General features: G+C 45.1%; 5 protein-coding genes and 1 long non-coding RNA gene across 8 annotated transcripts; 5 read left to right on the forward strand and 1 right to left on the reverse strand.

Annotated features, from left to right (window-relative positions):
- Positions 1-21,435: 21,435 nt before the first annotated feature.
- On the forward strand, positions 21,436-21,816 carry LOC109768885 (zinc finger protein 7-like). Its single transcript, XM_045234022.1, has one exon. The coding sequence runs from the start codon at positions 21,436-21,438 to the stop codon at positions 21,814-21,816; it is 381 nt and encodes a 126-aa protein (XP_045089957.1).
- Positions 21,817-25,352: 3,536 nt separating this feature from the next.
- On the forward strand, positions 25,353-25,793 carry LOC109768876 (uncharacterized). The gene has a single exon (XM_020327615.4). It carries the CDS (start codon positions 25,353-25,355, stop codon positions 25,791-25,793), a length of 441 nt encoding a protein of 146 aa, XP_020183204.1.
- An 8,744-nt stretch (positions 25,794-34,537) lies between these two features.
- Positions 34,538-34,906, forward strand: LOC109768831 (ethylene-responsive transcription factor ERF098-like). Its single transcript, XM_020327562.1, has one exon. The coding sequence runs from the start codon at positions 34,538-34,540 to the stop codon at positions 34,904-34,906; it is 369 nt and encodes a 122-aa protein (XP_020183151.1).
- A 6,038-nt stretch (positions 34,907-40,944) lies between these two features.
- On the forward strand, positions 40,945-41,716 carry LOC109768822 (paired amphipathic helix protein Sin3-like 4). Its single transcript, XM_020327551.1, has 3 exons — positions 40,945-41,078; positions 41,167-41,397; positions 41,515-41,716. The coding sequence occupies exons 1-3, from the start codon at positions 40,945-40,947 to the stop codon at positions 41,714-41,716; spliced, it is 567 nt and encodes a 188-aa protein (XP_020183140.1).
- Positions 41,717-43,142: 1,426 nt separating this feature from the next.
- LOC109768845 (beta-glucosidase 26) lies at positions 43,143-46,105 on the forward strand. Its single transcript, XM_020327590.4, has 11 exons — positions 43,143-43,453; positions 43,598-43,656; positions 43,742-43,817; positions 43,917-43,988; positions 44,129-44,216; positions 44,310-44,553; positions 44,675-44,790; positions 45,041-45,258; positions 45,347-45,378; positions 45,476-45,578; positions 45,678-46,105. The coding sequence occupies exons 1-11, from the start codon at positions 43,189-43,191 to the stop codon at positions 45,956-45,958; spliced, it is 1,554 nt and encodes a 517-aa protein (XP_020183179.1). The 5' UTR covers positions 43,143-43,188; the 3' UTR covers positions 45,959-46,105.
- Positions 46,106-66,443: 20,338 nt separating this feature from the next.
- LOC120975251 (uncharacterized) lies at positions 66,444-71,829 on the reverse strand. 3 transcript variants are annotated; one of them, XR_012204003.1, is made up of 10 exons: positions 71,294-71,829; positions 71,166-71,205; positions 70,735-71,025; positions 70,554-70,634; positions 69,977-70,152; positions 69,011-69,718; positions 68,668-68,923; positions 67,879-67,953; positions 67,562-67,719; positions 66,444-66,800 (listed from the first exon to the last, which is right to left on the reverse strand). It is a non-coding gene; the product is annotated as an uncharacterized lncRNA (long non-coding RNA). The 3 variants fall into 3 exon arrangements; XR_006671514.2 differs by lacking the exon at positions 67,879-67,953 and having other exon boundaries at positions 66,444-66,789; XR_006671513.2 differs by lacking the exon at positions 67,879-67,953.
- Between the last annotated feature and the right edge of the window lie 72,350 nt (positions 71,830-144,179).

Raw genomic sequence — 144,179 nt, forward strand, 5'->3', positions numbered from 1 at the left:
GCCGCGACCCAAACCCGGCGCAAGTTTGCGCTCGAAATGGGTCGGCCCGGACACAAAACGGACCAGATGGGTCCGGGCCGTCGCGCGCTGGGCCGCCTCGTTTGTCCGTTTTACCCAAAACGAACGGGGCCGGACAGGATAGGGTCGCGCGGTGGAGTTGGCCTAATGCGGCTCTCATATTTAGAAGTGGCATGCTTCCTTTCCCTCGCTTCAGCGGTACCCATGAGCCACCGGCCACGGAGGCGATGGAGCGTACCTTGGCTACGCTTGACGACGAAGAGCGGCAGCGGCAACATCAGCTTCATCTCAGCCTTAAGCTTTAGCCAGCTTCTAGCAAGGCAGTTGTTCGCACACGAACACGTCACCATGTACACTCGACGCCGGGGTTGATGTACCGCAGCTCACGTCGAAGGACACCCGTCCGGAAGCGCGGTACCCAAGCAATCCTGCGAGCTCTTTTGAGGACCCGAAACCCCACATGCCCGGGCGAACCCCGTCAGGGCGTGCGGCGGCTATGGGCTGCCCTAGGTTGACCTGATCGCCCGTAGGGCCTCGAGGTTCGCCGCCCTGCAACAAGAAGAATGAATGAAGAACGAGGAAGAAGAAGACAAGGGAGAATATAAAAGTGAAGGTAAAAGTGGTAGATAATTGTTCGATTGTGTGTTGTTCAATCGGCCGTCACCCCTTAGGTATATAAGAGGCCGCTGGACTTTCCGTGCAAGGAAAAGACTTGGATTCACGTCCAAAACACTAATTTGGGTCCAACTCGAAATCCGAACTTTCCAAAACTGTTCGGTTTATAACCTGGCTGCCCCTTGTGTGTCACTTTTGAGGCAGTAAATGACTTTCGATGAAAATACGCCCAAAAGAATATTTACTCGTTTTGATGAGACGAACAACTTTTGTGTTGAATGTTTTTTGATTCGAGACCACCTTCAAGGCCTAATCGCTCGCGCAAATAGGTAATTATTCACGCAACTCATCAGACATTGTCGCATGTGTGTCTAGTCCTAGGCGTCATATTTTGCTCACTTCAGGATCGTGCTGTGCGGGCTCTAAATTTTGCATATGACCTTTGATTGGGACGATTTTTATATATAAATCGATCGTTTGCCGTCTTGGGGGCGTAATCGGTCGAATAGTTTTCTGGATACAAAATCTCAATACTTCGAACACAATTTCAGCTTTAGAGATCGGATGACTATGGCCCAAATTAATATCAAACTTTCTCCTGTTGACTATATGGAACTTCCTCACTTTGAGCACTTTTCCATTTGAGGCCTTCTTAATTATGTTTTTTGACCAGGCCAAAATCTGGTGTAAATACATGCCCTCCTGTTTTTCGGCAAAACTTGTGTGCCGAAAAATAATTTGGAATGTATTTGTTCTAATTACAATGTCCACACTCCGTCGATCATTTGCATGTGCTTAGGACGGTAACTATATATCGAACATTGCTTATTTGAACCTCTTGATGCAAACTTGGGTGAAAACTTCTCAACTTGATTAACAATCCGACGATAAAGTTTGACAGATATGCATCTCAATACCATCCGCCGAACCATCTCTTACACCCTTATGGAGGATTTTGCGGATAATCAACAATGAAATTCTTCCAATCCTTGCTTCGCCTGCATAAAAGTTTCGTTAGTGGCCTAAGCGGTGAGCTCCAATTCGGCCTTACCTATGTTGGCGAGAATAAGCATCGGCTATTGATAGATGTGCAATACACCAGGATCAACATTGTTACCGGATGTTTCCTGTGCCAACCCATTTTCTATCCAATTATCATGTCCAAATATATGAGTAGTATTAAAGCAACCCAAGGTAAATTTTACATCTAGACATACCTCAAGATAAATTATAAGTGATTCGTCAAAACATTGTTGGATATTTGTTGCACTACTCGAACGAACCACTGAACGCCTCAATATGTGTAACACCTATGGCAACCAAAGGCTCCCAAACCGAATAACATCGCATATTCAGCTTTGATTATTGTGCAAAAATATTTTAAGCGGCACGAGGCTTCACAAAATAGCACAATAAGGAGATATATAAACAACACCAACACATTGGCCATTGTTGTGAATTCAACCATCAAAACATAATATCCATAGTACTAAAGAGACAAGGCTAATATCAATATTATGCATGCCATAAATCCGATGCTCAATAAGAACACCAACAATGATTTGGCCTCTCATGGACTTGAAATATCTGTAGGCCAAATATTTCGGCAAATAAACAAACGGAATGACAAATCAAATATTTCGGCCCTTTGGATCAGCAATAAACTTGTAGCTAATCAAATATATAGTGATTTGGTAATACCCTTTCATGATATAAGAAATTATATTGCATCCATGGATCTAAATAAGCCCATGGAGGGTGACCGATCGTACCCAGGGATGAATTCCATGGCAACAACATCAATGGTATGTTTGATGAATATGGATGATGTACTAACCGTATATTTTGATGGGGTGATGGAAACCTTCGGCTGAATTGTTTACTGCTTTCATTCTTCTCCTTCTTCACTTGTATGTACTTGTTGCAATAAAATCTTGCGCATCATTTTTGTTTTGATTTCCCCCCTTGGGAACCCATGCCATGTTCTTCTTTCTCAGCTCTGATGCACTTAGCTTTTGTAATTCCTTCTTTTTCCAATATGATAAGCGAGTGGGCACCTCGGCTGTGATTCTATTTTGACCAATGGCAAATCTTTTTTGGCCTTGTGCACTCTCAAGTTCTTTTCTTCAGATTTGGCATTTTGACTCTCAACAATTGACTGATTCATCTCATTGCCTTTACTAGCCAATGTCAACATCTTAATTGGCTCTTTTTCATTTGAGATCAAATCTGAAGTAGCACACTTACAACCATCTCTTTTCACGCAGTAAACTTGGTTAACCACCTCTTTCTTGTTCCTTGAGCTTTGGACTGTTTCCTTATGATCGAAACGGTCTTTAACATGTGGTTGTTCAAATGTTGATCTTCTCGGAGCTGCATAATACTGGTGAGATGGTCTAAAATAAGATGGAGAATGTGCCCATGTATCATACCTGTGCCATGATGGATATGGATCTACATGAGCATAGGGAGGCATCCACGACATTAGCATTGGTGGCCCAAAATAAGGATATGAATATGTTGCATTAAAATTCTCACTTTGCCAATACTAATCTTCATATTTGCGCCTTGGGGTGATCTTTGTTTCATTGCATGCTCTGGCCGATAAGCATTCTTCTCTTCCCTATTCTTTTGATATTTTTCCAATAGTACAACGAAGGTGATTTTTGATCTCTTACACTTGCGCTTATTTCGGCCTTTGTTTTCTTTTGTTTTGCTTGGATCGAACATTGCATTTCTTTGCTGCCCCCAGTCCTTGGCGTCTTCATTGTAGCTTCAATGGAATTCTCTCCCTCAAGATGATGTTCATTATGCTCTTCAACAACTTTTTTACTTGAAATCTTGATCCCATCACCTGCAGTTTTTACCTTCTCTTTAAATGGATCGGCTTGAAGCATCCAATGCAAAAACTTTTTGTCATCAGGACCAATCAGAATAGACTGGTCATCTCTTGGTGTTTCAACAAATTTCAGTTGTCCTTTTTCAATGGCCTATTTAACTATTTGATGAAACATATTGCAATTCTCGAAATTATGTTTGAACAAATGATGCAACCTAGCATACATTCATCCTTGAATTAATGGCTTAACATGGTGATAAAGAATTCTAATATAATTATTTGTCAACAACAAATCAAAGATTTGATCACACATGTTTGAATTGAAGGTATAGTTTTCATTCTCTAGCCGATCTTGTTGTGAGAACGTCTTTGGAATTGAGCAAACGAATGGTTCAGAATTGACATCTCCCCATTCGGCCATGAATTTTCTTTTGCGTTCTCTTTCCAATCTCATTGTATAAGATATTATATTAGCATCGGTTTTTTCAAAAGATTCTAAAATTGAATTTATTTTTCCAAAACAAAAATATTTAGAATATACATGCCTCTTGAGACCAAGTGTTAGCCAAGTAAGAAATAAGAAAAGTTACCCAATTAGATATGAACTTTAGATAAAGCAATAGGGAAAGCCTTGGCCGCAATAATATGTCACTATCGGCCTTTGTAAATGGCATAATGGGTTAACCGATATGCTATGTAACAATTTTTGTGCTTACAAGTAAATTACCCTTCTTCATTGATCTTTCAAAATTACTTGTGAGAATTTTTGTAATAGATGCATCAACATAAAAGTTGTGACCAAATCTAAAAATAAGTAAATTACTTGCTAGACATAACTCTTCAAATATGTCGGGAAAGCATGATGGTGGTGTATCTTGAACAATATCGTGCTTCGCTTCTGGATGGCTTCCCAACACCTCGTTGCACTCTTTTTCTTGAAACGGTGCATCATTACATTGAAGATCTTTGTCAATCAAACTTTGTTCGGCTATATGTTCTTGCTCTTGAAGCTTGTCAATTTCTACAGCACGAAACTCATAGGGCGGGAAGTAGGTTCCATTAACTTTGGAAAAATCAAGCATTCTCGTTTTGCTATGCTTGCCCTGTCCTTTCTCAATACTACTTGCCTCTTTGGATTTGATGGATTCGGAATATATACTACTTGACTCGGCGTTTTCAACCCAAGCATTTTCATGTTCCGAATCATCCTTCTTTTCATTGATACTACCTATTGGCACTAGTAGAAAAAGGGCCTAATGTTGAGCTCATTAGTCCCGGTTTGTATTTGGGCCGACACTAATGTGACCATTAGGGTCTGCCCTAGGTCGAGCTGATCGCCCTAGGGCCTTGAGGTTCGCCGTCCTGTAACATCCGTGGGAGGCATAGGTTGAAGATGGTCTCTCTCAAAGAACCCTGCAACCAAACAACAAAGAGTCCCTTGTGTCCCCAACACACCCAATACAATGGTAAATTGTATAGGTGCACTAGTTCGGCGAAGAGATGGTGATACAAGTGCAATATGGATGGTAGATATAGGTTTTTGTATTCTGAAAATATAAAAACAGCAAGGTAACTAATGATAAAAGTGAGCACAAACGGTATTGCAATGCTAGGAAACAAGGCCTAGGGTTCATACTTTCACTAGTGCAAGTTCTCTCAACAATAATAACATAATTAGATCATATAAATATCCCTCAACATGCAACAAAGAGTCACTCCAAAGTCACTAATAGCGGAGAACAAACGAAGAGATTATGGTAGGGTACGAAACCACCTCAAAGTTATTCTTTCCGATCAATCCATTGGGCTATTCCTATAAGTGTCACAAACAGCCCTAGAGTTCGTAGTAAAATAACACCTTAAGACACACATCAACCAAAACCCTAATGTCACCTAGATACTACAATTTCACCTCAAGTTTCTGTGGGTATGATTATACGATATGCATCACACAATCTCAGATTCATCTATTCAACCAACACATAGAACCTCAAAGAGTGCCCCAAAGTTTCTACCGGAGAATCAAGACGAAAACGTGTGCCAACCCCTATGCATAGGTTCATGGGCGGAACCCGCAAGTTGATCACCAAAACATACATCAAGTGAATCAATAGAATAACCTATTGTCACCACGGTTATCCCACGCAAGACTACATCAAGTGTTCTCAAATCATTTAAGACTCAATCCGATAAGATAACTTCAAAGGGAAAACTCAATCCATTACAAGAGAGTAGAGGGGGAGAAACATCATAAGATCCAACTATAATAGCAAAGCTCGCGATACATCAAGATCGTATCACCTCAAGAACACGAGAGAGAGATAGATCAAACACATAGCTACTGGTACATACCCTCAGCCCCGAGGGTGAACTACTCCCTCCTCGTCATGGAGAGCGCCAAGATGATGAAGATGGCCACCGGTGAGGGTTCCCCCCTCCGGCAGGGTGCCGGAATAGCGTCCCGATTGGTTTTTGGTGGCTACAGAGGCTTGCGGCGGCGGAACTCCCGATCTCTTCTGTTCTCCAAAGGTTTTAGGGTATATGGAGATATATAGGCGAAAGAAGTCGGTAAGGAGAGCCACAAGGGGCCCACGAGGGTGGAGGGCGCGCCCAGGGGGGTGGGACGCCCCCCTGCCTCGTGCTCTCCTCGTTGATCTCTTGACGTGCACTCCAAGTCTCCTGTATTGCTTTCTTTCCAAAAATAACTTTTCCGAAGGTTTCATTCTATTTGGACTCAGTTCGATATTCCTTTTCCGCGAAACACTGAAACAAGGGAAAAAACAGAAACTGGCACTGGGCTCTGGGTCAATAGGTTAGTCCCAAAAGTAATATAAAAGTGCATAGTAAAGCCCATTAAACATCCAAGATGGATAATATAATAGCATGAATACTTCATAAATTATAGATACGTTGGAGACGTATCAGCATCCCCAAGCTTAATTCCTGCTCGTCCTCGAGTAGGTAAATGATAAAAGAAAGAATTTATGAAGTGTGAATGCTAGCAGGTGCATAAGTTTGATCAATGATAATTTCAATCACCTTTTCTAGCATCATTATATATCATAACAGTAGCTCATCTCAAAAAACTTCTCATGATCAAGTAACAAGCTATTCACATGTTAAAGTATAGATCATAAACTTTCTTGAAAACTAACAAACCGTGTTATTAGTCATCAAACAATTACAATTCATCTTATTTTCAGGAAGAGTCTATGTCAGAGCTTTGATTTAGCAAACTCCACATACTCAACTATCATTTAGTCTTTCACAATTGCTAACACTCACGCGATATTTATGGGTTCAAAGTTTTAATCAGACACAAAGAAAGATAGGGGCTTATAGATTCGCCTCCCAACCTTTTACCTCAAGGGTAATGTCAACAATAATAGTTCATGATGCCTTACATCCAATTGGATATATATATCAAAATATTTCCAACACGAGGTGCTTGCCAAAGGATAAAATGAAAAAAAAAGGAAAGGTGAAGATCACCATGACTGTTGCATAAAAGTAAAAGATAGGCCCTTCGCAGAGGGAAGCAGAGGTTGCCATGCGCTTTTATAGTTGGATGCACAAAATCTTAATGCGAGGGAACGTCACTTTATATTGCCACTTGTGATAGGGACCTTTATTATGCAGTCCGTCGCTTTTATTTCTTCGATATCACAATGATCGTATAAAGCTTATTTTCTCCACACTAAAAGATCATACATATTTAGAGAGCAATTTTTATTGCATGCACCAATGACAACTTACTTGAAGGATCTTACTCAATCCATAGGTAGGTATGGTGGACTCTCATGGCAATACTGGTTTAAGGGATGTTTGGAAGCACAAGTAGTATCTCTACTTGGTGCAAGGAATTTGGCTAGCATGAGGGGGAAAGGCAAGCTCAACGTGTTAGGCGATCCATGACAGTATACTTTATTTCAGATATAAGAAAACATAACCCATTACGTTGTCTTCCTTGTCCAACGTCAACCTTTTATCATGTCATATTTTAATGAGTGCTCACAATTACAAAAGATGTCCATGATAGTATATTTATATGTGAAATTTCTCTTCCTTCAATATTCTTTCATGAATTGTTCAAGTGACCAATACAATAAATTTACCACCTCTACTTCTTATATGTAAAGTCATTACTCCCCATGGGATAAGCATATGAAACATATATAATTTCAGATTTATGATATTCAAACCATTCAACCATTTACTCACAGGATATAAGTGAAGCACACGAGTAAATGACAAACTACTCCAAAAAGATATAAGTGAAGATCAATGAGTAGTTAAATAATTATGTAGCTATGTGAAGACTCTCTCCCATTTTAAGTATTTCAGATCTTAAGTACTTTATTCAAACAGCAAGCAAAACAAAATAAAACGACATTTCAAGGATAGCACTCATCATGTGAAGAAGCAAAAACTTAGGCTCAACCGATACTAACCGATAGTTGTCGAAGAAGAAAGGTGGGATGCCAACCGGGGCATCCCCAAGCTTAGACGCTTGAGACTTCTTGAAATATTATCTTGGGATGCCTTGGGCATCCCCAAGCTTGAACTTTTGCGTCTCCTTAATTCCTTTTATATCTCGGTTTCCCTAAATCTCAAATACTTCATCCACACAAAACTCAACAATAACTCGTGAGATAAGTTAGTATAAACCAATGCAAAAACCTTACCATACTCTACTGTAGCAAATCACTAAAATTATTATTCAACATTGCATACTAAATGCCTCTGCATATTTAGTACTCCTATCCTCAAATAGAATCATTAAACATGCAAACATATGCAAACAATGCAAACATAACAGCAATCTGCCAAAACAGTACAGTCTGTAAACAATGCAAGATTCATTATACTTCCCTAACTCCAAAAATTATGAAAGAAAATTCCCACTGTAGTAAATTTATCATAGCTTATTATGAAAAAGGTTTCAACATTTTATCACATTCTGACTTTTCTAGGGAATTTTTGCAACAGCGATAAACTTTCAGTTTTGAAACAGCAACATGCATACTTGCAAAATAAGCATGGTAAGGGCTATCCTTGACATTTTTATTGAAAATATAGATGTGAAACATTATTCTATATAACATCAAGAAAATACTAACAAAATAAATTGACGCTCCAAGCAAAACACATATCATGTGGTGAATAAAAATATAGCTCCAAGTAAAGTTACCGATGAACAAAGACGAAAGAGGGGATGCCTTCCGGGGCATCCCCAAGCTTAGGCTCTTGGTTATCCTTGAATATTACCTTGGGGTGCCTTTGGCATCCCCAAGCTTAGGCTCTTGCCACTCCTTATTCCATAGTCCATCGAATCTTTACCCAAAACATGAAAACTTCACAACACAAAACAAAACAAAAAATCTCGTGAGCTCCGTTAGTGAAAGAAAACAAAACACCACTTCATGGTACTGTAATGAACTCATTATTTATTTATATTGGTGTTAAACCTACTGTATTCCAACTTCTCTATGGTTTATAAACTATTTTACTAGCCATAGAGTCATCAAAATAAGCAAACATCACACGAAAAACAGAATCTGTCAAAAACAGAACAGTCTGTAGTAATCTGTAACTAACGCAAACTTCAGGAACTACAAAAATTCTAAAATAAATTGGTGGACCTGAGGAATTTGTCTAGTAATCATATGCAAAAATAATTAACTAAATATCAAGCTCCAGTAAAAAGTTTTAGCTAATCTCGTGAGCGCTAAAGTTTCTGTTTTTTACAGCATGATCATAAAGACTTCACCCAAGTCTTCCCAAAGGTTCCACTTGGCACAAACACTAATTAAAACATAAAACCACATCTAAACAGAAGCTAGATGGATTATTTAATACTAAACAGAAGCAAAAATCAAGAAACTAAAATAAAATTGGGTTGCCTCCCAACAAGCGCTAACGTTTAACGCCCCTAGCTAGGCATGATGATTTCAATGATGCTCACATAAAAGTTAAGAATTGAAACATAAAGAGAGCATCATGAAGAATATGACTAGCAAATTTAAGTCTAACCCACTTCCTAATCATAGGGATTTTGTGAGAAAACAACTTATGGGAACAACAATCAACTAGCATAGGAAGGCAAAACAAGCATAACTTCAAAACTTTAAGCACATAGAGAGGAAACTTGATATTATTGCAATTCCTACAAGCATATATTCCTCCCTCATAATAATTTTCAGTAGCATCATGAATGAATTCAACAATATAACCAGCACCTAAAGCATTCTTTTCATGATGCATAAGCATAGAATTTTTATTACTCTCCACATAAGCAAATCTATTCTCATCAATAGTAGTGGGAGCAAACTCAACAAAATAATTATCATGTGATTGAAAATTAGGATCAAGATGACAAGTTTCATGGTTATCATTATTCTTTATAGCATACGTGTCATCACAATAATCATCATAGATAGGAGGCATGCTTTCATCATAGTAAATTTGCTCATCAAAGCTTGGGGGACAAAAAATATCATCTTCATCAAACATAGCTTCCCCAAGCTTGTGGCTTTGCATATCATTAGCATCATGGGTATTCAAAGAATTCATACTAACAACATTGCAATCATGCTCACCATTCACATATTTTATGCCAAGAATTCTATGTAATTCTTCTTCTAGTACTTTGGCACAATTTTCCTTTCCATCATAATCACGAAAGATATTAAAAAAAGATGAAGCGTATGAGACAAACTCAATTCCATTTTTTTGTAGTTTTCTTTTATAAACTAAACTAGTGATAAAACAAGAAACTAAAAGAACCGATTGCAAGATCTAAAGATATACCTTCAAGCACTAACCTCCCCGGCAACGGCACCAGAAAAGAGCTTAGTTGACGGGGTGTGAGTGCCCCTAACCTAGCCTCCCCGGCAACGGCGCCAGAAAAGATCTTAATGTCTACTATGCAACCATCTTCTTGTAGACGTTGTTGGGCCTCCAAGTGCAGAGGTTTGTAGGACGGTAGCAAATTTCCCTCAAGTGGATGACCTAAGGTTTATCAATCCGTGGGAGGCGTAGGTTGAAGATGGTCTCTCTCAAAGAACCCTGCAACCAAACAACAAAGAGTCCCTTGTGTCCCCAACACACCCAATACAATGGTAAATTGTATAGGTGCACTAGTTCGGCGAAGAGATGGTGATACAAGTGCAATATGGATGGTAGATATAGGTTTTTGTATTCTGAAAATATAAAAACAGCAAGGTAACTAATGATAAAAGTGAGCACAAACGGTATTGCAATGCTAGGAAACAAGGCCTAGGGTTCATACTTTCACTAGTGCAAGTTCTCTCAACAATAATAACATAATTAGATCATATAAATATCCCTCAACATGCAACAAAGAGTCACTCCAAAGTCACTAATAGCGGAGAACAAACGAAGAGATTATGGTAGGGTACGAAACCACCTCAAAGTTATTCTTTCCGATCAATCCATTGGGCTATTACTATAAGTGTCACAAACATCCCTAGAGTTTGTAGTAAAATAACACCTTAAGACACACATCAACCAAAACGCTAATGTCACCTAGATACTCCAATGTCACCTCAAGTATCCGTGGGTATGATTATACGATATGCATCACACAATCTCAGATTCATCTATTCAACCAACACATAGAACCTCAAAGAGTGCCCCAAAGTTTCTACCGGAGAATCAAGACGAAAACGTGTGCCAACCCCTATGCATAGGTTCATGGGCGGAACCCGCAAGTTGATCACCAAAACATACGTCAAGTGAATCAATAGAATAACCCATTGTCACCACGGTTATCCCACGCAAGCATACATCAAGTGTTCTCAAATCATTAAAGACTCAATCCGATAAGATAACTTCAAAGGGAAAAATCAATCCATTACAAGAGAGTAGAGGGGGAGAAACATCATAAGATCCAACTATAATAGCAAAGCTCGCGATACATCAAGATCGTATCACCTCAAGAACACGAGAGAGAGAGATCAAACACATAGTTACTGGTACATACCCTCAGCCCCGAGGGTGAGCTACTCCCTCCTCGTCATGGAGAGCGTCGGGATGATGAAGATGGCCACCGGTGAGGGTTCCCCCCTCCGGCAGGGTGCCGGAATAGGGTCCCGATTGGTTTTTGGTGGCTACAGAGGCTTGCGGCGGCGGAACTCCCGATCTCTTCTGTTCTCCGAAGGTTTTAGGGTATATGGAGATATATAGGCGAAAGAAGTCGGTAAGGGGAGCCACGAGGGTGGAGGGCGCGCCCAGGGGGGTGGGCGCGCCCCTGCCTCGTGCTCTCCTCGTTGATCTCCTGATGTGCACTCCAAGTCTCCTGTATTGCTTTCTTTCCAAAAATAACTTTTCCGAAGGTTTCATTCCGTTTGGACTCCGTTTGATATTCCTTTTCTGTGAAACACTGAAACAAGGGAAAAAACAGAAACTGGCACTGGGCTCTGGGTAAAAGTGCATAGTAAAGCCCATTAAACATCCAAGATGGATAATATAATAGCATGAATACTTCATAAATTATAGATACGTTGGAGACGTATCAAACTCGGAATCCAAACTTTCCAAAACTGTTTGGTTTATAACCTGGCTGCACCTTGTATGTCACTTTTGAGGTAGTAAATGACCTTTGATGAAAATGCGCCCAAAAGAATATTTACTCGCTTTGATGAGATGAACATCTTTTGTGTTGAACCTTTTTTTATTTAAGACCATCTTGAGGGCCAAATCACTCATGCAAAACATGTAATTATTCACGCAACTCATCAGACATAGTCGCAGGTATGTCTGGTCCCGGGCGTCATATGTTGCTCACTGCAGAGTCATGCTGTGCAGGCTCTAACTTTTGTATACGAGCTCGTATTGGGACGACTTTTAGATCAAAATCGATTGTTTCGACGAGACGAAGACAATTGATGTAGATCAGTTTTCCATATGAGGCCGTCTTGGGAGCATAATCAGCCGAACAGTTTTCTTGATAGAAAATCTCAGTACTTTGAACACAACTTCGGCCTTAGAGATGAGATCGGATGGCTATGCCCAAAAATCAAAGTTTCTCCTTTTGACGATATGGAACTTTCTCACTTTGAGCTCTTTTCCATTATGTTTTTGATCAGGCCAAAATCTGGTGTCAACAGCAGCTAGCTCCTATGTATGCGCGTTTCTTCTCCTCCTTAACTGGCTAGAGCTGGAGCGGGTATCCATGTGCTAATATGTATACTAGACATCTCTAGTATGTATTGTATGTCCTTTATGTACGACAAATGCAACATTTTCTTCCATGACACTGTAGAAACTCATTCAAAATGTTGCAAGTTCATTTGCAAAACTTCCCATTTAAGAAAAATATACTACCTCCTTTCCAATTTATTTGGCTCATCTCATTTTCTTGGTTTTACCATATTATAAGTCCAATATTCACTTCTTTTCACCACATGTTCAAATTCCAAGGTGCATTAAATTGATGCATGCAAGGATTAAAAGAAACCAACCAATGCATGTAACCATTCATACTCATTTAGTGATCATCCATGCATATATTGTAATTAATGCAGATTAAACTTTGAGTAATTTTGTAAACTACAGGATACATTTCTCCACTCGTCATCTGCCTTGGTTGATGATATTTCAAATTTAAGCCCTATAAACCGGAAAGGAGGAGTATGCATGCAACAAGTCCCCATTTAAGAAAAACAAATCTCAGACCATGTTTGCAATTGCTGCATTGAATTGTGAAAGCTAGTGAAAATCAACTACTTTGCAGTAAAGAAAACCCATTACACCTGAAAAAACAACATACTCCCTCTAATTTTTATTTACACATATCCAAAAAATAGGCGTATTTGAATAAGTCAATTTGATGAGAAACGAATAATTAGGCCATAATGTTGGTGATGCGCTCACACAATGTTTTCTTCCATTCTTAACGAAAATAGGCAGCATATATTAAACAAACAAGAATTAACCCTTTGCCAACATTTCCTTGCAAGCATCATAATTACTTGACACAACTAAGGCATGTAGAGTGGTGGTTGGCAACCAACTCTTAGGTCTCCATGTTATTTAGAAATAGCAACAGAAACATGTTATACAGTGAAGAGCAAGATTCTCCATATGTATAGCATGGATGCAAAGTAATATATTTTTTTGTAGGTAGAACCTGTTTTCACATGTAATTTATAGAATTATTGACCTTGTACATTATTACAATATCAATACAAAACTTCAGTAGGATCATTTCCTATTGTTTTCCTATGTAATAGGAGACATCATCTCCTAGTGTTATCTCTAGAAGTAAAGTATTCACATTCCTCCAGTCATGCAACTAATGGTTAAATAAAAAATGTTTTCTTAATATATGTTGTTTAAGATCCGTTACATCTAAATTAGATTCGTGGGAGGATGGCAAGAAAAAAATGTCTTTTTTATTTACCGGAAATGGTGTGATGAATTAAGAATATTAGTTTAGAGGGATAGGAACATCGATTTGTACATCAAAGAATCCAGTAAACTTACACATACTCAGACCAAAATTTTAACTAGAAAATATGTAAGAGATGATGACAACTAAGTATAATGAGAAAATCATTTTATCTGTACCGTTGCCGGGCCATCTCCTTGTAAAAAGAGAAGGAAAACATTTTTTTTTTATTTCCCTCCCTTCAAAATTTTCCTTTTTTGTTGTTGAATATTGCCGAAGCAAAAAAAAAGACCAAGCAAGCAATTATCATTACTATTGTTTCTTCATTTAGAGAAGACCGGGCCATCTCACACTATTGTACATGTCGTAACACTTAGTAAGTCGGTCGAATATAATACGGTTGATCCATGTGCGGCCTCACCTCCTGACATGTTTAACTCAGGCATTCAGATCATTTTCTCTCCTTAGAAGTCATTTTAGATGTTGTACCGCCGAGATGTGTTCATGTTTTTTTTACGCATTCATGTTTGAAGAGGACATTTATATATGATCTTTCTTTCTTGGATGAACAATAAAGCAACAACGAGTAAAACTAACGATGAATTGGAGTTAAACTACAAACAAGACTGAAGCTAACAGCCATACAAATAACCCTAATTCCACGATGTTATTCCTATAAATAACTAAATTTGTAGTCCCTACATCTTATTTCTCTCAACATGCAACCATGCTTGGAAATTTCCATTCTACTCCCTCTATTGTATCTATTATGTAATTTATATCATTTGATAAATCATTAGAAGTAGTTGCATATTGTATCTATTAGGTATTGCAGATGTTTTTATTTATTCTATATTCTTGGCATAAGAAGAAATATAGTTCATAAGACCAGAAAAATTGCATTTTATGTACATTCTACACTATGTTTTTACATTTGTAATTTTACGTAACATAATATATTCTTTATGATGATTATTTATTTTTTTCTTACGTTCTCTTTTTATGTCTGAAATAAGAGAAAATTTACGAAACGTAAAATTACGATGCACTGATATTAAAATAGAGAGGCTGAAGAATAACTATTCCTCACCCAGGATGACGAATAGAGTCAATCCTCATATATATAGCTATTCTTAGTTACATGTTCAAAGTATCAATCCAAATACTCATACTCCAACAACCAAACTAGCAGCCAAATTTTCGCACCACACGAGAGGTTTGCCCCCTCATGCGGCATTGTCGTCGTTGGTCCAGGAGGCGAATATCGCGCAAGCATGCACACAGTCGACGCATACTGGTACTTTTCTGAGGAGGACGATGTATACTATTTGACGGAGACTTGAGCTAGGCATATATACCAACTGAAGTGAAGTGTTTGTCATGGCATGCATGCCCAGACAGGCCTGGCCGTAAATGATAATTGAGAGCTTGTACAACGTACGAACTGAACTGACGAGGACACGTTTGATCAGTACGTGTGTCTGTGGAGGCATCTCGTTTTGGCCATGTATAGCTTTGCTTGTTATGGGCCGACATGTGCACATGCATCACGTCTGTGGAGGACAATGAGAAGAATGTCATATATGGTGCTGATGTTGAAGAAGACCCTAATCTGATGGTGTCTTGTGTGTCATCCACAATTTGAAAAGTATAAGTGGCACATTTAGTTATGTGTCGTGTAGCTAGGACCTTGTTGAATGTTGTAAACATAATTACTTTTGTCTGCACTCGCACATGCGTGTTTAGGTTTTTCTGTCATGTGCCAACATGTCCCACATGTAGATTTGGTCGTTCCCCCTTGCCTTAGCAAGATTGACTGAAGAGGACAAATGGAAGAAAGTTATTATGCTAGTGATGTTGAAGATCATAACCCAAGGGTGTAATTCGAAAAGTATAAGCGGCCAAGGCACACGTGTCAAAATTTTGCTGGTTCGTCATGGCAATGACTTGACGCTGCCGTACATTACTATCGGGATGGACATCTCGTACATTTTTCATCCTAAGTTTACCAAAAAGAATCTTGATCCGACGTTACCAGGCGTATCTTTTTAGTAAACCCACATCTATAAAGATTAATTAGGTGTCACATTGTCACTATGCTTCTAGGACCGATTACATCGTCATACTCCACAACTAGTAGCAACCGGTGCAACCTCCGTCAAGGACCGCCATACCCACCTTCATGAAACCACCCTAGGTTCGCTCCGCCGCGCTCACCAGTATCCTCTAGAGGAAGAGCCACGACACCAAAATATTTAAGAGCGACCACCTCCCCTGCCACCAACATCGGCAGTAACGAGGTTATGATTTCACACTGGTGCTACTCCCTCCCACTTAATGAACCTATCCTCCAGAGCAGTATATGAGTCACTTCTTCTTCGGTACAACCCCCTAAACACATCAACGGACGAGATCTGTTAATACCCCTTCATAATAAAGGGTAGGATGGTCTTTGCAGAAAATACTCGCGAAGATATTTCTGAGTCCACCTTGGGCCGGCCCATTAGTGAGTATGTACTGTAGCAAGGTTCGAAAATCCAAAAATAATATTGTACCTGTTAGGCTGCTAATACCACCAGAACAAACACGATTTCATGATACAATTGCAGCGCAGTTTCTTATGACCTAACAGGACATACTGTAGTAGTTTTTTTTTCCTAGAAATACTGTCACAGAACAAACTGATACTGTACAACAAGGGGCATTGTAGCTAAATCGTTTTTTATAGCTCAACAAAAACTAATGTGTTTTTTATCTTTTGGAATATTTTTTGAAACATGAATATTTTTTTAAAACTGAAACGTTTTCCAAAATTTGAACTTCTTAGGGAAACGTTGGTTTCTCTTTCAAATGTACGAACGATTTTTTATGAAAAATAATTTGATTTTGTGAATATTTTTCAAATTTAAGAACATTCTTTTTAGAATTGTAAACATTCTTGTGAAACTGCAAACATATTTTTTCCAAAATGACAATAACTTATCAAATGTATGAACATTTTCTTGAAAACACGAACATTTTTTTTCAAAATGAAACTACTTTTTAAAATTTATGAGCTTTATTAAAACATGCAAACATTTTCTCAAATTTATGAATATTTTTCAACTATACTAACATTATCTGAAAGCAATTTTCAAATTCTAGGGCCTAAGCATTTTTTTCTTTTCATTTTTTTTCGTTTTCCTCTCTTTTTGTTAATTCATTTTTCTACTTTTGAACTTTATTATTCTTTGTGAACTTGTTCAAAAATTTGAAAAATTGTTTGGTATAACATAAAATGTTCTTGTTTTCTAATATTATTTGTAATTTTAAAAAAGGTTCGGAAATTTCATAAAACGTTCAATTTTTGTTCACAAATTTAATAAATGTATGCGTTTCAGAAAAGTTGTTATTTTTTTTAAAAAAGTATGCGGTTTGCCATTTTGTTCGAAATTTCCATCAGATTTTTGTAATATCTTAACAATTTTGGAAAAAGTTTTCTAGTTTGTACCATTTTCATACACACTTTGTAATTCCAGAATTGTTGACAAATCTCAAGAAATTTCTAGGACAAAAGAAAATGTTCGTGTTGATTGTAAATGACATAAATCGGCCTATTTTCACCGAGAAAACTCCAGAAAATGCAAAACTTTTCAAAATTCTAAATAACTTGGCATGGTGCCTTAAATTGGTTGTAGAAGCTGGTGGAATACATTTGTCATTTAACGGATGCCGAAAAACAACGAGCATTCAAAAAGACCCTTCTGGCCTAAGCGAACACCCTCTGTTGAACATAGTCTATTTTTGGCATCTTTGAAATGAACCCCACTTTTGCAAGAAGGTAGGCATGCCTATGGTAGGCACATACCTAGTTCGGACGATTTTCGACACCGTATTGAAGTGATAACACGTCCGGCCATTTATCGTCCTTTTTAACCAAAAAAAATTCAGAAAATGCAAAGTTGGTTGAAAACACAAACAATTTTGCCTGGTGCCTTGAATATTGGTCATACAAGCCCATGAAAAAATGGGGTCATTTCAAGGAAATACAAAACTTGTCAAAAACCCAAGCAACTTGGCTTGGTGCTTTGAATTGGTTATACAAGACCATGAAAAAATATATTGGGGGCATGGATGCCTACCATGGGCATGCCACCCGCTAGCTAAAGTTAGGGTCATTTCAAGAATGTCCAAAAAACACCATGTCCTGCGTAGCGTGTCCGAGTAGGCATCCATGCCAGGTTTGAAGGAAAAGGATATTTAAAATCATAATTTATATATGTACTTAAAACTCTCATTTTAAGTTTTTAACATAACTAATAAATACAAAATTATAGAATTGAAAACAGCAAATGCTTTCTTAAAGCATAGGCAACATAATTTAAAGTAGCTACTTAAAACTGTTATTTTGGTATTTCAATTTTTTAAAGAAAACAAAATGAAATCTTAGGCCTTGCCCAACTAAGCGACGTCACCGCTCCGGTCGGGCGCCTATTGGAATTTGTTCATAATTAAAAGAATGATTCTATTTTAAATAAATATTGTTCCCAAGTTGAAAAAATATTCGGGAAAATTTACAACACTTTTTTGACATCGTGTGTAGTCGCATTTCTGAAAAATATTTTGGAATTTAAATTTGTATTCCTGTTCAAATGTTTGTGTTCACAATTTTGTTCATGCTTTTCCAAAACTATTCATGTTTTGACATTCTGAACAATTTTTTAAACACACGAATATTTTTTGAAGTTACGTTGCAATTTTTGAAAATGCAAATATTTTTAAATTTATGAACCAAATTTGGAAATAAAAAACGTTTTGAAATTTTGAACAGCATTTTGAAAGAATGACCCTTTTTTGAAAAAGAAAGAAGAAATGTAACAGGGAAAAAAAACTATGGAAAAAGGAACCGGTTCACAAAGTGTTCCTAAAATCTTTTTAAAATTCCTAATCCTTCTGCTACTTAAAGCGTCTGGCTTTACGTTTTTCACTAAACGCCTGTTGTCCCAGTGGTTGTGGGCAACAGTTTATGTTTTAGGTGGTCGCGGGTTCGATTCCCGGATCGTGCTATCCTGTTTTCGATATGTGAAACGTTTTCCGCCGGTGCGCGTGCAACTAGCACGACTCCGCTTGAACAAAAACATTGCCTGGTTGCCCACATGACCACGATAGCCCAGCCCACCTGGCCCACAACCGCTCATTCCTCTCGTCCTTATCCGGCGCAGACGCTTCTCGTCCACTCATTCACTCCGTTTCTCATCTCCTACCTCCAACGAACGGCCAAATCAAGTCGCCAGAGAAATCACCCATGCTCCCATGCGCTGCTCCTCATTCTTGATTCGACCCCTCTCGATTTCTCATCTCGCCCTGTCTCCTAACTCTGTTCACCAGCCACGCCGACCGGAATCCCCTACAAGCGCCGACGCCACCGCACCCGAAACTCCCCGCCACGCTGCAACCTGCGTCGGCGGAAGTTGGAACCTCCATCTCGACGAGCTGCAACCTGGCGACGAAAGAGTTGCAACGGGGCGAGAGGATGCTGGAACCAGCGACGCGAGGTGCTACCACAGGCGTTTGGTTTTGCTGGAGACAATATTCTTTTTTGCTACCACAGGTGTTTGGTTTTGCTGAACCACCGCCAAATTTGCAAGTTTGCTACCACTGACTTTCTGGTTTGCTGGAACGAGCTTGATTTTTTGCTACATCGGTGTTTTCTACTTTTGCTGGGGCACATTTTTCAATTTTTATTTCACAAGTTTTGCTACCATCGTTTTCTTGTTTTGCTGGATCCAATGCATTTTTTTCTTCAATCCGGTGGATGGGAGCTGCATCGTCAGTTCCTGGCTGGAACCGGCAACGCGAACAGCTGCTACCGGCGATTTTTGCTTCAAAGGCGATGGGACCTAGAGAGTTGTTGGAACCAAATTTCTTCATGAGGTGCGGTGTCGAGGCACTTTTTTGATTTTTTGCTGCCATTGTGTTTTTTGCTGGAACCATCGTTTGATTTTGCTACAACGAGCATTTGTTTTTGCTGGAACCGCCTGAAGCAGAGCTGATCTTTGTTGCAACCATCCAGTCCGCAGCGGGCCTGGCAAGCTGTGACGGCGTGGTGAGCGGTCCCGGCGAGCAGGCGAGCGGTGGCCACAGAGCTGCAACCACCGCCACTGGGAGCTGCAGCCGTCGCCACGGGAGCTGCAACCGGAAACGAAGACAATATTTGCTACAATCATATTTTGATTTAGCTGGAACCGAAGATAATTTTTGTTACATCCACCAGGCGGCGATGGCTTTCTTTTTACTGCAACCGTCTCGGATTTTTGCTACTACAGGAGTTGCCATTTTGCTACTCCCAGAGCCTTGCTCGAAGCATCAGGAGTTTTTGCTACCACCCCTTTTATTTTTGTTTTGATTTTCGCTGGAACCAGCCTAAAAATTGCTCCAACCGTCGTTCGATTTTGCTGGAACCGGCATTTTTTGCTTCGCCGGTGGCGGTGAAGGCGGGTGGCGTTTTGCTTCGCTAGCGGCGGCTAGGCTGCGAGCACCGGCGGCGAGCAGAAGCAACGAGGTCCAAAGGAGGGCAGCGGGGGCTAGCGTGCGGGATCCCGCGAGCGGCGGCGGCGCTCGCTTTTTTCCCCCTTTTTTCCCTGTGCGGAGGATGACGAAAGGGGATGCGGGACAGATCTGACGGTCCCGCGCGTCCAGATCGAGTGGCTCGGGTTGGACCGGCCGAAACTTGCGCCGGTGCGCCGGCGCAGAGTACTGCCCTTTTGATATTTGTCATCGCATGTACCGCAAATGGGCCAGCCCAAGTGAGCGTATACGTACATATAAAAAGTAGATACAAATTGTCAAAAGTCCATATTACCCTTTATACGTTTTGTGAGGGGGGTTGTACCGAAGCGGGTTTGGTATATGAGTTTCTCCATGAGTAGATCATTCTTGCTGAAATACATCTACATTTGCCGTAAATATTCCACATCTAAATTCTATGTCATTGATTTTACACCGAGATTTAAGCCAAGATTTTTCTTTCTTTTTCTACCAACGTTTGATTAAGTCGTTTAGATGTCCAATAACTAGGGCATATCTAGATGTGCCGTAGACATGCCCTATTTTTTTTTAAAGATTGCATTCACTTGATTTGGCCTTAATATTTGCTCTAGTGGAAACATTGTTCAGATTTGCCACGCTTTTGACCTTTCCACAAAAGAGTAAGGATCAACAACGCAAGATGATGACAGAGAAGAATCACCTCCAAAATGCTACCACCTCTGTAGCCATGATCTGCCTCGACGTCCTTGTGGGCTGGTGTTCCTCTGTGGTTGGCTTTGGCTATAGCTGGTGGGGCCCACCCGTGGTAGACGTTGGTGCCCCTCACAATAATGCGGCTCCTAGATTTAGTAAGTGGTACGCTTCCATCTATAAACTTGTCACTCCACACCCATGGCTAGCACTAGCAGTAGGCTAGAGAGTGAAGGAAAGCCACAGGAGAAGCTGAGCCTCCCATTCTTCTCCAATGGAGGCTCCCCATGGCGCAGCTTCCTCTGTAGACCTATCCCTGACACTGGCCCCCATGCCGCCACCATCACCAGGAGCACCCCTATCCTCATCCTTCTGGCCTGCAGCAGACGCCGTTGCCGTCGGCAATGACGGCTATAGCCAGGGCAACGGTGGCGGCCGCGACGAAGCGACACCATCGAGGCGGCTGTTCTCGTGCCTCTTCTGCGAGAAGAAGTTCCTCAAGCCGCAGGCACTGGCAGGCCACCAGAACGCGCACAAGAAGGAGAGGGTCGGCAGCTGGAACACTCACCTCTACCTCCAAGCTGACCACGACAACCAGCCGGCCACCCCGACGGCTACGGTGCCGGCAAGGAGCTGGCGGCGCGCGTGCCTCGAGGACCACGAGAAGCAGATGCTTCTACCGCAGCATCTTGATCTCAACCTTAAGCTTTAATTAGCTAATTTGTGTGTAGGTTTTCCTATCTTCCTTTCAATCTCATCCTCCTTGAACTAGCTATATATTAGCTTGTGTGTGTGTGTGTGTGTGTGTGTGTGCACTAGACCTACGACGTGCGTACGTAATTATATGCTGGCAAGCATGTTCGTATTATACTGTACATATACTTTGGTTTGTACTACCGACAGTCTTCCCCCTAGCTAGGTTTTTTATTTATTTTTACAATCAACTCTGAGGTTACTAATTACATATCTTGTCTCATTGATTCGCAAAAAGAAAAAAATAAACTGTGATTAAGTTTTGCAGTTTTTGTTTCCACAGTCATTGTGAAACTGGACGTTGTGTTGTGTTTTTGTCATTCTCTTCCCCTCTCCTACTGGAGGTTGGGCTTTCTGTAGTAATCTGGGAATGTTTTTTCGTGTTTTCCCACACCTTACATTGTGCATTTTTCTCCTTATTTTATGTATGTACTCAGGTTCATCAGTTCAGGTTGTCTCAGTTAGCAACAAGGAAAAAGAAAGTTAGCAAACAAGAAAGCTAACATGAGCACTTTCCTTATTGATTCCTGGTCTCGCAAAGGAGAGACTTTTCTTCACCTGTCGCTGCACGCCATGAACGGTGAGGTGATATACAGAGCAATGAATCTGTTCATGGTCCATGCATGCAAAGCCGTACGTCCATCTGTCCCCCCCTGCACACTATTATGTTTGTTGTCTATCGGAGTTCGGACATGTGTGCTCCTATCAACATACTTGTGCGCATGACATTGCGCCGATACTGTATATTACAACCGCCGCTGCACTAGCGGAGCTATGTGCCCCTAAGATTAGAGAAAACACTGAAGAAATTTCTTTCCAGGGTCTAGATTGACGAAAAAAGTGCCATTCTCTGCTAGCTCCGCCGCTGCACCACTATCCGCTACCGGACGTACGGCTCCCTGCTCCACTCGCTCGCTTTGCACTTTTCCCGCTCGATCCACTGCTATCTTATTCAAATCTGGCTACCTTTTTTAATTTGAAATGGCTCACTAAATCAAACATGCTCATAGGTTTTAAGAAATCTTTGATTTTTAATATTTTTGCAAACTAAAAACCATGATTTTTTAGAAATATGGGGAATATTAAAATTCTTGATTGATTTAAAAATTATTCACAAATCTGAAATATAGTTCCCAAATTAAACAAATGTTCATAAACTTTAGAAACATTCATAAATTCAAATAAGGTCCATGAATTTCAAAAATGATCAAGACATTAAAAAATGTTTTGTTCAACTTTTTTTATTATTAATTTTTTTATAAATGTTCATGAATTAAAATGTCAACAAAAAATAAAGTAAAATAAATGAAAAAACTACAACAAAGATAAAAAATAAAAGGAAAGAAACAGGAACCTCAAACAATGATACACACCCACACAGATGGGGCCAGTGACCCCCACAACCCCCTGACGCACAGGGGGCTCCAAATCTAGAGAGCTTAGTATCTTACTAGACTAGATTAGGAATTTATTAACACATCAATGAGGTACTCATATATACGCGCATATACTCATTTCTGTGAACACACACCCTGCCCCTACGAGTGGGGCTGGACCAAAAGCTTGTAGCTCGCGAGCATAACGAGCGCTCGATAGTTCGACTCGTTAAGCTTGTGGCTCACTTCTTAAAGAACATAGCCAATTATCGATTTCAGCTCGTTAAGCTTAACGAGCTTAACAAACGAGCTAATTAACGAGTTTCACGAGTAGCTCGTTAAGCTTGTTAGTAACAACACAACACATATTTTCATCTTACCTGACAAAATTTTCGTAGCACCTCATCCCATCTATTCAATCTAATCTACATATGAGGCAACAAACTAATGCATTTCCTTTTGTAGTCACCATCTTCTTTCTTGAAAACTACATCTACACACTCATCATGTAGACTGTAACACATCAGAATCTGTTAACGAGCGCTCGCGAGCACTCACGATCTTAACAAGCTTCAAACGAACCAAACCGAGCAGGGTTTTCTGCTCGTTAATTTTAACGAGCATAATGAGCCGAGCCTTAACGAGCACGAGCTTAACGAGCCAAGCAGCTCGTTAATCCACTATGAGCACCTCCGAGAGAATGAGTCGGCATATTACCTTGAGATTGACGAAGTCACCAAAGGTGTCCTGTAGTCGACGGGAACGTCTCCTCCCACTGAACACACATCGTCAGAAATCCTGAAATAAGCTAGTTGGCTGGCCTATTAGTTCACAAAATTATAATAATTAGATCTTATCGTATGCTCTAAAGATAATTCATTTTGTTTAAATGCATCGATTGAATCATGTCATGTCCATTTGTCTTGTAACTTTTGGAAGTTTCGTACGTGTTTGGGTATGTTATCTGGATGCAGAGGTCGTATACGCGCTCGATGTGTCCTGTGTCACCTTGATGTGACGTTTGAGTCAATAAAACCCGCTAGATAAACGAATGCATCACTTGAATCGAATATGCACTAAACTAACTCGTTTAAAAAATACGGTGATGCAGCCAAAAGCATGGTTGTGAAAGCGGTGTGGCGGAATAAGAGCCACTAACATAGAGGAGATAACAAGAGACATGTAATTTTTTACGCGTCAGAGGAGGAACATTCAGTGTGCTCCTAGCTAGGCCGTATTCCTTGAATCACATATGAAGTGCAATGCTACTTTGTTGTCGCATAAGCTATAGGCTCAATCCATCAACACATTCAAAAAATCAAGCAAAAGAGGCGAATAAAGAAAATGAAAAAAAGGAATAGCCATCGTCGCGTCCATGCTTCCAAGTGATCACAGTTACGGTCTTTGTCATGCACAATGAAATGACCGGTACGTGCAACCTCCGTCAAGAGATGCTGGAACCCACTGTCACGCCCTCCTTACCTACCCCTCCAAAGATTCGCTCCACCTCGAGTCCACGATCACGACATCCTCTATGACTTCTAGAAGAGCCGTAACATGAATGTTAAATTTTAAAGATGACCACCCCCTCTCATCATCATGCATGCCCCCCATACATAGGTCCCAAGATTATGATTAGGCATTGCTGCAACCGCCTTTTTTGGTAATATATGTGATCGCTTGGTCAAGACTTAGGACCTGTTCGGTGTTCCTCCGCTTCCCGGCTCACACTCTTGGAGCAGGCGGAGCTGCAGTTAAAAATCGTGGAGGGAGGAAACAAGTGCTCCGCAGATCCTGGTATTTCGTGGAACTAGTTCAGGTAAGGTTTGCCATGGTTTTGACCTTTCCACAAAAGAATAATGATCAACAAACGCGTGCAAAAATGACCACCAAGCTGTCACCACCTCTGTAGCCATGATGTACTACGGTACTACCTCGACGTCCCTCTGAGCTCGTGTTCCTCGTGATTTGCTGTACACGCAATAATGCGGCCCCAGATGTAGCAAGTGGTACGCTTCCATCTATAAATGTCTCACACCTCATTGGGTAGCAGTAGGCTATAGAGTGAACGCCACTGGAGAAGCCGGGCTGGCCTGTAAATATCTTCCCATATTCTCCAATGGAGGCTCCCCATGGCGCACCATCTTCTTTGGACCTGTCCCTGACACTGGCCTCCATGCCACCAGGCCCACCATCATCACCACCTCCATGCTCCTCTCTTTGGGCTGCAGGAGACCACCTTGCTGCTGCCGGGGAAAACGGCCATGGCCATGGCCATGGTGGCGCCTGCGAAGCGAGATCTTCGAGGCGGCTGTTCTCATGCCTCTTCTGCGAGAAGAAGTTTATCAAGTCAGAGGCGCTTGGGGGTCACCAGAACGCGCACAAGAAGGAGAGGGTCGGAAGCTGGAACGCCCACCTCTACGAACATGTCGACCACGACTACCCGCCGGCAACCGCAACGACTAGGGCGCCCATGAGATGGCCAAACGCGCGACTTGGCGACAACGCTGAGAAGCAGATGCAGCAGCAGCAGCAGCTTGGTCTCAACCTTAAGCTTTAATTAGCTAACTCGTGTGTACGTGTTTACTATCTTCCTTTCAATCTTCTCGTCCTCCTTGAACTAGCAATTAGCTAGCTTGTGTGTATGTGTGTGTGTGTGGCAGTGTGTTTTTCGCTAGCTACTCGGTACTCATCAATGTTCCATACTGTACTGTAGATATACTTTGGTTTGTACTACTCCTAACTCCAATTTTTCCTCATTGATTTGTTGGATTGTTCGCAAAAAGAAAAGAACAAAAAATGTGCGATCAAGTTTTGCACCCTTTTTTTTCGCATGGTCATTCTAAAAGCTGGACGTTGTGTTGTGGTTTGTCATTGGTTGCTGGTTTGTAGGGACCTGTCATCCTATTTTCCCCTCCAGTGTGAGGTTGGGCTTCCACTAATTAGATTGGTTCGCATGATTTGACTAGATAGTACGTACCAAATTTGTGGCAAACCACTATGCATGTCAATCCGGATTGCATGCACATTGCTATATTGTGCACTATTTTGTGTTGGATCATACCACTTTGCATTTCAATGGTTATGCTAGATTGTGTGCTATTTGTCTTGGATCATAGCAGTGTGCATGCCAGTGGTTATGCTAGATTGTGCATTGCTTTGTCTTAGATGATGCCAATGCGTGATGTCAATGCTTATGCTTCAATTATGCACTGCCTATGTCTTTGCACATCCATGATTGTGCAATTTCTTCTTGTTCAATCATGCCAATGTGCCATGTCTTTGTTTATGTTTCTATTTTAGTCCGTTTGTGTCATTCGATGCCCATAATTGTGCAATGCCTTTGTGTTAGACCATGCCAACACTAGTGCAGGAAACACTAGTGGTGGCGTGGAAAAAAGTGTCATGGTGGCGTGGTCACCCCACGCCACAAATGTGGCGCACGGATCAAAATTAGTGGTGGTGTTGGCAGCCTAGACCACCACTAACCTATACACTAATGGTGTGTCACGTGTCCCACACCACTAGCAATATTTCATCAGCAGTGACATGCCATGTTGGCACCAAGTGGCGTAGCCAGCTACTGGCTAGCTTTGGCATCCGCCACACATAACTTGCCACATTTACTAAGGTAATGTTGTATATATGCTACATATTTGAAGATTTGGGTCAACACATTATTGTCGATTGATGGATATCTGCTTGTGTGCCGGGACCTGGTTTCCTGGTTAATACAGATGATAAATTGATGACCAGTTGTCCTCATCCACGTGAAAATACTAACACAAAGTAATATGTCCCTATATAGTATCTAGTGAAGGTTTTGTATTATATGTAGTTTTTTCTTTCATAAGCTCCGCCACACCTAAAATTTGTTCCTGCCTTCGCCATTGTTGGTGCCACACCATCAATATGATTTTTCTTATAAAAAAACCTGCAAAACCGCGTTTTCCTAGCCAAATGACAACATTTGTCAGTTTTACAGCAACAATAAAAACCTTCAGTGACACACATATGTAACAACTAAGATAGGTAATCAACTTAGCATAGCAGTTTAACAAGTAAGATAGGTACTCGATCAACTAAACATAGCAGTTTAACAAGTTAGATATGCACTCGCTGAACTTAACATAAAAGTGTTAGGCTTCAACGATTGTCTTGATTTTTTGAAGCTTCTGCCTATTCTTTGCCCATCTCTGACCTTATTCCTCCCGTACTTTAGCTGATCCCTCTCCTTCTTCAACTAATCTCTCTCCTCCTTCAGCTCATTCCTCTCATCGATGAGTCGAGCCTTCTCATCAATCACCAGACCCCTCTCCTCCTTCAGTTCATCCGTCACCCCCTTGAGCTTCGTGATGGTACTTTCTTGAGCGGCACAAAGTAAGTCAAAATCATTCTCTTGGTTTTAGTTCCTATTCCGAACCAAATTTTCCATTGCCATTCTCCTATATTTTTTAATTGGAAATGTTGACTCACTTTAAATCTTGCAAATGACCTACTATAATCGCCCAAGATTCTCCAACAACTACAGCACAATCGTTCGTTATACATTTGCTCCTCTTTTAAGCCATCAATAGCGTAACAGCCCCAAGATACCAAAGATCTCCTAAGTCGATGGTCTAACTCCTTTTTACATAGCCTTGTAGCAAAGCACGTGCACCTTGCTAGTAATAATAAAGCTAACACTGGAAGAAATAATTCCCTTGATGCTATGTAATAGTTGTTTCATCCCAATATACGTGTCGCTGATTTATTTTGGGACGGGGGAGTAATATCTTGCAGGTATCCGTTGCCATCGCTGATTAATATGTAGATGAGCCAGCAGTGCTGCCGTACGTCCAGCGGTCCAGGAGGCCAAGATCAAGCACTGTGTGCACTATTGATGCATAGTACTTTTCTTCGAAAGGACGATGTATACTGTAGACTGAGACTTCAGCAAAGTATTCCAGCTGAAGTGAAGTGTGTGCCTTGACATGCATGCCGAGACAGTCCGAGTCATAATTTAGACCTTGTCAGGACGTACGAACCGACGATGACACAACTGATCGGTACGTTTGTGGAGGCATCTCCTTTTGGCCATGTATAGGTTTTCTTGTTATGTGCCGACATATGGTACATGCATGTCTTGGCACCTTGGCTAGATTGAACGAAGAGGACAAAAAGAGAAGACTTATATATGCTAATGATGTTGATGAAGATCCTATTACAGTGGTGCGACTTTGTCCGGACTACAATTTGAAAAGTATAAGCAACCTAGTCATACGTGTCGAGATTTTGATGGTACATCATAATCTTTTTTTCTTTTGGGAAAAGGCCCGGATCTATTATAAAGTTCACCAACACTATAAAGCACCCAAAATATTATAAAGATTGCTTTGAGGTCCTTGGACCACTGAGCGACTACTATTGCTGGTAGAACGAGTCGCTGGCGTGTTGTTGTCGATGCTTTCTTACTAGAGCCGGTTTCTCCTTTTCAATGAGAGTTGAGAAGTTTTTGTGCACACGTGCCCCTAAGGTTCAACACCTTGGAGTCGTACTTGTCGCAATTGAACCCATGAGTCCATCCGAAGTGTCTGACACATTGTTGTCAGAGTAATGACTCCACCATGTCACGTTACTACCAACGTGATCCATGTGCCATCGCTGCATTTTTTTATTATAACTTTGCTAAAATAAGAAATGGGATGTGAGTAGCTCCTCAGTAAAAAAACATTTTAGACAAGCAACACATAGCAAAGCTTGGCTAGTTCAAAATTTAATGGGATAAGCATGTTAGTTCAAAATTTAATGTAAGATCAGGTTGTACGTTCTAACAATCTAATACTGCTTTACTAACTATAAAGAAAAATGAATAACTGCCAGTTATTGGCAACTATTTCTTGTTTCAAATCAGACTAGATTTTTGTGACATGATATAATTTCTAATTGTTCGGAGGTGGGATTTGAACCACTCATTCCCTTTTGATTTCGAGTCCAAGAGGCCCGGAGGAAGAGGATTTGTAATTCCATGCACGCTGCTACACGAAACGGATTGATCCACTAAACACCCACACAATCTCGATTTGGCACAACTACACTTTCCACCTCTACTCCTTCCTTTTGATCAGATATGAAATTCAAACATAATTAAATTTTTCGAAATGCATCACTTACATTATGTCATGTTCATTTTTGTTCCTGTAACTTTGGACGTGTTTGGCTATTTGCATCTTGTTATGCACATGCCAAGTATGTAATCAATCTTTTTAGTATCGTCTCAACTCGGTGTTTGAGTCAACAAAATACTTTTAAGAAAAAGTGCATCGCTGGAATCAAACATCTGCGCAAGTTATTGATGGGGTGATGCCACCCCAAGTATGAGGGTGAAAGCGAGTGCGGTGAAATACGAGCCATATGTGATAACCCGGAGGACATAACAAGAGACATGTAAGCGCGCGTCAGAGGAGGAAACAATGGGTGAAATGTGTACATCATACCATCATTAAGTATGCTCTTAGATAGCTAAAATGGTTGTGTGTATATAGATGAATGGTTGTGTGTATATAGATGCTTCTTGAATCGGGTATGAAAGAAACTTGAGGATACTCTATGTGTTGCTGCGAGAATTGGCTGCAATATAATTTTACTGAGATTTGGTTGCATGGACTGAGAATATATATGATAATATTGTACTGATTATGGTATATTGGTAAAGAAATGAATCAATGGAAATAATTAGCCTTTTCCCATGCTCGATTGCATATTGAGGTGTGTCTCTTCCGATGCATGGTAGCTTGTTGAGGTTCATGTTTGCAAATATGTTATTGTGATCACCTATATAGGATGCAATGCTAATTTGTTGTTGCGGAAGTTCAAAGGTCATCAACTGACAATTCCAGAAACTAAATAGATAGGTGCATGACCACCATCGCCCCCAACCTCCCAAGCAATTGTAGTTCTGGTCTTTGTCATGAACAAAGTTACGGCCAGTACATACAACCTTCATCGAGATCCCCAGGAACTCACCTTTATGCTTCCTGCCCTACCCCTCCAACATTCCGCACCACCACGATCACCGGCACCATCTAGAGCATCTGGAACATCCAACACAGCAATGTTAATTCTAAGAGATGACCACCACCCTCGCCATCGTGGCCCGAAAACATCACCAATGTTATGATTTGTTGCTACTCCCAATCTCTTTGTGAATCTATCCTTGAGACTTCGATTTGAAGTTTCGGCATGTCGCCATGAGTCGACTAACCTCACAACCCCCTATTTTGGTGAATCAGTAATCCCTTGATCGGGCCATAATCATTGGTGTAGTGGAAACATAGTTCAGGTGCAGCTTTGACCTTTCAACAATTGAACAAGGATCGACAAAGCACTATGACGATGGACAAGAATCACAACAAAACTGTTAACCTCTGTAGCGATGGTCTGCCTCGACGTCCTTCTCATGGGCTGGTGCTCCTCTGTGGTTGGCTATAGCCGGTGGGGCCCACCCGCGGTGGACATTGGTGCCCCTCTGCAATAATGCGGCTCCCAGATTTAGCAAGCGGTACGCTTCCAATCTACAAACTCCTCATTCATTCTACACCCAGGTAGCTAGCTAGTCTACAGAGTGAAAGCCAATAGTAGAGCTGGCCGGCAAATATCTTCCACCGGCCGGCCCTCTCTTCTCCGATGGATCAGCCTCCCCACGGCGCAGCCGCTTCACTAGACCTGTCCCTCACGCTTGCCCCCATGAGACCACCACCAGCACCGCCATCCACCTCCTTTTGGGCTGAAGGAGACGCCGCTGCCGGCCACGGCGGCCATGGTGGCCATGACGGCGAAGCGAGATCAAGGCGGCTGTTCTCGTGCCTCTTCTGCGACAAGAAGTTCCTCAAGTCTCAGGCGTTGGGGGGCCACCAGAATGTGCACAAGAAGGAGCGGGCCGGCAGCTGGAACCCCCACCTCTACCTCCAATCCGACCACGGCGACCCGCCGGCCACCGCGGCGGCAAAGGCGCCGGCGAGATGGCCAAACGCGCGCCTTCACGACGACGGTGAGAAGCAGTTGCAGCAGCAGCAGCAGCTTGATCTCAACCTCAAGCTTTAATTAGCTACCTCGTGTGTACGTTTTTATTTTCTTCAATCTTCTTTTCCTCGTGAAACTAGCTATTAGTCAGCTAGGCGTGTATGTGCACTAAACGTATTCACGCATGTTCGTCCTGTAATCTACATATACTTTTGTTTGTAATACTACTACCTATGGTCTTCCCCTCTCTCCGGTTTCTTTTTTTTTCGAAAAAGGACACGAATCTATTATAAAAGTTTATTAGAAATACAAAACACCCAAAATATAATAAAATTACATCAAGGTTTTTTGTACATCAAATCCGGGATTACTCACAACAGAGTTTGTCTCATTGATTTGTCGGATATATGTTCGCAAGAAGAAAGAGAAAAAGTCCATGATCAAGTTTTGCAGCTTCTGCTTCATGGTCGTTGTGAAACTTACGCTGTGTTGTGTTTTTGCCATTCGTTGCTGGTTTAACTGCTGGTTTGTGTATGTGGTAATCTGCGCGTGGTTGGTTGTGTAGCTATGAGGCACTTTGGTTATGTATGAGGATGGGATTGTCACCTGGTAGTGCTGCGGCCCGAACCAGATTTAGATGCTGCCAGGACTTCCATGTTGATGTGGATGAACTATTTACCAATTTCAATGAAATGGGAACCGGGCTTGCTTTTATCAATTTCGTTTGCAATTCTTATCTGCATGTCCACCATACATTATGCATTTTCCTACTAACTTTAGTTTATATATATGCACTCAGGAGCATCAATTCTTCAGGTTGTCTCAGCTGCAGCAAAAAAAAAAATTAGCAAGAAGAAAGTTAACGGGTGTAACAGTCAAATGAAATGCATGGGCCCTTAAGACTTTTCTCATGAAAGGAAAGACTTCTCTTCACATGTACAGAGCAAGGAATCTCGAATCTCTTGGTGCCTGCATGGACCATGCATGCAAAGCCGTACGACCATCTGTAGCCACTGCGGAGTACTGGACCGCAAGATGCTTGCTGTCTATCTGTCTGACATGTGTGCGGGCACACGATATTACACGGTAGGGAACCGTCGGTCCGATTGCAGGCAAGACTGCCCATCCAAATTAGGAATTTGTTAACAATACAGTGACGTGAAAAATAGCGCTACTTCAATGTGTCATCATGAAATTACAAACGGAGAATTTGCATTTTATCCGAGCAGTGTGAATAATGTTTGGAGCACTCCTGCCTACGTACCACATGATAGATATTCAGCTGAGGAAACTCTCTCTCCTCCCATCCCACACCCTCCAGTTGTAATCATTAGGGCATCTGCAACGGCAATCCGTAAATTTTCTAGCGCATCCGTCTGTGGATAGAGGGACCAGTCCGCAAACATGGATGCGGAAGCACACTATCCAACCGTAGCCGCATACATTTCAAACTCTTTTTCAACAAATCGGATATAATTCGTGCAAACAAGGTGGATTTCATATAAACATGACGGATTTCATACAAACCGAACGAGGACGGATACAATCTGGACATGTTTTCAACTAAAAAGCTAAAACTATGTGCACGTATGATCACCGTAGCTCCACTTCCACGACACGGATACACTACACTAGTCTACGACCGGTCGCGGCTTGTCTTCCCCATGTCCGGCAGCCCGGATTGCCGGGAGCGCGGGAGGCATGTTCTTCCCGGGTATGTTCCCTATGTCTGGCTGCGCCGCTCATAGGAGCGGTAAAGAGGGTTCTTCAGCCGAAGGGGGAGGGTGCTTCTATGGAGCTCGGGCGGGTGCCCAGGATGGTCTGAGATAAAGGAGAACCGGCCGGGTAACCGGCGGCGCCCTTCCTGGGACCCCAGCGTAGGCGGCCTCCCGTGTTCTACTTCTCCTCGATGCTGGCGGTGGGCGCGGACGTGCGGGCCGCCACCTCGTCTGCATCCGCGAAGCCGACTTCTTTCTCTGCGTGCATGGCGCGGCTACGTGCGCGTTGACGACGAATGGCGCGGTTGCAGGCACTGGACGCAGTGATGCCCGTGTCGTCGTGCTCCTCATCGAGTCGGCCTGGAGCGGCGAGTTTTTGTACCGCCCGGCGGCTTGGGGAGGCAACTTGCTTCGTCGCGTTAGGCGCAGGAGCTGGAGCAGCGAGCTGCCTCGCCCGTATCCGGCGGGCTCGGCGTTCCACCCAGCCGGCTTGTGAGCCGGAGAACTGCTCTTTAGAAGCCATCGGCAGAGTGGTGAAGGAGGAGATGGGGGAACGATAGAGGGGTGTGGTTCTTGCACGGCGTCTGGCCTCGTTTAAATATGAGCTCGGCCGGCGTTGCGTTTAATGCCGGCCCGCTCATGAACGGACATGTGGCCGGAGTAGGTTTCTCGGCTTCCACGTGGTGTTAATGAGGCGTATGAATCCGGCAAGGAGGCGTGTTCAGTTGGGCGTGTAGCGGACGCCGCCCTCGGCCGGTGAGCCGCTTGAATTACGGAGGCAGTGAGAGGTCGCGTCCACCCTGCGCCGCCTTCAATGCGGAGCGGCATGAATGCGGGCAACTGGTGCCGGGCGAGATGCGCGCGGGAGGCGAGGGGTTTTTTGTGGGCCAGGGCAGTCAGAAGCGGGCTTGGGAGCGTTCCGGACTCCGGCAATTCTCCTCCACTTTTGTCTCTAGTTTACGGGAGAAATGGCGTCTGGACCATACCGCGGACCAATACAGGCCCATGTTGGATGGCTTCCGCAGTCTGGACAGCGCGGTCCGGACGGAGACGGAAGATTTGCGGATCTGCCTTGGACATGCCCTTAAAGGGTGATGTTTGAATTCAACCATGGATAACAAACACTCCATCTGTATCAAAATATTCCCTCTGCACTTTCTAGGGGTTCATGTCGGACCAAGTACGATCATTGCTCAGGACTTCCCAAATTTTTGGATGGCGACTCCAGAGGCTATAAGAGCAACTCCATTGGGTCGACCCAAACGGACAGCGTTTTTGTCTTTTTTATCCGTTTGGGTCGGCCGCCCGCCCACCGTCCGCCCTTTTTTAGTTTTGGGTCGGCAGTGCGTCCAACGGGCCGATTCATTTCATGACCGCGCGCGTATTAGATCATGCCGTCGCCCTGGTTTTGGCGCTCCAGCGCACGGGAAAGGTTCGCGCGCGCGGGGGAAAGCGGCCTAGTGCGCTGGTTTTGGCGCCCCAGTGCGCGGGAAAGGTTCGCACGCGCCGCGGCCGGCGCTCGTTATAAAGAAGGCGCTCCCTCCACACTCTGTCCGCCGCCCACTCTCGCCGCCTCTGCGCCACCATGTCGATCCGCCGCCTGGGCGCTTCGGATTTTCGCGGAGTCCACGAGCGCCGCTCCGGCGCCTTCTCCTCCGAGATCTGGTTTCGCGAGAAACGTCTCATCCTCGGCACCTTCGACACCGCAGAGGAAGCGGCCTGCGCACGCGACGCGGCGGCGTGGCGCCTCCTGAGGCCTCGTCGGGATATGAATTTTCCCAACGTGTCGAGCCAGCGGGCGCAGGATCTGGCGCCTCTCCCGCGGCTTTTCACCGACAAGGATCGTCGTGTCCACCGGAGGCGGCAGCGTCGCCTCGCCATCGCGGAGAAGGACGTGGAAGCCTTGGTGGTGTGGCGCGGAGGCTTCCCGCAGGACATCGTCGACGAGCGCTAGTTCTACAAGCAAATGAGGTTGGAGAGGGACGCGAGGAGGAGGGAGTGAGCCGCCTATCGGGAGGACAAGCGTTCGCGGAAGCAGGCAGCTCAATTGAAACTGAAGCTATGAGAGACGTCGGGTTGGGACTTTGAAGACGAGCAGCTTGCTGACGCCTACATTCAGACGTCGGAGGAGGACATTACCGAGTCGGAATCAGAAAGCGACGAGTAGTGGTCTTTTTCTTTTATCTGTGTACGCTAGAACTATCTATGTATCCATTTTTATCTGAAAAAATGGCCGGCGGCGTCGGCGACGTAGCAGGCGGGCGAGGGCATGAATTCAATGTGCCACCGACCAGCGGGCACGATGAGGAAAGAGGGCGAGCGCGCGTTCGTCTTGTGTCCGCGCCGACGCAAATCAGGCTAAAAAATGGGCTGGGAATGGGTCGGCAGGCGGACGAAAGCGGACACGCGTCCGTTTGAGTCGGCGCGTTGGGCCGGTTTTTATCCGCGCCGACCCAAACAGACGGCCGCGGACGAAATGGGTCGCCCCATTGAAGTTGCTCTAAGAAATCTTTATTGGTAATCATGGTCATGGAAGTGAACGAGTGGTTGTATCACTACTTCAGTACAACCGCAGTCTCTTTACTGAAGTCTTGACAATTTTTTGTTTTACAAAAATTCATACTAGAAAGAATATGTCTCCAACAAATTTCATTCTAATTCTCAACTGTAGGAGTTACTTTGCAACTTCCTGGATCGTGGAAATAAAGTTATAGGAGTTTCAAAATAACCTAGTAAAAGATTTTTTTATCTAAAATAATCTTGTACTGGACATTTTACTAAAAGAAATAAAAAGCTAGATCGAGGTATACTTGTGAAGAAAGCTAAAAGTTGCGATTTCCTATTTCATGTTTACTGCAACACTTGTTAACTAAAAGCATGGGACCTCCTATTTTTGGCTCACTGCCGCCAAATGTCGTCCAAACACATAGGGCCAACGCGATTGGGCCAGCCTGTTTCTGAGTACTGTAGCGAGCCCACTATTGTAATGAGTAAATTTTTTTTAGTTTTGTGCAGTGTTGGTTGCTTCGTCACTTAAATTTGAAACTTTTTATGCACTAAACATACACCATAGCATGTACATGATTCGGACCTGAAAATTCCAAACAGCAGGGTGCCATGATTCGACCCTGAACATGGAGCTTTATTGTTTTTAATTCTAGAAAATGCAAACAATGTGGAAAAACATGAAACCTAGCACAACGTCATTACATACACCCTCCGTTTCTTTTTAATCTGCATATAAGATTTGGTCAAAGTCAAACTTTATAAAATTTGACCTACTTTGTTGGAAAAATATCAACATCTATAATACTAAAGCTATATGGTATGAAAATTAACTTCATGATGCATCTAACAATATTGATTTCATATTGTGAATCTTGATATTTTTTCTATAAACATAGTCAAAGTTGACAAAGTTTGACTTTGACCAAATCTTATATGTAGGCTAAAAAGAAACGGAGGGAGTAATACCTAGAGATTGTGGTAAAATATTGAAAAGTTTTCACATAACTTGTGACGTACACTACTTGTAAGCCGAATCATCTCCAAGGAAGAACCGTGGTTTTGAGAGGGAATTAGTCAAGTTTGAAGATATAATGACTGTTGCTTCATCGTTTGCCATATAAATTTTTTATAGTAAGCAACCACCATCACATGTTACATGTCAAAACCCGTATGTTTGACATATTCAATACATTAATCGTATTTTTACGCATTTAACATATGTAATTAAAATTTGAATAAATAGCAGCTCGTAAAAGAGGAAAAACATGATTTGTCTTTATAAAAACTAATGTGGAAAATTAATGTAGAAAAATTGCTTGATGTAGAAAATAATGTCAACACTAATACATAAAAACAAATTTCTAAAGAGGAAAAACATTCTAATATATATATCATAATTGATAATTTTTAATAATTAGAGACTATTTAATTTTTTTATGGATTTTAAGAATCTGCTGTGGTTCACACGTTGCACATTCGCTGTGCTCTAGTTTTCTCTCTTTTTTTCTTCTCTTTTTCGCTTTCTTTTGTTCTTTTCTTTGGTTCATTTGGCTCTTTCACTAGTTTCTATGTTTTTTTCTCTTCATTATAACTTATGTTTTCTTTGTTTTGAAAGATTTTCTTTGTTTTTTTTCAGTTTTCACTGATTTTTCCTTTTTCTTTCTTTTCTTTGCTTCTTTCTTCGAGTTACATTGATTTTCTTCGGTTTTCTTAGATTCTGTTTCTATTTCATCGGGTTTTCTTTGGTTTGCATTGGGCTCTTTTTGATATGTTGTTTGTATCCTTTCTTGGTTCTCTATGTATATTCTTCATCTACATGTGAAACACTTTTTTACGCATCTTAACATTTCTGAAATACACAATTCATATTTTTTAAAGTAATGTTTTTTTATGTCTACGTGTTTCGTATACATCAAGAATATTTTCTATACACAATTAACGATGATTACAAATTTTTTCAAATACTTGTTTGATGTTTACATTTTTCTTAATTATTGTACATTTTTCGTATACATCTGCAGCATTTATTTGATATACATTTAATATTTCCAAATACATGACAAATATTTTTTTATACAATGTCATATACATTTTTTGAAACGTGTGAAGTTTATTAAAAAGTCACAAACATTTTTTGGATGCTGTCAATATTTTTCATATACATTCAAAACAATTTTTAAGACATTTTAAACATGTTTTAAATACATGATTGCTATATTTTCATACATATGTTTTAATATCTACCTTTTTGCATACACATTATATTTTTTTTGTGTACACCAGGAACATTTATTATCCAGATTTAACATTTTTACACGCATGATGAACTTTTTTCATATATGTATTTTTATTTCTATTTTTTTACATGCAGATTATAAATTTTTCTATATGTTGGATATATTTTTTACACACATTTAACATTTTTCAAATGCTCGATTAACAATTTTTTAATTATGTAAGTGAAGTGATTTTTATAATAAATATAATATCTGAAAATATAAGAAAATGTATATAAAAAATAAAAATGTGGAAAAAATGAACGAGAAAAAAAGAGAGCCTACGGTACATGTTGCGTCGGCCCATTCTAGGCGATGCTTGACGTGAGGCTGCACCGTACTACTAGCCAGACATAGTCGCACGATCGTATTATCCCAACCACACAATAAAACCGAAATCACTAAGGATAGGTCACTGTCACCTTCTCAGGTTAAAACAAATGGCACATTGCATGTGCATTACTTTTGCAACCTGGTGTTTTCCTTTTTCTTTGTAGATTCATTTATTTAAAATATTTTATTTCTTAAACCGTGCATCCTAATCTTGAACTATTTTCACCTTTCGATTTCTCGTGTCGAGATCTTCAAAACTAGATCCGATATTGATAGGTTTCAATGAACTTTTTTTATTAAAAAAGGACAAAAAAGAACCGCAGGCATGTTTTTTTCCCTTTCCGAAGAGACACGGCTGTGCTTCTTGCAGAAGAAAATTTGTGCTCCAGGAGAAGCAAATCTGTGCATCTCGCGCAAATTTTTTTCCTTTTCGAGAGGCATAACTGTACCTCTCATAGAAGTAAATCCATGCCTCCACAAGAAGTAAATATGTGCCTCTAGTGAAAGAAAAAATATTTTCTTTTCTAAGAGGCATAGTCGTGTCTCTCGTGGAAGCAAATCCGTGTCTTCACGAGAAGTAAATCTGTGCCTCTCGCTGAAGAAAATAAAATATGTTTTTCCCGTTTTTAAGAGGCACAGTTCACGGAAATAAATCTGTTTCTCCACGAGAAGTAGAGCCTCTCAAGGAAGTAAATATGTGCCTCCACCATAAGTAAATCCGTTACAGTCGCCGAATGGGAAAAAACTCATTTTCCGTGAAATTGTTTTTTCAAATTTGGTTGTGCAAAACCTAAGAAAACCAGGGAAAACCGAACAAGCGGAAAAATTCATTTAAAAGCCCTAAACACGTACAGAAAGAACCAAAATCCGGAGGGAGCGCCCAGCACGCGACACGTGATGGCGGCTGAGAGCGCTCCAACTTACGCGCTTCTAATTCACTGTAAATGACCCTTGTGGGGGCTCCCCAAGGAGTATTCGCTGATTAGTTGCTATCTAAACGGGAGCAACTAATTGTGAAGCGCTCGTTCGGGAGCCAGAGCCTCCCCAAGGATCACTTGGGGTGGGCTGAGAGAGAGCCAATGGCGCGCTCTCAGCCGCCGCCACGTGTCGCGCTCTGGGCGCTTTCTCCGATTTGTTATTAATTTTTTCGCACACGTTTTCGGCTTTTAGGTTGCCACCAGTCTTTCTTAGCTTTTCGAAAAGATTAAATTTGTTTTGCGCAAAAAACACAATTTTTTGCTTCTACAAGAGGCACGGCCGTGCCTCTCGGAAATGAAAACCTGCATTCTTTTTCTTCCGCGAGAGGCACGGTTTTTGCCTCTCGAAAACAAGAAAAAGTGTGTTTTTCTCTTTTTTTTTCCGTGAGAGGCACGGTTTTGCTTCCACGAAAGGCATGTATTTGCTTTCATTAGAGGCACGGCCGTGCCTCTCGAAAATGAAAAAAACACATTTTTTTCCTTCCACGAGAGGCATGACTTTGCTTCGCGTGAGAGACACGGTTTTGCTTCCATGAGGGGCATAGAGTTGCTTCCGCGAGAGGCATGGTCGTGCCTCTCGGAAACGGCTTTCGAAAAGGAAAAAATGCTCCTGGTTTGGTTTTTTATTCGGTTCTTTTCGTGAAAAAAAAAGTTCGTCAAAAAACCTATCAACGTGAGATCTAGTTTTGAAGATCTCGACGCGAGGAATCCAATGATGAAAATGATTCAAGAATTGGATGCACGATTTAAGAGATAAAACAGTTCAAATAAACGGATCTACGAGAAAAGAAAAACTTCCAGGTTGCCACAAACGACACGCGTCACTTATCACAACCTGAAAAGATGCGATTGATGTTTGAAAGGTACTCACGCCCCTAAACTGATCAAGCTCAGTGAAATCGATAGGCCGGTCTACTGGAAGCAACCTGCGCGTATGCTAGGCGAGGAATAGGACGACTCGTACGTACGTGCTTGTTGTTGCTGTTTTCTTTCTCTCACTCGCACAAATAAAGGTGGCAGATGGAGCACATAATTTTTTCGACGCACAAACGCCTGCGCCGCACGAACGGCGCCTCGGCTGCACGAACGGCATCACTTTACTAGGCACGTACCCGGACGTGGGAATACACCGCAGCCTACCCAGAGGAGCTCTCTCACAGCCGACCGGGTGCATACCACGGTCCAGGCGGAGACTGCCTCATCTCTGGCTCCTGGGCTCGGCTCATACCAGCGCACCGCAAACAGTACATCAGGGGGCCTTTTTATACCCGACTGCACACACGCACAGCCAAGACCCGGCCACCACTAGCACGTACACAGCCGGCTCACCCGCTAACTAAAGGGGTGTTTGGTTCAGAAGTCTTAGGACTTTTTCTAGTCCCGGGGACTAATCAAAAAAGACTCTCTAGTAGAGTCTTTTTCTAGTCCCTGTAGAAAAAGTGCCTCCCGTTTGGTTCCTAGGGACTTTTTAAGGATTTTTTCTAGTCTCTGGGACTAAAAAGTCCCTGAACCAAACACCCCCTAAGTCACCACGCACGCACTAACTCCATCTCCTAGAATCTCTCCAGCAGGACATGCATGGCCAGTGGCTGCACAACTCATGCGACCAACTAACTTATCCATGCAAACGACCTACTAGCTAGCTAACAGAAACATAGTTCACGGAGCCTCCCTGGCCCTTCGGTCTCCCGATGGTGAGCACGCCCGCTCATCCTCACGACCTGGACGCCGTCTCGCCGGTCACCACCGTTGGGCATGGCTTATTCGCGCCAACAGTGCTTGCCTGTGCTCTTGGTGTCCGTGTCCGCGTAGCTAATTTTCAGGCTGGTTTTAATATTTGTGCTGAAAGTCCTACTGCTATACTTCAGCTACGTCGATCAAGCTAGTTAGCTGCTCCAATGGCCGCGGCGGACAGCCACGGGCAGTTTTTGGAATTGGAGGACGCGGTGAGGTACATGAAGATTGTGGAGAACCGCCATCCGGCGAGCTACAGCGAATTCCTCGGCGTCATGGTTGATTACAAGAGAGGCAGGTATGCCCTATATCCATGTCGATCAACGAATAAATTCGCTCAATGCATGCATGGATCAACCGACCAACGTATGTATGACTGAGTGCAGGATCGGCGTCGCGGAGGTGGCATCGACGGTGTCAGCGCTGTTCCGGGACAGCCCCAACCTCATCGTCAGCTTCAACGCCTTCTTGCCCAAGCGCCACCGGATCCGTCTATCGGACGAACAAGCGGCGGGTTTAGAGAAGCCGACGTCCTTCGTGAAGGCGGTGATGAACACGCACCCGGCCACATACCGCGAGTTTCTCCGCATCATATTCGACGAATACGGGAGGGACGGGTACGTACCTAGTGATCCATACATATATATAGTTCATTCATGGTGTGGTGGTTAAAAAGTGGTTAACCAACTAATATTATGAGCTGTGGCTTGATGCATGGCTTGGATTCGTGGCAGGGTCGGCATCGCGGAGGTGGCGTCGAGGGTGGGAGCGCTGTTCCGAGATAGGCCTGACCTCATCGCCGGCTTCAACGCCATATTGCCGAGAGAGCACAAGATCAAGGTCATCGGCGGGCTGGATGAGCATGAGCTTGCCGCTCGTTTCGTGAGAGAAGTGAGCCTAGATGACCACGACGACGATGAGATCCACGATGGATAATATCTCTCATTATTGGTATACTATTATACTCCAGCAACGTAGAGCGAGTGTATATATTTTTCAAACTTCGAGCTTTGCATATTACGGTAAAATCTGTTGAGAAAGCATCAACATCTACAATACTAAATTTAACTAGTAGGGTATGCTCGATTTTGATACATGTTATCACATTTATTCCAACCTAAATCAATGCAATTATCGGTGAATGTTGTTAATATTGTAAAAATGTATCCTCACTCGCGCTCATCATAACAAGCTACTACCTTTGTCTGTAAAGAAATGTAAGGTCGTTTAGAATACTACTTTAGTGGTGTAAACAATCTTACATTTCTTTACAAAGAGAGTATTTTCTAATGGGAGACGACGCCTTCTGCACTACGAGTCTCCCTCCTTATCGCTTACCCTAGCCCTCGCAATAACGCCATTCCCTTTGTGCTATTTTTAATTCTTGTTTCTCACGAACCATGTGCTGGTAGGTGTATAATTAAATAAAAGCCGAGGTTGCTTTTTATAGAAAAAGACAATGCGTGGCTCACCCAAGGTCTTACCACTCCGGGCCACTGACATGTGGGCCGCATTCATGCTAACATTCCACGGAGCACGAGATACAGCTGGATACGGAAAAAGTGACCGTATATGCACGCATAGGCAAGTTATGTTACTACAATGACGTATTTTGCAAGTTTTAGCATCAAACTGAACATTGGATGCAAGTTCTATGGCTGCCACTGATATTACCTTTTCAAGTATTCATTAGTTTCGAAGCCATGGACGCGAAGGACACAACAATTAATTGTTTGCGATCTAGACACTCAGTTTAAAATACATTTCTGTTCAAAATTTGGATTTGAGAAGAAAGAAGAAAACACGTCCATCAAATGCAAACTACCTGCACCCCTCGAACGGGAGAAAAATCTCATCTAGCGACCCTCCACATGCGATTATTTATTTTCCCACGTATCATGGGAAAACAAATACTAAGCACATCCAACAACTCCCTCAATCCAATGGAAGGGACGACAAAATCTCATCAATCAACCTCCTTAATTCAAGGATTCGGGCATATCTTACTGACCTGTCGCCACTGAGGTGACGCTCCGCGGGATATCTCTCCAATCAGTGTGATTCCGAAAGACCTCGGCATACTAAATTTTGGCCCAAGCAAAAACAAAGCATAAGAGAGAGCTAAAGAATAGCAAGGGTTAGTTGGCCAGGCGTTTGTCGCCAGAAAAAGTGCTTCGTCTACCTCCAGTCCGGCGTGAGAGAGAGCGGCAACAACAGATCCCGTTCCATCGCACATGCGATGCGGCTGCCCCGGCCTGGGTACGCGCGCGCACATATTTTATCTTTCAAAGTCCAAACTTGTTTGTTCCCTAGTTACTTAGTTTAATGAGTCGCACACAAACACACATTTGCTCACGCAGACCAAGGCTTGACCCCCGGCCTCACTCCCTTCCTCGCTCACGCACACGATGAAGCACCCGGCGGCGCTGCTGCTGATACTAGCGGCAGCTGCTCTTGTGCTGCTGATACTAGCGCCAGCTGCTCATGTGCTGCTGCCTTCTGCGCAATACCACTGGCTCAACCCCGAGATCCACGACGCCGGCGGGCTGAGCCGGCAGGGCTTCCCGGAGGGGTTCGTGTTCGGGACGGCCACTTCGGCGTACCAGGTGGAAGGGATGGCGGAGCAGGGAGGGCGAGGGCCAAGCATCTGGGACGCCTTCATCAAGATACCAGGTAAAAACATTTCTATCGATTTGGTTCATCTTGTTTTTTTCTCCTAGCTCCATTGAACAAGTTGTAGTGGTGCTACTGCTACATGCATAGCTGTACATATATCTGCATCTTGGATCTAAGCGGGTGTTGTTGTTGGGAGGACAGGGACGATTCCCGGCAACGGCACCGCCGATGTGGCCGTCGATGAGTACCATAGGTACAAGGTGTGTGCACTCAATGATTAGTCATCCTGATTGCTCTGTCCTCTCCTGATGCTTCACAGAGGTGTATATTAATTATGAGGTGTAGGAGGATGTGGACATAATGAAGAACATGGGATTCGATGCGTACCGGTTTTCCATATCTTGGTCGAGGATTTTCCCAGGTATATATGTGGCCTGATCACTCCTCCAGCTGCAGCAGTTTCAAATTTTTCAAAAGAGTTTTTGATGTATGTGTAGTTGTGTATAAAATTCAATTCTAGATGGAACTGGGAAGGTGAACTGGGAAGGAGTGGATTACTACAACAGGCTCATAGATTACATGCTTCAGCAAGGTAACTGGAACTGCTACACCTAGCTAGCTTTTTTAGAAAAGGTGAACTGCTACACCTAGCTAGCTAGGCATGCAAGAAGCTCTGATTTAGGGCCAGGGTCCAGATTTCTAGTTTATTTAACCCTTATAATGGTGGATTAGGAATCACTCCATATGCAAACCTCTATCACTATGACCTCCCACTGGCACTCCATCAGCGGTACCTTGGCTGGCTAAGCCCAAACATAGTGTAAGCATTTCATATAGTGATTATTTCCACATTTCAAAGTTGAATTTAAGTATGTGTCTTTGATACACCAAACTATTTCTGTTTTTACGGAAGGGGCGCGTTTGCAGACTATGCCGATTTCTGTTTCAAGGTGTTCGGAGACAGGGTGAAGAATTGGTTTACCTTCAATGAGCCGAGGTGCGTCGCTGCTCTGGGGTATGACATTGGCCTCCATGCACCGGGGAGGTGTTCTCAGTGCTCTGCAGGAGGTGACTCCACGACAGAGCCGTACCTTGCCGCACACCATCTCATACTTTCACATGCTGCGGCGGTGCGGCGATACCGTGACAAGTATCAGGTAAGACTGACTGAAGATTACCTTCAAGTCATTTCTCACTTGAAGAATCACATATTCAATGTCAATGCCTAAATGTGAATGTTAACTGTGTTCTATTCAATCATTCTGTTCTATTTAATAGCATCACCAAAAGGGGAGGATTGGAATTCTCTTGGATTTTGTGTGGTACGAACCTTTGAGCAACAGCAATGCTGATCAAGCTGCAGCGCAGAGGGCAAGGGACTTCCACCTTGGATGGTAAACCCTGAACCAATTTACCTCAGGATAAAATTTTACTCCCTCCGTCCGGAAATACATGTCGGAGAAATGGATGTATCTAGATGTATTTTAGTTTTAGATACATCCATTTTGATCCATTTTTGCGACGAGTAATTTCGGACGGAGGGAGTACTTCACAAGTTTAGATTGCAACACATGTCAGACCAACCTACTGTCACCAACTTTGTTTGGAGGAAAGCAGACTGAAACTCTATGAATGGCCTTGCAGGTTCCTTGACCCCATCATCCATGGTCACTACCCATTCACGATGCTCGAGATTGTCAAGGATCGGTTGCCACGCTTCAGTGATGATGAGTCCAGGATGGTAAAAGGATCCATTGACTATGTTGGTATCAACCAATACACTTCTTTCTACATGAAGGACAATGGGACTTGGAACCTCACGCCTGTCAGTTACCAGGATGATTGGCATGTTGAATTTGTCTGTAAGATCTGTCTCCTTCATGCCAACTCCTTCTGCTATGGCAGATAATTCACATTCTCAGACCCTGTGATGTGTATGTGTCTTTGCAGTTAAACGAAATGGCGTGCTTATTGGAGCTCATGTAAGTGCAGCTCTAGATTACTCTCTGTACCTTGTAGATGGATAAGTGCAGGTTTTCTGTGGAACATTGTAACTGTAAGCTGGTTGAGTTTATGCAGGCAAACTCCTACTGGCTTTACATTGTACCATGGGGAATCAACAAGGCTGTGACCTATGTTAAAGAAAGATATGGAAATCCTATAATGATCCTTGCTGAAAACGGTACTCAACATCTCAAATAACAATTGTTTCTTCCGGTTAAACAAATTACTACTTGTCGTTCTCATATAGACATGAATGATCAATGTTATGATGTGACAGGGATGGACCAACCTGGCAACATCAGCATCGCTGATGGTGTGCGCGACACAGTAAGAATCCGGTACTACAGAGACTACATAACCGAGCTCAAGAAGGCGATAGACGATGGCGCCCGGGTGATCGGGTACTTTGCTTGGTCTCTGCTTGACAACTTCGAGTGGAGACTCGGCTACACCGCCCGTTTCGGTATTGTCTATGTGGACTACAAGACTCTGAAGAGGTACCCAAAGGACTCAGCGTTATGGTTCAAGAACATGCTCTCCGAGAAGAAGAGGAGCTAGTATTGCAAACTAGATCCCCCGGCGGATCAAATTCTTCTGCTTTCAGAATATGCATAGTGTAGCATTTGTTTATCATTGCATCGCAGATTTAGGTTAAAGAAACTGTTAATGACAAGCATTGAGGTAGTTTCTTTTCCCCCCTTCTTATCTACCATTCTTAAGAAGTTGCTCCCCACTACTTCCTATTCTCTCACCATGCACACTGTCCACATCAGCGATGTGCCACGTCATTCTATATTGACATGCAACATGTACACATCAACGATGCAGCCACGTCACACTCATGCATTCCCCATAGCACGCCCACCTCCTCGGGCGTGAATTAATCGATAATGGAGACCAAGTTTTCTATCCGTAATAAAGGCCTGTTCTTTTAGCTCCCCACTATATTATTATTTCTGTCTGTTCCTTCTCCATCTCTTCATTCTCCAGTAGTTTGCTCAGCTATTAATCTCCTTCTCCGTCTCTTCATTCTCCGGTAGTTTCTTCAGCTATTAATCCCCTCGTATGATCCACTGTCCATTGTCGATCGATTCTGAAGCACCGTGGCCAAATTCACCTGCAGTCTGATGGAAGATAGATCTCACGTGTAGTTTATCCTTCCTGTCACTCATCCACTCCACCAAAAGCACACGAGAAAAGGGGAGATCCAACCCAACGACGAAGGATGATGGTCTGATGGATCTCACCTTTCCTGCCTGGGTAGGACGCACAGAGGAGAGGGACGCATCAAGCGGCTCCGTACGGCGCCGCGGGGCAGCACCGAGGAGGGCCTCCCTCCTCCCAGCGCTCTTCTTTCCCCACTTCTGGCACCAGATCGAGAAAAGATGCAACTCGACTTGCTGTTGTTTCGTGCCACCACAGCGAGTATTTGCGCTTCCACTGCGATGCCTCCTCTCGGGTCGTTCCCCATGGTCGTGGTGAAGGCGTGCTCTGTCCAATACACCTATTAGCAATTAATAGAGTGCTACGCCGAGCGAATCCCCCTCCCTAGGGTTCCGCCCGCGCCGCCGCTAGCCCTCCCCCTCGCCCCAGGCCCTCCCCTCCCCCCTTCCCCCTCCCTCGTACCCCCTGCGTCGCCTCCCCGAGCGAGGCGACCGGGGGCCCCTTCCGGCTCCTCCCAGCGCCCTCCCCCCCCCCTCGCCGCTCCTCCCTCCTCCCGCCGCCGCCAGCGTGCGCCGCCGGGCCTTGCCCGCGTGGTGTCGGCGGCGGCGGGTCTACCTATCCCCGCGTGCGGTCATCCCTGCTCGGGCGTCGGTGGCCGGCGGCGGTACTCCTCGGCCTCCGATGGTGCGACTCGGCGGCGTTCCCGCGGGTCGCAGGCGTTCCTGATGCGGCGGCGCGTCCGTTGGCCGCGGGGCGTGTGGTGGTGCGGCTGGCCTCCGGCTTCTGCTCCGCCCAGATCTAGGCCTCATTTGGGTTGGGGCGGGCCGGCGCTCCGGCGCGCCTCGGCGCGGCTCCCTGGTGGAGATGGCGCGGCGTCGGGGGTTGCGGGCGGTGGCGGCCTTGTCGGCCGATGTGCTGCAGCGTGGCGGCAGGGGTTGTCCGGATTCTTCGAGGTCCGGCCGGGCCTGTGCGGGCCTGGTAAGCTCCTGTCGTCCCGTCCGGTCGGCTCCGCAGCAGCGGTGGTGGTAGTCCCCACCCGTCGGCTGAGTGGCGGATGCCCCCGAGCCCGCTGGCTCTTCGTCCCTCCCCCAGGTCTCGTGTCGGTGGCTCAGAGAGACGGCGTTGATGGTTTGGTGACCGTGGTGGCACATGTTGGTGGGCGGCAGTTCTGGTGGTGCACTTCTGATCGTCACACGTATATAAAGGAGTTTGGCCTTCAATTAAAACAATGTGGAATAGTTTCACAAACTCATGCCACCTGGAACACCACAGCATAATGGTGTGTCCGAACGTCATAACCATACTTTATTGGATATAGTGCAATCTATAATGTCTCTTACCGATTTACCACTATCATTTTGGAGTTATGCACTAGAGACAGCTACATTCACGTTAAATAGGGTACCGTCTAAATCCGTTGAGATGACACCGTATGAACTATGGTTTGGCAAGAAACCTAAGATGTCGTTTCTTAAAGTTTGAGGTTGCAATGCTTATGTGAAAAAGTTTCAACCTGATAAGCTCAAACCTAAATCGGAGAAGTGCGTCTTCATAGGATACCCAAAAGAATATGTTGGGTACACTTTCTATCACAGATCCGAAGGCAAGATCTTTTTTGCTAAGGATGGATCCTTTCTAGAGAAGGAGTTTCTCTCGAAAGAAGTGAGTGGGAGGAAAGTAGAACTCAATGAGTTAATTGTACCTTCTCCCAAATTGAAAAATAGTTCATCACAGAAATCAGTTCCAGTGATGCCTACACCAATTAGTGAGGAAGATTAATGATGATGATCATAAAACTTCAGCTCAAGTTACTACAGAACCTCGTAGGTCAACCAGAGTACGGTCCGCACCACAGTGGTACGGTAATACTGTTCTGGAGGTCATGTTACTTGACCATGACGAACCTACGAACTATGAGGAAGCGATGATGAGCCCAGATTTCGCAAAATGGTTTAAGGCCATGAAATCTGAGATGGGATCCATGTATGAAAACAAAGTATGGACTTTGGTTGACTTGCCCGATGATCGGCAAAGCAATAGAGAACAAATGGATCTTCAAGAGGAAGACGGACGCTGATAGTTGTGTTACTATCTACAAAGCTCGAATTGTCGCAAAATGTTTTCGACAAGTTCAAGGTGTTGACTACGATGAGATTTTCTCACTTGTATCGATGCTTAAAAGTCTGTCCGAATCATGTTAGCAATTGCCGCATTTTATGAAATTTGGCAAATGGATGTCAAACCTGCATTCCTTAATGGATTTCTTAAAGAAGAGTTGTATGTGGTGCAACCAGAAGGTTTTGTCGATCCTAAAGGTACTAACAAAGTGTGCAAAGCTCCAGCGATCCATCTATGGACTGGTGCAAGCATCTCGGAGTTGGAATATACGCTTTGATGAGTTGATCAAAGCATATAGTTTTAGACAGACTTGCGGTGAAGCCTGTATTTACAAGAAAGTGAGTGGGAGCACTAGAGCCTTTCTGATAAGTATATGTGAATGACATATTGCTAATCGGAAATGATGTAGAATTTTCTGGAAAGCATAAAGGAGTGTTTGAAAGGAGTTTTTTCAAAGAAAGACCTCGGTGAAGCTGCTTACATATTAGGCATCAAGATATATAGAGATAGATCAAGACGCTTGATAAGTTTTTTCAATTAGTACATACCTTGACAAGTTTTTGAAGTAGTTCAAAATAGAACAATCAAAGGAGTTCTTACCTGTGTTGCAAGGTGTGAAGTTGAGTAAGACTCAAAGCCCGACCACGGCAGAAGATAGAGAGAGAATGAAAGTCATTCCCTATGCCTCAGCCATAGGTTCTATAAAGTATGACATGCTATGTACCAGACCTATTGCATACCCTGCCCTGAGTTTGGCAAGGGAGTACAATAGTGATCTAGGAGTAGATCACCGGACATTGGTCAAAATTATCCTTAGAGGACTAAGGAAATATTTCTCGGTTATGGAGGTGATAAAGAGTTCGTCGTAAAGAGTTACGTCGATGCAAGCTTTTACACCGATTCAGGTGACTCTGAGTCTCAGTCTGGATACATATTGAAAGTGGGAGCAATTAGCTAGAGTAGCTCCGTGCAGAGCATTGTAGACATAGAAATTTGCAAAATACATACGGATCTGAATGTGGCAGACCCGTTGACCGAACTTCTCTCACAAGCAAAACATGATCACACCTTAGTACTCTTTGGGTGTTAATCACATAGCGATGTGAACCAGATTATTGACTCTAGTAAACCCTTTGGGTGTTGGTCACATGACGATGTGAACTATGGGTGTTAATCGCATGGTGATGTGAACTATTGGTGTTAAATCACATGGCGATGTGAACTAGATTATTGACTCTAGTGCAAGTGGGAGACCGAAGGAAATATTCCCTAGAGGCAATAATAAGTTATTATTTATTTCCTTATTTCATGATAAATGTTTATTATTCATGCTAGAATTGTATTAACCGGAAACTTAGTACATGTGTGAATACATAGACAAATAGAGTGTCACTAGTATGCCTCTACTTGACTAGCTCGTTGAATCAAAGATGGTTAAGTTTCCTAGCCATAGACATGAGTTGTCATTTGATTAATAGGATCACATCATTAGAGAATGATGTGATTGACTTGACTCATTCCGTTAGCTTAGCACTTGATCGTTTAGTATATTGCTATTGCTTTCTTCATGACTTATACATGTTCCTATGACTATGAGATTATGCAACTCCCGAATACCGGAGGAACACTTTGTGTGCTACCAAACGTCACAACGTAACTGGGTGATTATAAAGGTGCTCTACAGGGTGTCTCCGATGGTACTTGTTGAGTTGGCATAGATCAAGATTAGGATTTGTCACTCCGACTGTCGGAGAGGTATCTCTGGGCCCTCTCGGTAATGCATATCACTATAAGCCTTGCAAGCAATGTGACTAATGAGTTAGTTACGGGATGATGTATTACGGAACAAGTAAAGAGACTTGCTGGTAACGAGATTGAACTAGGTATTGAGATACCGACGATCGAATCTCGGGCAAGTAACATACCGATGACAAAGGGAACAACGTATGTTGTTATGCGGTTTGACCGATAAAGATCTTCGTAGAATATGTGGGAGCCAATATGAGCATCCAGGTCCCGCTATTGGTTATTGACTCGAGATGTGTCTCGGTCATGTCTACATAGTTCTCGAACCCGTAGGGTCCGCACGCTTAACGTTTGATGACGATTTGTATTAAAGAGTTATGTGATTTGATGACCGAAGATAGTTCGGAGTCCTGGATGAGATCATGGACATGACGAGGAGTCTCAAAATGGTCGAGATGTAAAGATCGATATATTGGAAGGCTATATTCGGACATCGGAAAGGTTCCGAGTGATTCAGGTATTTTTCGGAGTACTGGAGAGTTACGGGAATTCGCCGGGAGATGTATTGGGCCTTATTGGGCCATACGGGAATAGAGGAGGCAAGCCAAAGGGAAGGAGGCGCGCGCCCCCCATGGGTCCGAATTGGACTAGGGGAAAGGGGGCGGCGCCCCCCTTGCCCTTTCCTACTCCCTCTCTCTTTCCCTCTTTCTTCTCTCCTACTTCGGAAAGGAAAAGGGGAATCCTACTAGGACTTGGGACTCCACACACTTGGCGCGCCCCCTCTAGGGTCGGCCTCCTCCTCCTCCCTCCTTTATATACGTGGGCAGGGGGCACCCCAAAGGCACTCCAAGATTGGTCTTAGCCGTGTGCGGTGCCCCCCTCCACAGTTACACACCTCGGTCATATCGTCGTAGTGCTTAGGCGAAACCCTGCGTCGGTAACTTCATCATCACCGTCACCACGCCGTCGTGCTGACGAAGCTCTCCCTCGACACTCTGCTGGATCGTGAGTTCGTGGGACGTCATCGAGCTGAACGTGTGCTGAACTCGGAGGTGTCGTGCGTTCGGTACTTGGATCGGTCGGATCGTGAAGACGTACGACTACATCAACCGCGTTGATAAAACGCTTCCGCTTACGGTCTACGAGGATACATGGACAACACTCTCCCGCTCGTTGCTATGCATCACCATGATCTTGCGTGTGCGTAGAATGTTTTTTGAAATTACTGCATTCCCCAACACATCCTACTGCTAACTGCCACATCAATAGAAGATAGTTGTAATTAAACATAGGCAGGAAAATGTGGCAACGTATGACCTATAAGAACATGAGAAAAAACTACATAGGACAAATTGTGCCTGTCTAGGAGGAGGAGCAGCCCACCTTCTAGTACATATAAGATGTACGAGAATAAGCTAAGTTAGAACCTGACAGGTCGTTATAAACAAGGAAAAAGTCAAATACAAGTCTTGAACTTGTAGACGAAAGCCCTGAAATTTCAAACCCCGAAATTAGGACACCAAACTCTCTAATCTTGGTCTATTTTAAACCTTGATAGTAGAAGTAGAAGTAAACATGATTATAATTTGTTTCGTATGTAAACATCACGAACTACAAGTCAGTTTCAAATAGCAAGGACGAGAGGAGTCTATTAGAATACACAACATGTTGACACCTCATATACCCTAGAACTATTTGACAATTCTATTTTACGAACCAATACTAGGATATTTGTTCGACTCATGAAAGTAGAATCCATTATCAAGATATTTATATTTGTTGTGCACAAACACACATAACACAATTTAATACATAGAAGTGCGATTTTTTTACATTTTTTATGCTTTGCTGAAATATAAGTCAAGTCAATTCTATAATATACCTCAGACTAAAATTTCAACAAAAAGAACACAATTTCATGCACAGATTTATCCTAGTTTTATCAATGATAGAAATGTACTATTTATAATAATAAACTTTGTTTAGTTCTAATATACCTACTCATTTGCTCAATGATATTGTTTCATACAACAAATATAGATAGTGATGAAAATTATATTATTCCTTTTGTATCTATTCAAATTACGGTTGAAATTTATTGGCAGGTAAAAGTGTTTAATATAAATGCATGATTTTGGAGTCACCTCCTCTCGTTCGTGGTTGATTTGAGATATAAGGTGGTGAGTTTTAGCGTGATTTGGGTTTACTGAATGAATTTGCTGATGTCATTGACGTAACTTGTATTCATCAGAGTTTCATAGACCATGCGACCACGGCGAATCAGGAGGGATGACCGGGAGGGTTGGGGGTTGGACCGTCGGTCACAGTGTATGGGGATCCAAACCTTAGCAACTTCGACAGGTAGATCAGAGGGAGCCGAGGAGGTTTACAAGATCCATGATGCAGTCCGTAGGAAGCAGGTTTGCAAGATCCATGGTGTGTGGTGGATGCATTGGGGGTAGAGGAGGGAGTGGGCGGTGCAGCAGGATGGATCTCTCGTCGGTGAGGTGCAATATTTTGGGGTTAAAGATGGAGACGGGAGTTATGACACAGTTAGATTAGCATGCATCCTCCGGGTGATTTCGGACCGAGTTCTTTTAGCGTGATGTAGGCCGTCGATATTGCAAGGATCAACGCCGGGCGACTAGTCTGATGTTTGCTTCCTACCAGACGTATGATAGGGAGTGTTTCTCAATCATATTTCATTTTCTTGAGTTCATTCGCCTGCAGAGAGGTTCCGCCTAGTCCGGCCCATCATATGCGAATATTTTTTCCGGTTTAAATAGGGCCAGTTGGGGTTGTTATTTGTTCCGGATTTCTTGGTTTTCCCAGGGGCACACCGTATCTGCGTGGACCGGTTTCTACGTTCGGCCTTTTTATCGTTTTTCGGCATCTACGTCGTTTTTCTTTTTCATATTTTCTTCCTTTTCCATTTGTCTTCTTCTTTTTTCAGTTTTTCCTTTTTTCAATGTTCATTTCCATTCCTTTTACCATTTATCATTTTATTTGTTGTTTTATATTTTCCTTCCCTTTTGCTTTTCTATTCATGTTTTTATTGTATTTTCCTTTTAATGATCGTCCTCTTGCCTTATCTATTTTGGCTTTAATTGCTTCTTTTCATTCTCTTTCCTTTCAGTTTTACATTATTTTTCATGGTGTATTAAAATAATTTCAACATGCATGTATATAAAAAGTATATAATATATTTTAAAAAGGGATCATCGCATATTATAAAATGCCAAAACGTACTTGTAAAACATTTTCTCAGTGTGTTTATAAAAATGTTCATTATTTATCGTTTCGAGAAAATGTTCATCACATTTAATTGTTTTATCATCCATTGTAATATGTTCATCATGCGCGGGTACCTGTCGGAACCTGAGAGTTTTCCTTTTTTTCGTACATCCGTTTATTCAAAACGTCTTATCTTTTAAACCGTGCGTCCACATCTCGAACCGCTTCATCTTTGGACTCCTCGCAGCGATGTCCTCAAAACTACATCCCATGTTGATAGATTTTGATGAACTTTTTTTCATAAAAAACGGATGAAAAAGCCATACCGGGAGCACATTTTTTCCTCTTTCCGAAAGCCATTTCCGGTAAGCATGGCCGTGCCTCTTGCAGAAGCAAAACCATACTTCTCGCAGAAGGACAAAAAAGAAGGGCGTCTTTTTTCTGTTTCTGAGAGGTACGGCCGTGCCTCTCGCGGAATCAAATCCGTGCGTCTCACGGAAGCAACACCGTGCCTCCCATGTAAGGAGAAAAAGTTTTTTTTTAACTTTTCTGAGAGGCGCGGCCGTGATTCTCGCGGAAACAAATCTGTGCCTCTCGCATAAGCAAAACCATGCCTCCCACGGAAGAAGAAAAAAACGTGTTTTTCTTCATTTCCAAGAGGCACGGCTTCTTTCTTGTTCTTGTTGATTGTTGTGTTAAATATGGCTCCTGATTGGATACAGACTTGCCTAAAATGATTGGTGCTGTTGCGGTTCATCTACATTTATTTTGGACACTGATTCTTGATTTATCCTATTACCATTTCCAAACTTAACTACCCCTCTCTCTCTCTCACGTTGTTTCTCATGATCTTCTATGTGTCATGTCTGACAACGGTGTTTCATAAAAATCCAAGCAGGCTCCATGTGAGGTGAATCAAGGTAATCTATATATATGTAGTGAAGGATAAGCTCCTCTCCCTCATGTTGTTTATGCAAATGTTATTTTTCAGTCAATTATTACCGAAGCTTCCCTGTGATTGTTTTCATAGAAAGTTTCCCTCCTCATGTCAAACCGTTTTATCTCTTCTACACAGGTAGTTGGTAGAATATGTTGCCTTCAAAGCAGAGGTTTGTGAATTTTATGCCAGGTGTGCATCTTTCATTTTAAATTTTTTATGCTTGAGTCCTAACATTTCATTTCTATGAGATTTTGAGTCGTAATATTGTTATGTTTTTTGAGCTCTTGAACATTTGCCTGCACAAAAATGATCTATAATAATTTCCTTCATTAAGAGGTCTTTGTGGTTTTGTTATCTTTGTTGTGAATCCTTATCAGACAGTTGAAGTTTGCTGATAGGTTCTGTTACGAGGGACACCGTATTCTTCCTCTATCTTCCTTGGTAATAGAATTTTTTTTTGGCATTTAACTTGAGAATTCTATCAACATTCAAATTTCTGAAATTTTACCTGGGCAGACATAGTTCTTAATTTGAGTTGGTTTTAGCACTTTCTATGTGCTCTGGACATATAAATGGAAGTCCGCTATTGAAAAGTCTCCCTGCTCATTTGGTCGTAAATTAATTTTGTGAGGGCCTTATTGTGGGTGATTCTCACTATGATTTGAGCAAGGCCTATGCATTTCAAATAGCAAAGGTTCTCGACGCTGGTAATTAGTTTTCACTACAAAATAATTTTAAACTCTGGCTGCATTCAGAGATATTAGAAGGTTCTTGATGTGGTTTTGGACCTGAACGTGTGGTGGTGATCCTTGGTGACCCGATTATGAAAGTGCTTTTCCTTGGTGGGCAAGCCTGGCACACATTTAAGGTTCTATTTTCAGTACTTATATTATTCATGGGTTTGTTCTTCAAGGTAGGTCCTTTCTGTATTGTACTGCAGTCACTAGGAAAACATGTCTCATGTTTACTACCCCCTCCGTCCCAAAATGTAAGACGCTTTTTAACACTACACTAGTGTCAAAAAACGTCTTACATTATGAGACGGAGGGAGTACATTTTACACTAGATGTTTCCAGATCCTGCATAACTTTTCAGTTACTCTTACTTTTTTTCTATCCTCAGTGAGACAACTTTCAGCTAAAAAAGCTATATTTCAGGATAAAGTGTTAATAATTATGTCATAATTAGTTTTTAAATCTCATACTGAGCTCATATAGTGCACTCATACTGAACTCTTACGTCATAATTATGATGTGTTTACAAATTTTAACTGAGACGCTTACAAGTTAGATAGAGAGAAGAAAGAAAAACTAACTCCACAATGAGCGAATGAAACCCGAACGAACACATAGGGGTGAGCAGCAAAAAAAAAAACAGCAACACGGGCCAGCCTAGTAGTTAATTATAGGGGAAGAACACCTTCACGCGATATTGGAATAGGGCTTGTCAGGACTATATCTCGCCCGTACCGATTCCGATTCCTATTAGGAATAGCCTACGGGCGAGTGCAGTAGGGCAGGCCCAATACTGTAGCACAACGCGAGGCTTTTTATAAATGTTATTTACTCTTTCGGTATTTATCACAGTGTAGCACGGTTTTCCTTGGTTTCTTCAATTGTATTTTTTCTTTTTCCCCTTTTTCTTTGGTTTTATTCCTTTACCTTTCTGTTTCCTTTTTCCTCGGTTTCCTTTGATTCTTTCTCTGGTTTTCACTGATTTTCTTTGTTTTTCCATACACATTGTATATTTTTAATAGATGTCTACATTTTTCATACGTATTGTACATTTTTGTATCTATTAGGAATATATTTTTAACAGATGTCTACATTATTTTTTAAACAGATGTCTACATTTTTCATACGCATTGTACATTTTCATATCTATTAGGAATATATTTTTAAATAAGAGTTTCAAACAGACATCTATAGCCCGGCTATAACAGTGTGTGCAGTGTGCCGCTAAATGATAGGCTGTAGAAATCATGTAAAATTGTCCGAAAACGATTTGAAATAGCCGGCTATCGCCTCGCTATTGCTTATTTATTTTTTTCCGTACAAATGATTTATATTTTCCGTACACATGGTTAACATTTTCTACTTTTCATTTATTTATATTGTACATTTGTCTATACTCGTTTAACATTTTCTAAATACAAGATTAACAATTTGAATTTTATGTAAAGTGCTTTTGGTAATAAAAAGATAAGAATATATAGGCTAACAACATAAATGTGAATAAAAAAATAAGAAAACACAGGCGATGATGAGGGCAGTGGTTACTGCGCCAGCTATTAGAGCATCTACAGCCGGGCCTCTTATATCCGTCTCAAACGCCCGGGCAGGCCGTCCAGTCACTGACCGGTAAAAAAAATCAACCAGGCAGGACCTCTCCAACCATGGACAAACGCCCGGGCTGACCGACACCCCACATATCCAGCCCAAATATAGGGCAGATACGGGGCGACCTGGGCACACCCGGGCGCGTCCGCCTGACAGGCCCGGCCTACCACTGACCCCAGAAAAAACCCCAATCCGGGCGGCGAGCTCAAACCCTAGCTCACTATGTCCCTCTCTCACTCTTCTCCATCTCCTGTTCCGATCCCATCCACCACGATGAGCAGCTCCGATGGCGACTTCGGCTCGAAGGTCGACTACGAGGAGGATATGGCCCTCCGCATTGCGCTGGAGCGGTCCAAGGTGGAGACCGGCGGCACTCTGGATCTGGAGCGCCGCCGCAGTTCTCGCGCCGGCGCAGCGCGGACATTGGAGCTGGACCCTCCCGGCTCGCACGCAGCGACGCAAGGACAACACAGTCTGCGTCGGCCTCGCGCCGTCTCCTTCCCCCGCCAGCCTTTCCTCCACGTGCCCAGCATTGGGTGCTTGTGCACGCGCCTCCGGCCCGCACACGCACTCCAAAGTCGAAGGCACGCGTCGCGCGCCACGAGAAGCAGCGTGCACGAGAGAGGGACACGGCGAAGCAGTCCGCTCGCCGCCGCCACGTGACGAAGCCAGACGGCGACAAGGAGTGCGTCTCCTCGCATGGTTGTACCACCGCTCCCTCATGACGGCGGAGCCGGACGCTCGCCGCCTCCGATGGAATAATGCCAAGGCGCTCCAGCTTGCTATTGAGCAGTCGGATCGCGCGACGAAGAAGGCAGCGGCGGAGAAGGCTCGGGCAGCAAGGCTGAAGCGGGAGCAGGACAGGGCAGTCCGTCGGATGAAGGGGCTCATCGTCCTCTCCGACTCCGACTTCGATGGCGGCGACAACTGCACCACCTCGTCTGACGACCAAGACCCTCCACTAGCTGCAGACGCCTACAGCTGCGCGGGCGACCAGAAAGGCAAACACCCGGTGAGGAAGTGGTGATTCCGCCCCCTCCGCCTCAATGGTTATATCGTTTTTAGCTGTAGAAGTTTAAGAACTTGTCCGGGGCGAACTATGATCTTTTGGATGTGATGAAGTATGTACCAGATTTGCCAACTACGGTTGTAGATGCTCTTACCTATTCACTACAAGTAAGGCGTCATACGGGAGATCCTAAAAAAAGGCGTGGTATGGGATATCAGTAGTAACCCCTTGTGAAAGTCTTTAGCATCTTCTCGGGCGCTCATGTGCGTCACTTGTCAAACCTGAGAATTTTCTTTTATTCATAGAATAATTTATTCAAAATGTTTTATCTTCTGAATCGTGCGTCCAAATCCCAAACTGTTTTTACTACTGGATTTCTTGCGTTGAGATTTTAGAAACTAGATCTCATGTTAAAAGGTTCGACGGCCTTTTTTTCATGAAATAAACCATAAACAACAAAACTGAGAAATATAATAATACAAAAAAGGATAAAAAATAAAAACTGAGAGGCAACCAAAAAACTAATGGCAAAAAATAAAAAACATAACCAGAGCCGGAAGCAAAGTTGTGGTTTTTCTTTTCGCGCGGAAGCAAATATATGCTTTCACTAGAAGCATATGGAAGCACAATTTTTTTCTCAAAAGCACGGCTGTGATTCTCACGGAAGCAACTCTATTCCTCTGTGAGAAGCAAATATGTGCTTCTTATATATAGAAGCACAGATTTATTTTCCTTTTCAAGAAGCATAGCTGTGCTTCTCGCGGAAGTAAATTTGTGCTTCCACAAGAAGCCAATATGTGCTTTTTGTATAATTTTTTTAAGAAGCACAATTGTACTTCTCATGGAAGCAAATCTGTGTGTCAACCAAAATCCAGAAAAACTCCATCTAATCCCATAAACGTGTACAGAAAACAAATTCAAAGTGAGCATCCAACAGGCAGCATGTGGTGACGACTGGAAGCACCACTTGGCATGGCCCTAGGTCACCACATGGGGTAACCATGCCCTTACATGCTCCCCGTGGTAGGAGTAGGACTCGGTGTGAGTGGCACACAGCCGCACCCTTATGGCTTACGTTGAGCGAGATATATTCCTAGCGTTCCTTTTTTTTCCATGCCACAAAACTCATCGAGCCCAGTGATAATCGAATCAAAGACATAGATCAGTAGTCCAAGCTGGGAAGAATCAATAGTAAGAAGCTAGTTAGCTGCTCCAATGGCGGCGGCGGACCGCCACGGGTAGTTTTTGGAATTGGAGGACGCGGTCAGGTACATGAAGATGGTGGAGAACCGCCATCCGGCGAGGTACAGCGAGTTCCTCGGCGTCATGGTTGATTACAAGGGGAGCAGGTACGTCCCATCCGTGTCGATAAATGCATAAATTTGCTCCACGCATGGATCGACCGACCAACATTTGACCGCCTGCAGGATCGGCGTCGCTGGTGGTGTCCACGGTGGCGACGCTGTTTAGGGACAGCCCCAACCTCATCGCCGGCTTCAACTCCTTCTTGCCCAAGGGCCACCGGATCCGTCTATCGGACGAACAAGCGGCGGGTTTTTAGAGGAGCCAACGAGCTTCGTGAAGGTGGTGATGAACACGCACCCGGCCACGTACCCCGAGTTTCTCCTCATCCTATTCGACGACTACGGGAGGGACGGGTGCGTACCTACGCTACTGGAATTGCCTTATACGCCGAGTGCCATGGACACTCGGCAAAGGCAGTTAATGGTTTATAACACAAAGATAGTTAATGTTTGCATAATTTCTTAGACCATGAGAGTATCGAGTTTCTTCATGCTTGCTTCATAAACTTTGGGGTTTGTTAAACGTCATCCGTAACTGGATGGCTATTACGGCGGCTTACGGGTTCATGGGAAAGTATGTTAAGTAACTTGATAGCTCGAGACTGGGATTTGCTCCTCCGACGATGGAGAGATATACTCGGGCCCACTCGGTATTACGGTGTCCATCATCGTCTGGCCAGACACTTTGTGATTTGATCACGGGGATGCCGGAACACGATAACGAGAAAAGAGAACAATACCGGTAACGAGGTAACTAGCATAATGGACAAGTTGTTGATCCACGGGAATGCCAACATGTCTCACCTCGGGTATTTGTAACATATCGCGAAGCAACAGGAATAGCTCACTGCAACTGGAGGTTCACTCGAATATTCATTCGTGTGGGTATAGGGGTCAATATGGGTGTCCACGGCTCCGTGTTGATCATTGATCGGAAGGGGTTCCGGGTCATGTCTATACTTCACCGAACCTATAGGGTCACACGCTTAAGGGTCATCTATCTGCTGAATACTAGACAGGGAGTCTGCGAGAAAATCACCGAAAAAGTTTCGGACAGCGGAATCGTACCGCAGAGAGAGGTCACCGGATGAGTTTCGGTGAAACCGAAAAAGTTGTTTCGGGGTATACCATTAAGTCAAAATGGTTTCGGCACATGCCTGATAATTCTTGGAGGGTGCCAGAATCATTCTGGAAACTTTTTGGAATTTTCAGAAATAAAAACCGAAAATGTTTCGGAGCTGCCGGTACCGCTTTGGCTGTTTTTCGCAGATGAAATTCACTAATCTGAAATTGTTTTAGAACGAATCCAAAATCATTTTAGTGGGTACTGGAATTATTCTAAGACCCACAGAAATATTTTCGGATTTAGTGGACGCGAAAAATTGTCTTCATGAATAGTGAAAACGCATTCTTGTTTGCTTTTCGCAGATGAAAATCACTAAACCGAAATTGTTTCGGAACGCGTTGAAAATTATTTTAGTGGGTACTGGAAATGTTCTGAGCCCACATAAATATTTTCAGTTCGAACGGACGCTGAAAAATGTCGTCATGAATAGTGAAAGTGCTTTTTGCTTGGCTTCTTGGAGAAGCCACCTTGAGGGCCTTTTTGGTATTTCCCCCCTTGGCTTCTTGGAGAAGCCACCCTTGGGCTTGGCCTATAAATAGAGGTGGAGGGGGCTGCCTAAAGGATCATCCCTTCTCACATACAAGTGCCATGCATGATCTGGCTTCTCTCTCCCTCCCAGCGAAATAGTTTCGTAGAGCCGAAAGGCTGTCTAGGTTCCGGTGGGAACCAGTTCTGGACGGCGAAGCCCTGCCGGATAGATGACACCGTATGTGTGCAAATCTGTAGAGAGATCGTAGTTTCGGTCTTAGTTCGTGAGTGCCTCCCGAAGGGCTATCCATGTGACCGTCCGAGTTTCGAAGGTCCTCCAGAAGGGCTGTCCGAGTGACCGTTCGAGTTTCGAAGGTCCTCCCGGAGGGCTGTCTGAGGAGCAGATGAGGGTATACATCCTCGCGGTTGGGAGGTTGTAAATCCTAGCTGCGGGGATCTGCACCGCCGATCGTCATCGACTCTACTTCCCGATCGTCATCGTCATCGACTCTACTTCCCGGTTGGGAGTTTCGAAGGTCCTCCAGAAGGGCTGTCCGAGTGACCGTTCGAGTTTCGAAGGTCCTCCCGGAGGGCTGTCTGAGGAGCAGATGAGGGTATACATCCTCGCGGTTGGGAGGTTGTAAATCCTAGCTGCGGGGATCTGCACCGCCGATCGTCATCGACTCTACTTCCCGCTGCGCTACGAGTCGGTAACGAAAAAGATCAAACCATGTATGCAGTCTCCATAGTGGTCCTGGGCTGGTGCGTAGGTCGGAAATTTTTTGTTTTCTGCTGCGTTACCCTACACGGTTGCCACGTGGCGCATCTTTGCCGAGAGCCACTCTCGGCAAACAGAACCAATAGGAAAGCGCCACGTGTCAGCTCCTGACAAGTGGGTCCAAAATAACAGGCCGAGGGGCATCTTTGCCGAAAGTAACTCTCGGTAAACAGAGCCAATAGGAAAGGGCCATGTGTGAGCTCCTGAAATATGGGTCCCCAATAACAGGCCGAGGGCCATCTTTGCCAAGAGCCACTCTCGGCAAACAGAGCCAATACGAAAGTGCCACGTGTTAGAGCCTGACATGCGGGTCCACAATAACAAGCCGAGGGCCATCTTTGCCAAGAGTGGCTCTTGGCAAACGGAGCCAGTAGGAAAGTGCCACATGTCAGCTCCTGACATGTGGGTCCACAATAATAGGCCGAGGGCCATCTTTGCCGAGAATCACTCTCGGCAAACATAGCCAATAGGAAAGCGCCACGTCACTTGCCCTGAAAGCCGGGTCCGTACTTTGCTGAGAGCACCTCTCGGCAAACGTTGTACATTTACCGAGACGTCTCTCGGTAAAGTTATCAGGGGGCGCTACAGGTTGTTATCATTTTTCGAGTGGCCTCTCGGTAAAGGTGTCAGGTTCTACTAGTTGGTACACTTTACCGAGAGTCCTCTCGGTAAAGGTTGTATCTTAGTCCAGTTTCACAGTCTTTGCCGAGAGGCCCTCTCATTACTTTTGTGCCCAGCAGCCTTTTTTGCGTTTTTTTTTCTTTCCTGCAGCAAAACATATACAGCAGCAGCATATAGTTCATCACACATAGAATATGTCACATATAGGCATTATTGAACAAAAAAGCAATGATTCTCAAGAACATCCCACATAAAAGCAATAGTGCATAAAAGGTGCAATAGTTGTCCAGAACACTCGACTACCACAAGTTTACAAGTCTCAAGATCACACAAGATGCAATAGTTCTCAAGCACATACAAGGAACAGTTTCAAACACAACATAACATGAAGTTCACGCAGTTTTGGAGATCGGAGTGCTAACATCAACATCAGAAGGCGTCATTCCATTTGCTTGCCCAACTCCACCAACTTGAGGTGGAACTAACGGAGCATTGTTCGACCCTTGTGATGGATTGAGCTGTGATGGATTGACCCAATAATGTGATGAATGCATATGGTAATGCCGAAAATGGTGATAGAAATAGTTTGAACGAAACTCACAATGTTCCACTCTGGCGTTGGTGGCATCTCTGGCAGTGGTTTGCCTTGCATGGAATAAAGATTGGCCACCATATGTTGTAAAGACTTCACTAGATCATCTTGTGCCTTCAACTTAGACCAATCTTCATCTTGTTCTTTCTGAGTGTCAATCAGTCGAGTCTACAATATGGCAATGCAAATGTCATTCGTGTTGAAATGCAAACATGCAGGACCATGAAGGATCAATGAAGAAGCGCTGACCTGAATATCCCAATAATGGTCACGGTATGTGGTACGTGATGCTCTATGGTAGGAGTAGAGCCAATACTCATAGCACGGAGCGTGTTGACTCTCGGAAGGGAGGAGGTTATGACAAAATCGAGGTGAACCGCCATCCGGCCATTCGGTCTACTGCCTGCCGCGGCAATGGCCACAAGAGGGTCAAACGGTAGCACGTGAGGATCAGCCTCTTTCCCGTACGTCTCCTTCAATTTTTTGGTGTAGTTCTCTCCATCTGACCGGGCTTTAGAGCTGATCCAGTCCCTCCCGGCCGGGTGGAGAGGGTCCTTGTCCTTGTCATCTTTAGTACGTTTGATGGTCCACGCATCGAAGTAAGAGATATCCTTGTCAGTGTCTTCTTTCTGCAAAAGAAAGCGATCCAAACAATTAAGAAAATGCTCACAAATGAAAGAGAACATGATGAAAAGAAAAGTATGTTGTTGCCAACATGTTTGGAGACGACACCTGGGATGGTGAGGTTGCCTTGGCGGTGTCCTGGACAACCCATCAACTTACATCGTTCTCCTATTGCCTTGTGTTCATCCTGCCACCCTGGATCTGTCCACCGTTCGACGATCTTCTCCCAGCACGGACGTTTGTCAGCGCACCACTGAGGAATCACCTGTAAAGTAAACAAATACATCTTAGTAAGTAATCTAGTTTGCGGTAATAGCAAGCATCCGTCATCACTTGCCTTGAAGTAATTGTCCCGTGAATGATGCTTCCCTCGAGCCTCCTGTTTGGAAATCTTCTGGTTGAGATAGTCTGCGTGATACTTGACCACTAACCGGACTCGCTCCTCATAGTACATGTCATGGACTAGTTTCTTGGAAATATTCTCAGCCACCACATTTGCACGATCCTTCTGACCCTCTACGCATGTATAGAAATCCTACAAACATGCATACATGTGAGAAGGGCAAATTTAAACCTTTTGATATTGACATTCAGGTGTTTGAAAGGACTTACCTAGAAATCGTTGACCACTCGCAAGGCTCTGTTATCATAAATCCTCTGACGCATATCCAGGAAATCTGGAGCGAGTTTGTAGTGATCCCATGACGAAGCTGGCTCAATGGTACCGTTCAGCAAAGTGACTAGTCCAGGATAATTTAACCTGCAAAGACCCCCAATGATGCCACTCGGCGACCGTGGCAGACGCCTGTCACCACCTTTTACTAAGCTTCTGCATTACGAAGAGTGAAGTCATATTATATGTGATGAAATGACAAAGGTACAATTTATATGGGATGAGTCGAGATAACCACTTACTTCTCTCCCACTGGTTTAATCAACACGTCACTATGCACATATGGACGTTTTGGAAGCTTTGAAGGACCATGCAGCCACACTTTCCCAGTGGAAGTAGTGTTGATAGTCAAACCGCCGTCTGTGAGCCACTCACCTCGTGGTGCTCCGTCAATCGTGAGGGTCCATTCCCACCCTCAGAAACATGACGAACAACCAGCCTCCTCTCGGCGGTGTCGTCCTCCACCACCTCCTCCTCCTTCTCGGCAGCGCCATGAAGCCAGTTTAGTCCATTCCCTCACAGGATTGCCCACCGCCGGCTCGATCTGGGTGACGAACATAGCTAGTCCTCGATGTTCATGCCCGTGCATGTGTCCGGTTTGTGAGGCATCTGCCACGTCAAGGATGTGCATTGGGTATTCGTACACCACAAGACCCTTTCATACATATGCCTTGGCCACACGCATGCAGGGCCAGTTGCCGGACCCCCCCCCCTCGGGCGGCGCCCCGGCACTCTACGGCGTTGATCGGCACCGAGAGGGGATAGGGGTTGGTGGATACCCGCTTCTCAGTGTTACGGCATGTCACTGTTTTCATTCTTTTACTTTATATGTAGTGCTTAATTAGAAGTTGAGATTTGAAAAAATCTAACCGAAAACAGAACTCATCAAAAGTCATGGAATTTTGGATCTTTGGTCATTAAAAGTCATGAAATATCAGAAAAAAAGAGTGGCAAAGTAACACAGACAAATGGGAGGAAAATATGATGTGGCCTTTACCGAGAGTCGATAAACATCTCTCAGTAAAGGTCCCAACCCTAGATCTCCATTTGTAGTCGTGCTCGGTAAATATGTGTTATTCCTTTTGTTGTTGTTTACATCTCCTTTTATTTTCTTACATGCTTCGCAAAGCACCTTACCATTTTAGCTAGTTAGACATTACCGAGATGGGGTTTTCTGGCTGTGCGCCCTTACGGAGGCCCGGGCGGTCTACGACGCTGACAGACACCGAGAGGGGGTAGGGGCTGATGAATACCTGCTTCTCCGTGGTACGACAGGTCTCTGTTTTCATTCTTTTACTTTATAGTGTTAAGAAGTTGAGATTTAAAAAAAAAACTAGCCCAAAACACAAGTCATCAAAAGTCATGTCATTTTGAAACTTGAGTCATTAAAAGACATGAAATATCAGACACAAAATGAGAGTGGCAAAGATACACACACAAATAAAAGGTAAATATGATGTGGCTAACTCAGTACCGAGTGTCGATAACCATTTTCGGTAATAGCTGCATGTACCGAGAGCCCTCTCGGTACAGGTCGTAACCCTAGGTCTAGGGGTCTTCACGGTTTGTAGCCGTGCTCGGTAAGAATTTTTCTCCCTATTGCAAGTATCTCTTTCTTTCCTGGCCTAATTGATTTACTTGCTACTAATGAACAAATTAGCCAAGATAACTTCGTCCTAAATACGCTATAATTTTGTGCCTTGGGCACCGTGGCAAAAATAATATACCTTATATAAAGGAACGGAGGGAATAGTGCTTAGAAGTTGAGATTTGAAAAAATCTAACACAAAACACAAGTCATGGCATTTTGAAACTTTAGTCATTATAAAAGATATGAAATATCAGACGAAACATATAGGGCAAAAGAACACACACAAAAAAGGAAAATAGGATGTGGCATATACTTTGCTGAGCGTCGAAAAACGACTCTCGATAATATGGAAAGTAACTGACGGAGCCGTCTGTTGCCAACGGGCATGCCACGTGGCTCCTCTTTGTCGTGCGCGGCTCTCGGCATCTGCACTGTTTGCCGTGCGGTGCTTGTTCACCGTGAGACAATGACGGCAAAGTAGGTAGTTGTCGTGAAGCCAGGTTTGCCGAGAGTGGCTCTTGGCGTTCTTTAGTTTGCCGAGTGTCCGTGTTTTGACTCTCGGCAAAGATCCAGTAGTGCTAGTGACAGTAGTGCTAGTGATCCACACATAGTTCATGGTGGGTTGGATCCATGGCGAGGTTAAAAAGTGGTTAACTAATAGTACTAGGAGAATGCCATGAAATAATAGAAATATACACATTTATCAAATTATTATTTTAATTCAGAAATACGTGTTAAACATGGCTGGTGGCATCTGGTTTCATCAAATAGCGACAAATTCAAACTCTCTTCGGCTTCTTTCTTTCTCGGCAGTCTTGGTCTCTCCTAAACCAGAAAATCGTCTGTCACTAAAGCACATATACCATCCATTATTAAATAGGACCAATATCACTCAACATCACACGTCCATGCGTGTCACTATTACAAGGTACACAAAACATGACAATTCCTTGTAATGAGCCTCTGGATTTCAACAATAATAGCACAAAAGGAGAGATCCAACTTCCGAGAGTGTTCTTTACCAATAGCATGACCATTCCATTCTTCGTAGCAACAATCAGCCTGAAAACCCACTGCAAATTGTTTAAGTTCATGTCAAATATTACGCCCAAATTATTAACTGCGGCCATTGGTAAGTATATAGTGCAACAGGTTTGTAGTGCACCCGACATCGGTTCATACTTAAAAACATCTCTAACAAACTGAGAAAAGGTCTGTAGATAGGCAGAAAACAAACCGATTGTCACAAAAATCAAGTACCTTTTGAAACCCAACTCGGAAAACAAAAATAATATCGACTGTGGTAATTGGCCGAATTTAAAGCCCAACTAATGTTGTGTACTATCGAATTCGTCTTTTTTCTTTAACTATGTTATGAATTTGACTTCAAGTTTGTGATACGGGTGTTCCATCTTGAAAATATGGCCTATCTCATCTATGTCAACCATATTTATTAGATGTTTTCTCAAAACATTCAAGGATGCCAACAAAAGGACCGTGTGCACAAGATATTCACCCTTTGGCTGGCCCTACTTTCTAGCATTTTTTCCTTGTTGGACTTCATCACACTACTTGATGTTCTATGTTGGATCTTGTCGGTCACCCATGCTCCATCTGTGTTCTAAAAAAAGCAGCTAAAGCTTTTTCTAAGTACCTGGCCCACTCCAACTACCATCTAAATTCGAAAGCTCTTCCACCCTAAAAATTAATAAAGTTAATTAGAAACACAGAAGAACCAATAGACCATCCAATGCAACCTTCAATAAAAAGTTGATTGTATATAGGAAGTTTTCATTTATCTTGAATCAAGATGATCTTTTAAAATGTCACGAACCTAGTGCCAACGGCGTGCTCGCAACCGCAATGAGCCTTTCACCACTGCCTACACTGCGCTCGCGCACACCACTCCGCTACTGCCGCAAGTACCAGCCACACTGCCCGCCGCGATGTTGAATTAAGGCTAGTACGACAGCCCATATTTGAGGATTGCACCTGGAAGATTGCACTCAACACGCTAGTTGAAACCAAGATCAATAATACAAATACAATGAAAACAAAGATAAGCAGGACTAGGATGTTGATGGCTTGCTCAGCTTGGTCCCTCTATATAGGCAATAATTTAAGTAAAGTTAGACCCAAAAAGTTTGTTACCTTTGTAGAAGTTTTTGTTAGGCTATGAACAAATGTGTCGGTTCTTGTTACTTTTTTGTGTAGCTTTGATGAAGGCTGTTAAGGTTCAGAGAGAACATATTACTCCATCAGTGGAAGTGTGAATAAAATAAGAGGGTGAAGGCACCTTGGCAATTTTAATAATAAACAATTTATAAGGTCATAGAATTTATTGTATTTTTTCTTGACACCTACTGCACTTTCTAGGACGAACCAAACAGTAATTATGATGAACAGAAAATACCTGATGCTATGGTATGTCTTTACGAATATGCAAAGCAGCAGCATACTTTCTGCAATGGGGAAACCTTACTCTCTCTCTCTAGTGGAAATATGTGCAAATGAGTTCCAATGATACAGTGGGGAAAAACTAATGGACATACAATTTTTTTTCCAGGGAAGCCAATGTACACACTTAGGCTATGCATTCCTTTCATATATCTTCTCCTGACTGATTGTTATATCATTTTGAATCTTTGAATATATTTATCTATTGCAGTCTAATTCTTCCGAAAGTAATAATAAAGAAGAGCATATTCTAATTTATTCATGGATTAAACACATATGGTGAATTCTCTGTCACGAGACAGCGGGGAGAAAATTAATTTTATTGCAAGATGTCTGATGTTATGCCATATCGACATGCATCAAAACTTCAAAAGACTCTACGAAGCGCACCCAAATTATAACAGTTGCATGATGAATTTTATGTGCAAAACCAATTTATCTGTATCTCAAAGACCGATTTTCACTGTACATTTTGGAACTTACCACAAATCGCAGGTCGAATACATGGCGCCATCTGATCATCTCCAGGAACCATACATTCAACCTTCCTTGTAAACGATCATCCACCACACGCAGATCCACCCGATTCTTGTTAACTGGCCATTCAGCCTGAACTCCTTACAAAGTCTTCTCCCATCAGGATTATAAGATTTGGATAAGTATGCTTGAACCACTTCCTGCTAGTGGAAGTAATATTGATTTGAGCAAAACCAATAAGCCGTTGCCAACAAATATCTGACTATAGAAATGGAATCAATCATCAATCATATCAGAAAGAGAAAAAAAACAAGAAACGAGATTATTTCAATGGCAAGCAAAGCTTTACTTGGTCCAAGAAGTGGTGGTTGCCGACCTCCTCCCTGAAGTCGAGCACTGCCATGACGGTGCCTATGGTGACTATGTCAGCGCCGGCGTCCTGGATAAGCGGGCTCTCCTTCCACATGGACACAACAACACCAGATACATCAAAGAGGACAACCAGGTGAATGACCCTGCAGCGCTGCTCTTGACGGTGAGATCTTTCTGGCACTTCCAATGATAGTAACTGAACGAACTAAATAAAAATTAATTACAGGTCACGATTAAGTGACATGAATGCCCAACTTCTGCGATCACGTCACACAAGGATTCTGTTGCTATCGGACTAATTACAGGTCACGATTACAACATGGGCACAAGAGCAAGCATACACATGCAAAAGGAAAGAATATGCACTGACTGAATAAACTGCACGGAAGGCATTAGCACTACAGTAATGTCCCTAAAATCTACACACCAAAAATGTAGCAAAAATCCTGACAATTAGAATATATTGTAAAACAGAATGCCAAAGACACTTCAGTATATATTACCAATGAAACTCAGTTATCAACAAAACTGAGCTAACTAATTTAAATGGGCAAAAATGGATTTGATCGTGGTAACCAGTTAGAACACAAGGCAATAGTGTCTCGCGTGCTTGAGGCTGGTGCGGGGCACATTGGACCTGGCAAAGGACTGGATCCATCGGTGCGATTTATGCGGCCATATCCATCTGCAAGGGAGCACGGCAAGATAGTCAACGAAGAAGCATTAGAGCAACAAAAGTCCTCCTGGACCTTTGATTCTGTGGAGGGCAGGTAAAAGTAAAATTCTGTTCCAAAATTATTTGATAACAAGTTAAGTTCAAATGTGACATTTGAGATTACAACAGTATGAAAAATAACTATGAAATGCTGAGATTACAACAGTACAAAAAATAACTATGATAAATTTAGTGAGTTTTTGTATGAATCACCGAGATTCTACCTACCATTCTTATAGTAATGTGATTTCATCGATCCGTTGAACTAACACCTCCTGTAGACATTAGGGTGGAGGAACGTGTAGAACAAAATCCCAGAACAATAGTACAATCATGTGCCTTTTAATTCCTACAACAACTATCCGATTTGCAAGAGAGTAGTTTCTCCTCAGATCACACAACTCCTACATAATAAGAGAAACATATGTATCACTCTTGAAGTCAATGACCTGAAGCAAATTAGTGGCAGCAGCGTAAATGAGTTTTGATCAAGGAATATATGTGTATATACATGAAGAAAAAAAACACAAATATATTCAGTATAAGGAGTTTAGCTATCACCTCATTAATTTGACCTCAACTTTTTTTGTGCTAATGCACATGTTTTAGCCAACAAGTGTTGTGAGGTGGATGTGTTGAGAACTTGAGATCAACAAGTTTTAGTGCCACAGATAACCCTTAATGGACAACAATCTCGTGCAAAAACAACTCGACAAAAATATTCAGATCATACTCGTATATAGAAATTATTAAGAGGGCTATGTACTACCAGTGTCTTGTGAACAAAATGTTCAGATCATTTTACCTTTAAGGTTGTTGTAATCTGCTTTACACTCGGATAGTTTCGAATATAGTTCAGGTAGGCGTAAGCCAGCCGTAGTTTTCCCTGTCAAGAAAAAAAGTGTATTGGCAATGGAATCTTATCAAAACTGTAGAGTAAAACACACACCACTGAAGAAATCAATCTTTAAGAAAAAAAATAGTACCTTAGTCAATACAGCTGTCACTGAAAAGTAGTTCCCAAGTATAAGTGGCTTACAGTTTTAAGCTACCAATCACTATGAAGACCAGATGAGACATAGTTCCCTGCAATAACACACGCCCTTCCATGTTCATCGCTTAAGGCGGCAATGTGGTCGCTGGCTAAAGATTAAAAAAAATCAGGCGCCTGGTTTTAACAATAATAGACGCCCTCCCTTGTTCCCCAAAAATACCATCAACATGGTAACTGGCTAAAGTTTCAGGAGTACCCATGTTTGGAGTCGCCCACTGGAGTCCTGAATGTTTCAGCAAAGTATAAAGTACAAAGGTTAATCATGTGTCGCTGCATGTTTCAGCAATTCAGACTGGTGCTATCCTGAGATTCAGTTGAATAAGCAAACTATGGTAAGGAATCAAGCTATGAACTCAGGCATACCTTGGTCTCTTGGCCTTCTAGTTCATCAAAGGAAGCTAGACTGACAAGCAACTTCATCAGATTAGGTTCAGCCTTTCAGGTACATAATAAGAAATAAAAACAAATTCGTCAGGTGGCAACTTGAATACCAACAATGACCGGATCGGCACCATGGCGCCTGCAGCGGCCTCTCTTCGCCATAGAGCAAATCCCCGCCGTGAAGGCCGAGCTGTGCGGAGCGGGCCATGAGGAGTGGCGAGAAGGGGAGAGATCGAAGGACCTGAGGTAGCGGCGGTTTCCACAGGCGACCTTGTCCCCGGCGGCAGCGGTGGCTCCCCTGTGCTCGGCTCGGATCAGAGACGGGGGTGGCTGGAGACGGCGGTGGCTTCAAGTCCTCAACGTCGCGCGGTGTAGATCAGCGAGAAATAGTACCATCCCCGCTGGGGGCCCTAGCTCGAGGAGACCCAGGCGGCGCGGCCAACGCTCGAGGCCGCCTCCCTACCGTGGACTTGAAACCCTATTCGGCTGCAGCGAGAACGCACCAGATCACGGCAGCGAGAGACGTCGATCCCGGACGTCAGCGGCGGCGGCGATCTCGTGCGGCTGCGTCACGAACAGCGGCGGCGGCGTCTCCTCTGGGAGTTCTAGGGATCGGGAGGAGCCAAGTCGTGCGGGGTGGGTTCGAGGGCAGGACGAATCGCTCGTACCTGGTGCGTTGCCACGGGCCTTTTGCTGTATATATAAATCACAGTGAATTTTTAGCCCTTCCAACGACATCCTCAACATACTTGTGGACCGATTCCTTTTGAACGTTGACATAATCCATCTCCATCTCTTTTATATTCCGCTAAATAAATAAATAAATAAATATAAATATAAAGATATATAAACACCTTTTATATTATTGTGCGCAATAAATATATAAAGAACAATTATTTGTATGCATCGGTTCTGATTGTGTAAATACAGGTGATTTTTCTGCCCGGTCCATCATAAAGCTTTGTCAATCGAAAGCCATCTGTTTTCAAAGCATCATGAGAAGCCATCAATGTTGATCTATGATTAACAAAAGCAAACATATAAAAAATATTAAAATAAAAAACGATATACAATATATATTCAATGGCCAGATGCTAAATTCGAGTAGGTGACCGTTTTTAGTCGGAGTGAGTGGCATTGTCCTTTTTAGTAGAGTGAGTCGCATTCCAATTTGAATAAACTGTAAGCTCACTTGTATATCACTTGTTTATAATTATCCCAATAAATGACTTGTTTAAGGTATCTAATATTTTCCACTATATAAAAGTATGTGACATTTCTCTCATAGCAAACAAATGCTCCCCCCCCCCCCCCACACACACACACAAAAAGGAAAATGCCGCTGCTTTTCTTTTTATTTTAAAAAATTAATTCACTCTCTCATTCTCTCACTACATGGCAGAACACGCACACTCACATCTCATTCCCCCGATCTGCTCTCCTCGTTGATGTCGTTGCCATCTCTCCCCGCCACGGTGTTCAGCCCACACCTTCCTCTCAGCGTTGTCACCCTTCCTGACCATGGTGTCGCCCTCCCCTCCTCACCCCTCTACGACGACAAATGCCGATTCCTAGTGCAAGGAAATGCACACAATCATAGCCGAGGGCGACCACCATGGCGTTTTTGTTGTCTAATATGCAAAATGGTATATATCGTGCTATCCTTTCGCATATACTTTTCTAAAATAACTATTATCAATTTCAACATCAATAGAAATAGCAAAATCTATGCTGCTGCTTATGTTTCATTATTATATCACAAGATTGGATGCTTGCATTTCCAGCGTCAAGATAGCTAACATGTTGTTTAGAAGGATGTTTACATTTCGTGTTCACCGATGGACAGAGCAATAAATTTGTTATTTGGATGTTGAGTTTCTTTCCTATTCAAAATGCTCCGCTTATGTGTTTGTATGTTCACTTCCCGGCATCATATGCAAACTTGCTGACAAGTGACAAATATTTAAATAGATTGAAAAAGGTGGATGAACAACCAGTACATTTGAATTCTCTAGTTGAATGACCGTGCATTGCCATGGAATAAGAAAAACATAGCGATCGAATAATTGACTCAATGCAGAAATGTGTCGGACAAGATGGCATGTGGTCTCCATCTGTACGGTAATAAAACAGGTTCTCTCTCCGTTTCTTGTCATTTCTTCGGTACCACTCCACTCCACAACTCCAGGAGTGGAGTTGGTGGAGCTGCAGTGTAAAACGAAGGAGTTGCAGTTTCCCCGCTCCGCAGATTCCGGGTGCGGGTGATTACCGAACAGGGCCTTAATGTTGTGAAATTTCTAACGACCAAACAATCATGTATAGCTCAAAGAAAAGATACATGAAATGATAAGACATGAACCAAGTATAGTGCGAAAGGTGAACATAAAACTCAAAGATACGCATGAAATATATCATAAGTACACATATCAAGACATAACAACATTTTTCCATGCATTTCTGGAAATCCTTAATACACATAGCATGATCGTAATATATGTTGTCACTTGGATCTTTTCCGTCGATCTTTTTAAACCTTCGCGTGCCACGTTGCATTAATCCACGTTGTGTCACCATATTTTCACACACAATATTCTTTTAAGTATTATCTTTTAGATAAACTATAATAACATGGTTACTCCCTTAACTTGTTAACACTTCTATATAATGGAACCGTGCAGCAAATAGATCAGTACACAAAAAGGTTATTTTAGTTTTATCTTTGCTGTTTTTTATGTACCAAAATTGTAGAGTTGGATTAAGCCATAGACAAATCTTCTATTTTCTACAGTTTTGACTCCAAGGCAATTAGCAACATTAAAACTTAAAATATTAGATTATTATTAACTTTCTTATTTGATTCAACTACCATGTTTTTCTTACTTGAGCAAACTCAATAAGGGCAAGCATGTGGAGTGTACATGATCACCGAGAGAGACTCAGTCGAGCAACATAAATGAAAAAGGAAAAGTACCAACGTTTTGTGGAAATGAATTCAGTTAGTCATACAAGAATACGTTTACAAGATAAAAAAAATCATTTGGACACACCTCGTACAAATTCTCTCAAAGAAATTCTTCATGTCATCTTCTGGAACCTACATGTTCAGAAAAACAAAGTAAGAGAGCAGACATATGCACCATAATCACCATCTCGGAACTTGTGGTGTGAAACCATCAAGGTACAAAAAAGATATATGAATATATTGTTTCCTTATTTATTCAATTTTATTCGAGATCACAGTTGAAATGTTTATAAAGTGCATATTCTTGGGTAGCATTTCTTTCTCATCTTGTCTGCATAATAAACAGATCAAGGCTTAATATTATTACTTAGTATGATCTAATTTACAATAGAACTATGTGCATTTACTTACTGGAGGAAGAAACCAAGGTCGAAAGGCAAAATGGCAGTCTTCATATCGTGCGTCAAGCATAACTTCATTGCCTTATAAACAAATTAGAACTACAAGCAATAGTACTAACAACCAACAGTGATGAGCCTATTGCTCTTGCACAAATGTTTATCCCAAAAAGGATCCTAAACTCCCTAGATACACTATCTGAGGCTCATTCCCTTTGCTTGAGGCACTGTCATAGGAACGACTTCAGAGTAGGTCAACTGAAACTTAGAAGAAACGTAGATAGACATGTTAACTAATAGACTGACATTTGTCACTTGTGATTGAAATTAATTAATTCACAGAATAGTATTCATCTATGAAAAAGGAATCTGGAAAATGAACATCCAGTTGTTTTGTCAAAGTGCGATGGACATTCTTGCATGGCAGAAGAGCAATCATGAAAATAAGCTCAAATATGCTCAGGTGTCGGGTGGTAGGTGCGACATATGTCAACGGGTGGCTTATCATTGTGGGAACCAGTAAGACGTCGCCGGTGCCTGAAAACGGAATGAGGTGAAGACATGCACGCCGGCGAATCTTACCCAGGTTCGGGGCTCTCCGTGGAGATAACACCCCTAGTCCTGCTCTGCGGGGTCTCCGCATGATCACTAGACCAAAACAAGTAGCTACAAGTGCTCCTTGAGCTGTTGGGTTCGAGGGAGCAGAAGAGCAAGGCTAGCCCTCCCTTTCTCTCTATATGGTGTGTGTAACTCTATCAGACCAACCCTTTGCATGGGTGCCCCGGGGGGTTTATATAGGCCTACCCCCAAGGGTACAATAGTAATCCGGCTGGGTGCGGGTCCCGACCGTCAGTGTCTGTGTTCGCCGGCTTCTCCGCCGACCATTGGGGCCCGCCGACTGGTGGGTCCCGCCGGCTGCGGCCTCTTGGTCGACAGGCCGGCCCCACCGCTTGGGGATCTTGTCGGCGGCTGGTTACTGTTGCCTCGCCCCTGATGACGAGGGCTTTGTCGAGGTAAGCATGGCTACAGTGTAGCCGCCTTGTGGGCTCTCACTGTAGCCTTACCTCGTCTTGTCTCCTTAATGTGGCACATGTTTCGAGGGAGGGAGGTAGCCGGCTCCTGGAGGCCGGCTACGCCCCTGGCCAACTAGGGGAGGCCGGGCCGCCTTCGAGCGTCTCTCTGGCTAAAGGGGCCCGCTGCCCGCGGGCCGTACTGGCGTCTTTCGTGGATGACGTTGAGGCCAACATGGCTACAGTGCCGCGCCGGACGGGAGATGGCTGACCCGTACGGCGTCCTGTGGCCATGCCTGCTTCGGGATTCGGGGGTAGTGGGCTGTACTGTGGCCACGCCCCGTCTTATCACCGTTATGTGGGCATAATTTTGGTGGGTGCGGTCTTGGCCGGCTTCTTGGAGTCGGCGTTCTTCATGGCCGGCTTTTGGGAGTCGGTCCTTTTGGAGCCGGCTTCCTGGAGTCGGCCATCTCGTAGCTTTCTTGGGGAAGGTTTCTGGGACTGGGTCACCTTCTGAGAGTCGGCCCCTGGGATAGCCGGCCGGGGGAAGGCGGCCCTGTGCTTCGAATGCTTGAAGGCTTAAATGGCCTGATAATTTTTTGAGGAGCCAGGGGGAGTCGGTTAGGCTACCCGTGGCCATTTACTCCGACAGTAGTCCCCGAAGCTGATTGAGCTTCGAGGCTGGGTGGGAGTCGAGAAGCTCGGTCAGCTTCCTATCTTGACGAGCCGGCAGCTGGGAGCCGGCTTCGGTTGGACGCACTGTCTTGGCGAATTTTTTTGAAGTCGGAGGGCGGGAGTCTGCGGCTCGCGCGCCGGGCTGCGGGCTGGCCACTCGCCGCCTGCGAACCACATGGCATCCCTTGGCTAAAAAGCCTGCCAGCCCACGCGCGCGACAAGACGTCACCGCAGGTCGGGGGACCCGCCACTCCTACGCCCGGGCCCAGGCATGGATTCTCTGCGGCCCAAAGTCGCTCGCACGTCTTCCTGCGGCGGTTTCGGCACATCTTTAGGGCGTAGTTAATCGCGGGGCGTGGGGGAAGTGGGTGCAGTTAATCCCACGTCCCACCCCACGCCTCGCCTCCTCGGCTTCGCCGCGCGAAGCTATAAATAGGGGGAGGGGGAAGCGGCAGGCGCTCGCATGCCCCTCTCCTCTCCGCCGTCTTCTTCCTTCTGCTCTCCCTCACAGCAGCGTCTCGCCGCCGTACCGTTCCACCACTCCTTTCTCTGCCGCCGTGCTCATTCTCGCCGGTCTCACGCTGCAATGCAGTACGGCGGGGATTGGGACGGCTCCAACATCGAGTTCCTCCGCAAGACGCGGCGGCTGCCCGGCGCGGACAAGGTGCGGGTCCGTCTTGCGCCCGCGAAGGAGATCACGCCGGAGCCGGAGGAGGGCGAGCGGGTGGTCTTCTGCTCGCATTTCTTGCGCGGCATCGGCTTGCCCGCGAGCGCCTTCTTCCGCTCCTTTCTTGAATTCTACCAACTCCAGCCGCACCACCTCACCCCGAACACGGTGGTGCTGCTAACCGCCTTCGTCACCTTGTGCGAAGGCTACCTCGGCGTCCTCCCCACCCTCGAGCTCTGGGGGGAGTTCTTCCAGTCCAAGCTGGGCACGCGTATGCAGGGCATGTCGGCTCAGAGTGGCGCCTTCATCGCGATGCGGAGGGTGACAGCCGACAACCCCTTCCCCGTCATCACGCTGATCCAGTCGGTGAAGCTATGGCAGAAGTCATAGTTCTATGTGAAGAACGTCGCCCCGCAAGGCGACTACGTCAATTTGTCGGCTTACGAAGCCGGCCCGCCGGCGGGTAGGCGGCCCCAGTGGTCCTATCGGGCCGTGACGCTGACGCCGCGGCTGTCGCCCGACTGCGGGTGATGATCCAGTCGGAGGGCCTATCTGGGCCCGACCTGCTGGCCGCCTTCACCACGCGCCGGGTGCTTCCGCTCTAGAGCCGCACTCATTTGATCTGTCAGATGAGTGGCCAGCTCGATCCGAGTCGGATGTGCACCAAAGACATGCCGCACGACGAAGTGGCGCACATGGTGAACTACCTTGCGAACTGCAAGCTCTCCGCAGAGTGGCAATTTGGCAAGGAGCCATATTGCCGAGCTCACCCGCCGCCCTCGGTATATTCTCTTTTTCCCTTTCTTCTCTTAGCTTTGTCGCCGAATTCCTTTTGGCCGACTCTGACTAGCCGGCTTGTCTCGACAGAGCCCTCTTCTTCGGCCTGCAGGCGGGTCGAACGCGGAGCGCCGATTCGTCCCCGACCGGTCAGAGCACGATCTGGAGGACCCCGACTTGGGGGCGGCCGCCATGGATGATAACACCGAGGCGGGCGGTGGCCAAGCCGGCGGCGAGGCAGGCGGCTCTGGGCTTGGAGTCAGCTTTGACGACTGGCTGGACGACGACGAGGCGGAAGTCGTCCCACGCCACCAGCCGGCGCCTGGCCACGGTGCGGATTCCTCCGCCGCGCCTCCTGCTCGGGGCGGCGGGCAAAAGTGTCGTGCCGCGCCGGGCTTGTTCGGCAGTCGGCCGAAGAAGCCCAGAGGCGGGGCAGCGGCGACCAGGCGGGAAGAGGCGGCCGCGAAGGCGGCCCCCTTCCGCAAGGCGGTGAAGCAGCTGCAGATGGTGTCGGCGTAAGTATATACTACTTCATGTATTCTTTCTTCTTTTCTCTGATAGTTCCTGAATCCTTGTCCTTTTTCAAAAAATCAGGGCTCCATTGTCGCTCGAGCGGGTTGCCGCCGCCTCCGTCGTTGGGTCACCGGGAGGATCCGGGAGCACCACTCGCCGCGTGGACCCCCGTGCCGATCTTCAAGCGGCGGCGGAGCGGAACGCGCGGGAGGAGCGGGAGGCGCGGGAGGCGGAGGCAATGAGGGCGGCCGCCGCCAAGGCGGCGCAGGAGGAGGCGGCGAAGGCGCGCGCCGCCGCCGCGACCAAGGCCCAAGCGGAGGCTGCGGCTGCGGCGACGGCGGAGGGGGCCTTGCTGGTCACCCCACTACGCGTCGCGGCGCCTGGGGCCCCAGAGCCCTCGCCAGAAGAAGCCGGCGGTGACCAGCCGGGGCTGGAGAGGGAGGACGACGTCGTCGTCCTGGAGAGGGAGGCGGCACCGGCTCCGCCGACTGGGGCGACTCAAGGCAGCCGGCCTAACCTGCCGCCTGTGCAATCGGCCGGGGGCGAGCCGGCCGCGAGGACTGATCTGGTGGTCCGGTCGCCGTCGCGCCAGCGCGCGGGGAAGGCCGCATCAGAGCCGCAGAAGGCTGCGTCGGAGCCACAGCCGGCCGCGGGGTCCAGCTCGTCGGCCCAGGACATGGAAGCGGCCAGCGCCAGCTCGGGGTGGACGCCGGGCGAAGGGACGGCCGTGATGAACGTGGCCGCGCAGGACGTCCGGACCCGGCTTCAAGCCCAGGCTACAGCGCTGAGGAAGTACAACGACGAGTTCCTTGCGACGCGGGCGGCCATCCGGGTTAGTCTTCTTATCTTTGCTTTTTTGATCTTGGTTTCTTCGGTGGGGGCGCGTCAGCGCACCCACTGGGTGTAGTCCCCGAGTTCCGAGTCGGCTGCTGAGCAGGCAGCTTGGAACTTCCTAGCGGACCTTGTTTTGCTATTCTTGTTCTCATTCGCTCTTCTGCCTGACTTGCAGGACTACCACAACCTCCGCGCGGCTGCCTTCAACTCCCAGGCTCGGCAGCTGACCCAGAAGACTGCTGACCTATCTGAGAGCCGGGGTAAGTGCTTCGTCTTTTATCTCACGTGGGGGCGCGTCAGCGCACCCACTGGGTGTAGTCCCCGAGATTCGGGCCGACCGCTGAGCAGTCGGGTCGGATCTTCTTTGACGACTTCTTCTTATTGCTTCTTTTTTCTCTGCCATCCCTGCAGCGGCCAACGCCAGTCTAAGGGAGCAGCTGGGAGGGTCTCAGGCCGCCCTCCGCGCTAAGGAGGCCGAGTTTGCCGCCTTGGCGCAGGAGCGTGACCGCATGGCCAAGAGGTTGGCCGACCAGGAGGAGAGCCACAAGGCGGCCCTGAAGGCGGTGCAGGATAGCGAGGCCGCCCTCCAGGCCGAGTATGAGACAGAGGCGGCTAGCTGGGCCGAAGCGAAGCAGACGCTGATCAACGGCTATGGCCAGATCGAAGATTTGGTTGACGGTAAGCCGCCTTCTTCTTCGTCCTCGCTTGCCGCTTGCCGTTTTGGCTCGTTTTCTGACTTGGTGTTTTTCTCTTCTTTCTCTTTCTTTCTTGCGCAGAGTACTTCCCTGGCTACTCTACCGCCGCCAACCAGATCATCGAGGCCCGCCGCGAGGCACAGAGGCAGGCTGGCGCCGAGATCGCGCCAAACGCTCGCCGGTCGCTGGAGGAGCAGCTCTTGGCGATCCAGGCCCGCCTCCAGCTGGCTCATCGCCTGCTCCGCCGGCTTCAACGTGTCGGGGCGCAGGTGTTGGCCGCTCTCTGGCCTGGTGAAGTGATTCCCCACACCCCCAGTCGGACTGCCGACTGGCTGGAGGTGGCGGTCGGCCGCTTCGAGGCCTGGAAGACTTCGGCGGCTCGGTCCGGCGCCAGGCGGGCGCTGGAGTTCGTCAAGGCCTGGTATCCCGGGTTGAGTCTGGACCAGCTGGCCACCTGGCGGCAGCAGGCCGACACGGAGCTGGAGCCGGCGCGGCCGGCTATCATCCAGCGGGCTTCGGCGATCGCCGACTATACCGACACCAGCGCCTTCGCTCCTGAGGTGGACGACAACGGTGTTGCCCAGCCAGAGGAATGGTTCGGGCTGAACCCGGCAGACGGCGAAGACTCGGCGGAGGAGATCGACTCCAGCGACGAGGGTGAAGAGGAGGAGGAGGAGGGTGAAGACGCCGGGCCAGATGGTGGAGCGGCCGGTCAGCCTCAGCTTGACTGTGCCTCCAGCAATAAGGCACGCGCGGGTGCACCGCCTGCAGCCGGCGATGATCAAGCCGAGACCCATCAGCCGGCCACTCCTCCAGCCGGTGGCGCCGTCTCCACCGACCAACCCGGCTCCCACACCGCGCCCTTAGTCTAGTCTGCTGTCTTTATTTTCCTGTCTTATCACTTTTGGAACAATATTTTGTTAAGTTTGCACAATTCCACCCACTGGGTGTATTCGAACTATGTTGATTGGCGGCCTGTTGGGGGCCTTATATGTAAATATGATTATGCATGCGTTTGGCTTTCCCTTGTTCTTTGCTTTTCATCCTTCTGCTGTTTCCTTTGCCGCCCTCCCTTGGTTACCGCCTCCCCAGTCGGACAGTTGCTCTGCAATTTGTGGCTGGAGAAGTGTTTGGCCAGTTGGGAGGGCAAGTACTTTAGCTTTGTTGGATTATAGCGAAGTGTTTGGGAGGCCGGCCAGCCGGCTGTTTTGACAGTCGGCAAGCGTGGTTGGAGGCCGTCTCTTCGTTATACAAGTTCGTTAGTCTTTAGCCGTTTTTCGTGTGGGCATCCTTTCTGCCTTTGGCTCTTGCTAGTCGGACAGTCGGTTCTTCGAGCTGCGACTTTCAACAAGAGAGGACTCGGGAGCCGGCACACTACTTGTCTGAGTTCAGGTAGAACTTTAATATAACTTAAGGCGGCCAGTCCCTGGGCCGACTAGTCGAACCCGGTGCCAGACAGAAAATCAAATGTAATAATACATTCATGAATATGACACTCGCCATTCATAGATAAAGGAAGGCAGTCCCCGAGTGCTCCTCGGGGGGCCTGTTGTTTCATACTTAATACAAAAGGGTAGCATGATACATACCGCTTTTAACTGTAAAATCTTCTCAGGAGGTTTGCGTTCCATGGTCGCTCCGACTCTTTGCCAGAATCATCCCTCTTGTGTGCTCTTGGCTTTTGCGCGTCGATCAGGTAGTAGGAGTCGTTGCCTAGTGCCTTGCTGATGACGAAAGGGCCTTCCCAAGGGGCCGAGAGCTTGTGCTGGCCGGCTGTTCGCTGGATCAGCCGAAGCACAAGGTCGCCCTCCTGGAAAGATCTTGGCTTGACCTTGCGGTTGTGGTAACGGCGCAACCCCTGCTGGTAGATGGCGGACCGGCTGAGTTCTAACAGCCGGCCTTCTTCCAGCAGGTCGACGCCGTCTTCTCGCGCTTCCTTGGCCTCCGCCTCCGTGTACATGGTGACCCGAGGCGAGTCGAACTCGATGTCGGTTGGGATGACAGCCTCGGCACCATATACAAGGAAGAACGGAGTAAAGCCAGTTGACTTGTTAGGGGTAGTACGCAGACTCCAGAGGACAGCCGACAGCTCATTGAGCCAGCAGCCGGCCGATCGCTCCAGTGGTATGACCAGTCGGGGCTTGATGCCGGAGAGGATGAGTCCATTTGCTCGCTCGACCTGGCCGTTTGACTGCGGGTGGGCAACGGACGCTAAGTCCAGTCGGATACCCTGCGTCGCGCAGAAACGTGCCAGTGCTCCTTTGGCAAAGTTTGTGCCGTTGTCGGTGATGATGCTGTGCGGCACGCCGTACCGAATAGTGATATCGGTGATGAATGTCACGGCAGTCGGCCCGTTCAGCTTCCTGATCGGCTTGGCTTCGATCCACTTGGTAAATTTGTCCACGGCGACAAGCAGATGTGTCAAGCCGCCGCGGGCTGTCTTGAATGGGCCCACCATGTCCAGCCCCCATACGGCAAAGGGCTAGGTGAGGGGGATGGTCTTGAGTGCAGATGCCGGCAGGTGTTGCTTGGAACTGAAGACTTGGCATCCTTTGCAGCTCTTGACTATCTCTTTGGCATCTTCCAAAGCAGTCGGCCAAAAGAAACCGTGGCGGAAAGCTTTGGCCACAAGTGATCTTGAGGCTGCGTGGTGGCCGCATTCGCCTTGATGGATATCCTTGAGGATTGCCACTCCTTTCTCTGGCTCGACGCGGCGCTGGAAGATTCCAGTGACGCTGCGCTTGACAAGCTCTCTGTTTATTATTGCATATGCTCCGGCTCGACGTTGCACTAGTCTTGCCGAGATCTCATCAGCCGGCTGCTCTCTGTTGACTAGGAAGTTCAGGATGGGCTGGGCCCATGATGGAGCTGTGATTTCTTCTACTGTCAGTACGGCCACCGTGACTCGGGTGGGTGGGTTGGGTGGTGGAGGGTTGGAGTCGACCACCGCTTCTTGTGTTGCTGTAGTCCCCGGGCCGACTGCTGCAGTCCCCGGGCCGGGTTCTGAAGTCCCCGAGCCGGGTGTGACTACAGCAGTCCCCGGGCCGGTTGTCGAAGTCCCCGTGCCGCCTGCTGGGCTCCTCCAGTCGGATCCGGCTGCATCGGGGGCAGGCGGTACGAAGATAGAGTCCGACTCTGGAGACAGCTTGATGGATGGCTTGAGGAGGCGCTGGAGAGAAACACCGGTCGGTATAGCCTGTCGGGTGGAGCCGATCCGTGCCAGGGCATCTGCTTGGTCGTTGTCGGCCCGTGGTATGTGAAGGAATTCGCACCCTTCGAAGTACCCACTGATCTGCTGGACGAGGAATCGATAGCTCGCCATGTTTGCATCCTTGGCGTCCCAGTCGCCAGATGACTGCTGGACCACCAAGTCTGAGTCGCCATAACACAGGATCCGGCGTATACCGAGCTCTTTGGCTAGCCGGAGCCCGTGTATGAGCGCCTCGTACTCGGCCACGTTGTTGGAGGCGGCGAAGTGGATTTGCAGTGTGTATCTGAGTCTGTCGCCTTTGGGAGAGGTGAGGACGATGCCGGCTCCCAAGCCGGTGCGCATCTTGGACCCGTCGAAGTGCATCCGCCAATGGGTAGAGTCGGGAGCCGGCGGTAGGTACTGGGTCTCGGCGCAGTCGACGAGGAAGTCGGCCAATGCTTGGGACTTGATGGCGGTGCGGGACTGGTAAAAGATGGTGTAAGGTGCCAGCGCAATGGCCCATTTGGCCACCCGGCCGGATGCATCCCGGCTGCCTATGATCTCGGCGAGCGGGGCGGTGCACACGACCGTGATGGGATGCTCTTGGAAGTAGGGCTTCAGTTTCTTGGCGGCGAAGTACACCCCATAGCACATCTTCTGGTAGTGCGGGTAGTTTTGCTTTGAGCTGGATAGTACTTCGCTTAGATAATACACCGGCCTCTGGACTAGCTGGGCTCGGCCTTCTTCCGGGCGCTGGACCACGACAAATGTACTGACCACTCGGCTAGTCGCGGCAATGTAGAGGAGCATGGGCTCCTTCTCAGTCGGCGCCGCCAGGACAGGTGGAGTAGTCAGCATTTTCTTCAACTCATGGAAGGCTTGGTCGGCTTGGTCATTCCACTCGAAATGAGTGGATTTCTTCATGAGTCGGTACAGGGGGAGAGCCTTCTCTCCTAGCCGGCTGATGAAGCGGTTTAAGGAGGCCAGGCACCCAGTGAACTTCTACACATCCCGCAACTTGGTGGGAATCTCCATCCTCTCAATGGCCTTGATCTTCACAGGGTTGCACTCAATGCCGCGTTCGGAGACCAGAAAGCCTAGCAGCTGGTCGGCTGGTACTCCGAACACGCATTTCTCGAGGTTGAGCTTGATCTGGAATCGGCGCAAGTTGGCAAATGTTTCTTTGAGGTCCTCCAGCAGGGTGCCGCGCTTCTCTGTCTTCACCACAATATCGTCTACGTAGACGTGGGCATTTCTGCCGAGTTGCTTGAGGAGGCATTTCTGCATGCAACGCTGAAAAGTGGCACCGGCATTCCATAAGCCGAATGTCATAGTCAGGTAACAGAAAGCTCCGAATGGTGTGATGAAGGCAGTCTTCAGGCGGTCTGCTGGGTCCAACTTGATCTGATGGTACCCTGAGTAGGCATCCAAAAAACTCAACAGCTCGCATCCGGCCATGGAGTCTATCACTTGGTCAATCCGTGGCAAAGCAAACGGATCTTTGGGGCAGGCCTTGTTCAGGCTGGTGTAGTCTATACACATACGCCACTTGTTGTTCTTCTTCAACACCAAGACTGGGTTGGCATGCCATTCTGGGAAAAATACTTCCATAATGAAGCCGGCGGTGAGGAGCTGGGCTATCTCTTCTCCTACGATTCTCCGCTTCTCTTCTGACAGTCGGCGGAGGGGCTGCTTGACCGGCTTCGCGTCGGCTCGGACGTGTAATTTGTGCTCGGCGAAATCCTTCAGAACACCCGGCATGTCCTTTGGGGACCATGCAAAGATGTCTCGATTCTCACGGAGGAAGTCGACGAGCTCACCTTCCTATTTACTGTGCAGGTTCGCCCCAATGACAGCAAACCTTTCCGGGTTCTCCGGGTCCAGAGGTATCTTCTTCGTCTCCTTGGCCGGCTGGAAGGAGCCCTGCGCATCATAATCCTTGGGGTTGGGGGACAAGGCCGGCTGCTTGCCGGCCATGGCCACAACCCGTTCCAGTATCTTCTTCTCTTCTGCCACTACGAGGGACTCGGCCAGCCGACTGCTGGCTGTAGCGCACTCGATGGACTTCTTGTAGTCGCCGGCTATAGTGATGATCCCCTTCGAGCTCGGCATCTTCATCTTTAGGCAGGCGTAGTGGGGCACAGCCATGAACTTGGCCAGGGCAGGTCGGCCAAGCAAGGCATGATAAGGGCTCTCCAGATCCACTACCTCGAACCAGATTGCTTCTCGGCGAAAATGATCCTTGTCTCCGAAGAGAACCTCCATCTTGATCTTGCCGATCGGGGAACAGGACAAGCCGGGTACGATGCCATGGAACACGGTCCGGCTTGGCGTGAGCTGCTTCGCCTTGATGTTCAGCTTCTCCATGGTGTCGTGGTACAGTATATTGATACTGCTTCCGCCATCAATCAGGACGCGGGAGAATCGGGCAGCTCGCCTCTCCGTCGCGAGGGTGACATCCAATACTAGTGCGTAGGAGCCAGGGGACGGCATCACCTCTGGGTGGTCGGCCTGGCTCCAGTTGATGGGCTTCTCGGACCAGTGCATGAACTCGGGGTTGCTGGTGGCGACTGCGTTGACCTCTTGGTGCTGTCGGCGCCGACTGCGCTTGTCTTCAACTTGTCTTGTGAAGACGACGTAGGCGGCATGCTCTTCGGGGAACTCATCTTGAATGGCTCCGACTGCTGGTCGAGCCGCCGGCTACTGGGGGGCTGGAGGCGGCGGGCCGGGAGGCGGAGGCGGCACCAGCCCCTCGCCCTTGGAGATCCGTGTGAGCCAGTGGCACTTTCGGGTCGTGTGGTTGGACGGCTTCGCGCCGCTGTGGAACTTGCAGGGGGCATCGAGAGTCTGCTCGTAGGAGAAAGCCGGCTGCCAAGCCGGCCTGCCACCCTTCTTCTTGGGAGCGGGCCGCTCTTCGGGCTGCTCATCTTCAACTGTGTCCACTTGCCGACTGGTGGAAGGCGGCATAGGGGCCTTGCGCTTGTGATCGTTCTGGTAGGGGCGCCGATTGAAGTCGCCAGCCGGCGTCTTGGGAGCCGGAGCGATCACCTTCCCAGAGGCGTCCACTCGGAGTTCGGTCTTCATCGAGGAGTCGGCTGTGGCGTACTTGTCCGCGATGATCAGCAGTTCGTCGAGGGTAGCCGGCTCGTCGCAGAGGAGTCGGTGCTTGAGGAGGGTGCCCTCGCGGCACCCGGCGGTGAAGTACTCGATGGCCTGAACCTCGTGCACCCCCTCACAGGAGTTGCGGAGCTCGGCCCACCGCGTGAGGTAGTCGCGGGTCGACTCGTTTGGCCCTTGGACACATAGGGAGAGTTGGCGAGGCTTGGGAGGCCGCTTGTACGTGCTGGTGAAGTTGCGGACAAAGACTTCCGTGAAGTCCAGCCAGCTGTTGATGCTGTAGGGCTTGAGGCTGTTGAGCCAGGTGCGCGCCGTGCCTTGCAGCATGAGGGGGACGTACTTCACGGCTACGCGCCGATTGCCGTTGGCTATGCTGACAGCAGTAGAGTAGTCGCTGAGCCAATCTTCCGGCTTCACAGAGCCGTTGTACTTGGGCGTGTCTCTGGGGAGTGAGAACCCTTTGGGGAAGGGCTCGTCGCGGATGCGGGGGCCAAAGCATGGCGGACCGACATCGTCTTCTTCTTCTAGCATCAGGGACCGAGCCAGGCGGTCGATCCGGTGGCGTGCGTCATTTTCGCCGACTCCTTCGCGGTGGCCTTGTCGGCCACCAAGAGTCGGATGCGTGACAGGCGGCGGGGTGGGATATCTCTCCCCTCGAGGCGGGGGAGGAGGTGGATTTCCTTGGCGCTCCATCGCTCGAGGGCGGCCTTCCGCGTCGCGCTCAATGGTGATTCGAGTCCGGCTGCGGCTAGCAGCCGGCTCCTTGTCTTTCTTCGCGCGGGCACCGCTCGCAGTCGGCGACCGGGATATCGCGGCGTGCTCTCGGCGCGGGGAGGACTCTCAGCGCGGGCGCCGGCTTCGTGCCGTTCCACGGCCGCGTCAATCAGCTGCTGGATTCGCCTTGTCATGTAGGGGAGCTCATCGGCTCCAAGCCCATTTAGCTCTTCTGCGGCCGCCTGAGCGGCTCGCAGATTCTCGAGCGGGGTGGCGTAGACGGGGCGGTCTGCCCCCAGCATGCTGGCGATAGCCGCGCCGCGCTTCTGGACGAAGCCGGCTCGGCTCGGCCCGCCATGAGGCGGCGTGCCAAAGGCGGCGCGGTCGACTTCGCGCTGGTGAGCCTCGGCGAGGCGTCTCATGGAGGCTATCTTCTGGCCTTCCGCGATGAGGGCGAGGCGGCGTGCCTCCAGGGTCTTAGCGTCGGCGTCGGCCGGGATGGGGACGGATAAGTCGTGCATCATCGCTTGCAGGGCATCATGGGCGTTCTCGCCCGAGTTGGCGACGTCGCTGATGACCAGCACTTCGGTGACAGCGCTGCTGCCGCTGTCAGTTCGAGGGAGAGGGTCGTCGAAGACTACCACGTCGGAGGGGTAGGCGTCGAGCGATGTCGTGTCGGAGTCGACAAGCATCGGGTCGGTGGAGCCGACCGACTCCAAGTCCACAGCAGGCTCGCTGGAGACGTGAAGTTGGTCCAGGAGGCTGACGAGGTGGCTTTCGGGGTAGTCCGTGCCCGCGTCGGACGCGGGCTCGTCGGAGATGCGAGCCTCGCCGAGCAGATCGGCTTGGCGGCTCGCTGTGCAGGCGTCATCGACGCCTTGCAGCGCGTCGGGGAAAACGCCATCAGGCGCAGCAGGCTGGCTGCGCTCGTGGGGGAGAAAAAGGGTTCCCGTCCAGAACAGGTCTCCGGACGACGGTGCACCTGGCCCCACGGTGGGCGCCAAATGTCGGGTGGTAGGTGCGACATACGCCAACGGGTGGCTTATCATTGTGGGAGCCAGTAAGACGTCGCCGGTGCCTGGAAACGGGATGAGGCGAAGACATGCACGCCGGCGAATCTTACCCAAGTTTGGGGTTCTCCGTGGAGATAACACCCCTAGTCCTGCTCTGCGGGGTCTCCGCATGATCACTAGACCAAAACAAGTAGCTACAAGTACTCCTTGAACTGTTGGGTTCGAGGGAGCAGAAGAGCAAGGCTAGCCCTCCCTTTCTCTCTATATGGTGTGTGTAACTCTATCAGACCAACCCTTTGCATGGGTGCCCGGGGGGTTTATATAGGCCTACCCCCCAGGGGTACAATAGTAATCCGGCTGGGTGCGGGTCCCGACCGTCAGTGTCTGTGTTCGCCGGCTTCTCCACCGGCCATTGGGGCCCGCCGACTGGTGGGTCCCGCCGGCTGCCGGCCTCTTGGTCGACAGGCCGGCCCCACCGCTTGGGGGTCTTGTCGGCGGCTGGTTACTGTTGCCTCGCCCCTGATGACGAGGGCTTTGTCGAGGTAAGCATGGCTACAGTGTAGCCGCCTTATGGGCTCTCACTGTAGCCTTACCTCGTCTTGTCTCCTTAATGTGGCACATGTTTCGAGGGAGGGAGGTAGCCGGCTCCTGGAGGCCGGCTACGCCCCTGGCCGACTAGGGGAGGCCGGGCCGCCTTCGAGCGTCTCTCTGGCTAAAGGGGCCCGCTGCCCGCGGGCCGTACTGGCGTCTTTCGTGGATGACGTTGAGGCCAACATGGCTACAGTGCCGCGCCGGACGGGAGATGGCTGACCCGTACGGCGTCCTGTGGCCATGCCTGCTTCGGGATTCGGGGGTAGTGGGCTGTACTGTGGCCACGCCCCGTCTTATCACCGTTATGTGGGCATAGTTTTGGTGGGTGCGGTCTTGGCCGGCTTCTTGGAGTCGGCGTTCTTCATGGCCGGCTTTTGGGAGTCGGTCCTTTTGGAGCCGGCTTCCTGGAGTCGGCCATCTCGTAGCTTTCTTGGGGAAGGTTTCTGGGACTGGATCGCCTTCTGAGAGTCGGCCCCTGGGATAGCCGGCCGGGGGAAGGCGGCCCTGTGCTTCGAATGCTTGAAGGCTTAAATTGCCTGATAATTTTTTGAGAAGCCAGGGGGAGTCGGTTAGGCTACCCGTGGCCATTTACTCCGACATTAGGGTTATTTCGATGCACTCACTTGCTAGAGCGGGCGTGCCATGTAGCTACCACAATATTGAATTTGCTATTTTTTCTCAAAATAGAACTTTGCGAATAGTACGACATTATAGAATCAACAGTAGCTCAGCAGCATTACTGATGCATGTACGTCTATTCGACCAATAATGCTTCGACAAAGAAAAAACTTTACAACCCTTTCACTTGTGGTCATTTTACCAGGATAATAGTAATTCTAAAACATACAAACACAAGTTTTATCTACAAAAATAATTAACTAAATGATTCAAACAAGCACGGTTATTCCCAATTATATTAATCTCATGGATAATGGTACAAGGAAAACTTTAGAAAATTAGATACGGCAAAGGAACTTTCAATGAAGTTGTAGGGAAAATAAGCTATTGCAGTTAGTGCACCGTATGACCTTGGCACAAGATTATTTATTTAGTTTCAACATCAGTGAATCAACTGTAGGCATACCGGCTCCATCCTTTTAATTGCTTTTAATTCACAGTAAAGCTTGCAATACCACCACACCTTAATTTATTAGTAGGACCTCAATACGGCGTTTAGAAGCTTGCATACTGCGATAAAAAAAAAGTCGGCGAGCATGTTGTAGGTACAAGAAGCAAGCAAACAGCTTAGCATAATTAATTAGTAGGACCTTGATCGCTTAGACTAATTCAATTGCAGCTGGTGGAAGGCACAAGACCAATTACCTGCAGGTTGCAGCTCCGTGGTTGCAGAGACACATTTACAACTTTCTCTCTTGAACATCATTCACAGATTCGCAGCTACTGGCATTGTCCTCATTTACAGATTTCTATCTTGAACATCATAGAGACATTTAACTATCTTCTCGAGGTACGTCTGAATTAACCGGACTGGCAGAAGGCAAGAACATACTGTTAGTGCTCCGTTTGGTTGAGTAGCGCCCGCCGATTAGAGGATAAAAATGGCCATTCCCCGACCAAACAATCTCTGGCGACAGCGGTGAGAGATGGTGGCTTGGCCAGTTCAAGAACCATTTGGCCATTCCTTCGTAGGCCTCGTTGGTCAGGCACCAACAATAGCTCATCATTGTTGCTGAGAGCTCGGCCTCCAACGCTTCCTCTAGCCACCTCCGCACCCTCTCGACTTTGAGCAGTATATGAGAGCCTTTTCCTACATTAATATATCTGAATCTGCGCCCAGATGAGAATCCAATCATCTTTATTGGTCGTATGGCTCTAGTAACGAAGAATCGAACTTTCCTGTCCAGATCTGTAGAAGTGATCCAAGCATACCTTTCAAGAAAGCATAGATAAATGTTAAAAACCGTGTAACTTTTGCATATGGAAAGAGGATGTGATCTATATATGATAGCCCTAAGCAGAACAGGTCGGTGATAAAACATATATATCAAGTTAATCTTACAAATGGCTATTAGTCTGGTACTGACTTATGGGGTGAAAAGGTGCAATTCTAAGAAAGCACGGTAGCCTGAATACCATGCAAAAATAAACAAAAAAATGCCTACAAAATGTGCTCTAACAGCAACTGGGCAACATTCTAACTAACCTATACTCATGGTAGCCTTGTACCAACTCCTGACACTCTCATTTCTCTAAAAGATTGAAACTGGCTCACTCTCCTAGTTAACTTCACTCGAATTTGTTATCACTTACCACTATTGAATGCTAAGTCTGCATACTTCCTATATTAATCAGTGCACCATTGCTCAAATCACACAGTATTCGCACCAAAATTGCTCATGCAGTGTACATGGAGGTGGTCACTAAACTCCTAATTCTAGCCCTTATACTGATATGTTATGCACAATTTAAAGAAAAATTTACTAAAACGGCTGCAGAGAACTGAATATTGTTCAACAGCATCAACAATAGATTGTCTGTGGGTAGGTAGGTGCAAGCGTGGGCGGACGACCTTCTGGCCCTTCATTGCAACTTCAAACTTCATTCAGGTACGATCCGAGCGGCATTCCTTGGCTCTCAATCAACTCCATTATCCTCTTCCTCTCCTTGCGAGCCAAATCCTCCACCAATGCCGCACCAGTGCTCACCACAGCGTAAACCACGCCCTGTAAACACATATCAAACTCAATTGTATTCTCTAAAAAACGAAAGTTTGGATATATAAGACAAAAAGAGGCTCCTCATTGACATCCGCGTAGGCCACCGTCATGCAAGTGCGGCGGCCGCGCCGGCAGCGAATAAGACGTCGTTCTTCGTGGATCATGTGCGCGATTTTGCATGGGGAAACCTAGGCGTGACCATAGTGCTACAGAAGAGCCTTTCTATGACTGCTAATGGATCAATATATGCAAGTACAAGAAAAGCCAACCAGCCTGATTGATACTTCAGTTTAACATAAGTGGTTGAATTAGCAAGGTCTAGTAAGCACACACGTACATGGCTTCACATCAAAGTGGTTGACTTAGCATTATGTATTAATCAATGTACACATCATGGGGAAGAAGAAGACAAAAAAGGAGAAAAACGAGTGACAAACCTGGACAGCCAATTCACAAGCCATCCATTGGCCGGACCAAACCCCGTGCCCAGGAGCTACGGCCAGTGACCACGCGTAAAGGTTCTCGAGGAGTTGTGTGGCGCGGAGGATCATGTGTCTGCGGACGCGGCCACACCGGCGGATGGAGGGCGACCTAGCCTTTCTCATCTAAGAACGGACCCATAGGTAGGGGAGGGGAAGGACAAAACCCTAGCTAGGGTTTGTCTCTCACCTTGCTGCGCATCGGACGACGATTATGGCGGCTGCTATTGGCTGATGGCGATCACGTTCACGGTTGAGATGGACCACGCCGAGGAGTGGACTTGGCTGACGGGGACACGATCTAGGAGGAGCATGTAGAGGAGGGCTGGGGGAGAGGAGGACAGATCGTGCCGTGTGTGTTCTCTTTTTGCCCTAGCGTTCATCAAGATCGTGAGTTGTGGACTGGTGGAGGAGGAGCGGCAGACAACAATACTCAGTTATTTGTTTCCTAATTAATGTGATCGAGCAATTTAAGGTAATGTTAATTAATTTAGATTTGGTCTTTAGAGATTGATCGTGATTGATTCTTTCACATAAAGACATTCCTCAATAACTTGCGCCAGAATGGAAAGTTCTGATCCTTTCAGATTTTTTTGTTGTGTGTGAGGGTGACGCGAAACTAAACCGGAGGGGTGGGGGAGGTGATGAAAAAAAACCAGCGAAAAAAAAACGGTGGAGACTATTCACCAACTGCTTCATTAGGAGTAGGATTATTTTTTTGCAAGTAATGGTTAACTAATATTATGAGTTGTGGGTTGATTCATGGATTCATGGCAGGATCGGCATCGTGTAGGTGGCATAGAGGGTGGGAGCGCTGTTCCGGGTACCTCATCGCCGGCATCAACGCCATGTTGCCGAGAGAGCACAAGATCAAGGTCGTCGGCGGGGTGGATGAGCATGAGCTTGATGGTCGTTTCGTGAGAGGCGTGAACCTGGACGACCACAATCACAATGACGATATGGTCCAGTGATGTATACTATCTCACTACTGTAGTATGTAGTATAGGCCATGTTTGGTTAAAAAGTCCTAGGGCTTTCTTTAGTCCTAACTAAAAAATCCCTAAACCCTATCTGTTTGGTTCTAGGGACTAAACATGGACTAAAGGTTATTAAATGATATGCTAAAAGACCATGTTACCCCTAGTAATGAACTAATAGAGATAAGATGCGGCGTGATACGTCTCCAACGTATCTACTTTTCCTAACGCTTTTCCTCTAGTTTTGGACTCTAATTTGCATGATTTGAATGAAATTAACCCCGAACTGACGTTGTTTTCAGCAGAACTACCATGGTGTTGTTTTTGTGCAGAAATAAAAGTTCTCGAAACGGAACGAAACTTTGCGACAAATTTTTATATAATAAATAAGAATTTCTGGAGCCAAAACCTACCGGAGAGGGGCCTCTGGGTGGGCACAACCCACTAGGGCGCGCCCCCCTCTCCTGGTGCGCCCAGGTGGGTTGTCACCACCTGGTGGCCCCGCAGACCCTGATTTCGACGCTACAAAATCCTATTTTTCCAGAAAAAAATCAGGGACAAAGAATTATCACGATCCACGAGACGGAGCTGCCGTCACCTCCTGTTCTTCATCGAGAGGCCGGATCTGGAGTTCGTTTGGGGCTCCGGAGAGGGGGGTCTTTGTTCTTCGTCATCACCAACCCTTCTCTATCGCCAATTCCATGATGCTCCCCACCGGGAGTGAGTAATTCCTTCGTGGGCTCGCTGGTCGGTGAGGAGTTGGATGAGATTCATCATGTAATCGAGTTAGTTTTGTTAGGGCTTGATCCCTAGTATCCACTATGTTCTAAGGTTGATGTTGCTATGACTTTGCCATGCTTAATGCTTGTTACTTTGGGCCCGGGTGCCATGATTTCATATCTGAACCATTTATGTTATCACCATTATATCCATGTTCTAGATCCGATCTTGCAAGTTATAGTCACCTACTACGTGTTATGATCCGGCAACCCCGGCCTGACAATAGTCGGGACCACTTCCGGTGATGACCGTAGTTTGAGGAGTTCATGTATTCACTATGTGTTAATGCTTTGTTCTGGTTCTCTATTAAAAGGGGGCATTAATTTCCCTTAGTTTCTAATATGGACCCCACTGCCACGGGAGGGTAGGACAAAAGATGTCAGGAAAGTTCTTTCCATAAGCACGTATGATTATTTACGGAATACATGCCTACATTCTATTGACGAACTGGAGCTAGTGCCGTATCGCCCTAGGTTATAATTGTCTCATGATGAATATCATCCAACAAGTCACCGATCCAATGCCTACAGATTTATCTTATATTGTTTCTGCTAAGTTACTACTGCTATCATCACTGTTACACTCGCTACAAAATTACTGTTATCTCTGTTACTGTTACCGTTGCTGCTACTACTATTATCAAAACTATCATATTACTTTGCTACTGATTACTTGCTGCAGATAATTAATCTTCAGGTGTGGTTGAATTGACAACTCAGCTGCTAATACCTTCAAATATTCTTTGGCTCCCCTTGTGTCGAATCTATAAATTTGGGTTGAATACTCTACCCTCAAAAACTTTTGCAATCCCCTATACTTGTGGGTTATCAAGACCTTTTTCTGACGCCGTTGCCGGGGAGCATAGCTATATTGGTTGAGTCACTTGGGATTATTATCAATTTATCACTATGAAGAATCTGAAGGATCCGAAGACTAAGATTTACCCCTCTAAGACGAGGGGAGGTAAGGAACTGCCATCCAGTTCTGCTTTGGATTCACGTTCTGTTATGAGTAAACTTGCAACACCACCACATGCTATCAATTCTTATATGTCGCAAGTTATTGATGATGCTACTTCTGTTATGGATAATGCTTACGATGATGCTAGTACCTTGCTTAATGATGATGATGTGCCACTTGGTGAATTTTTGATGAACAAATTGCTAGAGTAATACAACATGATGTTGTTGAATCTGATGATGAGCTTGAAACTGAAACTACTGAAACACCTGCTAGAACTAGCCTTCCTAGATATGAACTGCCTAAGGTACCGGAAGGTTATGTTATGAATGAGGAAACAACTAGAGATATTCTTGCTTGTAAGGATAGAGATGATCTAGAGAAATTACTATGCAAGTATAAAGAAAAATCTCTGAATGCTAGAATGAAATATGATCCTAAGTTTGCTACATCACCTATCTTTATTGCTGATAAGGATTATGAATTCTCTGTCGACCCAGAGTTAATTACTTTGGTTGAATCTGATCCTTTTCGTGGTTATGAAACTGAAATTGTTGCGGCACATCTTACTAAGTTGAATGACATAGCCACCCTTTTTACTCATGATGAGAAAACTCGCTATTACTTTATTCTCAAATTATTTCCTTTCTCATTAAAGGGTGATGCTAAAGCTTGGTACAATACTCTTACTCCTGGTTGTGTGCGTAGTCCCCAGGATATGATGTATTACTTCTCTGAAAAATATTTTCCTGCTCATAAGAAACAAGTTGCCTTACAGGAAATATTTAACTTTGTGCAAATTAAAGAAGAGAGTCTCCCACAAGCTTGGGGGAGGCTTTGCCAATTACTTAATGCTTTGTCTGATCATCCTCTTAAGAAAAATGAAATACTTGATATATTCTATAATGGACTAACCGATGCTTCTAGGGACTTCCTAGATAATTGTGTTGGTTGTGTTTTTAGGGAACGAACTGTTGGACAAGCTGAAGAATTATTGAATAACATATTGAAACATTATGATGATTGGACTCTTCCTGAACCACCGGCTAAACCCACTCCAAAGAAGAGGGGTATATTATATCTGAGTCCTGAAGATATGCAAGAGGCAAAGAAATCTATGAAGGAAAAAGGTATTAAAACTGAGGATGTTAAAATTTTACCTCCTATTGAAGAAATACATGGGCTTAATACACCACCACGGCCTAAGGTGGTAGAGGTAAATTCTCTAATGAAATTCAATGATAGTGACAATCCTCACAATATACATCCTAGTCAATGCCTTTATGAGTTTGAAAACTACATTAGAAAACAAGATCACTTCAATGCAAATGTTATGAAACAATTGAAATACAACTCTGATATGATTGCTCGCTTGAGTGACTTGTTATTTAGAATCTCAAATGATGTTAGAGGTGCTGGAAAACATGCTTCTATGGTACAAACCCACTTAGAACAAGTTGCTAAATCACAAAGAGAATTGCTTGATGAAATGAATAATAATATACATGAATTTGCTGTTAGAGTTGCAACTAGAGGAGGTAAAATGACTCAGGAACCACTTTATCCTGAGGGACACCCAAAAAGAATTGAACAAGATTCACAAAGAAATAACACTAGTGCACCTAGTCCTCCTAAAAAGAAAAAGAAGAAGAAAAATGATAGGACTTTGCATGCTTCTAGTGAACCTGAAGTAGAGGAACCCCCTGATAATGAAAATGAAACTTCTATCTCAGATGTTGAAACTCAATCTGGTAATGAACATCCACCTAGTGATAACGAAAAAGATAATGCTGATGTTCATGAAGATACTCAACCAAACAATGAAAAAGAACCAGACAATGATATTGAGATAGAACCACCTATTGATCTTGATAACCCACAAACCAAAAATAAAAGGTATGATAAAAGAGACTTCATTGCTAAAAAACACGGTAAAGAAAGAGAACTGTGGTTTCAAAAAACTATGCCTTTTCCACCCAAGTCAACTAAAAAGAAAGATGATGAAGAATTTGAACGCTTTGCTGAAATGCTGAGGCTAGTCTTTTTGCGTACTCACTTGACTGATATCTTGAAAATGCCTCCTTATGCAAAGTATATGAAAGACATCATCACTAATAAGAGAAAAATACCGGAAGCTGAAATCTCCACTATGCTTGCTAATTATACTTGCAAAGATGGAGTACCTAAAAAACTTGGAGATCCAGGAAGACCAACTATGCCTTGCTCTATCAAAAAGAATTATGTGAAAACTGCTTTGTGTGATTTAGGAGCTGGTGTTAGTGTTATGCCTTTCTCTTTATATAAAAGACTTGATTTGAATAAACTCACACCTACTGAAATATCTTTGCAAATGGCTAACAAATCAACTGCCATACCTATCGGTATCTGTGAGGATGTGCTCGTTGTTGTTGCTAATGTTACTATTTTGACTGACTTTGTTATACTTGAGATGCCCGAGGACGACAATGATGACCCACAAGTATAGGGGATCTATCGTAGTCCTTTCGATAAGTAAGAGTGTCGAACCCAACGAGGAGCAGAAGGAAATGATAAGCGGTTTTCAGCAAGGTATTCTCTGCAAGCACTGAAATTATAGGTAACAGATAGTTTTGTGATAAGATAATTGGTAAGGAGCAACAAGTAACAAAAGTAAATAAAGTGCAGCAAGGTGCCCAATCCTTTTTGTAGCAAAGGACAAGCCTGGACAAACTCTTATATAGAGAAAAGCGCTCCCGAGGACGCATGGGAATTATCGTCAAGCTAGTTTTCATCACGTTCATATTGATTCGTGTTCGGTACTTTGATAATTTGATATGTGGGTGGACCGGTGCTTGGGTGCTGTCCTTACTTGGACAAGCATCCCACTTATGATTAACCCCTATTGCAAGCATCCGCAACTACAAAAGAAGTATTAAGGTAAACCTAACCATAGCATGAAACATATGGATCCAAATCAGCCCCTTACGAAGCAACGCATAAACTAGGGTTTAAGCTTTCGTCACTCTAGCAACCCATCATCTACTTATTACTTCCCAATGCCTTCCTCTAGGCCCATATAATGGTGAAGTGTCATGTAGTCGACATTCACATAACACCACTAGAGGATAGACAACATACATCTCATCAAAATATCGAACGAATACCAAATTCACATGACTACTAATAGCAAGACTTCTCCCATGTCCTCATGAACAAACGTAACTACTCACAAAGCATATTCATGTTCATAATCAGAGGAGTATTAATATGCATATAGGATCTAAACATATGATCTTCCACCAAATAAACCAACTAGCATCAACTACAAGGAGTAACCAACACTACTAGCAACCTGCAGGTACCAATCCCAGACTTAGAGACAAGAATTGGATACAAGAGATGAACTAGGGTTTGAGAGGAGATGGTGTTGCTGAAGATGTTGATGGAGATTGCCCTCTCCCGGTGAGAGGAGCGTTGGTGATGACGATGGAGATGATTTCCCCCTCCCGGAGGGAAGTGTCCCTAGCAGAACAGCTCTGCCGGAGCCCTAGATTGGTTCCACCAAGGTTCCGCCTCGTGGCGGCGGAGTCTTGTCCCGAAAGCTTGCTTATGATTTTTCTTCGGATGAAAGACTTCATATAGCAGAAGATGGGCACCTGAGGGCCAACAGGGGGCCCACGAGGCAGGGGGCGCGCCCAGGGGGTAGGGCGCACCCCCACCCTCGTGGCTAGGGTGTGGGCCCCCTCAAGTATTTCTTCCACTCAGTATTTTTTATTATTTCCAAAAATAACTTTCGTGGAGTTTCAGGACTTTTGGAGTTGTGCAGAATAGGTCTCTAATATTTGCTCCTTTTCCAGCCCAGATTCCAGCTGCAGGCAGTCTCCCTCCTTATGTAAACCTTATAAAATAAGAGAGAATAGGCATAAGTATTGTGACATAATGTGTAATAACAGCCCATAATGCAATAAATGTCGATATAAAAGCATGATGCAAAATGGACGTATCAACTCCCCCAAGCTTAGACCTCGCTTGTCCTCAAGCGGAAGCCGATAACAATAAATATGTCCACATGTTTAGAGGTAGAGGTGTCGATAAAATAAAATACGGACATGAGGGCATCATGATTGTTCTCATAACAGCAACATATATGGATATTGTCATATGATTTCTTATGCTCAAGTAATAACCTATTCACAATGCAAAGTGTGAATCAGAAACTTCATTGAGAACTAACAAACTATAATCTCAGTCATTGAGGCAATTGCAATTTATCATAACATCAGAAAGAGTCTATGTCAGAGCTTCCTAGCAAGTCCACATACTCAACTATCATTTAGTCTTTCATAATTGCTAACACTCACGCAATACTTGTGGTTACGGAGTTTTAATCGGACGCAGAGAAAGATAGGGGCTTATAGTTTCGCCTCCCAACCTTTTACCTCAAGGGTAATGTTAACAATAATAATTCATGCTAACTTACATCCAATTAGATATATATGTCTGGATCTTTCCAACACACTGTGCTTGCCAAAGGATAAAATGTAAAAAGGAAAGGTGAAGATCACCATGACTCTTGCATAAGGTAGAAGATAATAGTAAAAGATAGGCCCTTCGCAGAGGGAAGCAGTGTTGGGGAACGTAGTAATTTCAAAAAAAATCCTACGCACACGCAAGATCATGGTGATGCATAGCAACAAGTGGGGAGAGTGTTGTCCACGTACCCTCGTAGACCGAAAGCGGAAGCGTTAGCACAATGCGGTTGATGTAGTCGTACGTCTTCACGATCCGACCGATCAAGTACCGAACGCACGACACCTCCGAGTTCAGCACACGTTCAGCCCGATGACATCCCTCGAACTCCGATCCAGCCGAGTGTTGAGGGAGAGTTTCGTCAGCACGACGGCATGGTGACGATGATGATGTTCTACCGACGCAGGGCTCCGCCTAAGCACCGCTACAGTATTATCGAGGTGGACTATGGTGGAGGGGGGCACCGCACACGGCTAAAAGATCAAATCAATTGTTGTGTATCCAAGGGGTGTCCCCCTCCCCGTATATAAAGGAGTGGAGGAGGGGGAGGGCCGGCCCTCTCTATGGCGCGCCCTAGGAGGAGTCCTACTCCCACCGGGAGTAGGATTCCCCCCCTTCCAAGTAGTAGGAGTAGGAGTCAAGGAAAGGGGAGAGAGAAGAGAAGGAAGGAGGGGGCGCAGCCCCTCCCCCTAGTCCAATTCGGACTAGGCCTTAGGGGGGCGCCCAGCCTCTCCTCTCTCTTTCCCCTAAAACCCAATAAGGCCCATATACTCCCCGGCGAATTCCCGTAACTCTCCGGTACTCCAAAAAATACCTGAATCACTCGGAACCTTTCCGATGTGCGAATATAGTCGTCCAATATATCGATCTTTACGTCTCGACCATTTCGAGACTCCTCGTCATGTCCCCGATCTCATCCGGGACTCCGAACTACCTTCGGTACATCAAAACACATAAACTCATAATATAACCGTCATCGAACTATAAGCGTGCGGACCCTACGGGTTCGAGAACAATGTAGACATGACCGAGACATGTCTCCGGTCAATAATCAATAGCGGAACCTGGATGCTCATATTGGCTCCCACATATTCTACGAAGATCTTTATCGGTCAAACCGCATAACAACATACGTTGTTCCCTTTGTCATCGGTATGTTACTTACCCGAGATTCGATCGTCGGTATCTCAATACCTAGTTCAATCTCATTACCGGCAAGTATCTTTACTCGTTCCGTAATACATCATCTCGCAACTAACTCATTAGTTACAATGCTTGCAAGGCTTATAGTGATATGCATTACCGAGTGGGCCCAGAGATACCTCTCCGACAATCGGAGTGACAAATCCTAATCTCGAAATACGCCAACCCAACAAGTACCTTCGGAGACACCTGTAGAGTACCTTTATAATCACCCAGTTATGTTGTGATGTTTGGTAGCACACAAAATGTTCCTCCGGTAAACGGGAGTTGCATAATCTCATAGTCATAGGAACATGTATAAGTCATGAAGAAAGAAATAGCAACATACTAAACGATCGAGTGCTAAGCTAACGGAATGGGTCAAGTCAATCACATCATTCTCCTAATGATGTGATCCCGTTAATCAAATGACAACTCATGTCTATGGCTAGGAAACATAACCATCTTTGATCAACGAGCTAGTCAAGTAGAGGCATACTAGTGACAACTGTTTGTCTATGTATTCACACAAGTATTATGTTTCCGGTTAATACAATTATAGCATGAATAATAAACATTTATCATGATATAAGAAAATAAATAATAACTTTATTATTGCCTCTAGGGCATATTTCCTTCAGTCTCCCACTTGCACTAGAGTCAATAATCTAGTTCACATCACCATGTGATTTAATACCAATAGTTCACATCACCATGTGATTAACACCCATAGTTCACATCGTCATGTGACCAACACCCAAAGGGTTTACTAGAGTCAATAATCTAGTTCACATCGCTATATGATTAACACCCAAAGAGTACTAAGGTGTGATCATGTTTTGCTTGTGAGAGAAGTTTAGTCTACGGGTATGCCACATTCAGATCCGTATGTATTTTGCAAATTTCTATGTCAACAATGCTCTGCACGGAGCTACTCTAGCTAATTGCTCCCACTTTCAATATGTATCCAGATTGAGACTTAGAGTTATCTGGATCAGTGTCAAAACTTGCATTGACGTAACCCTTTACGACGAACCTTTTGTCACCTCCATAATCGAGAAACATATCCTTATTCCGCTAAGGATAAATTTGACCGCTGTCCAGTGATCTACTCCTAGATCACTATTGTACTCCTTTGCCAAACTCTTGGTGAGGTACACAATAGGTCTGGTACACAACATAGCATACTTTATAGAACCTATGACTGAGGCATAGGGAATGACTTTTTATTCTCTTTCTATTTTCTGCCGTGGTCGGGTTTTGAGTCTTCACTCAACTTCACACCTTGAAACACAGGCAAGAACTCCTTCTTTGACTGTTCCATCTTGAACTAATTCAAAAACTTGTCAAGGTATATTCTCAATGAAAATCTTATCAAGCGTCTTGATCTATCTCTATAGATTTTGATGCTCAATATGTAAGTAGCTTCACCGAGGTCTTCTTTGAAGAACTTCTTTCAAATACTCCTTTATGCTTTCCAGAAAATTCTACATCATTTCTGATCAACAATATGTCATTCACATATACTTATCAGAAAGGCTGTAGTGCTCCCACTCACTTTCTTGTAAATACAGGCCTCACCGTAAGTCTGTAGAAAACTATATGGTTTGATTAACTTATCAAAGCATATATTCCAACTCCGAGATGCTTGCACCAGTCCATAGATGGATCGCTGGAGCTTGCATATTTTGTTAGCACCTTTAGGATTGAAAAAACCTTCTGGTTGCATCATATACAACTCTTCTTTAATAAATCCATTAAGGAATGCAGTTTTGTTTATCCATTTGCCAGATTCTATAAAATGCAGCAATTGCTAACATGATTCGGACAGACTTAAGCATAGATACGAGTGAGAAACTCTCATCGTAGTCAACACCTTGAATTTGTCGAAAACCTTTTGTGACAATTCTAGCTTTGTAGATAGTAACACTACTATCAGCGTCCGTCTTCCTCTTGAAGATCCATTTAATCTCAATGACTCGCCGATCATTGGGCAAGTCAATCAAAGTCCATACTTTGTTCTCATACATGGATCCCATCTCAGATTTCATGGCCTCAAACCATTTCGCGGAATCTGGGCTCATCATCGCTTCCTCATAGTTCGTAGGTTCGTCATGGTCAAGTAACATGACCTCCAAAATAAGATTATCGTACCACTCTGGTGTGGATCTCACTCTGGTTGACCTGCGAGGTTTGGTAACAACTTGATTTGAAGTTTCATGATCATCATCATTAACTTCCTCACTAATTGGTGTAGGTGTCACAGGAACCGGTTTCTGTGATGAACTACTTTCCAATAAAGGAGCAGGTACAGTTACCTCATCAAGTTCTACTTTCCTCCCACTCACTTCTTTCGAGAGAAACTCCTTCTCTAGAAAGGATCCATTCTCAGTAACGAATATCTTGCCTTCAGATCTGTGATAGAAGGTGTACCCAACTGTCTCCTTTGGGTATCCTATGAAGACACATTTCTCCGATTTGGCTTTGAGCTTATCAGGATGAAACTTTTTCTTATAAGCATTGCAACCTCAAACTTTAAGAAACGACAGCTTAGGTTTCTTGCCAAACCATAGTTCATTCGGTGTCGTCTCAACGGATTTAGATGGTGCCCTATTTAACGTGAATGTAGTTGTCTCTAATGCATAGCCCCAAAACGATAGTGGTAGATCGGTGAGAGACATCATAGATTGCACCATATCTAATAAAGTACGGTTACGATGTTCGGACACACCATTACGCTGTGGTGTTCTAGGTGGCGTGAGTTGCGAAACTATTCCGCATTGTTTCAAATGAAGACCAAAGTCGTAACTCAAATATTCTCCTCCACGATCAGACCGTAGAAACTTTATTTTCTTATTACGATGATTTTCCACTTCACTCTGAAATTATATGAACTTTTCAAATGTTTCAGACTTATGTTTCATCAAGTAGACCCATATCTGCTCAAATCATCTGTAAGGTCAGAAAATAACGATACCCGCCGCGAGCCTCAACACTCATCGGACCGTATACATCAGTATGTATTATTTCCAACAAGTTTGTTGCTTGCTCCATTGTTTCGGAGAACGGAGTCTTAGTCATCTTGCCCATGAGGCCTGGTTCCCAAGCATCAAGTGATTCATAATCAAGTGATTCATAATCAAGTGATTCGAAAATCCCATCAGCATGGAGTTTCTTCATGCGCTTTACACCAATATGACCTAAATGGCAGTGCCACAAATAAGTTGCACTATCATTATTAACTTTGCATATTTTGGCTTCAATATCATGAATATGTGTATCACTACGATCGAGATTCAACAAACCATTTTCATTGGGTGTATGACCATAGAAGGTTTTATTCATGTAAACAGAACAACAATTATTCTCTAATTTAAATGAATAACCGTATTGCAACAAACATGATCAAATCATATTCATGCTCAACGCAAACACCAAATAACACTTATTTAGTTTCAACACTAATCCCGAAAGTATAGGGAGTGTGCGATGATGATCATATCAATCTTGGAACTACTTCCAACACACATCGTCACCTCGCCCTTTACTAGTTTCTGTTTATTCTGCAACTCCCGTTTCGAGTTACTAATCTTAGCAACTGAACTAGTATCAAATACTGAGGGGTTGCTATAAACACTAGTAAAGTACACATCAATAACATGTATATTGTTGGGGATATTACTACTAGGTGTAAACCGGCCAAGGAAGCCGGGTTATCCCCATAATGGATTGTTATACTTAAAAGGCCATGAAGACAAGGAATAAAGCGGTTTACTACAGAGACTCGAAGGCCCAAGGCCCAAAGGTAGATTAAGGCCTGTAGCTATAAACCGCCATGTAGTACATGACTTGTATTGTAAGGTATGACAAAGTAGAGACCGGGCCGGTATGTGTATAAACCGGCATCGGGACTCTGTAAGCCGGCGGGCGTCGACCTGTGTATATAAAGGCACGACCCGGCGGCGGTTCAAGGACAACACACAACAACTCGGGACTCAGGCAAAGCGTATTCGCTCCCTGGTGATCGAAACCCCAGCAATTCCATCACAACTAGACGTAGGCTTTTACCTTCATCGAAGGGGCCGAACTAGTATAAAACTCTCGTGTCCCTTGTCCGGTTTAACCTCTTTAAGCTAACCCGTTGCGATGGCTCCATGACTAAGTCCTTTCGCTAGGACATCTGCCGTGACAATTCCATGACAGTTGGCGCCCACCGTGGGGCTATCGCGCGATGGTTTCGAGTTCTTGAAGGGCAATTTTGAAGGGCTCAAGGGATACGCCGTGGGCCGGATGACCAAGAGTCATCGCGGCAAGCTCTACATCGACGACGCAGGCTGGGGCCCCGAGGCCGGGCCAATCGAGTACGGGTATCGGGTCCCCTTTGGAGGAATTCACGTCTTCATCGGCAAGATCGGCGAACCGGGCCCTGAGCCGGACATCTGCACCGACCTCGTTGAGATGGCTTAGCGTGCAAGCCCTGCCCGCCGTGAAGCGTGCGTTCGTAGGATTCATCAATGGTGCGGAACTAGAACCGGCGTCCGATGGCGAGACCGTCGTCCACTCAGATGACGAGTCGTCCACCGGGGAGACCGAGTCACTATACCAACTGCAAGATGGCCAGTTTGGGGGCTATTCCGATGGCGACAGTATTCCGGACCCCTTTGAACCGGCGAACCAGGTTGCGATCTTCATGGCTGGAACTCAGCCCACGTTGCAATCTTCAACCGCGGCAGCAATAATTTCCGGATCGGCAGCTGGGGCGGGAGGCCCCGCGCGTCGGCCGGCCCAAATCTTGTCCGATTTATTGGACGCCTGGACGACCTTACTGACCACACAAGTTACCGCCGACATGCAAGATCAGCACAATGCGGAGGTGGCTAAGCTGCAGGATCAGATAACTCAAGCTAAGGAGGACTTAGCGGCTGAAGAAACCAGGATGGCTGAGGAGCGGGCCGCTTTAGAGGCACAAGCAGAGCGGATTCAAGCGGAAAATTATCGACTCCTGTTGGATCAGAACGCTTCCAACGATGTGTTAAGGAGAAGGCATCGGTCATGACTACCACCGGTTTATGAGGCAATGAATCTCTTTGGCACGCCAGGAGCAGGAACCAGTAATCCGGCAGCGCTGAACCGGATTGAGGCGCCGAGGACCGAAGCACCGGATCAGCCACGGGTGATGGATCCCCCTCGACGGACCCATAACCCGCTGCAGATTGTACCGGCATCGCCGGGTCACTTCTCCACCCCTTTGGATAATATGATCGCTGCCGCATCACGATTAGCCGCTATTCCAATGGAGGGTGAATCCCCAGCGGCGGTTGAGACGCGGCGTGCTAGGGATCTTCTTCAGACGGCTATGGTGCAGCAGCAGGCTTATTCATACAGCCGAGACATAATTCATTCAACCCCACGCCCGAGCCGGAGTTATACCAGGCACATCGATGAACCGGCTGTGTCAAGCAGTGCGCGGAACCGAGACGCTCCTCGAGGACCTAATCCGGCGCGTGGTGGGGCAAATGCTCAGGATGTGGTGAACAACGGAGCACGTCGAGAAGCCGAGTTAGCAGCGCAGGACCGTCAGCTCACTCCGGTTCGTCCGGTGGCTTCCGTAGAGCAAGGCCTTACTTTCAGCTCTTGGGGGTGCCCTGCCTCGTCCCGGCTTTGCGCAATGTACGGCTGCCCAAGGATTTCAAGGGCCCCCGTAAGGTGCCTAATTACACCGCTGATGTGCCTCCCGAGTCATGGATTGAGAGTTATGAGATGGCTATGGAGATGTTAGACGTGGATGAAGCGGCCTGCGCGAAATATTTCGCTATGATGTTGGATGGAACAGCTCGCACGTGGTTGAAAAGCTTACCAGTTAATTCCATTGGGACATGGGCTGAGTTAAAAGCCCGGTTTATAGCAAACTTCAAAGACACGTGCAAGCAACCTATGTCAATTGTGGACTTAGCCGCCTGCGTTCAGGGAGAAGGCGAGTCAACAACCCGTTGGGTGCGCCGGGTTTCAGAGATCTTACATTCTTCAGATCGCATCAATGCCGACTCGGTGATTATAACATTGGAGGGGAATTGTCAGTTTCAGCCTTTAAAGTTGAAGTTGGGACGGCTCAAGCGTCACTGCAATGACATGGGAACACTTATGGCTGCACTGGTTAAGTATGCTGATTCTGATAGTACCAAGGACCCCGAGTCTGACGATGACAAACCGGGGAAGGGAAAGAAGAGCGGCAACGCCAAGGGGCAGCAGCATAACCCGATGGGCCACAATAATGGTAAGCGGAAAGCAGATCATATTTCGGAATTTTGTGGCTAACACCAATACACAGGGTAATGGTTAGCGTCGTAAAGGAAAGCCGCCCCCAAGAAGGGCAGAGCCCAGTCCTAATCAGGAGCCCCTGAATTACCTGTTGAACCAGCCCTGCCCGAAGCATCCTGGAACGCAGGACAAACCGGCCACGCACCTCTGGAAAGATTGTTATATCATGCGAGAATTCAAAAATTCAGATTTCTTCCGGAATGACCATGGACCATCCGGCGGTTCAGGACCCAGGTCCTATGGGCCGGGTTATGGAGGAGGCAACGCCGGTTCAGGATTCCAAGGCAATCAGGGTGGACATGGCAATCAGAGCAACCAGGGTGGTTATAACCAACAAGGATCACCGCAGCAACAGTCAGGGTACCAAAGTCACCCAAAGCAGTTGAATAGTGGACAGTACCATGTTTTCACCACCAGCTTATGCAAACGCGATCAGAAGCTTCATAAACGAGCGGTGAACTCGGTTGAACCGGCAGTGCCTCGTTATTTGCGATGGTCTGAGCAGCCTATTGTCTGGAGCCGAGAGGATCACCCGCCCCGGGTTGACAATCCGGGTCATTTGGCGTTGGTGGTGGCGCCTCAGGTTGGAGGTTATAAGTTCACTAAGGTGCTCATGGACGGAGGCAGCAGTATCAACATCTTATATTATGACACCTTTCGTCGTATGGGGTTGACAGATAAGAATCTTAAACCGTCGAACACTGTTTTCCATGGTGTGGTGCCTGGCAAATCAGCCTATCCGGTTGGTAAAATAGCTCTAGAAGTCGCTTTTGGAGATGAGTATGACTCAAGATCAGAGACATTGACTTTCGAAGTGGTGAAAATCCAAAGCCCGTATCATGCCCTGTTTGGACGGCCGGCTTATGCTAAGTTCATGGCACGACCCTGTTATGTTTATCTGCAGCTCAAGATGCCGGGTCATAAAGGGACTATCACAGTACATGGAAGTCGGATCGCTTTGGAGTGTGAGGAAGGTGATGCGGCCTATGCTGAGTCGGTTTGTGCAGCAGAGGAGTTGAAGTTCTATAAGGACAACGTTGATCCGGCGGACATGACTTCTTTGAAGAAACCAACCACGGAGCATGATCCGGCCTTGAAGTTTAAATCGGCTGATGAGACTAAGATGGTTGATTTTGTGCCCGGCGATTCATCCAAACAGTTCATCATCAGTGCAAATCTGGATCCGAAATAGGAAAGCGCGCTCATCGAGTTCCGTGAGAATCGGGATATCTTTGCATGGAAGCCTTCTGACATGCCAGGTGTACCGAGGGAACTCGCTGAGCACACCCTTAATATTGATCCCAAGTTTAAACCGGTCCGACAATTCCTTCGCCGGTTCAATGAAGAGAGGCGCAAGGCTATTGGTGAGGAGGTAGCCCGGCTCTTGGTGGCAGGGTTCATTGTTGAAGTTTTTCATCCGGAGTGGTTGGCTAATCCGGTGCTGGTGCTTAAGAAGAATGGCACCTGGCGTATGTGTGTGGATTACACAGATTTGAACAAAGCGTGTCCGACTGATCCTTTTGCCCTCCCCCGTATCGATCAAATCTTTGATGCTACGGCGGGTTGTGAGCGTTTGAGTTTTCTGGATGCTTATTCAGGTTATCATCAGATTAAGATGGCAGTCAAGGACCAGGAGAAGACAGCTTTTATAACTCCCTTTGGAGCCTTCTGCTATGTGTCTATGCCCTTTGGGCTCAAGAGTGCCCAGGCAACTTATCAGCGTTGTGTTCAGAATTGTCTTCATAAGCAGATTGGGCGCAACGTTCATGCTTATGTGGATGATATTGTGGTGAAGTCCAGGAATGAGGAAACATTAATAGATGACTTAAAGGAGACCTTTGATAACCTCCGGGTTTATAAGATGATGCTCAACCCGGCCAAGTGTGTTTTTGGTATGCCAGCAAGCAAGCTTTTGGGTTTTCTGGTGTCTAACAGGGGCATTGAAGCTAATCCAGAGAAGATCAAGGCTATTACTTCACTGACTAAACCGAAGTGCATCAATGATGTTCAGCGACTGGCAGGCCGGATTGCAGCATTGAGCCGGTTTATAAGTCGTCTCGGGGAGAAGGTCATCCCTTTATATCAAATGCTGAAGAAAACGGACAGCTTTGTCTGGAGTGATGCGGCTAATGAAGCGTTTGAGGCTCTAAAGAGGCAGCTTGCCGAACCACCTGTACTTGCTGCTCCCATGGACAAGGAACCATTGCTGTTATATGTGGCTGCTAATGCTCGAGCTGTCAGTGTGGCTATTGTGGTGGAGCGCGCGCAAGGAGGCAGGAAAGGAGTATCCGGTTCAACGGCCGGTTTATTATATCAGTGAGGTGCTCATTGAGTCAAAACAGAGATATCCACATTGGCAGAAGCTTGTATATGGGGTTTTTATGGCGAGCCGGAAGCTGAAGCAATACTTTCAGGGCCATCCCATTACTGTGGTCAGTTCTGCTCCTTTGGGAGATATCATCCAGAACAGAGAAGCGACTGGCCGGGTTGCTAAGTGGGCTATTGAGCTTGGGCCTCACGGATTAAAATACATGCCTCGCACGGCCATCAAATCTCAAGCACTCGTGGATTTCATCAATGACTGGACAGAGTTGCAGGTGCCGGAAGATAGACCGGATAACACATACTGGACGATTCATTTCGACGGATCCAGGCAATTGGAGGGCTCGGGGGCTGGAGTGGTTCTTACTTCCCCTCGAGGTGACAAATTTTGTTATGTTCTCCGCTTGATGTTTCCTTGTACTAATAATGCAGCTGAGTACGAGGCCCTGCTCCATGGTCTCCGGATGGCTAAGGAGATGAATCTGAGCCGGGTTAAATGTTTTGGTGACTCGGACCTAGTGGCTCAACAAGTTTCTGGTACTTAGGATTCCAAGGACCCCCTCATGGCAGCGTATCGTCGAGAGGTGGATATCGTTGCAGGTCATTTCAAGGGTTATCAGGTTGATCATGTAGACCGGCGAAAGAATGAAGCGGCGGACGCTTTAAGCCGGTTGGGCTCCCAGCGTAAACCGGTGCCGCCCAATGTTTTTCTTGATGTTTTGCATAACCCGTCGGTCAAGCTACCCACGGAGGAGGACTTAGCTATTCCTGATCCGAAGGCTTAGTTGGTGGCGGCGCTTCATGTCACCCCGGATTGGACGATCCCATATTTGGCGTATATGAACCGGGTGAGTTACCAGAGGATGAAGTTCTGGCCAGGCAGATAATCCGGTGTTCCAAGTCCATGACTATTGTCAATGGCGAGCTACATCATTGTAGTGTCTCAGGGGCTTTTCAATGTTGTGTTTCTCCTGAAGAAGGTCGTGAAATTTTACGCAAGATTCACGAAGGTGATTGTGGTCATCATGCCGGTTCAAAGTCCCTGGTGGCTAAGGCTTTTCGTCACGGTTTCTATTGGCTGACGGCTCATGCTGATGCTGAGGACTTGGTCAAAAGGTGCGATGGTTGTCAGAAGTTTGCACGCCGGGCTCATGTTCCGGCTCAGGAGCTGAGGATGATTCCAATTACCTGGCCGTTTGCAACCTGGGGGCTTGATATGGTTGGACCCTTTAAGAGGTCTAAGGATAAGAAGACCCACCTCTTGGTGGTGGTTGATAAATTTACCAAGTGGGTGGAGGCAGAACCAGTTAGCAAATGTGATGCAGCCACGGCGATTCAATTTATGAAGAAGGTGATATCCGTTTTGGTTTTCCACACAGCATTATAACAGACAATGGCACGAATCTTTCCAAGGGTGCTATGGAGGAGTTCTATCAAAGAGAGCACATCCGTCTTGATGTGTCTTCAGTGGCCCACCCCCAGTCTAATGGTCAAGCGGAGAGAGCTAATCAGGAAATCTTGAAGGGGATCAAGCCCCGGCTTATGGTTCCTTTGCAGAGGACACCAGGTTGTTGGGTTGAAGAGCTGCCTTCCGTTTTATGGAGCATTAACACCACCCCCAATAGATCTACGGGTTATACACCCTTCTTCATGGTTTATGGAGAGGAAGTTGTCCTTCCAAGTGATATTCGTCATGACTCGCCACGAGTGGCAGCTTATGTTGAAGCGGATAATGAAAGAGCATGCCAGGATGCATTGGACCTGTTGGATGAGAAACGGGATGTAGCGGCGGCTCGCTCGGCGATTTATCAGCAAGACCGGCGGCGTTATCACAGTCGCCGGGTTAAAACCAGAACTTTTCAAGAAGGCAATCTAGTGCTCCGGCTTATCCAAGATCAGACCGATATGCACAAGTTATCCCGCCTTTGGAAGGGCCCTTTGCGGTCAGCAAGAATCTGAACAACGGATCATATTAGCTCATTGATGTTCGAGAGCATAAAGACTCACGCAAGTCAGAGGAGGAGCCGATCCGGCCGTGGAACATAGCTCATCTACGGCCGTACTACACCTGAGCCATAGGCTCCTATCATGTACATATTTTGACGATGTATATATTATGATCAATATAATAAACCGGAGCCCCAGCTAAAGCGGGGTATCTGTTGTTCTTCTCATATCATGAGTGGTTACACGGAGGATTCTGTTTGTAAAGCGACATCCGGTTTACCCCTTGATTCAGCTTTACAGCTGTCTATCAATATAAGTCACTTGGGGGCTTGGTCATATTTGAACCATAGCTACACCTCTTGGCTGGCTCAAGGCCACGAAAGAAAGTCACTTGGGGGCTTGGTCGTATTCGAACCATAGCTACACCTCTTGGCTGGCTCAAGGCCACAAAAGAAAGTCACTTGGGGGCTTGGTTATATTCAAACCATAGCTACACCTCTTGGCTGGCTCAAAAGCCACGACAGTAAGTCACTTGGGGGCTTGGTTGTGTTCAACCATAGCTACACCTTTTGGCTGGTGCAATGCCATTACTTAGGGGCCAAAGATTGTTGTCAAGAACAACTCAAACATAGGCACCCGTTGAGCACAGCTCAAAATGTTGCTTGGGGATTCTTTGCTATCGCAATGAACAAAGAAATCTACACTTGCAATAGGCTATTAAGCCGTGGCTTGGAAGCCTGGTATATACACCTAAAACCCCGGGTTAACCTGCCTTCATTAAGTAAGTCACTCCACCCAGGTAAGCCTGGTATGACCCGCCAACTTGACAAGTCAATCGCATATGACCCTAAACTTGTCAATGATAGACCGGCGATTGGTTAAAGATGGAGGACCATCTTAAAAGGCTTTGTAAAACAGTTTAACTCAGTGGCCTGGCAGCCCATGAAAAGCCTCGCATTTGGGCCTGGCAGCCCTTGAAAAGCCTCGACTACAAGTTTTTTTTTCTCTCTGGTTTTTTATTGGTCAGTTTTGTTTTTCTCCCTTGTTAAAGTTTTGAGCTAAACCGGCGTCCAATGGCCCGGCCTGATTGTAAATCATCCGTATAAGCCGATGTTTATTTAACCCGGCCTGGAGTTAACTATAAGTTGCCAGGATGATCATCCGGTGTTTATCATAACCCGGCATCACTTATTATATACCAGCATAACATGGTTTGAGTTATCAATACTCAGTATTTGGGTCGCCACCCTTATTACAAGAATGTTGGTAAACCAACAAAGTGATTTAATATCACAGGTATGATATGTTTCATATTTCATTATTTAAAGCTATGGTTATCAACCTTGGCTATATATTGGGCATTATGACCCGTCCGGCGGTAAACCGCCAGGACAGTTTTCACTTTGTTTTATGCAGAAGCAGGGCTGTGTAAAACCGATAAAGATCATAAGCAAATATAGCATGACGGATTAACAATATTGTGTGCAACAAGTATGCACGATGGCATATCAGATCAGTTGTTCAAGCTAGCCTATTACAAGGCGTTTCGACTGCCCATAAGAATGATTGTTTTTCACAAAGATGACAATAGGCACAAGTTAAACCGGCTTCCGGATTATGATTCTGCCTCAGGTTGATGTGAAGGTTGTGGATCTTCCTGCGCCGGTTCATCCTCCTTCTCTCCACCCAGTGGCTGGAAGTCAACAAGTTGTCCAATCAATTCCTAATAAGGCTTGAAAGACAGCTTCGTCGTGTATAAGATCAGACGGTTCAACATCAGGAGCGTAAGTGTGCTTACGGATCGGCGGGATCAGACTTTCCACGTCATAAGTTGGAGCACTTATTCGCTTGCCACTGGCGTCATATACATTCTGGTGAATTGACAAGTTAGTATCTTCAGCCAACTTACTTGCCAGTGGTGGCATCTCTCTTGTGATAACCCGGAGATCATCATTGTTAAATTCTGAACCGTCCTCTTTTTGGCTTGGGTAACCATTTCCAACATCTTCTGGATCAAGGTCAGAGATCCAGGCCTTGGCGCGCGTCAGTGCAGTAAGGGCAATGGACCTAGCAGCGGATTTCTTCAATTCCACAATCCGGGCAGGCATCATAGACAATTTTTCCAGCGTTTCCTTGATTAGCGACGGGGGCGGATGGTTATTGGAAGCTGACCAGATAGCTCGTTGCGCGCCGGTATAAAGCTGCTCTACCAAAGTATAGACGGCCTTCAATTTTTTGCGCATATCTACGCCAAGATGAGTAACACGGCTGCCTGCAAAAGGATCATATTATTATTAAACCGGAAGTTTTTATAACTGGTGTTGTTACATATTGGTGAAGAGATTGTTACCAAAGATGGCAGAGGTCATGGCATCAATCTGCCGCTTCAAGCTGCTCAGCTCTTCTGTGGCCGGTTTAAGGGCGTTTTCCGCATCTTCTGCCCGCTTTAACAAGGTGGTCTTTTTAGTTGCCCAATCTGCCCGTTCGCCTTTGAAGAATTCCTTCAGCTGCTCCATGGTTGTTAAAGCGGTGGTCAGCTCGCTCTTAACTTTGCAAGTTTCGTCTACCTGAGACTTGATGTTTCCTTGGAGATCAGTGATTTGGGAGTCTTTTTTGGACAACTCAGCCTGCAAAATACAGATAATAAGTTAGCATTACAACATTGAAGTCTCAAGCACATAACAAGTTATCTACTTGACACTTGGGGGCTAATGCGGATTGCTTCTTATCAGCTATTAATTTAAAGTCTCAAGCACATAACAAGTTATCTACTTGACACTTGGGGGCTAATGCGTATTCATTCAGATTCAGATGGATTGTCATCATTATAAGTGATGAGATTAATAGGATGTACCGGTTCATTCTAAAAAGATATAAGCCGGTTCATGGGGGCTACACCAGCAAAATACAAATATCGATTCAAGACCCGGTTCAAACCAATGTTATGCACCGACCCTTGGGTGCTACTGGAGTTGATACGTTAGACCAGTTCTAACAAAAGGACTTTTGGAATATTTATGCAAAGGGAAAATGACATTTACCTCATACCGCTCCTTCATCAGGCCTACTAAACCGGCTTCAAAGTCGCGGCTTGTATACAGGCGGTTTAAAAACCCAGAATGAAGGTCTTCAGCACTGAGGTTGGTATAATTGGATAACTCGGGTTTCCATTTCCCTTTGTCCATAGCAGAAATGTCTTCTTTGGCGCTATGCTTTGATAACGCGACAGGACAACCAGGGGAGCTGAAACCAAGGCCAGTTACAACAACATCGTCGTCCGTAGTTTTGGTAGGGCTCGGCGGTTTAATGGATGCTTTAGCCGGACTCGGCGGATCAATAGTTGGACTTAATGGATCAGCTGACTGGCCTGTTGGATTATTTTCTACCGGTTCAACAAGCGTGCCGGTTGCTTGAGGTTCCGAATTATCAATAACAGTGTTAGCCTCCAGGTCAATGGCCTCTGGGGTTTTCTCCGGCTCGGTAGCCGGTTCATGGTCGGTTGGCCTATTCAATCTAGCCTTCTTGCTTGGTCTGGCTTTAGCACTGACAAAGAGCAGACACGAAGATCGATATGACAATATAATACAAGACCAAAAAGTTAAAAGTATGTTATGCTTACCCAGGGACGGTTTTCAGAGGAGGAAGTTGTGTCGCTGACGACTCACCGGACGATGAATGGGAAGTTCCCTGATAATTTGAGTCAGACGGATTAAGAGGATATCGGATGTAACCCGCCTTAGGGTAAAGGGTGTCAGGAGTATAAGCAACCTCTGGGCGGCGTTTGCGAACCGGCGAATTTGGTAAACCGGAGGAGGTCACCACTTGGCCGCTATGTCGAGTTGTGCGGCGAGCTTCATGCTGCTGCGTCTTTAAAAGAAAGTGCGGGTCCAAATAAGAAAGAGGGCATGAAAATTTTACTTTCTGAATGGCTCGACGGATTCTTGGTACTGGCACAGGATCAGAATCAGAAGAAAGAATAGTTACCTCATCAGCATGGCTGGCTTCCGCTTCATCCTGATAATGATCATTGTCAATAAGGTGTATAAAAAATGAACCGAGAGAGTCAAGTTCTACCTCTGAATCCGGAATATCCAGATCATCATCAATAATGGGCTCGGACGGTTCAACGTTCCTTCTTTTCATAGGCTTTTTTGAAGCCTTGGTCTTAAGCCGAGGATTCTTTACCGGTTTATCTTGTGATTTTTTCTTCCAGAATGGGTCATCGGCCTGCATAGACAAATAGTAAGTCATCAAAGGAGAAATTTAACAAAGGATAGATAAAGGCAGAAATACGGTAGATTATACCTTTGGCGGTTTATTGGCAGCATAGAAAGGACTGAGCCCGGTTTTGCTGCACACATCTATTGGCTCATTAAGCATCTTTTTAACAGCTTCGGTGACTTCATCATCAGTCAGCTGGATGTCAATATGGCATTGCGGGTCTTTCAGATCCCCTGTGTATTCACACATTAAACCGGGTCGCCGGCTTAAAGGTAAAACGCTCCATGAAACCCAGCATCGGACAAAATCCACGCCTGTCAGCCCATTTGCAACAAAGGCTCTGAGCTTTGCCAGTTGAGGGGCATATTTTGCTCGCTCCTGGGCGGTCAACCGTTGAGGAAAGGGATGAGCTTGGGTAAGCCGGTGTGGACGGTAACCCGGCAAAGGATTTTCATTGGCTTGGGCTGTGTTGCGGCAGTAGAACCAAGTCTGATTCCAGTCCTTAGGATGACTATGAAGCTTGGCATGAGGGAAATCAACATCTCTCCTCTTCTGAATTGAAACCCCGCCTAGTTCAGTATTGGGGCCATCCGTAAACTCAGTACGACGGTTTAGATAAAAGAAATCCCGGAACAGATCAACAGTAGGCTCCTCTTGCAGGTACACTTCACAGAATACTTGCCAGTCACAAATATTGGATATAGAGTTTGGACCGATATCTTGGGGATGGATTTGAAAGTCGGCGAGCACGTCACGGAAAAATTTTGATCCGGGAGGAGTGAAGCCTCGGCTCAGGTGATCAGTAAATACAATAACTTCTCTGTCTTGGGGTTTAGGAGGAAATTCTGGACCGGGGACACGCCAATGAATAGTGTCCTTATTTGCTAAAGCGCCTGTTGCAACACAACCAGCCAGCTGCGCTTCCGTAACCCGGGAAGGAACCCAATTACAGGAACAGAATTTTTTGGCCATTTCTGGTGACAAGCTGGAAAAAAGCACGGTATCCGGATTAAAGTTCATGGTTACAACTTACAAACCAGTGCAATGATGGAAGACGATGATATTTCAAGCATTTGGGTGTACTAAACCGGATTTCAGCACTTAAAGCAGGTTGGCGGTTTAACAGAGGGCTAATGGTATATGATGAGTTATCAAAGTTTAAAGGATAAACCGCCCACAATGGTATAGATGCTACAGATTTACAAAAATTTCTAAGTATGGCGCAAACAGATTTCACAGATCGGTGGTATAAATTTGGATCTGCCACAGTTCTAAAAAGAGGAAATAAATTTAACCTACAATGGTGGCAGTGGAAGAACACGTTTGTTTGATTGGATCTCAGGCAGTAAAAGGTGTATTCTGAGGTTGGTAAAGGATGCTAGAGTATCATCGCCTACTTCTACTATCAGTTGCAAATCGAGCTATGAGATCTAAGAACAGAAAGAAGATGAACAGGGAAGAACACCGACGAACGGCGAAACCCTAATGCAGATCTGAGCTTGAAAAGGAAATGAACTCACCGGTGCTGCGGAACAGCGGAGGAGCGGCGCGTTGCTCTGGTTCGATCAGGTTGATGCAGCGGCCTTGGTTGATGCAGATACGAAGGTCGACGGCGGCGGCAGAGCTCGGGTTCTGAGACGTCGCGAGGAAGAAGGAGACGAAGAGAAAGGGGGGAAACGGAAAGGACCCTCGGGCGTATTTATAAAGACGAAAGGATAAGGGTCCGGCGCAAGAATCGAGGAGCCTAATAAATGGATATGTGACAAATTTGTTGCCTTGATTGTCGGAGGCTCATTAATGAAGGTGAGGAATATACCATTTAAAATAACAAATGACGTCATGGCGGTTTATTATGATTCTGGATGATGACGTCATTCCGGTTTACAAGATTTATGCGAAGATATGGAAGAAGAAATTTTCTCAAGGTTTTGGAGATTGACATGAACCAGTTCAAATCAATCTGGGGCCTAATGTTGGGGATATTACTACTAAGTGTAAACCGGCCAAGGAAGCCGGGTTATCCCCATAATGAATTGTTATACTTAAAAGCCCATGAAGACAAGGAATAAAGCGGTTTACTACAGAGACTCGAAGGCCCAAGGCCCAAAGGTAGATTAAGGCCTGTAGCTATAAACCGCCATGTAGTACATGACTTGTATTGTAAGGTATGACAAAGTAGAGACCGGGCCGGTATGTGTATAACCGGCATCGGGACTCTGTAAGCCGGCGGGCGTCGACCTGTGTATATAAAGGCACGACCCGGCGGCGGTTCAAGGACAACACACAACAACTCGAGACTCAGGCAAAGCGTATTCGCTCCCTGGTCATCGAAACCCCAGCAATTCCATCACAACTAGACGTAGGCTTTTACCTTCATCGAAGGGGCTGAACTAGTATAAAACTCTCGTGTCCCTTGTCCGGTTTAACCTCTTTAAGCTAACCCGTTGCGATGGCTCCACGACTAAGTCCTTTCGCTAGGACATCTGTCGTGACAATTTGACGACATATATCAAATATACCTTTATACACTTTGCCATCCTTCTTGTCCGCCAAGTATCTAGGGCAGTTCCACTTCTAGTGACCGGTCCCTTTGCAGTAGAAGCACTTAGTTTCAGGCTTAGGTCCAGACTTGGGCTTCTTCACTTGAGCAGCAACTCGCTTGTCGTTCTTCTTGAAGTTCCCCTTTCTTCCCTTTGTCCCTTTACTTGAAACTAGTGGTCTTGTTAACCATCAACACTTGGTGCTTTTTCTTGATTTCTACCTTCGCTGATTTCAGCATCGCGAAGAGCTTGGGAATTACTTTCGTCATCCCTTGCATATTATAGTTCATCATGAAGTTCTAGTAACTTGGTGATAGTGACTAGAGAATTCTGTCAATTACTATCCTATCTGGAAGATTAACTCCCACTTGATTCAAGCAATTGTAGTACCCAGACAATCTGAGCACATGCTCACTGGTTGAGCTATTCCCCTCCATCTTGTAGGCAAAGTTCTGTCAAAGTTCTCATACCTTTCGACACGGGCATGAGTATGAAATACCAATTTCAACTCTTGGAACATCTTATATGCTCCGTGGCGTTCAAAACATTTTTGAAGTCCCGATTCTAAGATGTTAAGCATGGTGCACTAAACTATCAAGTAGTCATCATATTGAGCTAGCCAAACATTCATAACGTCTGCATCTGCTCCTGCAATAGGTCTGTCACCTAGCGGTGCATCAAGGACATAATTCTTTTGTGCAGCAATGAGGATAATCCTCAGATCACGGATCCAATCCGCATCATTGCTACTAACATTTTTCAACATAGTTTTTCTCTAGGAACACACTAAACGGGGAGCAACATCGCGAGCTATTGATCTACAACATAGATATGCTAATATTACCAGGATTAAGTTCATGATAAATTAAAGTTCAATTAATCATATTACTTAAGAACTCCCACTTAGATAGACATCCCTCTAATCATCTAAGTGATCACGTGATCCAAATCAACTAAACCATGTCCGATCATCACATGAGATGGAGTAGTTTTCAATGGTGAACATCACTATGTTGATCATATCTACTATATGATTCACGCTCGACCTTTCGGTCTCAGTGTTCCGAGGCCATATCTGCATATGCTAGGCTCGTCAAGTTTAACCTGAGTATTCTGCGTGTGCAACTATTTTGCACCCATTGTATTTGAACGTAGAGCTTATCACACCCGATCATCACGTGGTGTCTCAGCACGAAGAACTTTCGCAACGGTGCATACTCAGGGAGAACACTTATACCTTGATAATTTAGTGAGAGATCATCTTATAATGCTACCATCAACCAAAGCAAGATAAGATGCATAAAAGATAAACATCACATGCAATCAAAATATGTGACATGATATGGCCATCATCATCTTGTGCCTTTGATCTCCATCTCCAAAGCATCGTCATGATTTCCATCGTCATCAGCATGACACCATGATCTCCATCATCTTGATCTATATCAATGTGTCGTCACATGGTCGTCTCGCCAACTATTGCTCTTGCAACTATTGCTATCACATAGCGATAAAGTAAAGCAATTATTTGGCGCTTGGATCTTATGCAATAAAGAGACAACCATAAGGCTTCTGCCAGTTCCTGATAACTTCAACAAAACATGATCATCTTATGCAACAACTTATATCTCATCACATCTTGACCATATCACATCACAACATGCCCTGCAAAAACAAGTTAGACGTCCTCTACTTTGTTGTTGCAATTTTTACGTGGCTGCTACGGGCTGAGCAAGAACCGTTCTTACCTACGCATCAAAACCACAACGATAGTTTGTCAAGTTGGTGTTGTTTTAACCTTCGCAAGGACCGGGCGTAGCCACACTCGGTTCAACTAAAGTTGGAGAAACTGACACCCGCCAGCCACCTGTGTGCAAAGCACGTCGGTAGAACCAGTCTCACGTAAGCGTACGCGTAATGTCGGTCCGGGCCGCTTCATCTCACAATACCGCCGAACCAAAGTATGACATGCTGATAAGCAGTATGACTTATATCGCCCACAACTCACTTGTGTTCTACTCGTGCATATGACATCTACGCATAAACCAGGCTCGGATGCCACTGTTGGGGAACGTAGTAATTTCAAAAAAATTCCTACGCACACGCAAGATCATGGTGATGCATAGCAACGAGTGGGGAGAGTGTTGTCCACGTACCCTCGTAGACCGAAAGCGGAAGCGTTAGCATAACGCGGTTGATGTAGTCGTGCATCTTCACGATCCGACCGATCAAGTACCGAACGCACGGCACCTCCGAGTTCAGCACACGTTCAGCCCGATGACGTCCCTCGACCTCCGATCCAGCCGAGTGTTGAGGGAGAGTTTCGTCAGCACGACGGCGTGGTGACGATGATGATGTTCTACCGACGCAGGGCTTCGCCTAAGCACCGTTACAGTATTATCGAGGTGGACTATGGTGGAGGGGGGCACCGCACACGGCTAAAAGATCAAATCAACTGTTGTGTCTCCAAGGGGTGCCCCCTCCCCGTATATAAAGGAGTGGAGGAGGGGGAGGGCCGGCCCTCTCTATGGCGCTCCCTAGGAGGAGTCCTACTCCCACCGGGAGTAGGATTCCCCCCCTTCCAAGTAGTAGGAGTAGGAGTCAAGGAAAGGGGAGAGAGAAGAGAAGGAAGGAGGGGGCGCAGCCCCTCCCCCTAGTCCAATTCGGACTAGGCCTTGGGGGGGCGCCCAGCCTCTCCTCTCTCTTTCCCCTAAAGCCCAATAAGGCCCATATACTCCCCGGCGAATTCCCGTAACTCTCCGGTACTCCAAAAATACCCGAATCACTCGGAACCTTTCCGATGTCCGAATATAGTCGTCCAATATATCGATCTTTATGTCTCGACCATTTCGAGACTCCTCGTCATGTCCCCGATCTCATCCGGGACTCCGAACTACCTTTGGTACATCAAAACACATAAACTCATAATATAACCGTCATCGAACTTTAAGCGTGCGGACCCTACGGGTTCGAGAACAATGTAGACATGACCGAGGCATGTCTCCGGTCAATAACCAATAGCGGAACATGGATGCTCATATTGGCTCCCACATATTCTACGAAGATCTTTATCGGTCAAACCGCATAACAACATACGTTGTTCCTTTTGTCATCGGTATGTTACTTGCCCGAGATTCGATCGTCGGTATCTCAATACCTAGTTCAATCTCGTTACCGGCAAGTCTCTTTACTCATTCCGTAATACATCATCCCGCAACTAACTCATTAGTTACAATGCTTGCAAGGCTTATAGTGATGTGCATTACCGAGTGGGCCTAGAGATACCTCTCCGACAATCGGAGTGACAAATCCTAATCTCGAAATACGCCAACCCAACAAGTACCTTCGGAGACACCTGTAGAGCACCTTTATAATCACCCAGTTACGTTGTGACGTTTGGTAGCACACAAAGTGTTCCTCCGGTAAATGGGAGTTGCATAATCTCATAGTCATAGGAACATGTATAAGTCATGAAGAAAGCAATAGCAACATACTAAACGATCGAGTGCTAAGCTAACGGAATGGGTCAAGTCAATCACATCATTCTCCTAATGATGTGATCCCGTTAATCAAATGACAACTCATGTCTATGGCTAGGAAACATAACCATCTTTGATCAACGAGCTAGTCAAGTAGAGGCATACTAGTGACACTCTGTTTGTCTATGTATTCACACAAGTATTATGTTTCCGGTTAATACAATTATAGCATGAATAATAAACATTTATCATGATATAAGGAAATAAATAATAACTTTATTATTGCCTCTAGGGCATATTTCCTTCAAGCAGAGGTTGCCATGCGCTTTCAGGGTTGGATGCACAAAATCTTAATGCGAAAGAACGTCACTTTATATTGCCACTTGTGATATGAACCTTTATTATGCAGTCCGTCGCTTTTATTTCTTCGACATCACAAGATCGTATAAAGCTTATTTCCTCCACACCAATCAATCATACATATTTAGAGAGCATTTTTTATTGCTTGCACCGATGACAACTTACTTGAAGGATCTTACTCAATCCATAGGTAGATATGGTGGACTCTCATGGCAAAACTGGTTTAAGGGTTTTTGGAAGCACAAGTAGTATCTCTACTTGGTGCAAATAATTTGGCTAGCATGAGGGGGAAAGGCAAGCTCAACATGTTGGATGATCCATGACAATATACTTTATCTCAGATATAAGAAAACATAACCCATTACGTTGTCTTCCTTATCCAACATCAACTCTTTAGCATGTCATATTTTAATGAGTGCTCTCAATCATAAAAGATGTCCAAGATAGTGTATTTATATGTGAAACCTCTCTTTCTTTATTACTTCCTATTAATTGCAACGATGACCAAAGCTATATCTGTCAACTCTCAACAACTTTTAATCATCATACTCTTTCTATGTGAAGTCATTACTCTCCATAAAATCAATATGATCTCTTTGTTTCTTTTTATTCTTTTCTCTTTCTCTTTCATTCACTCAAGATCATAGCAAGATAATCAAGCCCTTGACTCAACACTAATCTTTATTATATATATAGCTCACGGACTCGATTACATAGAAAGATCATAAAGCAAAACTCAAAACTAGATCATACTAAAACTTTATTCTACTAGATCAAGGTACTACTAAAAGGATCGAACTAAGAAAAACGCTAAAGATAGAGATGTGGTGGTGATACGATACCGGGGCATCTCCCCCAAGCTTGGCAGTTGCCAAGGGGAGTGCCCATACCCATGTGATTATATCTCCTTTTTCGGTGATGGTGTAATATTCTTGGCGATGATGCCCCTCAAGATACGATTCTCCTCCTCGAGCTTATTGACTTGCTGCTTGAGGTCGATTATTTCCTTACGAAGCTTTCCTGTAACGGCTAAAGCTCCTTGCACCCAAGGGTGTTGCATAGCTGCGGGAGAACAAGTGACACTCTTCTTCATATTTTCATAAGAAAGAAATCTAACATTGGAAGGGATAACCGAGTTTGGAATAGCTGAGCTCTGTAGTTCCCCCATCGTGAATCCAGCTCGGAAGAAGTGACTTCTTGATCCTCCTCCATGGCATCTATCCTCTTCAAATCAGCCTCCATCTCTTCCTCCGTTGCTGGCCCAAAGTGGTCAGCATCGTTGTTTGTCCTTGATCTCGATGCCGGATGAGACACCCGGCTCTCCCCGACTGACTCTTGAGAAGACATGTTGCTCTAATCTGTAGCAGCAACAGCTCAAAACACAAACAGAGATAATTACGTGATACAGGAGTCAAAACCTCCAGGAGATTATATAATGAATTTTTACCGACCAAAATACGTATCATGCAAGAAAACGGAGTCCGGAGAGCGCACGAGGTGCCCACAAGGCAGGGGGCGCGCCCTCCACCCTCGTGGAGGCCTCGTGTCCTTCTCGGGCTGCTTCTTATTTTTCTATTTCTCTAAATATTCCAAAACGGAGAAAAATTGCCATTAGAAATGTTTTTGAGTCGGTTTACTTACCATACCACATACCTATTCCTTTTCGGAGTCTGAAAAGTTCCGGAAAGTGTCCCTTATGTATTCCTCCGGGGTTACGGTTTCAGCAACATTGGTTTCAACATTTATAGGATTACCTGAGATATAATGTTTAATTCTTTGACCGTTCACCACCTTCGGATTTGTGCCTTCGAAGTTGTTGATTTTTATGGCACCGGAACGATAGACCTCCTCGATAACGTAAGGGCCTTCCCATTTAGAGAGAAGTTTTCCTGCAAAAAATCTTAAACGAGAGTTGTATAGCAATACATAATCACCTACATTAAACTCACGCTTTTGTATCCTTTTGTCATGCCATCTTTTAACTTTTTCTTTAAACAATTTGGCATTCTCATAGGCTTGGGTTCTCCATTCATCAAGTGAGCTAATGTCAAATAACCTCTTCTCACCGGCAAGTTTGAAATCATAGTTGAGCTCTTTAATGGCCCAATATGCCTTATGTTCTAGTTCGAGAGGTAAGTGACATGTTTTTCCATAAACCATTTTATATGGAGACATACCCATAGGATTTTTGTATGCAGTTCTATAGGCCCATAATGCATCATCAAATTTCTTGGACCAATTCTTTCTAGATCTATTAACAGTCTTTTGCAAAATTTATTTGAGCTCTCTGTTACTCAATTCTACTTGACCACTAGACTGTGGGTGATAAGGGGATGCAATTCTATGATTAACATCATATTTAGCAAGCATTTTACGGAAAGCACCATGAATAAAATGTGAACCACCATCAGTCATCAAATATCTGGGGACTCCAAACCTCGGGAAAATAACTTATTTAAGCATCTTAATAGAAGTGTTATGATCAGCACTACTAGTTGGAATAGCTTCTACCCACTTAGTAACGTAATCAACAGCAACTAAAATATGTGCATATCCATTAGAGGCAGGAAAAGGTCCCATATAATCAAAGCCCCAAACATCAAATGGTTCAATAACAAGTGAATAATTCATAGGCATTTCTTGACGTCTACTAATATTACCAATTCTTTGACATTCGTCACAAGATAAGACAAACTTACGGGCATCCTTGAAGAGAGTAGGCCAATAAAAGCCGGATTGCAATACCTTATGTGCAGTTCTGTCTCCAGCGTGGTGTCCTCCATAAGCCTCAGAGTGACACTTGCGTAGGATCTGTTCCTGTTCATGCTCAGGTACACAACGTCTAATAACACCATCTACTCCTTCTTTATAAAGATGTGGGTCATCCCAAAAGTAATGTCTCAAATCATAGAAGAACTTTTTCTTTTGCTGGTATGTAAAACTAGGTGGTATAAATTTAGCAACAATGTAATTAGCATAATCAGCATACCATGGAGTAGTACGAGAAGCATTTATGACATTTAATTGTTCATCAGGAAAGCTATCATCAATAGGTAGTGGGTCATCAAGAACATTTTCTAACCTAGACAAGTTTTCTGCAACGGGGTTCTCAGCTCCCTTTCTATCAATAATATGCAAATCAAATTCTTGTAGCAGGAGAACCCACCTAATAAGTCTAGGTTTAGCATCTTTCTTTTCCATAAGATATTTAATAGCAGCATGATCAGTGTGAATAGTTACTTTAGAATCAACAATATAAGGTCTGAACTTATCACAAGCAAATACAACTGCTAAGAATTCCTTTTCAGTAGTAGCATAATTTATCTAAGCATTGTCTAGAGTTTTACTAGCATATTGAATGACATTTAATTTCTTATCAACTCTTTGCCCTAGAATAGCACCTACAGCATAATCACTAGCATCACACATGATTTCAAAAGGTAAATTCCAATCAGGTGGCTGAACAACAGGTGCAGAGATCAATGCTTTCTTAAGTATTTCAAATGCTTCTACACACTCATCATCAAAGACAAATGGTATATCTTTTTGTAATAAATTAGTCAGAGGCCGAGAAATTTTTGAGAAGTCCTTAATGAACCTCCTATTAAAACTGGCGTGGCCAAGGAAACTTCTTATACCTTTGATGTCCTTGGGACATGGCATCTTTTCAATAGCATCAACCTTGGCTTTATCAACCTCACTACCTCTTTCAGAAACTTTATGCCCCAAGACAATACCTTCATTAACCATAAAGTGGCACTTTTCCCAATTCAAGACAAGGTTAGTTTCTTCACATCTCTGCAAAACTCGATCAAGGTTGCTCAAGCAATCATCAAAAGAGGATCCATAAACGGAGAAATCATCCATGAAAACCTCACATATCTTTTCACAAAAGTCAGAGAATATAGCCATCATGCATCTTTGAAAGGTAGCGGGTGCATTACATAAACCAAAAGGCATACGTCTATAAGCAAAAGTACCGAAAGGGCAAATAAAAGTGGTCTTTGATTGATCATCGGCTGACACAGGTATTTGAGAGAAACCAGAGTAACCATCTAGAAAGAAAAAATGTGTATGTTTGGATAATCTCTCTAGCATCTGATCAATAAAAGGTAAGGGGTAATGATCCTTTTTTGTAGCTTTATTTAATTTGCGGAAATCAATTACCATCCTATAACCTGTAATAATTCTTTGCGGAATCAATTCATCTTTATCATTAGGAACGACAGTAATACCTCCCTTCTTAGGAACACAATGGACAGGACTTACCCACTGACTATCAGCAACGAAATAAATTATACCTGCCTCAAGGAGATTTAGTATTTCCTTTCTTACCACTTCTTTCATTTTAGGATTCAGCCGTCGTTGATGATCACGAACTGGTTTGGCATCTTTCTCCAAATTTATTTTATGTTGACATAGAGTGGGACTAATGCCCTTAAGATCATCAAGAGTATAACCAATAGCAGCACGGTGCTTCTTCGGAGTTTTCAATAATCTCTCTTCTTCATGCTCTGAAAGGTTAGCGCTAATAATAACAGGATATATCTTTTTCTCATCAAGATAAGCATATTTAAGAGTATCAGGTAACGGTTTAAGCTCAAACACGGGATCACCCTTGGGTGGAGGAGGATCCCCTAGGATTTCAACAGGCAAATTGTGTTTCAGGATGGGTTCCTGTTTAAAGAATACTTCATCTATTTCCCTTCTTTCATTCATAAACATATCATTTTCATGGTCTAGCAAATATTGTTCTAAAGGATCACTAGGAGGTACGGCAATAGAAGCAAGACCAATTGTCGGGACAACTCCCGGTGATGACTGTAGTTTGAGAAGTTCATGTATTCACTATGTGTTAATGCTTTGTTCTGGTTCTCTATTAAAAGGAGGCCTTAATTTCCCTTAGATTCCAATATGGACCCCGCTGCCATGGGAGGGTAGGACAAAAGATGTCATGCAAGTTCTTTCCATAAGCATGTATGACTATTTACGTAATACATGCCTACATTATATTGACGAACTGGAGCTAGTGTTGTATCACCCTAGGTTATAACTGTCTCATGATGAATATCATCCAACAAGTCACCGATCCAATGACTACGAATTTATCTTATATTGTTTCTGCTAAGTTACTACTGCTATCATCATTGTTACACTCGCTACAAAATTACGGCTATCTCCGTTACTGTTACTGTTGCTGCTGTTACTATTATCAAAACTATCCTATTACTTTGCTACTGATTACTTGCGGCAAATAATTAATCTTCAGGTGTGGTTGAATTGACAACTCAGCTGCTAATACCTGTAAATATTTTTTTAGCTTCTCTTGTGTCGAATCTATAAATTTGGGTTGAATACTCTACCCTCGAAAACTGTTGCGATCCCCTATACTTGTGGGTTATCACGGTGCGGGGCAGGGGCAACTATTGGAAAAAGTCCCAAAAAGACTCTCCCTCAGGGTCTTCTTTGTTTAGTCTCAAATGCCCACTTTTAGTCCCTAAAATTCCTCCTATTTAGTTTAGATGGGACTAAAAAGGACCTTTTTTAGTCCCTACATCAAAAAGTCTCTGTAAACAAACACCCTCATAATCCCTCAACGTAGAGCGTATAGAAATTTTTTCAGAATTCATGCTTAATAAATTTGGACCAATTTTCATACAGAAAACACCTACATCTACAGTTCCGCCAAAAAAACATCTACATCTATATAGTACTAATTGGTGTCGCTGGATATGTGACGAGACATACTTTTATATTGTACTGCTTTGTTTTTTTTTTTTTTTTGCTATTATTGATGTTGATATTTTTTCAACAAATTTGGTCAAAACCTACAAGGTTTGAGTTTCATACTTCCTTCTAGGCAAGGGTAAAAGCACTGCCATTTGATATAAGAAAAGGTTTGCCAAGCTGATCGAGGAAAAAGCGGGTGAACGCGAAGTACAAACACTAAAGATAAAAGAAGAACACTAAAATTTGGTGGTAGGGTATATACAAACCTACACACACTAACCATCAAGGAACAACGTCTAAGCCAGACACAGGAGTGTTGATGCCCAAAACCGTTACTTGCTGCTCATGTGCAACCAAGACGACCCTCTGAAAAGATCTCATACTTCCTGAGATTTGCCGCCACCTCTTCATGCAAGAATCATGGACTAGCATTATCAAGTGGATAGCAACCTGGGGCGTCAGAGAAACTCATCTTGGCAAAGTCTATCTTTGCCTTTTCGTCAATGCCCGCTAAAGTACAGATTCTCGCGATCCTAGCAAACTACCGAGTTTCTACTTAACCAGCTAATTTCCTCTTCTTCTTCTTCTGCTTGTAAACTAAATCTCATATTTTGTAAGAATAAGTTCATTCAATGTAAGTAGAATGCAGTTACTAGGGTTGAGGCAAATCATCGAGAGTATAAAATTTTCAGACCGGAGAAAGAGCATCTACAACCACAGGGTAGTGATAATAGTTCCATATAGACTTTCCACAAAGTAGACAAGGTCTGATGTACTACACCCGGGTCATCGTCTGGCCACGACCATATCAAATTCATGCTCATTTCTTCGCATTATCTCAACTTTTAATAATGTAGTTAAATATTCCTTTAAAAGTAGAAATCAAACAAAAGCTAGTCATACTAATTTTTCTCGAATACGCACGAGTGTGCGTACTATATATTAAAGAGGAGAAAAGGGGGTGAAGAGCCCCTCCACGTTGGTAGTTACATACTCACATGACCCCAACTCCATCCAAGCTAACAACTTACAAGCTAACTACTCGCTACATGACCCACCTCCATGGCCATTAGGAACCGGCCCATGTCTACTTTAAGCAATCCTGCCATCTTCCACGCCGTGCACTCTACCGCCACCCTATGAATTACAAATGCGGTCGACGGGGCATCCCCATCGAACACAATGCCATTCCGATGCTTCCAAAGCTCCCAAAGTACGAGAACGATCAATGTCCGTGCATCCTTTTTCTCTGTGGCACTGTCCGCGGTGGTCACACACCACTCGCCAAGACTAGATGTTGCTGTCGGAGCCCATTACGACTTTCCCCAAGCCGTGCACACCCTCAGCCACACCTCCCTAGCGAAGGCACACTGTAGCATTATGTGGTTCATGCTCTCCTCAACTTGATCACAGAACGGGCATGTTTCCTCATGCTCCAATCCATGGCTCGCCAATCTATCTGAGGTCCAACATCTATTCTGAATTGCGAGCCAGGTAAAGAATCTGCATCTCAAAGGAGCTTTGGACTTCCATGTGAACTGCGCCGTTGGAACTTTCTCCCTAGCCCAGAATTTAGCCTGATATGCCGATCTCGTGGAGAAGGAGCCGCTTGGCTCCCTAGCCCACCTTACTGAGTCAACCAAATCCTGGTGCAACTGGACTTGCTCCATTCGTTCCCACAAGCTTAGATATTCCTGAAGCATCTGGCTCGTCACCTCCGGGCCTATGTCCAACGCCCAAGCTCTGTTCATCAAACCTTGGCTAACTGTACGGCTGCTTCGTATCCTCGGTCTCACCATACCATATATTGCTGGCGCCAATTCCTCCACTCTGTATCCATCCACCCATCTATCTTCCCAAAACAACGTGCTCTCTCCATTACCCACCGTTGTGTGGGTGGCAGCCTGGAAGATGCGCATCGACCGTTTGGGAACTGGAATATCAAACTCTGCCCACGGTCTCAATGTATCCACTCGTTTCAGCCAGGGCCACCGTGCTTGCATGGCCGTATTCAGCCATTTGAGATTAGGAATGCCAAGTCCGCCTGCCCACCTCGGCGAACACACTTGCTCCCAAGCCACTCTACAGTGGCCACCGGACGCCTGCTCCTTGGCACACCACAAGAACCCTCTGCGAATCTTGTTCATGGCCTTTATGACCTTGTGCGGGATGTCTAACGTCATCATCGTATGTATAGGGATCGCACAAAGCACTGACTGGACAAGGGTCATTCTACCACTCTTCCGCATGTTGGCCGCAATCCATCTAGGAAGGCACCGTGCCAGCTGATCCACCATACCCATAAGCTGCGCTGCTGTTTGCTTTCGCAGGGTGAGAGGGGAACCCCAAGTAGTTGCATGGATAAGAACCTTGTGGGCAGCCAAGCACCTGCACCACCCTCTCCATGATTTCCGAGTTGCACCGTATTGGTAAAGCTGCGCTCTTTTGCAAGTTGAATCTGAGACCTGACGCTTCGCCAAAGAGACGCAGCAGGGTTGCACACGTAGTTAGATCCTCCACTTCCGGTTTCAGAAAGATCATGACATCATCCGCAAACATGGAAACCCTCTGAGTTAAACCCCTCAATGCTAGCGGAGATAGAGTGCCTCGCTCAAGAGCGACGTCAAACATTCTCTGAAGTGGCTCCATTGTGAGAATGAATAGCATCGGAGAGACGGGATCCCCTTGCCGCAAGCCTTGGCAATTGTATATAGGCTCGCCCGGCACACCATTGACAATGATCCTCGTTGACGATGTTGCAAGCAGTCCACAAATCCAGTCAATCCACTTGGTGCTAAAGCCCATGCATCTCATCACTTCCACCAAAAAGGGCCACTGGACCGAATCAAACGCCTTCGAGATATCGAGCTTGAGCATGATGGCTGGCTGTTTAAGCGCGTGCAGTCTCCTTGTTGTACTTTGCACCAACATGAAGTTGTCATGTATGGAACGGCCCCTGACAAAGGCACTCTGGTGCTTGCCAACCAGCCCCGGGAGCTCCAAAGCCAATCTAACCGCAATGATCTTGATCACTCCATGAACTAGGCTCACCGGCCTGAAATCTTTTACGTCAATAGCTCCATCCACCTTCGGCAACAACGAGACAATTGCCTTGTTGATAGCATACAAGCCTCTCACATCTCCACGAAAGAAGGAGTCAAGCGCAGCCATGATGTCCTCCTTTATAATCTCCCAACATGTTGCATAGAAACAATCGGTGAATCCATCCGGGCCTGGGGCCTTGTCCATAGGCATTGCAATTACCACCCGCCGCACTTCCTCCTCCGTGAAGGCAATGTCTAAGACCGGCATGTCCAGGCAAGGGAGCTGGAGCGTTTCTAGGTTGATGGAGGTCGTTCGCTGGTGAGCTGCTCCAAACAGATTCTTATAATACCCGTCCACCATGCTTGCAATCTCATCTTGGTTTGTGGCCACTGAATTCCCATTCGACAGCGAGGTGATCATGTTCCTCCGCTGTTGGTGACACGCCGACTGGTGAAAGAGCCTCGTGTTACCATCTCCCTCCCAAAGGAAAAGAATCCTAGACCGCTGCCGCGCAATGGTCCGTTCAAGAGAGCACAGCCCCAACAGCTTATGCTTAAGCAATCTCCGTAGTTCTCGCTCCTGATCAGAAAGAGCTCTCGTGTCCATAGCCTTGTCTAGCCGCTGGATCACTTCCAGCGCGATTGCAATTTGCAACTCACATTACCAAACCACCGATCACTCCATCTCTTTAAGCTCTTTGTCGTGGCTCTCAGCTTCCTATCCAGAGTCATGAAAGGATTAGTCCCACGGGGAACCGAAGCCCAGGCCTCCGCTACAGTATCCATAAAACCCTCGGCCTTTGTCCAAAAAGCCTCGAACTTGAAGCGCGATCCCACACACAGCTCCGCGTTCAAATCCAGCAGGAGTGGACAGTGGTCCGAGATGGCTGAGCCCACCGCGCTAAGGCAGCAGGTCGGGTGCAGCTCTTCCCACGACACAGTACAGAAAACATGGTCCACCTTCTCAAGAGTCATACTAATAATTAGGTATGGTCATGAGTTCCTAACTCAAAGGATAGCCAACTGCTATTTCCCAATCGTATGTGCTCAGAGAAATAGCTATAGCTAAATCAATGCTGAAATCCCTTCAATGTGCTGTCCTATAAAGAATGCTTGAGTACCCACCTCCTCGAGGCATCCCTCGGTCCGGAGTGCCATCTGTGCCATCCGTTTCATGCGGGTCTCCCGCCGATGCCTCCCTGGCATGCTCCGCGCCATCCGATCTTCGGGACTGTCCCACACCCGATCAGTTTTCCTCAGGGGTCCCTCGATGTGTGAGCAGGCGGAAGTGCGTGGGGCCATCCCTCTATGGTGGTTTGCGTCCTGCCCGCGTGCTCCAGCTCGCGTGTTGCTCTACGTGCGTTGGGTGAGGCTGAGTCCACGTGTCAACTTCATTCCTCTCCCTTCGGGACGCCGAAGGAAGAGGAATGTTCTGGTCGGCTTTGCTCGGTTTCATTTTGCCTATGATGTTCTGGATGGAAAACTCATCCGGGTAGGGCCAGCGGCATGCCGCTTTATCACGCACCGGCCAGCGTGCTAGTGGTGCCATTGGATCGGGTTTGTGATGCCATTGGCTGGGGCCGCTGTTGATGTCCTGCAACTTTTACACTCTTTTTGTGCTTTAGTACAAGGACGTTCAATGCATTTGCTTGAAGATTCTTCTAAGCATAGGCTTCACGCTGATCGTCGGCAATTTTGCAACTTTTATTTATCTCCACTACTAACCTAGTTGCTTTGCGGTTTTTATTGAATCGTTGCAATTTTAACTTCAGTACCTGTATAAACTCAGAGAAATCTTTTAAGACATGCAAAACCGAGTCAGTTCCAAGGAAGAATAGTGGTTTCGAAAGGGAGTTAGTCAAGTTTGAAGGCAAAGTGTCGATTGCTTCATCGTTTGCCCTTGAAACTTTTTCTACACTAAACATACGCCATCTCATGTTACACTTCAACATTTGGCATTTTATGCGGTTTGTTTGATATATTTAATACATTAAGCACATTTTTCTGCATTTAATTGATATAATTTAAATCTGAACTACAACTGCACTAAATAATTGCTCGTTAAATAGGAAAAGCATGAATTGTCTTTACAAAATCTAATGTAGACAAATAACCACTTGATGCAGAAAACTAATGGCAAAAAATAGTATAGAGCGATAATTTTCTAAAAAGGAAAAAAGCATGATTAGTCTATATTAATATTTTTAATATTTGTGACATTTTTATATTTGTTTATTTTCTTAAGAAGAAAATTATCATTTGATATTATCTTAATAATTCAATGATATTTTATAATTCCAAAACATGTTTTAAAATCTTTGTGGATATTTTAAAATATTCCAATATTCTCTAAAAGTTTATAATTATTAAAATTTGCAAATGCTTGTTTAAATTATGGAAGTTGGCAACTTTGAAATTACTCAAGAAGTAAGATTTGGTTTGCAACTAAGATTGCCAAACCTAAGGTTAGGCAAGTTTGACCAACTTAGGTGAGTGATTGGTTCAAGCCACACCTTAGGAAAGCCACACTAGGGCCCCACATAACATCCACACAAAAAGTATGGTAAGATTTCCTTAGGCTTGCCAACTTGCGGCTCTCATTTTGAAGAACTAACCTTAGGCAAGTTTGGTAACATTGTATGGCAAAGTGTGGCATTGCTAGGCCTAAAACCAAACGGCCCCTAAATCTGTGTTACTCGCGGAAGAAAATTCTTGCCTCCAGGAGAAGTAAATATGTGCCTCTCGCAGATAGAAAAAAACACATTTTTTTCCTTTTTCGAGAGGCACGACCGTGCCTCTCGTGAAAGCGAATCTGTGCCTCCATGAGAAGTGAATCTGTGCGTCTCGAGGAAGGGAAAAAATTATTATTTTTCTCTTTTCCGCAAAAAGAAAATTTGTGCCTTCACGAGAAGTAAATGTGTGCCTGACATGGAAGGATAAAGAAAGAAAACGTTCTTTTTGTGCAAAAATTGTATTTTTGTACCAAATCCTAAGAAAAAACGGGGGAAGGCGAAAACACTCAAAAAAACATCTAAATCCAAAATACGCGTACAGAAAAATAACAAAATTCGAAGGGAGCACCAAGAGCATGTCATGTGACGGCGGCTGAGAGCGCGACATGTGGCGACGGCTGAGAGCGCTCCAAATGACGCGCTCCGAGCCCACCCAAGTGGCCTTTGCGGGGGCTCTCTGAAGGAGTTCTCCTTGATTAGTTACACTCATCCCTCAAAAAAAGATTAGTTACACTCAGAAAAAAACTGTATTTTGCTAACCGGCGCCTGCAGCAGCTATTCGTGGGCCGACCCATATTTCATTTTTCTGTTTCTAAAATCTAAAGAAAATTTGCCAAAAAGTATGAGCGAGCTGGGGTTTGAACCCCAGCGTCGCTGGTTATCAGCAATTGAGCGGTAATCAACCAGACCACATCACTAGTTGTGTTAAGGTGCCCGTTTCTCATCTATTTTTTGATTCCTCTTTTTCCTTTTTCCTTTTTTCTTTTTTCTCTGTCCTTTTCTTCTTTATTTTTCCAATTTAGTAATTATTTCCTTCAAATAGATGGACTTCTTTTCAAAATTCATGAACTGATTTTTTTAAAACACGTGAACCTATTTTAAAATTGATGAACCTTTTTCAAAATTGGTGAACCTATTTTTCAAATTTGATGAACTTTTTTATTTTGAACTTTTTCTAGAATTGATGAATTTTTTTCAAAATCAATGAACATTTTTCGAAATTGATTAACTTTTCGGGAAATTGATTAATTTTTTTTCAAAATCAATGAACTTTTTTCAATTTAGATGAACTTTTTCCAAATCCGATGAATTTTTTTTCAAATTCGATGAACTTTTTTATTCAAATCGATGAATTACTTTAATTGCTCGATGAACTTTTTTGGAAAATCGATGAACACCATTTGAGTTTGTGATTTTTTTTAATACATGAACTTCTTCAATTTGGTGAACTTTTTTTCGAATATGCGAACTTTTTTTGCATGTTCATGAACTTCATTTTGCAATATGCGCCCATGTTTTCAAATAATTGGAAAATCTAAACGCTACAGTGTAATAGTTTGTCCACATTTCTATTCTTTAAAAGGTTCGCGCTGTAAAGAATAACTAGCATTTAGCTGGTCGAGTGGTTACCCTTGCTGTTTGTAAGCGCTAGGGCGTGAGATCGAATCCCGATCGATAGCAGTTTTTCGGCCGTGCTCCGCGCTACGCTATTGTTGGCCGGCCCATCCTGTCGCTGCTGCAGGCGCCAGTTAGCTTGTGCGGCGCTCAAGTCGTGCAATAGGATAATTCAAAAAGATTCACTAATTTTAATAAGCATGAAAAAATTATCCAATTAAAAAACAAGTTCATAGAATTTGAAAAAGTTCATCAAATTTGAAAAAATACTTCATTTGAAAGAAAATCACGTCGAATTTGGAAAACAATTCATAAGAAAAAGTTCGCAATTTTTCAAAAAAAAAGTCAGAAGAAAACCAGCGAAAACAAAAATGATTTCACATTCGTTATTTGAAGAAGTATGAAAGAAGTTATCTTGCATAAATGTCCAGTTGGTTACCTACGCTGGTACACACCCTATGGGTGCTGAGATCAAATCTCCACAAGCGCTGTTTTTTAAGCATTTTACATAAAGAAAAAGTGTAAGATGGGTCGTCACAAGCGGAGGCGGGGGTGGGCGCCCGTTTGCAGGTGTCGAATAAACAGATGCTTAAGGGGTAGTTTAGGAAATGCCTCATATAAGGCGACAGCAATTTATCGCATTAAGCGAGTCCTTAGACTAAGTCGTTATTAGGCTGGCCCATTTTTGCGTATAGTCTAAAGAAAAATAGAAGGGAAAAGGGGAGCACTAGGGATCAAACCCTGGTCGTCGCGAACATAGGAAGTGCGAGTAGCCATTGCGCCCGCCCAAAAGTTCATGATAACATAACACAAAGGGCGCAACCTAGTTTAAGCAAGACGTGCCGGTTTTCTTTGTTTTGTTCTTTTCTCGTTTTCATTTATTTCTTTTTTTCAGTTTTTTCATTATTCTGCTTTTCATTCTTCATTATTTTATATACAAGTATGTTTTTCTAGTCTCGGTTTTTTCATTTGTTTCTTCAAATTTTTTTCCTTTTTCATTCATTTTCCAGTTTTCATTTTTTTGGTTTTTCTTTTGTTTTATTTTTTATTCCACATTTTTATATACATGATCAATTTTTTTTGAAATACTTGTTCACCACTTTCCCAATACTTGTTCCACATTTTTCTAATACTTATTCCGCATTTTTTATATACATGATCAACATTTTTACAAATACTTGTTCAATATTTTAAAAAATTATACATCAACATTTTTTTCAAATACTTGTTCACAGTTTTTTAAATAATTGTTCTATATTTTTAAAATACTTACGCAACTTTTTTTTATACTTGATCAATGTGTTTTCAAATACTTTTTCAATATTTTTAAAATACTCGTTCAATATTTTTCAAATACTTTTTTAATATTTTAAGAAAATTGAAGAGTATTTTTTGGTAATATATATTTTTAGAATAGTTTAAAATATAAACAAATTACAAAAGTAAAAGTAAAAATGAAAATGGAAAACATAAATAAAAACAGGAAAAAGAGGCCGTGGTCTCCCGCGCTGGTGAGCCGGCCCAGCTATCTCGCCCCTTCAGCGAGTCCGAAGCCAGACTCGCCGAAGGCGATATAGGTGCGGCTTCGCTGAAGGTGTCGCTTCCCGACGCCCCAGTTTGGGCTAGTCCTCGGTCGGGTTCACCGTTTCCTATCTTTTTCTATTTTTCTTCATTTTACCTTTTTCTTTTCTATTCTGTTTCTATTTCTTTCTTTTTGCCTTTTTCTCTTCTATTTATTTTTGGGTATTATACAGAATTTTGGGCCGGTCCACTGTTGGGCTTGCTGTTCCTTCACTTTGCTGTTTAATTTTTGGGTTTTAATATAGGTTTTTTTATTTTAAAATTTTTACTTTCCATTTTTCCTTTTGGTTATTGTATAAAATTGTGTAACAAATTTTCACGTCTATTAAGAAAATGTTTATGGTATATTACAGAAAAGTTCGTCATGCATTATAAAAATGTTCATCGTATATTAAGAAATCATTCAACGAATACTACAGCTATTCATTGTATAGTCGAAATCTGTTCAGTGTATATTATGCAAATGTTCAATGTATATTCAAAAATTGTTCAATATACATTACAATATGTTCAATGTGTATGCAAAAATCGTTCAGCGTATATATTCATACTTTAAAAATATTTGAAATAAAATAAAAGCAAAACCTGGGTGCTACAGAGAAGCGCTACGGTGCCGGTTCTATCCTCCAAAGAAGATAATAATAAAAACCTGATATAAACCAGATCGCCCGTCGATGTGGCATGTCTATATCTATTCATAAAGAAAGGTGATATTTTCGGTTTGGTTTCGTCTCGATGGCAGCGGATAGGGAGTCCTATGCGAGACGGCGCAACTCCCTAGAGATGAAATAAGGTTCTCCCTGTCTAGCCCCCATTCCAGTGGTGCGTCTACCATCGTTGGTGAGCATGTGGAGATGTGTCTTTTGCGGATCTATTTTTGATGGACCTGTTCGTCGTTTATCTACGCTCATATGTCTTCATGTCGAATCCTTTCGATCTACGCTACTCTCTATCAACGGTGGTTGTTGTTTTGATGTTGGTCTTTTGGGGACCAAGCGACTATCTACTACAACAATTTTTGTCCGGCTCCGGCAAGGAAGGGGCGATGACAGCGGCTCGCCTCAGTGCTTGTAGTCATCGCTAGGTCGTCTCGCCGTACTGTCATGATTGAAGATGAACAGATCGGAAGTTTTCCCACAAAAAAGGAATACTCCATGAAGCTTAATATATTTGATTTGATGCCCGAATCAATCATGGCAAGGACCTGATATTCATTCACACATCGGTGACATTCGCAGTGGGAAATCTTTAGTAACGCCTCCTGCCATTGTAGTATGCAATGACACCTTTATCCTTGAACAGGTTGAGGGCTGTGATCACTCTCTTTTTGTCTTTGCCAAACGGAATATTGGTGTCGTCGGTCTATGTGGTTCTTCTAAAAGGAGTTCACATCAATCAGAAGTGCCTTCTTCTGGGACAGAGCACCATATCCATATGAAGCAGGTCATCTAATCAGAAGTTGAAAACACAGGTGCAATCATTTGTATAAATGCAGAGATTTTTTGCTCTACTTTTATCTACAACTAATAACCTCACGCTAACCAGGTACTAGACTTCCAGTTAAGTCTATATTGAAAACCAATTGAGAGGTTCCTTCAAAAGAAAAAGCTGGAGCACAATATTGACTCAGAAACATCCCAGGGATGTTAACAAAAGAAGTAATATATCACTATTTTTTGGTACTTCATTCTGTTGAATTAAAACATAGTTGCCAACTAGGATTGTTCTCAAGAATGGACATGATTCCTCTCCACCATCTTGGTCTTCCCGATCAGGTTATCGATTTGAAGCGTATGGTATAAGTGAAATATGCATATGGAGTTTATTGCTAGGAAAGTTGAAAACCCAAATTATTCACACAAAGTTCTACCAAACTTATAATTTGTAGACATCCAATCAGCACACTGAGCAATGTTCTTAGCCATTTGGATAGTTTGACTACATGATTTCCCCATTTCAATCATACATGACAGTCCAAGAATCCAAACATACATGTCGCTGTTCTAGTCTAGAAGACTGGGACGTTGAGAGTTACCAAACCCAGAGAGATAAAGTGGCTGGAAGACTACGTAGATCACAGATACAAGATGCATATTGTAAACGAATTCTCAACAAGACCACCCCTCATTGGGACTATGCTTTTTCTGTCAGCCAAAGAACTTTGGCAGCCTCTTCCACGAACAAGTGTACGTCATGTGTTTCGGTGCTCTTCACCTCTGGCATGGCCGTCATCGAGCAGTTTCCTCAGTACGGTGTCTTCCTCCTCTGCTCTTCCTACAGGATTAATATGTAAAGGATAAATAGCTCATTCTGAATTACAATGACAGTGGATGATCCAATCAAAACTTGACTAGTTTCTTCAGTGCTAACTATGTGCTACAATATGATTTGAATATAGTGAGAACGTTCAGCTGGCACAGCTCATAGTGCAGCACACAGTGCAATATTGAATTCAAAACAGGATGACTAGATCATATCGCCATGTACAGAAATAGACCTAATAATCGCAACGCAACAGCTATTAACCTTATACGAATTAATGCAATGATTTTCCTACCTGGGTTCTGGTAGTATGCCGCCGCCGACGCTTTGCTGCCTGGGTAGGATGAGCACCAGCAATCACGGATATGAACCTAAATCCCTTATGCTCTTCCCTGGGATCCTGGAACACCTGATCGAAGTAGACCCGTCCTAATCCAAGTGTCCCAAATTCAGACCCGTGGGTGTTCAAGAAAACCAAGTATGGACGTCCATTCTTCTTTCCGTGCCCAACAAACGTGACGATATGCGACGCCGGACGCTCATTAGGTTGGAACGGTGTGTCGAGCTCATAAATCCTATCCCCCAAGTTAGCAAATTCCTTCGGCCGCACGGCAAAGGTTCCCATCAGGTTGGCCCCAGACTCTATCATATGAAACACCCTTTCATGTATCATGGGCGCATGGCACTTGTAACCTGCGATGTGTACCCGGATCTCATTTCCATCCTTGCAAATTGCCTTGACCCCTCTATTCTTGAATAACTCAAGTGCAGTAATGGCACGGGGATTCCAGTCGTACCCCACAGGTACCAGCAACTGACTCTCGTAGTCGCCGCATAAGAATCAGCATCAATCCAAACTCCTGGCCACGCTAAATCCGTGGTGTACCCTATTGCATTGAAAAGGCAGGTGGGTCCATCTTGCGTCCGCAAGATAGGGAGTCCAGGTCTAATATACTCATAGTTATTGCCTCGGTCGACCATTTCTGTGAACAATAAAATGCCAATGATCTGCATACATAACATAGAGCACATATTAATTAACCGGCATACAGAATTAATAGAGAGCCTAGATGAAATAAACGACTGATAAGAAGAGCTTGGCTTCGACAATCAACAATGCATGGGATAATTAATCAATCATCACAGCTAGAATTAATAGAACAAATCGATCAACACGGTTGACATCAATCGAACAAATGATATCACACAACATGAGCAAAACATAGTGGCATGTCTGCAATCCCAATTTGGACAAGTGCCGCTAGCTGCAATTTGATTCGATCGCCCAACAGCTAAGATGCAGATCAACATTAGACTACTACACTGATTCCCCTAATCGATGACACTAAGGTAGATTAAACACAGATAGTAGCATAGCAGCAGTGAATCTGAAACTGGACTGAAACAATAACTCTGCAAAATGAGATAAATTAAACGACTTGTCGGCAGTTCCAGCAATCCCACACCTCACTTCGATTAGGTGAGGCAGTGAGCTAGAATGGCTAGCTAATTAAGACCATCAAGGAATTAATTAAACAGAGATAGTAGGATGTCCAAAATCCCCGTTTGACATGCGCTGCTCAAATCGATTTGATTGTCACACAGATAAGATGCAGATCGCATTACACTAGCATGTAGAATGCAGTTTATGAGTTTCTTGGTGACTATCAATCATCAGTTCATCTATTCGGAAGAAAAAAATGTATAATCAGTTCATCTGTAACAGACGAGGGTCAGTGTTACGCCATTCCAGACATTATTCATGAACTGAGGGGCGATGCTCAGATCCTTAATCAAGACCGCCATCAATTCTAGAATTGGAGCAAATGACATAACAGAAGATGATGAAAAAATAACATGCCCAATTTTTTGACATCCGCTAGCTGTAGATTCAGTTGCCCCACTAATAAGATGCAGGTCAACATTACACTGGATAGTAGCAGCCATCCAGAAATTTATTAAACATAGGTACACTAGCAGCAGCAAATTAATCTGAGCGAACTGAAATTAAATCATAATTAAGTCGGCTTCGACGATCAACAGTGCATCAGATAATTGACTGGCATGTAGCTAGGATGCATATATAGTTCATGAGCTAGCTAGTTGCTGACTATGAACATGAGCAAACTGGGGATGCACGTACGCATTAATATCAATTGTCACCTAGGATCAGAACAATTAAATGACATGAAAGAAGATGATTGAAACATAATAATAGCAGGCCCAGAATCCCAATTTTGACATGTGCTGCTGCAATTTGATTCGATCGGCCAATGCAACAAACAAGATGCAGAAGATTAACATTACACTGCTACAAGAAAGATAACCAATGTATGTCGTCCAGGAATTGAACTGAAACACCAACAGATAGTTGGTCAGTAGATAAATCTGACCAAACTGAACTGAAAGTCTGAAACCACAAGTGTAGCTGCATAATAAAGAAGGTAGAGACAACATGATGATATATAGAAGAAGTAAAGGACTGATAGGAGGGAGGGGCAAAGGATCTCCAATCAGGCGTTGATCTGCTGCTGCCTCGCGCAGCGATTTGCACACACTCGAGAAAGAATCGCCTTGTCGCACCATTCGCCCTAGCCACCCCGCCGCCGCCGCAACGACCCCCCTCATCCGACGGCGACGGCGCCGCCGCAGCACGGCATTTGCCCCCGAATGCCCGTCGCCTCCGCAAGCCCCCCACCCCCACACCTCCCCGCCGACGCCCCTCCATCCCCCGTTGCAGCCGCCGCCGCGGGATGCTTCGCTCTCTGTCGGCTCACATGCGCAAAATCGGAAGCTTGGGTTTTTTTTTATTAAGCAAAAAATCCCCTAGCCCAGACGGTAGGAAAAAAAGAAGAAGAAAAAAGACCACGCCCGCCCGTGAGGCAGAGGCAGGACACACTGCTTAGGCGCCACCGCGGCCGGATGCCGCGCGTCCGCATTGAACTGCGCGGCCGCCGGATTCGAACGTCCCTCCCATGCCGTCGCCTTGGACCGTACGGACAGCGCCGCCGCCGGTGCCCTTCCCCTCTTCCTCCGCCTTACCCGTCCTTGCGCGTCACCGCCGACGACCCCGATCATCAGCAGGCCAGGGGCCGACGACGACGACCGTTTACAAGGAAACTATGAAAAGCGCCACCTTTGTGCCTGGTAAAACCTCACAAACCGCAGATCCGGGCGCGCAAATGTTGGCGGGGCACGAAAAAACTGAGCTTTGAGTGCACGACAGAGGAGGATGCGTTGGGCTTGGACGGGACGGGACGGGAGACGAGAAAGCAAGACCTTGTAGCTTACCACTGGTTGAGGTCGAGGTTGTGGTTGTGGTTGTGGCTGAGGCCCGCCGCGCGCGACGTCTTGGGTTGTGGAGGTGGCCGCCGGCCGGCGTGGAGAGGATCAGGAAGGGAAAGGACTCTCTCTCTCTCTCTCTCTCTCTCTCTCTCTCTCTCTCTCTCTCGGGGGCGGGACAGGGTTTTGGAGGGGGATAGGAGCAAGGGGATGGCCGGATGGGGGGAGAAAGAAAGGAAGGTGTGGTGAGGTGAGGTGTGCGGAGCAGAGCGACGTTGGCGCAGCAGAGTACTTGTGTTTTTCTTTCTTGCGAATGTATAGTTTGGTTTGAATGTTCAAATTTCTAAGCCCCCCTCCCAATTTACACTTTACTAGTATCATTATGCACCCAACCATTCATCATATAACAAATTATTTCAAATTGGCCATCCATACGTGTTAACGAGTGGCCAACAATTAATCCTTCCTTGTCACCAAACCAAACTAGCTAGGCAAAGAAAAAGAAAAACAAAGAGAATTTGCTTTTTGGATTGGACGATTTGTTGTACCCAGTCGTTGGATGCAAAAAAGGAATGGCCACATCTCCTTCTTCGTTCTGCCTTCTCGAAACACCACTCTTCACCGTCTTCCTCCTCCTCCTCCCGATCTCGATCTGAACCGTCCGCCCCCACCGCCATGCTTGCCGCCGCCCCCGACGAGCTACCCGATTTCTCCGACACCCTGACGCACAGTGGCGGACCCAGGAATTCAAGTTAGCCGGGGCGAACATGTTAGGACAAAAAAAATTTGAGGCACAAATGCAAGTGTTTCCAACACAATAAATGGCCTCGAAAGATTCAGTTTTAATAGAGATAAGATTCACCTATTAAGAACATGGAAAGTTATATTTAAAAAAAATCTTAGAAACTACTAACATGGTCTCTTGTTGCCTGAACACTCATTGGCTGTAAAAACATGACCCAAAACTCCAAGCAAAACCTACAACATGTAAAAAAGAAAAGAAAAATATGTATCCAAATCTCATTGCCTACTAACATGGTCGTGAAGGTGAGCTATGGATTGGAATTTGGATGCAGTGTGGGAATTTTTCTCCAATCGAACAGTACTGAATTGAACGATTCAGCGGGCTACAGGCGCTTGCTGTGTTGGTTCCTGAAAAATAAGTAATGGGCCTTCCACAACTAACTAAAGCCCACAAAGTCCAGCCGTCTAGGCCCATCTTTTCTTTCTTCTTCCTCGGGAACACAACTGTTCCAGAGAAACGAATCTCATCGTCAATGGCGCGGCTCCCCTTTGACTAAAACTGAAAGTGGCTGAGCTGGGGTACCTTGCTCCGCATCAGGAGAGCCGGGGCGGCCGCCCCTGCTCGCCCCAATGGTAGGTCCGCCACTGCTGACGCACCCCTAATTAAGATAGACGAAGCGAATGGGAAAGCCAAAGAAAACATAAATCCATTGCGATTAGAAACAAATGAGACTGTACTATACACAAGATCAAGAGTAAAACTATTACGAAGGTGCAGTCATGTAGGTCCTCAAACTATGAAAAAAGTGTCATTTAGGTCCTCAAAAATCAAATCCTTAAGTGTAATAAGTGTGTATATGTGTCATCTAGGTCCTCAAAAATTCTTCAAGTGTAATAAGTGTGTATATATGTGACACCTCCGAAATAGTTCAAGGACCTACGTGACACCTTTGAAATAGTTTGAGGACCACATATTGCACTTTGAGGACCTGGATAACGATTTTTCTAGTTCGAGGACCTACGTGACACCTCTCAAATACTTTGAGGACCTATGATGAACTTTACTCCAAGATCAAAGTGTGACGGCTCTGTGGATGTTGCTTCCTTCTCCACCGAATCGAATCGACTGATCCAAATTCAAAAGTCAAGCGACCTGCATTCAGCAAAACTGAAAAACAAACAAAAAGGAAAAAAAAAACTGTCTTAAGAGGGTGCCCGGCCGGCCTACATCTGCATGGACGTACGTAGGTGCAACTGTTCAATACTGAGGGGATAATGATGCTTTGATTTGTGAGTGAGTGAAGCCAGTGTACAAGAACCGCGGGATTGGATTGGATGGTTGGTCAATGTGTGGATCCCCGATCGAGCTTCAGTTTCAAGGATTCTGGTTCATTTGGGTGACCGACCGCCATGGTCACCGCGCGCGCGCGCCGGGGTATGTCCATGAGGATCGGACATGCATGGAGTGGACACGAAGCTAGCGAGGATCGGAGGCGGACGATCCAACTCACACTGTTTGATTCGGCACGGTGAAACACTTGGCCATCAGAGCTAGCCGGAGACACACCTGCTCTACCTGCCCTGCTGTCTATGTTTTCCTCCATGCATGCACCAGGCTCGCCGGCCGCGCCAGGATCGATCGAGGCGAGCAGCAATGGATTGGTGCCACCCACCCAGACCGGGCGGGCGACCATGAGGTTCGACGCACCTTGTAATTCCCGTCGCCGCTGGTTCATCCCGAACAAGTCAGCCGCGCAGAGGATTGAATGCCGGCGCCACAACGATCGACCACGCGCACCACCTCATCCTCGAGCCGCAGACAAGCACCTCGGCGTGCGTCGGCGTAGAGCTTCTTCTTGGCATCCATCGTCGTAATTAAATTGGGAGCTGGAGTTGCATCGGACTGGCAGGTCCCAGGTCGGGAGCAGCTGCATGTGCAAGGCCCAGACGCCGGTGTAGCCATGGAGGAGCCGCCACTCGCCGGCCAGCGCACGTTGCCACTCTCCGGAGCTGGTTCTTCTGTGTGCTTCTGTCCGGAAAGGATGTATCTAGACCGAGGAAGTATATGTTAGTGCATTTCTAACCGCCCCCTATCCGGGGCACCTAACCGAACACCTATACCGAATAGTGGAGGAAAATTTATCCTCCCACGCCGAAAATCCCTCCCGATCTGCCTAAATATCCTTCATCCCGCCGCGGTCGAGTAAAAGTGGCGGCATATGTTTCTCCCACCCTCTCAACACTTTGTCTCCCGCCGCCGCCACCAATGACCGTCCCTCTGGCCGAAATGGATAGCCCGGACCCTTCCCTCGCCCCGC

Source organism: Aegilops tauschii, chromosome 3 (assembly GCF_002575655.3).
Source record: "Aegilops tauschii subsp. strangulata cultivar AL8/78 chromosome 3, Aet v6.0, whole genome shotgun sequence".
Classification (NCBI taxonomy): Eukaryota; Viridiplantae; Streptophyta; class Magnoliopsida; order Poales; family Poaceae; genus Aegilops; species Aegilops tauschii.

Bases quoted from the DNA above. Each gene is read 5' to 3' on its own strand.
- LOC109768885 (XM_045234022.1), top strand. From the start codon at position 21,436: ATGCCGCCACCATCACCAGGAGCACCCCTATCCTCATCCTTCTGGCCT.
- LOC109768876 (XM_020327615.4), top strand. From the start codon at position 25,353: ATGGAGGCTCCCCATGGCGCACCATCTTCTTTGGACCTGTCCCTGACA.
- LOC109768831 (XM_020327562.1), top strand. From the start codon at position 34,538: ATGTCGATCCGCCGCCTGGGCGCTTCGGATTTTCGCGGAGTCCACGAG.
- LOC109768822 (XM_020327551.1), top strand. From the start codon at position 40,945: ATGGCCGCGGCGGACAGCCACGGGCAGTTTTTGGAATTGGAGGACGCG. The intron at 41,079-41,166 runs GTATGCCCTATA...GACTGAGTGCAG, and splicing joins GTTGATTACAAGAGAGGCAG to GATCGGCGTCGCGGAGGTGG. The intron at 41,398-41,514 runs GTACGTACCTAG...GATTCGTGGCAG, and splicing joins GACGAATACGGGAGGGACGG to GGTCGGCATCGCGGAGGTGG.
- LOC109768845 (XM_020327590.4), top strand. From the start codon at position 43,189: ATGAAGCACCCGGCGGCGCTGCTGCTGATACTAGCGGCAGCTGCTCTT. The intron at 43,454-43,597 runs GTAAAAACATTT...TTGGGAGGACAG, and splicing joins CGCCTTCATCAAGATACCAG to GGACGATTCCCGGCAACGGC. The intron at 43,989-44,128 runs GTAACTGGAACT...ATGGTGGATTAG, and splicing joins AGATTACATGCTTCAGCAAG to GAATCACTCCATATGCAAAC.